This window comes from Schistocerca serialis, chromosome 12 (genome assembly GCF_023864345.2).
Source record: "Schistocerca serialis cubense isolate TAMUIC-IGC-003099 chromosome 12, iqSchSeri2.2, whole genome shotgun sequence".
Lineage (NCBI taxonomy): Eukaryota > Metazoa > Arthropoda > Insecta > Orthoptera > Acrididae > Schistocerca > Schistocerca serialis.
Window position 1 is genome coordinate 19,024,779 of NC_064649.1, and position 136,800 is coordinate 19,161,578.

General features: G+C 42.8%; 1 protein-coding gene across 1 annotated transcript; it reads right to left on the bottom strand.

The window, feature by feature from the left end:
• Positions 1–10,218: 10,218 nt before the first annotated feature.
• Positions 10,219–88,199, bottom strand: LOC126428356 (ubiquitin carboxyl-terminal hydrolase 1). The gene is made up of 9 exons (XM_050090287.1): positions 87,713–88,199; positions 84,991–85,202; positions 68,217–68,521; positions 56,587–56,689; positions 56,331–56,517; positions 49,114–49,401; positions 41,073–41,256; positions 34,138–34,412; positions 10,219–10,750 (listed from the first exon to the last, which is right to left on the bottom strand). Exons 1-9 carry the CDS (start codon positions 87,948–87,950, stop codon positions 10,395–10,397), a joined length of 2,148 nt encoding a protein of 715 aa, XP_049946244.1. The 5' UTR covers positions 87,951–88,199; the 3' UTR covers positions 10,219–10,394.
• Positions 88,200–136,800: the final 48,601 nt, after the last annotated feature.

Here is a 136,800-nt window from a genome sequence, read left to right on the forward strand (position 1 = left end):
AGCTAACTAAATTACATGTAATGCTTGTAAACAGTCTTTAGTTAAATAATTATTGCCATATGCCAATTTCAACATTTCTCGATTTTCTTTGGCACTTTTTTTGCAACTTTAAACAACTTATAGTTCATGTGATCTGAAATCCACAATGTGTGACATACAGTGAAAACAACCTCACTCTAGCAGCATCTGGATACCGACTGACAATATTCAAAGCATGTTCGAACTCAACATTGCCTGTCTCAGTAGATCAAGCTGTCGGACAAATTACATCAGCAGTTGCCGCTAAAAATAGTTCATCCACTGTATTTTTTGATCATATCTATTAGTCCATTCCAACACATCTATACCTTCAAAAAGATTTCAATTGCACGCTTAATTCACATGGATTACTCTTCTAGTCCTTTGTCTGAAAATTGACTAGCTGATTTTCACATTAATTTTTAACCCTCCATTTATAGCAAGCACTCTGGAGAATGAAGAGAATATGGAATTGCTAGTATTTACCATAACCTACAATTTCAATGAGACCGTATGCAAGCCAACTTCAGATTAGGCTATCCCATCATTAGTTTGCTACTTTGTTGTAGTGCAAAAGACAAAACTTGTCAATATCCAAAGAAGAGAAAATAGATGGTACTTTGATAACACATTTGTGCACTTGCAATTTCATTGCAAGATACTCCTCACCTGTCACACAAGAGCAGAAAGGGTGTCATGGATGGTAGGAGGAGGTGAAGATGGTAGGTGGCAGTAAATTCCTGTATCCAGCGAACTCTTTAATACATTTATTATTTCTTAAAATTTTAGAACATCTCTTACATGTAACAATCTGCCATATTCTGAGCCATAACATAAGCAACTAAAAATATTTTAATACAATAAATCTGAGAATACTGTAGATAGATTAGGAGCATTATGTACCCAACACACGCAGGTGTGTGTGTGTGTGTGTGTGTGTGTGTGTGTGTGTGTGTGTGTGTGTGTGTGTGAAGAAATTTTGTAACATTTCCATTTCATATACTGACATATTAAAAAGCAGAGCTCATATTATACAACAAATACATCTTTTGTCTTTTAGTTTAAATGACTAAGTCAAGAAAATAGTAACAAACATTACTGCACTTAAAACCTTTCTCAGGAACAAAATGAACACTAAAAATAGAACTGAATGTACCACTATTATAAAACAAGGTTAGCCTTTAAACCAATTATTACACAACACAACATACAAATACAGCAAAACTACATTCTCATGAAAAGGAGGCAACATTCAAAGCACTGCCATCCTTGAAACACAACCTATTCTCTCTCGAGTTGGATGTTTTATCATCACATTGTCTACACATGAAAAGACTAAATATTGCTGCATGTTGCTTGAAAGTAGTGACAAACATTACTAAAAGAGAAGAAAATGAAAACAGTAATTTTTGACTGGACCAGATACTCAGACAAGAGGTGAGACTTGACCCACAGATTTTAATGTACTGAACCCAGCCAGAACTGTAAATCTCATTTGGGTTACAAACTTCGGTGCCCAAACAGACCACTGAAAGTGGCATCAGTTATCTTGTGAATTTCAATTACTGCATTGAAAAGATCTGAACATTTGCATATAACGCAATGCATATTTATATGGGTTATTTTCATTTAAATTGGAACTATGGAAATTTGTTTCCACATGAAAAATGGAACAACCCAATCTAAGAATTTTTTTTTCTGTTTTAGATGAATCCATGTCCTTAAAAACATTTCAGTGTCATATTGCAGAGGAGTCTGAAGATTCCATTTCTGTAAAATACACTAACTGTTTGGCATCTATCACTTTTATCAATTAAAAATAGTGACCGTCATCACTGTTACTGGAAATATTTTCTGCTGCTTTGTTCATCAGCCTGTGCAGTAATTCACAAAGACACACAAGATTTAACATAAATTTCCTGGGCTTCCTACACTAAAACCAACAGTATTTCTACCAGTAATAGCCTGTTAGAAGAAGAAGACTATAACTGGTGAATAAGCTTCATTGCCTCTGCACTTAGCCCACTGAAATCCCTGTAATGAACCTCATTTTCAAGTCTGATCATTCAGCCCAGACAAACATTTCCTTCTTAAATGATAATTTCAAGTTATCCATGAAAAATGAGATGGAAACTCAATAAATAGCTTCATTGAACTTTCTGGTTGCTACCTCGCTCTAATAGATGACAGCTAAACATTTCACATGTACTTGACAAGGCTGTGTACAAACTGTCAGAGAAAAAAAAAATAGTATAAAATAAATATCTCTATATCTTAGGTGCAGGTAGCAGTTTTGAGTTTTTATAATTATAACTTAAAAAGGTATTCTTGCTAAAGAAAACAGTAACGGACTGTACAAAACACGTAGGAAGATAAAGAGACCACACTTATGCTTTGTTTCCTATCACATTTCTTTTTCAGCCATTTGAGTGCCGTCTGTCAATAAAATAGTATAAAAAATCACAGTATTACAATCGGAAAAGAGTGAAGTACTGCCTTTCACTATACACAGGTGACCAAATCCAACAATAGAAAACCAGCTATGTAACAACATTCAACATGGGACTTTTCAAAAATATATAGCCTTCAGATAATGCAACAGACAAACTAGGTTACTGTAAAAATAAAAAAATTTGTCTTGTACCACTATAACCACACATTAATAATTTCACAGCAAGTGTGTATTTTGTGGGAGTCGGAGGGGCAGGGTCAAAGGATGGAAGGAAAAATTATTTCTTGCACTGCCAAGGACTGGAATATTACACACTGCAAGACTGCTAAAGTTCCTAAATGCAACTTTATTGGTGTTCAAACACTTACACTTCTCCATAAAAGAAGGAATCTGACAATGAGCCTATCCAATGTATACGTACTTCCTAGTCTAGTATCCGAATCAAGAAAGGCAAAACCACGGAAATATGGTGCCAACTGCGAAAAATAGTACGAGTTATGTGCACATATATAAAACAGTTCAGCAACTTTACACGTTACCAAGTATTTGATAAATCAGTCTTTACAAGTCCTGGGATACACAATTGAGAATTTTTTTTTTTTTAATCTACATGAAGAGCTCAATAGCAACATTATTTACTTTCCTAGGCACACACATCAAAAGCTACCTCCCTTCACTGGATTTCTCCGACACTTAGCATACTGAACTTCCATTACTTATTATCCCTAAGCCACAAATCTCTAATGTCCTCTGCATTTGCACAATAATTTTTTAAGTGAGTATTTGGCAGTCACGATCATTCATTTGCATAGGGTACTCATACCCAAAGTGTGTCACGATAATATTTCTTGCAATTTGCAACACTGTTTCCCCAACATGGAGTTCAACACTTTTAAAAAGCCTTAAAAAAGATTAAACTGACTAGGTAGCACAAATACCAAAATTTAGATTTTCATCAAACACTTCAAAACTTACTGGACACATGTTTTTATTTTCCACTGCAAATACCGATGTCTTCAAGATCTGTGCAGATGTGACATCCTCAGAAAACATGGCAAATAGTACATTACAAGGGCAATTGTTTTATTTGACAAATTAAGAAACAAATAAATAATGTCACCAATGTATTCTTTTGGGAAACTGCAACAATTTGATCTGACCCACACATTAAGTGTGCTAAACAGACCTCTTTAACATGTACATTTACATTCTCTGAACAAGACCATTCCTCAATAAACATTTAGTTTAGAGCTTAAGCTCTGTATTTTAAAAATGATGAAATTTCTTTATCATGTTTCATCAAGCAATTAGTTGACAACTTCTGCAGTCATAATTTTGACAAACAGATCACTACAGATTGACAAACAACTTTGATGGCAGCATAGGAACAAAACATTTGCCAAAGGAAATGATATAGTTAACTTCATTTTCCAGCCACCTTTAACACCACATTTCAGATATTTGCTGAATGAAGCCGGCTATACTCAGTGTGCAAAGCTATCTAATTTGTTTTGCATAGCACAGTAGTTTGCATATTTCAGAATGGTAAACAGCTAAAACAAAACTAAAAAAAATCTGTATGTCATCTCAAAAATGTCTAGTTTGCTGTACAGCAACTAGTAACACGCTACCAGTAAATGCATAAGTTACATTTTGCTAATTAACATTTCTTAAAATGTATCATACAGAAAAGATAACTGCATCCTGATGGATCCCAAGTGGGGTTATTGTACATTAGGGAAACTGTATGCCTCTGCAGAAAAGTGAACTAGGTTTGAAGGAAACTAAAAACACCAGTAACAGTTTTTTCTAGACATGAACATTTTATGAACAAGATACCCTTACTTTTTAAAATATGCCTCAGATACATGAAGAGAGATGACAAAGCATGTTTTGTACAAACCCAAGATGGTGCTTCTTGTATGAAGATCTGAAAGTGATCAGCTATGTCCAAAATTGGTTAGCTGTGAGAAGATTAAAGTGAATGTATCTGGCATAAACTTGTCACAAAGAAAAGAAATTTTTAGCACTAGAATGAAGGCATATCTTTCTATGAGAAAACTATCCCAGAGTCTCTTAGCATGTGCTTCACAACAGCCTTAGACAAAAATAATAGGATGGAGACAAAAATGGGACCATCCTAATTACTAGAAAATGTTTCACAGAGAACCTGTTCCTGTAGTGAAAAACAAGGAAAAAGAATTATAATAATGCTTTACTCAAGTTTGTCACTTTCTGTCAAAAATAAGTAATGCAGCTGAGCTACAATTATTAAAATGGAGATTTCTCCATATGCCACGTGCTATGTTCTGATACAATTAGCAATAACTTTCTACTGATGTGTTTCTCTTACAGGAGTAAAATTATTTTAGTACAAATCGAATGCATTGGCAGTGTCTCGGGGATAGGCACATAAAAGAACAGCACAAAAATTAGAAACCTCTTGTGTTTACAGGTTACACCAGTAACTGTTGTCACATGGACAGAAATAAACTGTGTACAGACAAGTTTATCCCAGGCACATACTACTGGACATTTAAAGGTTAGACTTAAATACAGAAACTATAATGAATACATTACTACCTACCACAAAACTAAGAATAGTTAACAGGCATGTACAATAGGACAGTCATCCGTAACAATATTCATTTAAGATTTACATACTGACAGTATTGTATGGAGTTGAATGCAGGAAATTAATTATTAAAAAGAATAACAACCAGAAAAAAGTGTATGTACGATGATGTTGGTTGCTGCCCAAAAAATGCAACAGACTGAAGAAAGCCTACAGATTTAATTCAGTAGCTCCACAGCACTATTCCATTTTTAGTTTGTTGTGATGATGTGTTTATAACAAGGGTGTTATGATGTGCAGAAAATGTTCTTAGAATATTGGCGTAGGAGCTTCACCAAATCACAACTGAATGCCATGACTAAATCTGAAGTCTAAAGTTTCAGCTTTTGCTCTTTTTAAAAAAGTGCTGTTGGTGAACAATTTACTAATAAAATACTTAAATTTCACTGTCTCTGTTTGCCCACAGAAACCAATATGGATTTATTAAAAATGGAGACAACTAGAGATAAGAGTATGAACGAACTGACTAATTCACAAATGGAAAATACAAAGTCAACGACAAACCATGGAACTGGAGAGTAATTTGTATGCAAAGCAGAACAGTAGATAGGTCAACAAATCCACATCAAAAGGCACAACTTAACTGTTTATGAATTTGGCACAGAATTAAATTAAGTTACAGATATTGTACGTGTAAGCGATGACTTCAACTATCAGGAAAAATTAACAGATGACCTTGTCTGGTGATCACAAGGGTGCATGGCCCACAAAGTTCTGGACACACTTTCGCCATTACATTTACAAAGGACAGCGTTCTCTTTATTAAGAGATGACAGACAAGTAACGTATTCAGTATTACGGAGCCTAAAGTAAGAGTGAATTGAAGCATAGAAGCAATAACTGTGTCCAGTCAAGAACAAAATCTTACTGAACATTAAATGAGAAAGTCCTGCTGACCATTCAAATTTTGGTGGACCTTCATTAAGCTTACATAATAAGGAGATATTGCGAAACCCGAAATCTGGTTTGTAAAAACAACTGTCACATGCCCTGCACCAGGCATCATAGGTTTTCATTTCATCTAAGGACTATTTTACAGTGTCAAAGTTAGCAGATGACAGTGAGGTCATAGTGGTGATTTAAATATAGTTCCGGTCCACAGCAAACCGTTCTCCTCCCCCCACCCCCACCCACCACCTTCTCTCTCGACTGTCATCTCCAAGCTTTGTACCAGCAGACATAGTGTTTTGCTGAGCAGAATGCAAAGAGCGAAAATTAAGGCAAGAGTTCCTTCATGACTGTCTTCGTGGAGATAGATACAATATAATTTACTGACTTACACTAACATGTAACTACCTACCTCATGGTGTTATATGATTAACAATGTGGCTGACAGTTTGAAAACACTGTTCATCTGTTTTGTAAAGGTGATTAGAAACATTTGGAAACTATAATTAACCACCATGTATTAAAAATGAGAGAGATAATCATGTAGTTATTAAACAGGCCACTAAATTACAGAAGTTACACAGTACAAGTGTGCAAATGTCAAAAAATACTATTCCCAACACTGAGTTCAATGAATCGTTTGTCTCTACATGCCGTATTTAATGACCCTAAATGCAACGATGATGAAGGTGAAAAGACAAGAGCTGCTGTAGCATTTCATAACAGCAAGTCGTGGAAAAAGCTGTTTGTGCCATGTGATCTAGAAGGTTTTTGGTCATTGAGGTAGTGTAATATATTTTCTACATTTCTTCAGATTGCCATGCATTCTAACAAAAATCCACCCTTACAGGGAACACAGGTGTGCAACATGAAATAATAATGGTAGTGTGGGTGTGGTGGTGGTGCTACTGATAAATGTGAACATTTTGAGAAATTGTAAAACTGTCAAAAACTTTATAATGCTAGTGTCCCTAATCTTAGGATGAATGAAAGAATGTTAACATCCAGATTCTACGAAGAGTACTGTGATTCTTCCACTCAGAACATACATAAGGCATGGAGAAATCAATATAGTCTCAGTCATTCTACAGCCAAGTACAGTCTGTAACAATGGATTACAAGATTCCTCTACTATCGCTGCGTATTTTTTACACAACAGCTGTCAGTACCAGTACCACTAATCAATAAATATTCTAATTCCATATATTTCTGGACATACAGATATTGGCTTCATATCTTTTGCAAACTGAAACATGAAAAACTAAATATCAGTCAGATCTCTGAGCAAGTGTTTACAATCATCATCCCCAAACAGGAGTCATACAATAGATGCAACTTGACACAAGTTAGCTTGGTACAAGGCCAAATGTTGCCTTCAAACATTCAATTTGAAAATGATTACAACACTCTAGAGGTGGTAGACCTGCTAGAGCAGAAGTCTCCATTGGAGTTGTGACACTGTTGAACTGAAAATTATCTGCAGTTGCAGAAGAAAGAGCATCATTTAGCAACACTAAATCCCGAATTACTACCTGTCCTCTGTAAAATAAAAGAGGAAGATCTTGATAGTCCACCAGTAGAACCAAATGTATACCCAATTTAAGTGCCTTTGCTACAGCTGCTGTTACATGAGAATACTCACATCGCCTCCTAGTGAACTAGGGCACAAGCCAACAGCTCAAATACTCAGTACACACAATAGCCTGACTGAACTAACACAGGACTACGTTAACTTCACCATGAAGTTATCACTAATATGTAATGAACCCACCAAAAAATTATGACGGGGTGAAAAATATGCATCATGAAAAATATGTGGCACTATGATACAGAAAATACAAAATTAATGCCAACAGAGGAATGTTTATCCTTGAGATTATCGTTTTTCTTGTGGAATATTTTTGTACTACACGTAATTCTAAAGATTTTTCTTTAAAAAATGACAAACAAATGAGTAGGCACTCACACACTAACAGAATCGCATGACTGCCCATTAACACAATGACGTAAGTGTTAACTTACAGCAATATGACAAAAATGCTGTAACTGGTATCCAGCAGTTACATTACTTAAAACAATATTTCCAAATTACACCAAACTAACTAAAAATATGACCTTAAAAAAGCAAGTACAGAGAAAGCGAACCAAATTGAAAGCTTCAATAAATACAAATTGCAACTATTACCACAGCAAATGTGAAACTATTTGAAAGATGTTACGTAAACTAGGTGGCGTTGACTGTGTTTAGAAGTAAATTCATATATATACAGATAGATAGGAGCCTTAGTCCCTTGCAATCATTCTGCAAGGCTGTCATTCACACAGCTTAACAACATTATTTAAGTGTCAAACATCTTTCATAAAAATCTCTGTCATCTTTGAGAGAAGAGTTGTTAACTGAGCATTACTTTTGTAAATTGATACTTCTCCCAATAAAATTATCCACACCTGCAAGCAAAACAGTGTCATCTATGAGAGTTGCCTACAATTTTATATAACACAGTATCAATTTTATAAAATGATTAATAAATGTCAGTTTTAAAAAATAAATAGGCAGTATTGCAACCTGAAACTATCCAAAAACATTGTGGACATCCTTAAAAACACACACACACACACACACACACACACACACACACACACACACACACATTTCAACACGTAAATAATTTTAGCAGTTACCACTTATTTGAATGATCATAGTAACAATTTGCAATCGTGCAGTTAGCCATGATTTTCCAGCCCATACAACTAATCAGAACAGTACTATAGCACTGAGAAGTCTGAATATTTTCCTGAGCACTGGTCACTGTAATAACTCTAATGACTGAAGCAGAAACTGACAACTTTCCACACAAGTCTGCTAACGAGTTTTCAATTACACAACTAAGAAAACAGAGGGATTATGTGCTTAAGAGGCAAAGGACCTGTTCTACTTTCATTTTTCTTTTTCTTTTCAGATTGCAGGTGGTAGTTACAGAGTAATCACTCATAATGGAACTGTTAGCTCACTACAATCTACCATTGCTCACACCATCACTCAGTGGTATGTTGAAGGTTGGTTTGTCCTCTTCTGATACTGGATATGACAGCAAACTGACAGTTCTTTTAAGACTTATTTCTCTGTAAACTAAGAGATGATCTACAGATAGTCAACACTGTCCAAAAACCAGACAATTTGCAAAAGGAGGAAACAGACTGACAGGAAATAAGAGCCCATTTCGCAGATAATTTACAATCTTTAACTTTTCAATGAGTTTCAGGATGCATTCCTGTGGCAACTCAGATCTGCTTTTATAAGTTGCACAAGTTGCTGGGTATGATCTGATCTTTAGTGACAAGAATTCTTGCAGCCAAGATCACACAATGAAATATTTTTATTCCTCAATGAAATAAAAGTATTTCTACACGTGATATTGGCTGCAAAAGTCCTTATGTATCACTAAAGATCAGATCGCACCCCAGTCACATGTTCAGCTTAGAAAAGCACAACTGAGTTGCCACAGCAATGGATCCTGACACCCATGAAAAGCTAAAGATTGTATATTCTTTACAAAATGGTTTTATTACCCATCAATCTGTTGCCTTTCTTCACAAAATGTTCAGTTTCGGATAATTGTGACCACTTTCAGAGTATATCTCTTAGTCACAGAGTAACTAGTCTTAACAGAACTAAGAGTTCACACTCACATCCAGGATCAGAAGAGGACAAACCAACTCTCAACAAACCAATGATCAATAGTATATGATAGTGAAGTAACAGTTCTGTAAAGACTGGTTACTGTAAGTACGAGATAATATAAGGATAGGCACATCACCCAAAACCAATCACTTTGAAATAAAGAGCACTCCACAGACATAAAATAAGCTTATTTTGCATAAATAATGATTACAGATAATTCCTGCAACAAATATGGCCACTTTGATGAATTCTTTGTTAGTTATATTTTTACAATTATAATTGCTGGAACAAGTGGGTAAAAAATATGATTTTTGCTCCCAATTTCAATCTCTTTCAAGTGCATGTTGACCATTCAAAACTAACTACACGCGAGTTGTTACTTTTACTCATCCATTATTTCTATTCCACACAAGGATGCCTCAGTATTATATTACCATCATAATTTCAAAATGTTGAAGTGTATGCAAAGTATTAAGGATGTCACCCACACCCAACAAGCTAAACTGAGTAAAATAAACACAAACTTAACACATAGTGCCTCTCAGATCTCAAAAGCCACAAAATTTGAAGCAACCTCAGTAAATAACAGTGCTCAGTCACAGGGTACTTCACTCAAAAGAAGTTCCCTGGAACGTCGTCTTGCTGCTTTGGCTCCACCACTATTAACAACTCTTCCCTCGAGATGACACGAGACCTACTACTGTACGTGTGTGGTACAGCTACACCCGGACGTAGAAGAGTAGATACGGTGTGAGGGATGAAGTCTTCGACTGCTTGGGGCCGAGAACGTCCTCGAACTCCTTCCGGGTCAGCACCCTCACCGTCTCATCATCGCACTCGAGCCACGGCGCATCCGGCACGGCAGTGGTGTCACCCACGGGCGCCGGCAGCTGCAACCGCACGCCGCAGCATTCTGTGCCGCGGCACGGCCCACCGGCCGAGCCCGTGTCACCGACAGTCGGACCGTGGCCAGAGGCACTCGACGAGGAGACAGCCACGGACGCCGAGGAGCGCGGCCGGAAGAACTTTAAGATGCTGCCCATCTTTTCCCCACTGCTGCTGCTACTTGTCGACCCTGCAAAACCGTGACCACCTGCTGAAAGACATTACAGTACCTGCCAATTTTCAAAAACCAAAAATTAGAAAAATCTGTTTAAGGATCAGGAGATATGAATGATCAAAAAGCCATGGATCTTTTTTTTATAACCCAAGACAACTGATACAAGTTTTTTGTATGATGTCACAAAGCTACCAATATGCAATATCTATAAAAACAGAAATGGAAACACTCAAAGGACACACAACTATTGAAATACAGGTTGCACATGATTTTCTGATTTCAATGAACTTCAGTACCAAGACAGCTCCTTCTCAAAAAAAAAAAAAAAAAAAAAAAAAAGCCAGGTGTGAGAATGAAGGTTGTGTCAATAAGATCCTGATAAATTTGTGGTGGTGGTGGTGGTGGTGGTGGTGGATGATGTCATACCAGAAAAATGGCGTTTCTTTCTTCTCAGTTGAGCTATACTAACCCCAGCTTTTAAGCAGCAATAACTGTTATGGAATAATATTCATATAATTAACACACTTTGAAATATAATGTATTTTGAAATTTGTGATTTACGAAAGTCAATAAAAACTGAACTTCAGTGCTACATTAAAAACCGAATTTCCTGAGAATTTATTAAATTTCCTGGAATTCCGTGAGATTTCCCCAACTTTTCCAGGTGAAATTTAGTTCCCTGAGAATTCCAGGTTTTCCTGACGAACTGCCACCCTGGATACATATATCTATTAATATCAACTAATGAGCAACCAAATTCTGACCACTGGCAAAAAATCAAAATGCCAGGTTTTCAGAATACACATCTAAGGTCTGATGATAATTAGTACAAATCAGGACACATGTGGAGTAATCAGGAGTACAAGAAAAAGTGGAAAATTGTCCACCTTGGCAGATTGCTACGCAAAGTGTCCCCAGCCAGGTTGGAGATTGGGTGTTGTGTCATCCTTACTTTCCTATCATCGTAACTGACATTACTATTAAGACGGCTGAATGGGAGGGTGGGTGGAGGCGCGGCGAGGTGAGGTGGTGATTTGGGGAGGGGGGGGGGGGGGGAGAAGATAGAAAATTGTAAGTCTCCTGCCTGAATCGGGAGGCTTGGCAGATATAATTTACACAGACTAGGCATACAATGAGCACATTTCAATGAAATTTTCATATCTTCTGCCTCAGGTCACATAGACGCTAATTCAGACTAGAACACAATAGCAGCTTTCTCAAGTTGTTGCTACAACTGAATGCTGAAGATTATGTGGGGGTATCTGATAACTAGATACCTAAAACTGTAAGGTCTATTTTTGATGAAATGAGCAACTATTTTTCTTTTAACTTTCTACTTCTGCCAGATTCAGTAATTACCATCGGAACTTATTTCTAACCTGCAGCACATAAGCCCCGATTAGCAAGTTACACAACCCATTCGTGGACATTCGTAACTGTGAAACTCATATCTGAAAACGCTGCAGACAGAACTGATGAGGTATTTAGACTAGAAACTATTTGCACTTTGCAGCTTACATCAGCACTCCATGCATTGGGAAAAGCAGGACTGATATATACGGTATTAAGGCTTCACTGATCCCTTCTGGTGGTCGTGTCATCCTCAAACCCCCTGACTGAGCAGGATCAGCCTTTTTCACTCATTTCAAATCAAGAAATAAATCAACGAGCAACACACAAACAAAGTAGAGTGCACAAATCATTTGGCGATGGTTACAACACAAACATTTGCTGAAGTTGACAGAATCGTAAACGTAGTTCTACAGGTATCTTACACAAAATGTAGTTCAAAACACACATCTTTTAAAACTGCTATGTGAGAGAGTCCTGATAACACTAACTTTTGCAAGCAAACAGATGTGTTCCTTAAGCTACGTCCCACAGCTTCTCCTGACTTGTCATACACAGCATTTACCTAAGCAACCATCTGACTGCCTACAGTTGAAGCGGCTCCATAGCATAGCCTGCTTGTGCACTGATACATACTTGCATTTGTATACAGGTGCTCTCTATTTTGCCAATGCATTCTTACGCACAATCTCCTTCCAAATTAAGCTCTGACGGATATTGTGCACTGCCAGCAACTGAAAGTTTGTTACTTTTTGATATTTATTTGCAAAAAATAAAGTTATTTGAAACTCTCTCTGATAAAATAGTTCATGTCGATACAATTCACTATGAAATAGCATTTATCAGACAATTTCGCCCTTTGATGCAGAATTCACATTTACATTTATTGCAAACTCAAATTAAGGGCAATTAATAGAGAAGGTCATCATAGACTCCATTTCCATCCTCATCACAACCACTGCTTCCATTTCATCCCGATCATCCATTCACACTATGATCGTACCTTCCAATCATCCACATAACAATCGTACCTTCCATTTCATCGCCATTACCCCATCATCATACCTTCCACTTCATCCTCACAGTCATTCCCATGGTAATCATCTACACCTCCCAGCTGGGTCTGTTTACAACAGCAGAAGCCTCTTCATATTTTGCTGACCTCTCTACATACTGTCCAAGTCTTCTTTACTATTTCACACGTTCTTTCATTCCAATGATCTATTTGTTTGTCTTCCTCTACTTCCTTGCATCCTACTGCCATTTCATAAGACTGTCTCACCATCCTGCCAACTCCCATTCTTTTAACATGCCCAAACCGTCTTAACACCATGAGAGACATTTGAAATATATACTGCCTTTGTCTTCAATGCTGTTTATTCATTAAAAATGATTGTATTGATACTGATGTTAATATATTCAGTAAACTTTTCCTGATGAGAATGAACATTTTTATCTACCTAAGCCTTTGAGACACTTCTTAAGAGTTGGTTTTGTGTTCAAGTAGCATTTGCCATCTGTGGATTTACTCTCTGGACATGAACAACAGTAAGTTCAATTCATGCTGATATTTCTTGCAGTATAACGTATAAAATCAACATGAGAGTCTTTTGTAAGCATATTCACCACTAGCTTTCTTCCATATTGCAAGTAAACATTTTCCTGTGAATACAATTCCTAGTTACATCCAATTTTAGTGATTATGTGCTGCAAAATGCCGTTTCTAATTAACCATGAACATTGTAGATAATATTGTTTCACAAATGATCACAAAAATTTTACCCCCTGGGATAATTTATATTATCTCCTGAGTGCACATGTAGAATGACTACTAAGAATATGCAACACAATGAAAACAGTTTTCTCTCTCTCTCTCTCTCTCTCTCTCTCTCTCTCTCACACACACACACACACACACACACACACACACACACACACATTTTAATGTGACAGTCATATTGATTACTCCCTTTTTGTTCACTTTTATAGTTAGAGGGCTCATACATATATTGGTGAATATTAATTCTACAACTATAAGAAGAAATAAGACATGTTCATTGGATTTATAGACCCAGCAGAAGCATTTACAATCTCGAACGATGCAAGACATTTGAAATACTGAGAAAAATATAGGTGAGCTATAGAGAAAGACAGGTAATAATAATATGTACAAGAACCAAGAGGTAACAATAAGAGTTGAAGACTAAGAATGAAGTGCTTGAATTAAAAAGGGGGTAAGACAGGAATGTAGTCTTCCACCCTTACTGTTCCATCTGTCCATCAAAGAAAGGTTCAAGTGAAATTAAAATTCAAGGTGAAAGGATGTCAATGATAATACTCACTGATGACACAGCTATCCTCCATGAAAGTGAAGAAGAATTACAGGATCTGCTGAATGGAATGAAGTATAATGAGTACAGAATATGGACTGAGAGTAAATTGAAGTCAGACTAACGTAAGGAGAAGTAACAGAAATGAGAACAGCAAGAAACTTATCAGGATTGATGATCACAGGGTACATAAAGTTAAGGAATTCTACCTAGGCAGCAAACTAACACTTGACGGATGGAGCATGGGACATCAAAAGCAAACTAGTACTCACAGAAAAGGCACTCCTGAGCAAGAGAAGACAACTAGTATCAAGCATACGCCATAATTTGAGAAAGAAATTTCTGAGAATGTACGAGAGGCAAAAAGATTTTCCGGCCTGAATAATTTAGAGTCCAAGAGCAGAGCATTGCGCATGCCCTAGTTCAGAAGTGCTAGTGTTCACAACTATAGCGGTCTATGGAGCTTCAGCTTGTCATTTACATCGTCAAATACACTCCTGGAAATTGAAATAAGAACACCGTGAATTCATTGTCCCAGGAAGGGGAAACTTTATTGACACATTCCTGGGGTCAGATACATCACATGATCACACTGACAGAACCACAGGCACATAGACACAGGCAACAAAGCATGCACAATGTCGGCACTAGTACAGTGTATATCCACCTTTCGCAGCAATGCAGGCTGCTATTCTCCCATGGAGACAATCGTAGAGATGCTGGATGTAGTCCTGTGGAACGGCTTGCCATGCCATTTCCACCTGACGCCTCAGTTGGACCAGCGTTCGTGCTGGACGTGCAGACCGCGTGAGACGACGCTTCATCCAGTCCCAAGCATCCTCAATGGGGGACAGATCCGGAGATCTTGCTGGCCAGGGTAGTTGACTTACACCTTCTAGAGCACGTTGGGTGGCACGGGATACATGCAGACGTGCATTGTTATGTTGGAACAGCAAGTTCCCTTGCCGGTCTAGGAATGGTAGAACGATGGGTTCGATGACGGTTTGAATGTACCGTACACTATTCAGTGTCCCCTCGACGATCACCAGTGGTGTACGGCCAGTGTAGGAGATCGCTCCCCACACCATGATGCCGGGTGTTGGCCCTGTGTGCCTCGGTCATATGCAGTCCTGATTGTGGCGCTCACCTGCACGGCGCCAAACACGTATACGATCATCATTGGCACCAAGGCAGAAGCGACTCTCATCGCTGAAGACGACACGTCTCCATTCGTCCCTCCATTCACGCCTGTCGCGACACCACTGGAGGCGGGCTGCACGATGTTGGGGCATGAGCGGAAGACGGCCTAACGGTGTGCAGGACCGTAGCCCAGCTTCATGGAGACGGTTGCGAATGGTCCTCGCCGATACCCCAGGAGCAACAGTGTCCCTAATTTGCTGGGAAGTGGCGGTGCGGTCCCCTACGGCACTGCGTAGGATCCTACGGTCTTGGCGTGCATCTGTGCGTCGCTGCGGTCCGGTCTCAGGTCGACGGGCACGTGCACCTTCCGCCGACCACTGGTGACAACATCGATGTACTGTGGAGACCTCACTCCCCACGTGTTGAGCAATTCGGCGGTACGTTCACCCGGCCTCCCGCATGCCCACTATACGCCCTCGCTCAAAGTCCGTCAACTGCACATACGGTTCACGTCCACGCTGTCGCGGCATGCTACCAGTGTTAAAGACTGCGATGGAGCTCCGTATGCCACGGCAAACTGGCTGACACTGACGGCAGCGGTGCACAAATGCTGCGCAGCTAGCGCCATTAGACGGCCAACACCGCGGTTCCTGGTGTGTCCGCTGTGCCGTGCGTGTGATCATTGCTTGTACAGCCCTCTTGCAGTGTCCGGAGCAAGTATGGTGGGTCTGACACACCGGTGTCAATGTGTTCTTTTTTCCATTTCCGGGAGTGTAGAAGCAATACAATAGTTAGGGTGCAGTAAATGTCAAGATTCATTGCAATTTTACTCTCTGTATCATTTCTTTTGAAAAATCATTATTCGAGCCTGTAGAAACAGTCAAAATATAAGAACTTAACATCAGTAGAATTACTACAACAACGAGCATTTCGCATCTGTTTTAATGGCTGAGTGGATAGGCTGATGGTTCACAAATGTAAAAGACGAGTGTTCGAATCCAATTGGAGTCAATTGTCTTTTTTTATTTAGACCTGTGCAGGTAATATTTTAAACCTTAACTTGCTACAAACTGAGCAGCTCTTCTAGGTTTTTCAAAAGATTCCATTTTATAATAGTCTAATCTTTAGACAGACAGACACGGGTATAGTAAAAACATTGAAAACGAATGTATTTATTTGTAATTACCTCGACCACCCCCTGGTGTGTGTATTGGTTTCAACTAAGAGAAACATATCAGCTGATTGGCATATTTTTGCTAAGTCCTTACCTGCAGTTTACATGACCGGGTGGATGTGCCTTCCACTATCTGTTGTCGCCAATTTAATATTCGTTCTTAAACTGTGGTAGACCTATTCGACCATTGTGTTAAAAAGAGGAGATCGTAAGCTCCTTAGTAACTTGTTTCTGCAATGGCAGCTGCAATGTGTGTCTTATCGAATCTTTTCACAGCTTTTTTTTTATCATGTCGCAAATGTTTCTTCCTTCATTTACTTTTTGTTGTTAAATTATGTTTTCTTTTTTTTCTTTTCAATATTCTCCTCAGTAAATCAATAATTATTGTTTGGGGAATTTGATATCTAAACACAATCTTCCTTGGGGAGGCAATATTTATCTTACCAACCATAATAAAAATAATCATCCTTGAATTGTCATATTCATCTGACCTCACATAAAAATAAATGATCTGCCTTTGAGGGTGATATTCATCTGATCTCCCATAAAAATACAAATAATTAGTAGCAAGTATAAAAAAAATAGGTATATATTTTGAAATTAATATTGTTGACCTTATACGGAAATATGAAATAAAATAAAATGAAGAGTAAGCTACGTATAGCTTCAGTATTGTGTCCACATGCCATTGGCATCAATAGTATCTTGGATTGACAAGTCTGTGTAAAACGTTCTCATCCATGGCAAATCTCTTCCATGAAGAATGAACCAAGTCCCATAGGACATTCACAGTTCCAGAGGAGGGTCTAGCAAATTTTCCTGCAGAGTCTTCTTAAGTTGAGCCCATACATGCTCCATGGGGTTGAGACCAGGTGACTATATAGGCCACGGAAAGCACTGAATAATATTCTCCCTCCTTTGAAACCAGCTCTAAATCTTAATGCTAGTGTGTTATGGACAATTATGTTTGTGAGTGAGACATCCTTCAGGGTACCAAAGTCGAGCTCCAGGGAAGATTACATTTTCACAGAAATGTTCATAGCTTGCTGAACTGAATGTGCCTTGGATATGTCCTTCCCAGGAACTCGCAACTGATAGCTAACCACAGCTTATTTGTCAGACAATGGTTCTCTGGTAAGAGCAAAACAGTAACTCATATGGTCCTCCCATCTCGTGAGAGCAGTTCTCGATGAGCCCAGGAAATGTGAAGCTCTCTTTAGTTGCTGGACGAGTGACAAAGGAACATTCTGGGCCACCCTGACCAATATTTCCATCTTATTTCTGTGTAGAGGCTCTTAGTCTTCCAGTTATTGGACATCTCACAACCTCACCATTATCTCTAAATCATGTAATCTATCTCCTTGCTACGGAAAAATCAACACCATAACAACATCCTGCCTCAGATGCATAAGCAACATTTCCAACGAAAGCAATCGTTCGCTTGCAAATATTCACATCAGCTGCTTTGAAGCAGACCTATGACATATGCCACTCAGCTGATCCCTTTCTCTTAGCTCAAAAATAGAGACACACCAGGTAGCAGTTGAAGTAATTACAGATAAATAAATCCATTCTCAATATTTATACAATTACAATTTGTCTGTCTAAAGATTAGACTATTAGAAAATGGAATCTTTTGAAAGAATGTGGAACTACTGCAGCCTACAGCTGCACAATTTTTAGCGATTTAAGGTTTAAAATATTACCTGCATAGGTCTAAAAAATTAAAAGTTACAATTGACTCTAGTTAGATTTTAACAATCTTCCTTTATGTTTGTAAATTGTGTGCCTTTCCACTCAGCCATGGAAACAGATGTGAAATGCTCGTTGTAATTCTGCCAGTGTGCACTACTTGTACATCAATCATTTCTACAGGCTCAAATAATTATTTTCAAAATAATCAAACAATGGAAAATCCAGGATGGAATGTAACAATAGTTTCAGCTCTCTGAGACTGCAGACATGTGTGCAAGTTGCATTTCTCTCTCTCTCTCTCTCTCTCTCTCTCTCTCTCTCTCTCTGTGTGTCTGTGTGTGTGTGTGTGTGTGTGTGTGTGTGTGTGTGTGTGTGTGTGTGTGTGTACTGCTGACAAAGGCCTTAATGGCCGAAAGCTATGTTTGTGTGAATCTTTTTATTGTGCCTATCGCGACTCAACATCTCCGCTGTATTATTATTTTGAAAATAAATGACACAATGAGCAAAACTGCACAGAATCTCATCATTTACTGCATCTTAAGTATTATATTGCTTCTGTCTGATGACAGAAACACCAAGCTGAAGCTTCACAGAACACTAGAGTTATGAACACTGGCACTTCTGAACTTCGGCATGTGCCATGCTCTGTTCTTTGACTAAATTATTCAGGCTGGGCAATCTTTTTGCCTCTCATTGAACATTCGTCGGAGCACAACAATGTATAGCAGTAAAACACAGACTGTGGGAAAACCAAAACAGAAGAGAGTCTAAACACTTGAGATGTGGTGCTACAGAAGAATGTTGGAAATTAGGTGGATTGATAAGGCAAGGAGTGCTCAGGTTCTCCACAGAATCAGCGAAGAAGGCAATATATGAAGAACACTGACGAGAAGAAGGAACAAGTTGTAGACACCTGTTAAGACCTCAAGGAATAACTTCCATGACTCTAGATAGCTGTAGAGAGTAAAAACTGTAGTGAGATAGAGACTGGAATACCTCCACCAAATAATTGAGAATTTGGTTGCAAGTGCTACTCTGAGATGAAGAGGTTGGCACAGGAGACGAATTTGTGATGGGCTGCATCAAGACTGATGACCGATAAAATAAAAACCACACCTTCACAGATGTGGCAGAGTTCCAAAAAAGAGGAATTTCTGCCTAATCATGTAATTAAATGCTGGGGAGCAGTTACAAGGAGAATGCACTTAAGATTCAGGATTTACAGGAGACATTACAACTGTAGAAATAGTAGCAACATCTTTTGCATCAAACACTGCTACACTAACCAATGGTAGTCCAGGCAACACAGTGTTGAGTGGACCCATAGGCTACACAGGTGCATGGCAGAGGGTTCCCTGTACCACTATTAGTCACTGCTTTTCCTGTTCCACTCACAAACAGAGTGAGGGAAAACTGACTGCCTCCATACGAATCCTAATTTCTCTAATCTTATCTTCATGGTTATTGGTGGCAATAGAATCACTCTGCCTGTTCTCTAAATTTTGTCAACAGTGTTCCTAAAAAACAACAACCAGAAGCATCTCTGTAATAACTGCGTAATGTTCGAACCTACATCTACGTCCATACTCCACAAGCCACTTGACGGGGTGTGGTGGAGGATACCTTGAGTACCTATATCGGTTCTCCCTTCTATTCCAGTCTCGTATTGTTCATGGAAAGAAAGGTTGTCGGTATGCCTCTGTGTGGGCTCTAATCTCTTGTTTTTGCCTCATGGTCTCTTCGCAAGATATACGTAGGAGCGAGCAATATACTGCTTGACTCCTAAGTGAAGGTATGTTGTCGAAACTTCAACATAAGCCTGTACCAAGCTACTGAGCGTCTCTCCGGCAAAGTCTTCCACTGGAGTTTATCTATCATCTCCGTAATGCTTTCGTGATTAGTAAATGATCCTGTAACAAAGTGCGCTGCTCTCCGGTGGATCTTCTCTATCTCTTCTATCAACCCTATCTGGTACAGATTCCACACTGCTGAGCAGTATTCAAGCAGTGGGCAAACAAGCGTACTGTAACCTACTTCCTTTGTTTTCGGATTGCTTTTCCTTAGGATTCTTCCAATGAATCTCAGTCTGGCATCTGCTTTACCGACGATCAATTTTATATGATCATTCCATTTTGAATCACTCCTAATGCGTACTCCCACATAATTTATGGAATTAACTGCTTCCAGCTGCTGACCTGCTATATTGTAGCTGAATGATAAAGGATCTTTCTTTCTATGTATTCGCAGCACATTACACGTGTCTACATTGAGATTCAATTGCCATTCCCTGCACCATGCGTCAATTCGGTGCAGATCCTCCTGCATTTCAGTACAATTTTCCATTGTCACAACCTCTCGATATACCACAGAATCATCCACAAAAAGCCTCAATGAACTTCCGATGTTACCCACAAGGTCATTTATGTAATTGTGAACTGCAACAGTCCTACGACACTCCCCTGCCGCACACCTGAAGTCACTCTTACTTCGGAAGACTTCTCTCCATTGACAATGACATGCTGTGTTCTGTTATCTAGAAACTCTTCAATCAAACAATTGGTCTGATAGTCCATATGCTCTTACTTTGTTCATTAAACGACTGTGGGGAACTGTATCTAACACCTTGCGGAAGTCAAGAAACACGGCATCTACCTAGGAACCCGTGTCTACAGCCCTCTGAGTCTCGTGGACGAATAGCGCGGTCTGGGTTTCACGCCATCATCTTTTTCAAAACCCATGCTGATTCCTACAGAGTAGATTTCTAGTCTCCAGAAAAGTCATTATACTCTAACATAAGATGTGTTCCAAAGTTCTACAACTGATCGACGTTAGAGATATAGGTCTATAGTTCTGCACATATGTTCGACGTCCCTTCTTGAAAACGGGGATGACCTGTGCGCTTTTCCAATCCTTTGGAATGCTACACTCTTCTAGAGACCTATGGTACACCGCTGCAAGAAAGGGTAACATAGAAGACTGGTAACAAAGCAACTGGCCCACACCTGAATCGATTCAGTGTCTTCCTTTAATACACACTAACAGTACTCATTAGTGTCCTTTAGACATGAACCACACTTTCCTAAAATTCTTCCAATAAATTGAGGTCTATTTGTCTTCCCTAAGATCGTTACATGCTCATTCCATTTGATATTCCTTTGCAATGTTACACCTATATATTTAATCGACATGACTATCAAGCAGCACTATACTAATACTATACTCAAACTCTATGAATTTGTTTTGCTACTCATCTGCATCAACTCTCATTTTTCTGTATTTAGAGCTAGTTGCTGTTCATCACACCAACTAGAAAATTAGTCTAGATTATGTTGTAACCTCCTGAAGTCACTCAACGATGACACCTTCACGTACAACAAAGAACATTAGCAAACAGCCGCAGACCAGTGCTTACCATGTCAGCTAGATCATTTACATATACAGACAACAGCAGCAGCAGTCCTATCACAGTTCCCTGGGGAACTCCTGTCAATACCCTTGTCTGATTAAGACTTGCCGTCGAGGACAACATACTGGATTTGTTCCTTAAGAAGTCTTTGAGTCACTCGTGCACCTGGGAATGTATTCCGTATCTTTGGTAACAGTTGGCAGTGTGGCGCCATGTCAAAAGCTTTACGGAAATCTACGAATCTGGAATCCTATTGTCTTTCAACAACGGTTCTTATTTTTTTATATGAGAATATGTACAATGATTCTGCAGCAAACTGATTTTAAAGATATTTATAATATTCCTATCCTGTTCTTTTATCCTTCTTATACACAGGAATCACCTGCACTTTTTCCCAGTCACTTGGGACTTTGCAACGAGTGAGAGATTCGCGATAAATGCAAGGCAAGTATGAGGTGAATGCTGTGGAGTGCTCTTTTTAGAACCGAGCTGGGATTCCACCAAGATACCATGACTTATCTGCCTTAAACTCTCTCAGGTGGTTCTGTACACCAACAACGCTTATTACTTTGTCCTCCATACACAAGTCTGTGCAGTGGTCAAACGATGGTATGTTTGTAAAATTCTCCTGTGTGAACCATTTCCTAAATATAAAATTTAAAATCTTTGGCTTTCATTTTGCTACCTTCAACTGCCACATCAGACTGATCACTGAGTGAATGGATAGAAGCCTTAGACCCACTTAATGATTTTATGTAGCATCAGAATTTTCTCGGGTTTTCGGTAAGCTCTACTGCTAAGGTATAACGGCAGTATTTGTATCGATCTTTTCATAGATGTACAAATTTCTATTAGCTTTTGCCTGTGATTTGCCTGCTCTCTTTTGAATCAAAGAGAGTGCAACAAACAGCCTTTGCTTCCTCAGCATTTTTCGAATTTTGTTAAACAACTATTGCATGTGCTTGAAGAAGCATTTCACGGAAGTGGCCACAAATGTGGATGTTTATGCATGGTCTGAAGTTTGTTATGAACCCTAATCCCTTGGGAAACCTCTTCCTACAGCAGACATCCAAATGACTATCCCAGAACATGGAGGCACAGTAGCATGACCTGTTTGAAGGATGCCTAAGGAATGGCTTCCAGATGCAACAAAAATCTGATTTATTTCGTTTAGCTATTGACTAAGTTTAAAAATTGGTAACACTGTCATAATCTACTCTAACAGGTATAATCTCATGTGAGAAGTTCAACACAATAATAAAAGTACTACAGTCTCTCAAGACAATGTAATTGACGACATGCAAATGCCTGGATATTATTTATTCAGTATTTGTCAATGAGAGCACTTAGGGACTTACAACAAACTCTTCACAATTTCAAACCTTTGACACTCTGTCGCTGACACTCCCCACAAAATGATGCAAGGAAAAAAGTTTATCACTTAGTAATTACCACTGTTCGCACAGTAAACCAGCAGCATCATGCATGACATTTTACTTTATTACTTTTTTACTACTAATTACTGACTACACTGGTAACACATTTCGCAGACAGTGTCTGCACGTCTTCCTGAATGTAGCTGCAAAATTATATCACTGAAGGACATTATTTCCCGGACACAATGTCAAACATTGAGATTCATGATAAACTGGCTTTTGCTTAAAATGCAGTGCAAATTATCCAATTTATATTCAACCAATGTTTCACGAGAGCACTAAGTGATTTAACAGACCTAGGCACAATTTCGAGCCTTTCCTGAACTTTTTCTCACTTACATGCTTAAAGCAAATAATTAACACATTACCTCTTTTGTAATCACATGTTTAAAGGTGTTTTACATTAGGTTAATGCACAAGTTCGTAGTGTTTTTGTTTTGCATGTTGGTGTTCTGCTTTCTATGGGTTTATTTATTGATTATTTTTTATTTGTAGTTCACTGTTGACATTTTAGTTTACATATTGTCATTTGGAGACGGTGAGCGGAGCTGTGGATGCTAGAAGCTCAAGTGCCAAGTGGAGAAAACTGAACATTTCTGACATTCTTCTGTTTGGGTTCAATAGAGGGGTGACAACAGCAGATGTAACCAGAAACATTTGCACCCTGTACGGAAATAACACCATTACATGAAGCACGGCAAGAAAATAGTTTTCTTGTTTTAAGGAGGATTGTTTTGACATTAGTGACTCTCCATGTTCAGGAAGACGTTCGAGGTATGATGTAGATTGTTTAAATGTTTTAAACCAAACAATCCATATCAGAGACCTCGAGAACTAGCAAATATCATGAATCCAGAATGAAATTTTCACTCTGCAGCGGAGTGTGCACTGATAATGAAACTTCCTGGCAGATTATAACTGTGTGCCGGACCGACACTAACTTGGGACCTTTGCCTTTTGCGGGCAAGTGCTCTACCGTCTGAGCTACCCAAGCAGGACTCACGCCGCCACCGCTGCCCCCCACCTGCTCTTATTCCATGTTGTCACCATCACTCCAGACTTCTTTGCATTAAATTTAAACCATTCTCTCCCACCACTTCCTCCTATCCATTTACGATTGAATGTAACTAGGCAGAAAAATGTATGGTACAACTTGACTAAAAGAATGGCTCATTTGACAGCAAACATCCCGAGGCATTGAGAAATAATTTTGTAATTGAGAGAAGTGTTGGTAGTTCAAAAGTTTCAGTCTTGACTACAGCACAAAAGTTAAATGGATTTAGGGTGCCGTAATTATGCAGAGATTAAGAAGCTTCAACAGATGGACTAGTGCATCACACCTGTTTTTGGAGTGGAGACCACAATTACACCTACCTAAAATAAATGAAGAGGCCTTGCAGGATACCAGTATCTTCTCATCTACGCTGAGGCAACGTAAGTTATGGGATATCTCCTAATATTGTGTCTGTGCCTTTTGTAGTGCAGAAACTCAACACGGTATGGACTCAGCAAACTGTCAGAAGCCCTTTTAGAAATACTGAGCCATGATGCCTCTATAGCAACATGTAGTCGCGAAAGTGTTACCGGTGCAGAATGTTGTGCCAAAACAGACCGCTCGATTATGTCCCATAACTGATTGATGAGATTCACATAAGGTTATCTGCCTCACCAAAGCATTATATCGAACTGTCCAGAATGTTCTTCAAACCAATTACGAACAACTGTGGCCCAGTGACATGGCACATTATCATCCATAAAAATTCCATCATTGATTGGAAACTAAATCCAAGAGGGCTGCAAATGGTCTCCAACTAGCCGAACATGACCATTTCTAGTCAACGATTAGTTCAGTTCGACCAGAAGACGCAGCACACCATTATACAACCACCACCAGCTTGCACAGTGCCTTGTTGACAATGGGGTCCAGGGCTTTTTGGGTCCGTGCCACACTTTAACACTACCATCAGTTTTTACCAACTGAAATCTGGACTAGTCTGACCTGGCTATGGTTTTCCAGTCATCTGAGGTCCTAAAGGTAGGGTCACGAGGCCAGAAGAGACACTGCAGGCAATGCCGTGCTGTTAGCAAGAGCACTAGCGTCTGTCGTCTGCTGTCGTGGCCCAGTAACACCAAATTTTGCCACATTGCCTTACTGATACATTCCTCGTATGTCCAACAATGATTTCTGGGGTTATTTCACATAGTCTCGCTTGTCCGGTAGCTCGATACACGAACGTCGTTGCTATCTATCATTAAGCGGAAGCCATTAGCCCCTACACTGTCCATGATAAGAGGTAATTCATGAAATTTGTTGTTTTCGGCACACTCCCAACATTGTGGATCTCTGAATATTGAATTCCTTAATGATTTCTGAAATGGAATGTTCCATGCATCTAGCTGTAACTGTCATTCCATGTTCAGAGTTTTAATTCCTGCTATATGACCATAATCACGTCAACAACCTTTTCACATGAATCATGCGAGTATAAATGACAGTCCGTTAATGCAGTGCCATTTTACAGCTCTGTATACATGCATATCACCATGCCATTAATTTTGTCACTTCAGTATAACCAATGCATTAATATATTAATACATTCTCTCTCTCTCTCTCTCTCTCTCTCTCTCTCAGCACTGCACACACAGAAAGCAAACTATCAAGGGATCGTTTAGAGCTAAAAAAAATTAGCACTGTGTCCTCTGCCACCACCACATTATATGCCATGGACAACAGAAGGAAACCATTATCATGGATGAAGAAATAGGTAAGCAATCATTGGGGAGGGGGGGGGGGAGGTTATTCCAGAATTGGGTTCCTGTTACTGAAAGGGACTTTGAGAAAGTGGCTGAGAAATGGTGCGGTACAGAAAGGATTGCGCTCAGATGGTGTTTCTGCCATGTTGTTCAGACAAGAGCATTAACATCGAGGAGAGGTATAAGAGACAATGTTTGTTAGTACGACAGTAGAGGAGACAGAGGGTATGGAAATCTCTGTGCTTGTCTGCGGATAGCTATGCATATGGTGGTGACATACAAGCAAAGAGCTGAAAATCAGATATAACAAAGACAGGCATTCATAACCAGTTCCAGGCATTGTGAACATCCCTCAGAAAGGACTTTCAGCCTAACATCACTGTAATCAATAACTGGAGGTGTAAGTTTTTGCACACGATTTTTTTTCAGGTCAGGAGATAAAGGGCTTTTTATATTTTTATAGTGCATGAAGTGGTGCTGATGCCTCCTTGTACATGGCAGTTGGGTGCTGAGTCCAATGTAGATTTTCATCTATTATTACTCCTGGACTCTTTGCTGAGGGAGGGTATTGACAGACAAATGGTAGGGATTCCCAGTATTTCCAGTTAATGAGCCTGTAAGACAAACCAGTAAGACTTGTGTTTTTAGGGGCTCTTTACCCCTACATTCTGTGCTCATTTGATAGTGCACACAGGTCAGTCCTTAAATACTCGATAGCTGTCTTCGGGTTTATTAGCCCTGTTGTAAATTTGAACACTCATATGTTCCTTGCACCAAGCTGCCACCATCTACCTCCTTTGTTCTCAATACCACTTTGTCAGTGCATTGCAGATGTCCTTACTGCACATCAGTACACACCAGAGTGTATGCTTCACTTTCTATTGGCAGCATTTGTGTATCATCGACAGAATTTTCACACACAGATACAGTAGACGCTAGAGCAGACGAGATGCACATTTTTCCGATGAAGAGCTGAAACCTGGTTTTATTACAAAATCTTGCATTCAGTAACAGTACTTTCACTGCATTTCTGAAATCTATATACCTTAAATAGGTGCAGAAAATAATGTCTTTGAGATGAATTTCTTCTTGCCGAACACAAGTTTGGATCCTCTCCTGAAAGTTACGCACAGCTCTCTCTCCAAATTTCATTCAGCACCAGCTTCAATTTCCTGACAAACGGAAATTGTGAGGTCACAGGTCCACAGTGTGGGTGTGGTGCCAAGTAACATCACCACATTGTGAAATAACATGTCCTGGGAAGATTTGTCAAACCACTTTCAATGATACTCTGACCATGTGAGTTATGAAACTTCCTGGCAGATTACAACTGTGTGCCGGACCGAGACCCGAACTCGGGACCTTTGCCTTTCGCGGGCAAGTGCTCTACCAACTCGGTCCGGCACACAGTTTTAATCTGCCAGGAAGTTTCATATCAGCGCACACTCCACTGCAGAGTGAAAATCTCATTCATGTGAGTTATGGTACCACCCTGTTGGAGCCACATTTTCACACGTTCACCCGACACCTTTCAAGTTTTGGACAAGAAGTTATTTAACATTTCAGGGTAGCATGCTATCACAGTAACTTTGGTCTCCCCCCCCCCCCCCCCCCCCCCCCCCAAAAAAAGAAGTAAGATCCAACAATACGTATATTGGGGATACCGCACCACAATCTTACTTTTAAGCTGTGGTGAGATTTTTTGTGCACATTATGTGGGTTCCCTAACACCCAGCACCAACAGTTCTGTACATTAACATAACCACACAGAGGAAAGTGGGCTTTGCCATTCTTGAATATTGGCACATCTGCATATTCCATAAAACAGCACCCATTATGCCACAACATTCTCTGTACAGCACAAAATCCATTTCACTAAGTTGTCGGATGATCATTATTTTGTAAGGGTGAAATTCAAGATTATGTAAGATGTGATGAAACAAACAATGTGACATACTCGGTACACAGCCTGTCACCTAGCCGATCATTTTGGACTAGCAAGAAGTCCCGTTGTCACTGTTTTCTAGAGTTCAAACTGAACGGGGAAGACCAGGTGGTTTCTGTTTCGTAACAGATCCAGTACTTCTAAATGCTGCAGCCCACTAGAGTATAGTGCTTTGATCTGGGACTGCACCTCTGTGTCCGACAAATTTTTTGTGTGAAAGACGTTTAACTCTGATTACAGAATCATTGCTTCTGTAGAACTACTCAATCACACTACATTTTTTTGAGGAAGTATATCTGATAAAGAATTACAGGATATTTGTTGACACACTTGCTGACTTTTTTCATATAATCACCATTCTATTCAATGTAGGTAGTGAGCTGTGGCACAAGCTTCTTTATGCCCTCCTCTAGAAACTCTCCTGTCAGCTCCTTCACCCACTTCACAACCTCTTTCTCCACCAGATTACCAGTTGAAAATTTAATTCCACTCTTATGCACCTTCAGGGAGGCACAAAGATAATAATCTGAGGGTGCGAAGTCACGGCAGTAAGGAGGGTGGTTCGAAACATCCCAACAAAATGAGTTCAAGAGTACCTCAGTGGCTCCCTTTGTAAGGATAGGTGTTGGCATACAACATAGCAGAATCCTCTTGTCAGCATTCCCCTCTTTTGATCTGAATGCTACTTTTGAATTTTTTTATGGTCTCTACATCTTAATGCACTGATGGTCTCCCCAGGAGGCAGGAATTCTAGCACACTGATGCCTTTTCAGTCATGAAACACTTAGGCCATGATTTTTGTTGCCTCACATTGTGGGTTTGCATGTTTTTGGTTGAAGTGGAATTAGTGTAATGGCATTGTGATAACCATCTTTTTGTCTCTGGTGTGTAACCAGCATCCCACGTTTCATTTCAAAGTCACAGTGGAGCTCAGAAAAACCACACCTTGCAATTCAAGTCGCTCGAGACACTTGCAAGCACTACTGACCCAATTTTTGTTGTGGTGCTCTATCCACTGTTCTGGGGGCCATCTTGCACAGTTTCCAATATCCAAGCCATTCTGTGCATGTCTCCTGCAACAGTTCTACAGAGTTGTGGAAATATCACAGAAATTTCATCCACTGGCAGCTGCTGGTCTACACAAGCCGTTTTCCAACTTTTCTTTGCACCAACTCAAGTTACCTGGGAAGTGTTCCACACCTCTGTTCCTCTCATGAACATTTGTTCTGCCTCCATTAAACTCCCTACACCACTGAAACACTCGTGTGTCATTTCTTCTGCAAGTAGGAAGCAGATCACAGTTTGTGGCTTGCACTTGGTCAAACTTCTTACAGACATCTTTCAGCAACTGAGTATACCAATAGAACAGCCACATATTTAGCCATCAAAATTGCTCACTCATTTAAAGATCCATTCAGTGGAAAGTTGTCTAAGTCACACCAATACTGAAGAAAGGAAAGAGGAGCAATCCACCAAATTACAGACCCATATCACTAACATCAATTTGCAGTAGGATTTTGGAAGCTGTACAGCATTCCTTCAAACATTATGGATTATCTCAAAGAGAACAATTTGACTAACATCCAACATGGATTCTGAAAATATCATTCTTGTGAAACTCTACTAGCTCTTTATTCTCATTAATTTATGAGTGCTATAAACAGGGGATGTCAAATTGATTTCCTATTTTTTGATTTCCACACGGCTTTCGATGCCTTTCCTCACAAATGACTTCCAATCAAGCTGGAGTCTATGGAGTATTGTCCCAGTTGTGCGACTGGATTCAAGATTTGCAGTCAGAAAGGTCACAGATCATAATAACTGACGGAAAGAGTATAACAGAAGTGATATCCAATGAACTTAAGGATGTGTTAAGGCTCTCAGCCATTTCTGATCTACAGAAGTGACTTAGGAGACAATCTGAACAGCCCCCTTAGACTGTTTGTAAACAATGCTGTTATTTACCACCATATAAAGTCATCAGATGACCAAAACAAATTGCAAAACAACGCAGACATGAGATCTGTAAGGCACAAAAATTGGCAATTGACTAAGTAACGAAAAGTGTGAAGTCATCCACATGAACACTAAAAGGAATCCATAAACTTTTGGTTACACAATCAATCACAAAAATCTAAATGCTGGTAACTCAACTAATACTTCGGGATTACAATTACAAACAACTCAGATTGGAACAATCACAAAGATAATTTTGTTGGGGAAACAAACAAAAGACTTGTTTACTGGCAGAACACTTAGAAAAGGCAAACATCTAATAAAGAGACTGCTTACACTACACCCCCATGAACCATGGACCTTGCCGTTGGTGGGGAGGCTTGCGTGCCTCTGTTAAGAGGCCAGACAAACGTATGGTTACTGCAGGAGCAACAGTCTGGATGATTGACTGATCTGGCCTTTTAACACTAACCAAAATGGCCTTGCTGTGCTGGTACTGCAAACGGCTGAAAACAAGTGGAAACTACAGCTATAATTTTTCCCGAGGGCATGCATCTTTATTGTACGGTTAAATGACGATTTGTCCTCTTGGGTAAAATATTCCAGAGGTAAAATAGTCCCCCATTCGCATCTCCATTTGGGGACTACTCAGGACGACGTTGTTATCAGGAGAAAGAAAACTGGCGTTCTCCAGGTCGGAGCGTGGAATGTCAGATCCCTTAATCGGGCAGGTAGGTTAGAAAATTGAAAAAGGGAAATGGGTAGGTTAAAGTTAGATATAGTGGGAAATAGTGAACTTTGGTGGCAGGAGGAACAAAACTTCTGGTCAGGTGAATACAGGGTTATAAATACAAAATCAAATATGGGTAATGCAGGAGTACGTTTAATAATGAATAAAAAATAGGAATGCGCGTAAACTACTACAAACAGCATAGTGAATGCACTATTGTGGCCATGATAGATACAAAGCCCATGCCTAGCTGACTAGCTCTGCGGATGACAAAGAGACTGATGAAATGTATGATGAGATAAAAGAAATTATTCAGATAGTGAAAAGAGATGAAAATTTAATAATCATGGGTGACTGGAATTCGATAATAGGAAAAGGAAGAGAAGTCAATGTAGTAGGTGAATATGAAAGGGGGGTAAGGAATGAAAGAGGAAGCTGCCTGGTAGAATTTTGCACAGAGCATAACTTAATCATAGCTAACACTTGGTTCAAGAATCATAAAAGGAGGTTGTATACATGGAAGAATCCTGGAGATACTGACAGGTTTCAGATAGATTATATAATGGTAAGACAGAGATTTTGGAACCAGGTTTTAAATTGTAAGACATTTCCAGAGCCAGATGTGGACTCTGACCACAATCTATTGGTTATGAACTGTAGAGTAAAACTAAAGAAACTGCAAAAAGGTGGGAATTTAAGGAGATGGGACCTGGATAAACTGATAGAACCAGAGGTGGTAGAGAGTTTCAGGGAGAGCATTAGGGAATGATTGACAAGAATGGGGGAAATAAATACAGTAGAAGGGAAATGGGTAGCCTTGAGAGATGAAATAGTGAAGGCAGCATAGGATCAAGTAGGTAAAAAGATGAGGGCTAATAGAAATCCTTGGGTAACAGAAGGGATACTGCATTTAATTGATGAAATGAGAAAATATAAAAACGCATCAAATGAAGCAGGCAAAAGGGAATACAAACGTCTCAAAAATGAGATCAACAGGAAGTGCAAAATGGCTAAGCAGGGTTGGTTAGAGGATAAATTTAAGTATGTAGAGATGTATACCACTAGGGCTAAGATAGATACTGCCTGCAGAAAAATTAAAGATACCTATGGAGAAAAGAGAACCACTTGCATGAATATCAAGAGCTCTAATGGAAACCCAGTTCTAAGCAAAGAAGGGAAAGCAGAAAAGTGGAAGGGGTATATAGAGGGTCTATACAAGGGCGATGTTCTTGAAGACAATATTATGGAAATGAAAGAGAAAGTAGATGAAGATGAAATGGGAGATGTGATACTGCATGAAGAGTTTGACAGAGCACTGAAAGATCTAAGTCGAAACAAGGCGCATGGAGTAGACAACATTCCATTAGAACTACTGATAGCCTTGGGAGAGTCAGCCCTGACAAAACTCTACCATCTGGTGAGCAAGATGTATGAGGCAGGCGAAATACCCTCAGACTTCAAGAAGAACATAATAATTCCAATCCCAAAGAAAGCAGGGGTTGACAGATGTGAAAATTACCAAACTATCAGTTTAATAAGCCACGGCTGTCAAATACTGACACGAGTCCTTTACAGACGAATGGAAAAACTGGTAGAAGGCAACACCAGGGAAGATCAGTTTGGATTCTGTAGAAATGTTGGAACACGTGAGGCAATACTGACCCTACGACTTATCTTAGAAAATAGATTAAGGAAAGGCAAACCCATGTTTCTAGCATTTGTAGACATAGAGAAAGCTTTTGACAATGTTGACTGGAATACTCTCTTTCAAATTCTGAAGGTGGAAGGGGTAAAATACAGGGAGCGAAAGGCTATTTACTATTTGTACAGAAACCAGATTGCAGTTATAAGAGTCGAGGGGCATGAAACGGAAGCAGTGGTTGGGAAGGGAGTGAGACAGGGTTGTAGCCAATCCCTGATGTTATTCAATCTGTACATTGAGCAAGCAGTAAAGGAAACAAAATAAAAATTTGGAGTAGGAATTAAAATCCATGGAGAAGAAATAAAAACTTTGAGGTTCGCCGATGACATTGTAATTCTGTCAGAGACAGCAAAGGACCTGGGGGAGCAGCTGAACGGAATGGACAGTGTCTTGAAAGGAGAATGTAAGATGAACATCAACAAAAGCAAAACAACGATAATGGAATGTACTCTAATTAAATCAGGTGATACTGAGGGAATTAGATTAGGAAATGAGACGCTTACAGTAGTAAATGAGTTTTGCTATTTGGGGAGCAAAATAACTGATGATGGTCGAACTAGAGAGGATATAAAATGTAGCCCGGCAACAGTAAGGAAGGCATTTCTGAAGAAGAGAAATTTGTTAACATCAAGTATAGATTTAGGTGTCAGGATGTCTTTTTTGAAGGTATTTGTATGGAGTGTAGCCATGTATGGAAGTGAAATGTGGGCAATAAATAATTTAGACAAAAAGAGAATAGAAGCTTCCGAAATGTGGTGCTACAGAAGGATGCTGAAGATTAGATGGGTAGAGCACATAACTAATGAGGAGGTACTGAATAGAATTGGGAGAAGAGACATTTGTTGCACAACTTGACTAGAAGAAGGGATCGGTTGGTAGGACATATTCTGAGGCATCACGGGATCACCAATTTAGTACTGGAGGGCAGCGCAGAGGGTAAAAATCTTGGAGGGAGCCCAAGAGATGAATACAGTAAACAGGATGTAGTTTGCAGTAGGTACTGGGAGATGAAGAAGCTTGCACAGGATAGAGTAGCATGCAGAGCTCCATCTGCATCAAACCAGTCTCTGGACTGAATACAACAACAACAACAATAACTACAACACGACATCCAAATGCCTTCTCCTGGAGTACTGCTGAGCAGTACCTGCATCTAATAGCAGTGACAAACAATATCAAAAAAGTTCAAAGAAGGGCAGCTTGTTTCGTATTATTACAAAATAGAGGCGAGAGTGCCATTAGCATGGCAATCATTAAAGCAGAGGAAATTTTCTTTGCAGCAATATATTTTCATGAAATTTCAATCAGAAACTTTGTCCCCAGGGAGTGAAAATATTTTGTTGGCACCCATCTACACAGGGAAAAACGATGATCATAATAATATAACACTAATCAGGGCTTCTACGGAACGATTTAAGTGTTTGTTTTCCCAGTGCACTGTTCGATGAACCACCTGCCAAGCACACAATGCAGAGTAAACGTGTAGATGTAGCTGTAGAACTGGAAACTTGGGGCTACCAATGGGAGTTTATGTACTGCCATGTTCCTGCAATGCTCTCTCTGCTCAGGGGCACCCTCTACCACTCAGTGTTGCCAACCATTTAAAAAAAAACGAACACCAGCTCATTATGGTCACAGTAGATTTGCTTTTTGAACATGCTTCGTACTTAAAGTACTGTGTAGTATGCAGCAGCATGGACGGAGGTAGTGAGTTTAGGCAGGCTGGACAGCTCCACTGTGCCCTGAAAGGAACATGTGAATACGCACTAAATACAACTGCGTACCTGTAGAACCAGAGCCGGAACTACTGAGACACCCATCCAGGGACGCCGCTCTCCGCCTGTCGCAACGCCTGTAGTCTGGAGAAGGGTCTGCCGCCCGGACATACGCCACGTAGTGACCAGAGGCAATAGTCGCTCCGAGGTGCATTATTACACCGAACAGACGATAGCTGTGGGGGCGGTTTTCCTCCGCCAACGGACAACACGTCTCACAGAAGCAGCCGAGTGTGAGGGGAGTCGGCATGTAGTCATTCACCTTCGACACGCATACCATCGACCTGAAACACCGCACGACAATTTACTCTTGAGAAGTGCGAGTTTTCTATTTTACCAGTAGAACACTTAAAGACAGTACACTGTAATCTGATTAAAATTACTTCATAGTCGACATCTGTCACTCGCTACTGTAGTGCTATCACATCGGCTGCTGGCTACCACTCTGTTGTAGGTGACACAAACATGGCGAGTCACTTCAAACATTGCTCCGTGTTACACGTTACCAGCATTTGTGAAGCGGCCGCTACAAGGTGCGACGGAAATTCGATATGCTCTATTGACAGCTGATTTTAAGCTAGCAATGACTTAACTGCAGTAGATGACACGTATCGTAGCCCGGAATTTGAATTTGTATCCTAACCTAACCACAACCTTGCAATGCGCAAACGTATCTGAGAAAACGACACTAAACAATCTGCGACAGAACTAAAATCACGATCGCTCTGTTCATGGCTATTAATGCAAACCTCTGTTTGCAGCCATCAGAAATTTGGTTTCATGTAATGTCGTGCAAAACTTTTCTAATGTAAACCAATCGCTGTGATTATGGTAACTATATATGTGGTGTTGAATCATGTCTTGGGAGAAAGGATCTAGGAGGGAGGTGGAGGGGGAGTTCAGATCCAGTATTCAGGATCCAAACACAACAATAAAGGAAAGTAAACAAGATGAACTGACCAATTGTTGAGGCAGTTTGCCAATGTCACCTGACTATCACATAATTTTTACCAGATGTAGTACTACCATGGTTCTGGTCATTTGATGATGAACTTTTAATTACAGGGCATTTCAAGAAGAATACACGTAGCTCAAACATATATTTATTAAACTGAATGACATACGATTATGAAAGTTGGAACACATTTACAAATCTCTCAAGTTCCGATGACAAATATCCAATATATCTTCCACCAGCGGGACAAACAATATCACTTTGATACTGTAATTCCTCCCACACTTAGATGTCTATTACTGATGTTATGCCAGAACGAATCCAGTTCTTCAACTCTTCTAGGTTCTGTGGCAATTAGTATTGGTCATAAATGTTGCCTTTAATGAAAAGTCACAGGGCATCAAATCCGGTCACTGTGAAAACAGTAATATGCTTGGCATACAACGAGAAGAGTACGTCTGACACACAGTGGAGGCTGATCGGCCTCCGCACACAAACTAGCAACAGGATTCGTGCAATAAGGCCCAGCAGGAAGCCTAATACCCTCATGGTGAACTGCAGCCACAATTTTGAGCTATGCAGCCCTTGCTGATTCATAATCCTGGCATCCATATTGAAGCTGCATTCACACAAAGGCCTTATAAAGTTGAAGCAGACATGCCCCGTCTGTTCCCAAGACCTATGACTGATGCATTTAAGGATGTTTAAGGCCTTGAGAGATCTCAGTTTCAGTTCTTTAAAGTGAGGCAATCATGTCTGCTTCATCAAAAGTAAGGTCCAGATACTCTACTTTTTCATTAAAAGTGAGGACGGTATCCCCCAGTTTTGAATCAGATAAATTAAAAAGAATGCAGGAGAAAATAAAATCTACAGTCTTTTCTAAAGAGAATTAAAAACATTTGGTGTAAGATCATGCCTCCAACTACCTGGTTGTCAGTTGCAATTGTCGAGTAGCCGTTGCGAGGTTGGAGGATGCACAGAAGATGGAGAAGTCTTCCATACATACAGAACACAGTGCAGAATGTTGCACTGTGGACGTAATACTGTTGCCAGCAATAGCGAATGCTGTGACACTTTGAACACTCTTGAGGGACACCATTCTCCTTGTTAAAACATTCAGACAGGGTATTCCCAAGCTTGTACTTAAAATATCTGACCAAGGGAAAGGACCGTACCACCATTGAGGGCTGTGACAAAATATTGTGCCTCCATGTAGTATCACATACCTTTACCAAATCATAGAAAACAACGATAAGGTGTTGCTTTCGTAGGAAAGCTTGTCAGATTGCTGCTTTGAGCACAGCCAGGTTATCAAGTGTGGAGCGATACCTGCAGAACACACGCTGGGAACGACAGTAGGGACCTGGTTTTGAGAACTCAAACTAGGGGCTGACTGACCATACGCTCCGGTGTCTTTCCTACACAGCTTGTCGGCTAATGCTACGATAACTACAGGGATCTGCCCGATCCTTCACTGGTTTTAAAATTGATATTAACATAAATTCTTTCCACGAGTTGGGGAAAGTCTCCCATCATCCAAATTTCATCGACGAACCGGAGGAGGGGGACCTTAACCGTGGATTGAATTTTTTCAATGTGTTGTACGTTATCAGGTTGTTTCCTGGCATCACATCACAAGCTACTGACAATGCAGAATCCAGTTCCCCAGAGAGAGAAAGTCTGCTCGTATTCCTAGATGTTGGTGGACTGGAAATCAAATCATCTTTATCTTGTGTCTCCCAATAGCAACTGAAAGTAGGAACAGGCTAGGATCCGCCATAAGGGACCTACCAGAGTCAGCTATTGTCCGAGTTACGTCTCTCGGCACTGTTAGGAGAGATGATGGAGTCTTCTTACTCTCCCAAATTATTCTCCTCACCTCTGCATGTGCCATTCAAAAGGCTGTGAGATTCTCATCGGTAGCGCATTGATGAAATTTGCTCATAGCCACATTCCTGTCCTCAATTGCAGAACGACACTCATTTCACCGACGGACAGGTCACCTCCTAGGTGTTCCCGTTAACTTTGGGATGGATGCAACAGCAGCATGGGGGATCATGGCTGCAGTGTGATCTATCCAGCCCCGGACACCGGAAACAGGTAACTGCCTGTAAGGTAGCCAGTTAGCCTTTTTGAACAACCATCTCTGAGGTTCCTTTCAGGATCTGCTCTATCACAATAGGGTAGTGGTCACTATCGTGAAAGTCATCGTACAATCCCCATTGAGGGGTGTCTACAAGGGCAGGTGAGCAGAAAGAGATGTCTATGGCTGTATACGAACCTGTATCAGTGATAAAATGTGTAGCTTGACCAATTTTCATCAGTATGACATCTGTAGTGTAGATTGGATACTCAAGTATCTGACCTCTGGGGCAAGTGGTACTAGAGCCCCATAGCACACTGTGTGTGCTAAAGTCCCCAAAAAGGAGAAAAGAATGGAGTTCAATGAGATGAGTGGGGACACCCACTGCCAAGACATTTATGGGGCAGTAGGTGTGCAGAGCACACTGTGACAGCAACATGGGCCACTACCGAACAACAATCTCTTTCAGTGTTGAGGTTAAAGGCACAGGTGACGAATGAGAAGTGCCCTTGACAAACACAGCTACCACACCTTTTGTCCTGTCACTAGTAAGGTAGTCTTTTCTATAGAGGTGATATTCAGGTACAGGTGCGTCGCTCTATTTAAAATGAGTATATTGAAGATAAGGAGAAAAGGATCTGTCCTGTACAAGGAGTCTCAATTCCTCCACACGAGTCCTGTGTTCATTCATATTCCACTTATGAAAGCCACTTCATCAGTGTGGTCTTTATTTACCCCTGTCCTTGCACTCGGATGGTGGGCCACTTGTAGAACAATGTAGGGTGGAGAGCTGCCTGGGTCCGGTGATGTGACATCAAAATCCATGTCGTCATCAGTCAGACGTGCCAGAATGATATCCGATGGCCCACGGAACAGTTTTCAACACAATTGCTGAGACCCTTTCCCTGGTCCTTTTCCCAGCAAGGATGAGGTGGTAAAAGGGGGCAGGGAGAGGCATTTTTCTTCGAAGAAAGTGGGCACTGACAGGCACTCTGCTTTTGGGATGCCTTCATGATGCTCACTGCAAAAGCATTGCTGGTCTCTTAAGTCATAGATGCCCGAATTGCTATATCTTTATTAACTTTTCTTCGGCACATACTCATTCAAGTACAGGTGCTGACAGTGGACAGTGGTACACTAGATGTCGACTGCATCAAAGTGTAAACTTTAGGAACAGGTTTCTGCAGCACAGAAGTGTAAGGGGTTTAGTCATCTTATATTCCTTTTTTGCTTCTGTATAGGGGATCCGCCTGGTCACTTATTTCCTGAATTCTGCATTCCTCTGCAAAAATAGAGTTATCTCAGCTCCATACTGTGTGGCTCCCAGAACAGTCTACAATAGACTGCTGGAGATGTAGAGTCAGTCCCAGCTTCATGGACTGGCTTTCCACACTTCCCAATGGTCACTTCACCTCCTCAACTCAACATTGTATGGCCAAAAAGCTGGCATCTGAAACATCACATAGGCTTTGGTACACAGGTACACACTTGGCAGGTAGTGTCAGAGAATTGAAGGTCACAATGAAAGCAGCAGTCTCCTCAATTTCTCCATCATTCCTTGGTGTCCTTGGCTCCACATCCACCATCCCCTGTGACGCCCATCCTTGTTTGAGTTAGGCAATGTTGATGTCCATAATGTCACGACAGGTGACCACACTCTCACTGGAGTTAAAGGAGTTATGCAACACAACAACGTAATAACCACAATTTTTGTGAACTCCTAAATAGTTCCACTGCTTTGTCCAGTTTAACAGCAAGGAACCATTTCACAACTGCTTGCTAGATCTGAGGGAACCAGCAAGCCCTTCAAAACTTTTATTGATATAGAAGGGGACACTTTTCCAAATATCACCTCCTACCAGAGGTTTTTACCATCCCCACCATCTAGGGGGGTGGGGGGTCAAGGTGAAATCCTCATACCCTGTGACACAAATGTTCCACCACCACACTACATCTCACAGTGGTCACTGAAGCATGCCCACAGCTTACTGTGACAGAGGACCGACGCCACTTGCCAGTCCCCACATCAGGAATCCTAGGGTTGCCAAGCCCACACCCAACAAACAAATGCAGAGCCCCTGAGGCCCAAGAAAACAAAAAGACAAAATAATTTATTAGACACCCTGGCCGATTGAAACTGTGCTGGACTGTGACTTGAAACCAGAACCTTTGCTTTTTAAGGGCAAGTGCTCTACCAATTAAGCTAAGCAAGTTTCATATCAGTACACACTCAACTGCAGAGCGAAAACTTCATTCCATGGTCTATTTACACACCGACTGTGCAAAGGTGTCAATGTAATTTTTTGTTAGAAGAGGTACATCTTTTAAATGGCACTCTTCATACAAACATATAAAATATAAACCCTCATTGCACTACAGTAAAAGTAATGTGGATGATCGTTTAAACTAAACCAGGGATTATAAGTAAGAAAAAGTTCGAGCAAAATGAGAGAATGAATGCAATCACATGGGCGAAAATGTAAGATGATAAAATGGAAGAAATTATGTCAAAATTAATATATAACAATAGCCAAAAATCACATGAACGAGGATTCCAAGTGGAAAAAGACTGATAGGAAGAGAAATGGGAGCAAATGATGTATTCCATATAATGACTAGTACAATGTAACAAAGGACTAGAAAAGAATTACATTTAAACCAACGAATTGAATAAAAATAATGATCAAAAGTCATGTTGATAAAGATTTTAAAATAAATTTCAGAGCACCTTACAAAATTCAAACCTACAACTTTCTGCACCGGGTCAGTACCTTAACCATTGCACTATGCAACCAGTCTGCAAAGTGTTACCATTTTTAAAGCTATAGAGCACCAAGTGAAATTTCGACATTTTTGCAGTTACTCGCAAACGAGCACCTACTGGGGTGAATGGCTGTGGGGTGCGACTCCTTAGACCTTAACCTACAACACCATACAGTGAGGTAACACATCAGTATAGTGTAAGATGCCCCAGGTCCTTGAAATCCACTGGCCAACGGAACATGTTCATGTGTTAAGGTAGGTAGTAAGTAGGGAAGCACCCACTTTAGGGATGTTTTCTGATGGTTTGTGCAGATCAGAATTGTACCAATCCTGTGCTATCAGCAATGCAGGCCACAGACTGGCACTTCTGCCAGGTGGAGTCGTTTGCTCTGTGAGATCGCGAAGGAAAAGCATGGAGCAATGTTACCTCTGACAGCAAAGAAATCATCACTGCACTTGGGTTCAGATTCTGATGTACTATTGTTTTACATTATACAAAACATATCGAGATCAATTTCTCTGAGCGTGTTATTCTACTGGAACAAAAAAGTCTCTTTCAGCATCTTCGACACAATAGATCGAAGTTCACAGGGGAGATGCTGTGTCACAGTTCAAGGGTACTGAATAGCAGGACCCTTTCAGCACTGGTATTGCACAGCAACAATGAGGAAAACACTAAGAGACACACAAAACCTAGCAAGATACGGAAGTTACAAATTGACTAATTGATTGTTTCAACAGCCTATTCCTTACAACCCATTGGGGAAATAAAGACCAAGGAAACATTCCAACAGATTGAAACTTTCTGGCAGATTAAAACTATGTGCCGGACCAAGACTCGAACTCGCAACCTCTGCCTTTCGCGGGAAAGTGCTCTACCAGTTGAGTTACCCAAGCACGACTCACGCCCCGTCCTCACAGCTTTACTTCTGCCAGTACCCCGTCTCCTACCTTCCAAACTTTACAGAAGCACTCCTGAGAACATTGCAGGACTAGGGACAGGAAGTTTGACACCAGCGCACACTGCGCTGCAGAGTGAAAATCTCATTCCGATTCCAACAGATTGTTTCAAAGAGTCAATACCAACACTGGGGCCTCTCTTTGTCAGTGAAGGATATTACGTCTCCATAGAGGAGCACTCACCCAAAGGTGGAGGAGAACCTCTTGAGTTGCAGCACGAGCAGCCGGGGCAGCCGCTCGTAGCGCACCTGCCGTCTCGCCTCGTTGTAGCGCAAGCACTGCTCGCACCAGTACTTGTTCAAGTCGCGCAGATGCTCGCTCGTGACCACCGCCGACTGGTACACGCCTGCCGTTCCGGGACAGCTCTCTGGAAATGACAGCCGGGTAAATCAAAGTACACACCTCGCAATTTCTTATCAGATCACATGAAGTTAACTACATGTGGAGAGGTGGAAAGTTCTGAGAGTGGCAGTGACTTACACTGAGGTGAAAAAAGTCATAAGGTATCTCCTGATATCGTTTCAGACCTCCTTTTGCCTGATGTTGCACAGACTCAAGTCGTCGGAAGTCCCCTACACACACTGTCTCTACGGCCGTCCGTAACTGAGAAAATGTTGCCGGTGCAGGATTTTTGTACACAAACTGACCCCTCGATTATGTGCCACAAACGTTTTACAGGATTCATGTTCGGCAATCTGGGTGGCCAAATAATTCACTCCTCAGACCAATCACAAACAACTTGATGCACTGTCATACATAAAATTCTATTGTCATTTGGGAACATGAAGTCTATGATGGCTGCAAATGGTCTCCAAGAAGCCGAACATAATCATTTCTTCTTTATATATCCATATTTAAATTGGATGAAGGTGGCAAACAGCTGGTATAATTTTTATTAAAATGACAACTCCTCCAGCTGTACTTAAGATAAATATAAAATCTTAAGTACAGCTGGAGGAGTTGTCATTTTAATAAAAATAATGTTTTCTAGTCGATGATTGGTTCAGTTGGACCAGAGGGAGGACCTACTCAATTCCATATGAACACAGCCAACCACATAATGGAACACCACCAGCTTGCACAGTGCCTCGTTGACAACTTGGGTCCATTGCTTTGTGAGATCTGTGCCACATTCGAACCCTATCTTCAGCTCTTATCAACTGAAATCTAGACTCGTCTGGCCGGGCCACTGTTTTCCAGTCATCTACGGTTCAATCAGCTTGGTCATGAGCCCAGGAGATGCACTGTAGACACTGTTGTGTTGTTACCAAAGGCACTCATCAGCCCTGTGCTGCCATAGCCCAGAAAAGCTAAATTTCACTGCACAGTCTTAACGGGTCGTGTGACCCAAATTGATTTCTGCAGTTATTTCATGTAGTGTTGCTTGTCTGTTATGACAGAAACTCTACATAACCTTCTCTCAGTTGTTAAGTGGAAGCCACTGTGTTAGTCCATGGTGAGAGAGAATGCCTGAAATCTGGTATTCTTGGTGCACACTTGACACTGTGGATTTCTGTATACTGAATTCCCTAACCATTTCCAAAATGGAACGTCCGATTCGTACGGTTTCAACTACCATTCCATGTTCAGAATCTTAATTCCCATTGTGCAACCACAATCTTGTCTGAAACTTTTTCTCACGACTCACCTGAGTACAAATGACAGCTCCAGCAATGCACTGCCCTTTTATACCTTGTGTATGTGATTTGACAGCCCTGTGTAGATGGGCATATTGGCATCCCATGACAATCACCTCACTGCATGTACGCTGGAAATTTGTTTGCGAGTCAGTCCAAGTAAGATAGCTTCGAGGCTGTGTCTTATGTCAAAAAGACGAACACAGATCACACCGCCACACCATAATTACACTTCACCACTAAAGACTGCCTGCTTGCGGTTGTACAACAGAATTGAACAATAAGCAGGTTCAAATGGATGTATGCTGCAGTAGTTTCGCAGAGATGAAGATTGCGCACTCATTGTAATCCAACAAAATGGTAAGAGGAACCTTCACACATGATCAAACATGTGTAATCTTTTTCAGTCTTGGCTCTTCAAACCTTTGTTTCTAAGTCGTATCTGTCTACCCATGTTTATTCATTTGTTACAACCGTCTTTAGAAGTTCTGGATAACTGTAGACTTCATTCAGCAATTCCCAAATGTTGTCGTTTGTGGTCTAAATTCAACAATAAATGAACAAACTTTGTTGCTAAATGTTTCATGCCCAAAAGGTCTGAAAAATTGCTTGGCATGAGAAAAAGAATATGCAGACATCAACAGCAACCTATCTGATGGTGATTCACCAATTTTCCAGAACTATTTTCTTCAGTTCTCCTAAACTAACATCAGTAATTTATGTGCTATCGTGTCCAGGGTGGCCACTACCTTCAACATCTTGAATCCTCTTTGAAATATTTATAGCACTCGTAAACTCTTGTCCTGCTCCTATATATTTGCCAAAAGCCACTTTCAACATTTGGGAGCAACCAGTGCTGCACTTCATTCCATTTTCCAAGCTAAATTTAATGCAGATTCTTTGATCCATTTCTCTCAAAAGCAAAAATTCACTGAGCACTCTAAAACATGAATAACCTTCTGACTGTCAACAATGAATTAAATATTCAAAACAGCTGAAAATGCAACGTCAAGAATGTGTTTATCAACAAAATAAAAAATCTTGAAAATCTGATGTATAAACCCTGCGAAATTAAAAAATCCTTTTACTTTTTGATCACACCTCATAGTCTCTTTTGAAGGATACACACTTTGGCAGAACTTGATGAAATACCTGGAAAATTACTGGACAAACACTGCAAAATACTCGTTGGCTGCAACTACCACTTCCTCATTTGGTGAAAATTTCTTCCTAGTGAGTCAAAGTCAGGAAGGTGTCACTTGCGGTTAAGAATGGTCAGTAGGACGCATGAGGAACCAATTCATGAACTTTCATCACTGTAATCACTGATGTGTGGGGTGGTACTTTAGCCTCACAAAAGAGCACTTTTTTCTTGCTATCTTCGGTTTTCTTTCGGTCAATGCAACTTTCAAGCGATCCAACATTGAAGTATAATTGAGTCCCAGTACGGATCTCCCTTTTTCCAAAAAGTCTACAATAATTATTTGTTGGGAATCCCAAAACAGTGGCCATCACCTTGGCTGACAAAATGGTCTTTGGCTTCTTTGGTTCACTTTCGCCAGCCTTTCTCCATTGTTTTAACTATCGTTGTGACGATGGTGTGTACAATGGATCCAAGTTTCATCAGCAGTTAAAAATCAAAAAGCCTTGCAGACTATGACTAAATATCACCAGACATTGTGTTGGAATGTGCCAGATGTGCTTTTGGTCAACTGTCAGTAAGCATGGTACACACCTTGCACACAGCTGCTTCATAGCCAATTCTCCATACGTAACATTATGCACTTACTCTTTTCAGAAGTCAACAGTCTCTCAATAAACACACAGATCTTTATTCAGCACTCTTGCATTACAATGTCATGAATTTTGTCAATTGTTTCTTTTGTGGTGACTCAACTGGATGGATGGAGTGCACCTTGTCTTCAGTGACTGTCCAACCACATTTAAATTAATCCCAAAGTAAATTGTCTTTTACTGTGGTGCAGAATCCATGTGAACATCCAATTCTGTTTTGGTTTGTGTGGCAGTCCAACTGTTCAAATTAAAATGTTTAATACCAGCACAAAACTGTTGTCTCCATTTTCAATTGCAGTTGACAAAGTGACCAATTCAGATGGCTGTCAACAATTAACTGTATGCAGCACATTGTCTAAATTCTTTATGTGATCCTTCAAATAATGAAGCATGCCAACCATGAAGGCACAATAAGAATGTTCTGTACTTTCATGGCATGTTGGATTAGCATGCAGCAGGTTGAGGGTTTGCTCCTGGGTTGAGGTATATGTTTTTTATTAGGTAAATTTAGTCCAGGTAGTACGGCATCTGGCATCTTAATCGTTAACAGCGATTGGAGCAGGTCCTCTGGAAAATATTTGCACTTACACACTACAATCGTAGAAATGGAAGGAAGATTGGTCAGCTTTGAAAGAAGCTCTTTTCCCATCATGTGCGTGAATTTATTCGCACCACTTCATCTAGCAGATGTGAAGACCTGCTTTCATTGTACCCTCCCCCAATGGTACCATAGATTAGTACCAACTACTATTCTTGCCTTGTTCAGGCCCATTGCATTTCGTTAGTGCCTTATGTTACCAGTAGGACTGGGAACATGCTTTATGAATCATGTCCAAACTCTATTACTATTTGTATGTGTTATCACTATGGCCACACTAATTATGCCTTTCAACGCCGAGTCTGGTAACCGCATGCTGTTTAGTACGTATCTCAATTTATTATTATTATTATTATTATTATTATTATTATTATTATTATTATTATTATTATTTCTTTCCTTTCTCAGACATTATTATTCTATCAATGGGATTGTGGAAACATCACGTCTGTTACCATTAGGGAAAGAGTATAATTCTAAACCCAACATTCCACAATTAGCGGTGTCGGGATGAATCATGCAGAGCAATATTTGTCAAAGGTGTAATGCGTGTTAGGTGGAACAGCGTGCAGGACTGACGGTGTGTTTATACTATATGCGCTGTCCACCAGACAGGAACTAGTTGCGAGTAGAGTAACAAGCCCGTGACAGACTCCAATGTACATGTATAGACTTATAGAATTTTCTCATTGTAAACTTCTAAACCAGTGTGGCAGATGTATGGCATACACAAACAATGAATATGTGGATATGCTTCTGGTCCTTGGAGCAGCTGATAACTGAGCTAGTGTTGCTGCTCGTGAATATACTCTTAGATATCCTCAGCAATGCTAACCAGATAAAAATGTGTTTCATCAGCTGCAGCTGCCCCTTTGGGAGTCAGGTTCTCTCCTTTCACCATCGCATGAAAGAGGTCATCCACAGACTCGCCGTACTCCAGCTACTGAGGAAGCTATTCTGGAGGTCATACACCAAGAACCTCAGCGAAGTACATGTAGCATAGTAAGGCAGCAGCGAAGTACATGTAGCATAGTAAGGCAGCTGCGTGTCTCAACACACACGGTTGTTAACGTGGTGCATGTGCTTGGGCTTCACCCCTATCATTATGCTTTCACATAACACCTGCATCCTGCAGATGGCCATCAGCAGATAGAATTCTGTGAATGGTTCCAACAACAACAGGAAGCCAACGATGACTTTGTGAACACCATAATATGGTTGGATGAAGCAGCATTCACTCGTGAGGGTGTCGTCAATCTGAACAATGCCCACCATTGGTGTGAGGTTAACCCACAAGTCACCTGCGATCCTGGATATCAAGTTCGCTTTGGTATCAACGTCTGGGCCAGAATATTGGGCGACACGTGTTTGAGCCTTTACATGTTGCCTGACTGGTTGCCTGCACGAAGGTATCATGCATTCCTATCAAACTATTTGCCTAATGTGCTGGAAGATGTTCCACTACATGTTCGGCAGAGAATATGGTTCCAACATGATGGTGCACCTCCACACTCTGGAATTTGCGACAGTATTTGGACAGAACATTTCCAGGAAAATGGTTCGGACATGGAGGTCCAGTTGTATAGCCACCGCGTTCACCTGGCCTAATTCCCCTGGATTTCTTCCTCTGGGGACACCTACAGGAGCACATGCACTCTACTCAGCCAACGAATGTGGCAGAATTGGTGGCGCATGTTCATGCTGCTCTAGTTACTGAGCACACAGCTTTGCTGCGAAGGGCCCAGAGCTCTAAGATCCGGTGGGTTGCGCAATGTTTGGATGTGCAGGGAGGTCGCATTGAGCATCTGTTGTTCTGAGGACAATGTATTCTGTTGTGAAGGTCAAACGATCATTAATATGGACATTATTGTCACTGGCTGCTTATGTCTGACATCTGAGTGCTCAAATTACATGTAGTATAAATGACAAGAAGATGTTGTGTTATTGTACTGTGCTATCATCTTTAGCATCTTGAAACAGCTATTGTTTTTACAGTTATTCTGTCCTTCGACAGGTCATTTGTTTCAACTGTCTATTTATTATTTGTCTAATCACATATTAGTTATGTTAAGCATTGCAAAATGTTGTAAAATTAGGATACAGAATGAAATTAGCAAATAAAAAAATGCACTCCAACCAAGGATCGAACCCTCGATCTCCTGCATGCTAACCCAAAACTTTATCCACTGCACCAACTGTACAGCACAACTGACAACTCCTGACAAAGATACTTACTGCACATTTGGTTACAGCGTTGCCAGATTGCCACTCTTTAACGTCCTTTTCTGCAGATGTACTCATTGGACGAAATTTTGTCAGAGACATTTTTTCATCGTTGGCACGTAAGGAGTCATGCTGCGATGCTCTAGTGTGCCAATTTCGCTTCACCCTTTATAATTTTCTTCGGAAAATTGCAAATTTTATGAGATAAAAATCTGAAAATGTGAGAAAAAAAAACTTTTCCATTCTAATTCCCCTTAAAGGCACTGTTGATCAACATCAACTCGCCATGTCCAATCTCGAAGGCACTAAGCTCGCAACTGTTATGGCGCATACTTAAAACAAAGCTGCACTACTTGCACCACTCTTATGCGACTAGCTCAAAATCTGAATGGACGTCATCTTTCAGATGGAGAAAGATTTCTACCAACTTCCGTTTATTTCACACAACTCCCAGTGCTGCCATTTTTTCCATCTATGTGTAAGTACCTTCATACTATCCATTACCATTTTTAACTTCTCTAACTGATCTACTTAATTAAGGGATCTAACATTCCAGACTCCAGCCCCTAGTATGCCAGTTTTGTTTTCCCTGATGACATCTTCCTGAGTAGTCCTCACCTGCAGACCCGAAGGGGAACATGCTTACCCAGGAGGTTACCTTCATCATTAATTCATACAGATGAGCTGCATGCCACCAGGAAAATGGTGGCTGTAGTCTCCCCTTGCTTTCAGCCATTCACAGTTACCAGCACAACACGGCCACGTTAGCTAACTTTACAAGGCCGAATCAGTCAGATGTCCAAACTGTTGCTCCAGCAGCTACTGGAGAGGCTGCTGCTCCTCTCCAGCAACCATGCATTAATCTGCTCACTCCACATATGCCCCCCCTGTTGGAGATGGACCTACAGTACAGCTTAGCCAATCAACCTAACCAACCAACCTACCTACCTAAATAAGCAGCCAACCAACCTATGTACTAACCTAACGAGATCCACGACAAGACACTGAAGACCAAGCAATGCCGACTAGCTGGCACACAAAAAGTATTTTCTGTGGAATGCTTGTATGCTTTGTCCCTAAGTGTTACCAGATTAACCCTCGAGCAGGGACACAATTTTCGTAGAACGAGCGGACAAGCAGCGTACTTCATACACATATAAAGGATAGCTGTCTTTATGTTACCAAGGTAAATGTTTACGAGCAAAATCACAGTTTATTTTATCATTGTTTAATTGAAATAAGATTAGACATAATATACTGAGTTAAACCACTGTTTAATTGCACAATAATACAAAACTTTCATTGCATCACTGTTGCCACATAAAAGATTTACCCACAATTCTGACCCACTCATAGCATTAAACAGTGCAGATGCATCAGGTCCCCTCTAAACGTGCATCAACTGCCTCATTGTGGGATTCTGCTGCTAGCTCAGAATCTGAGGCATTTTCTTGCAGAGAGCAAATTTTTTCTCACCTGCTCACTGGGATGTATGACAAAAAATTTATCATTGTGTTAGCTGAAGCAATACTGGAGGAATGGGTACAGGCTCATAACTGAAAAATAATGGAGCGGTGCAAGCCAATGTTACTTGTGTTTTGCGCACTTCATGCATAGGTGCGCCCATTCTAGTGTTACGGTGGCGGAATGACTTCCAATAATTAAGTCTTTCAGCATTCAAGTCCATGTACAGCTTATTTTTATTGCCTTCGTGTGAGGACTCAAGGTTTTTTGGGAGGTCGCCCTCCGTTATCACACAAATGCTAGAACTGCATGGCCCCATCCCAAACCTGCTATATCACAATTCCCTCTGCCCCCACTCACACACTACTGGGAGATTTAGCTGGAAAGTATTGCAATCCAGTAAAGGGCCCGATCTCCAATAGGACCTTAAAGTAGACAATGAAAAGTACAAAAGTTCAGAACGCGGCACACACAGCTACTGCTTCGGCCAGTACTGTCAGGTACCCACCATCGTCCGAGTCTTGGTCCGTGGCTATGGGCACGCAGATATCGCAGAACGTCTCCTTGCGTTCAGTGACTGTCTCACATTCTAGGCACGTCGTCCTCAGCACGGTGATCCCCTCGAAGTCGTCTGCGACAAAGTTGTACCCCGGCGTAGACCTCTGGTGCTGTTGCTGCTGCTTCAGGTCCGAACACTGTGAACTGGCTGCCGTCGATGCTTCGTCACCAGACGCGTCACGTTGCGAGGCAGTGCTCGACGACTCGCAGCCTTCGCCATCTACGCACTCGCTGATGCCTGAAGACACGGGAACATAGTCGCATTAACAACAGGAAGTGACACTCACCGAGTAACTCATAGGTGTTAGTACAGGCCACCATTCTCAATTTTATTTCTCAAGTTACAAGTTACTAACCTATTTACAAAATTACTTCTCAGTCCCTGACATTAACTTGTTTCAGAAAGACACCCTCCCTCAGACTGCCAAACCATTAAGTCATTTGTACAGAATATTACTCACTGGCTCCAGAAGTATGAATGACGCCAATATACATACTCTCACTTACAGATAGAGCTATACATGTTGAAATTGAATTCTCCACCATGTTCTTCTATCTGTATATGAACACTAATCTCAGAAACCACCCTAGGGATTTTGATACAGTCTCCACTAACTGTCAGCGATTCGCAAGGAAAGTTTGTGTGTATGTAATTTATTATCATTTTGCCAGACAGTTTTCAAACTACAGAACAGGGCCATAAAAAAAATAGCACACTATCAATACCTGCACAAAATAATGAGAAGCTTTAAGTAAACCTTGCCAGTTTTACCAATCAGTAGGGGCCTGAAAAAATTGTACTCGAGACATTCAAATTCTATCTCAAAATGAGAAAATATATATAGTAATAAGCAGTCTGTAAAACTGTTGTATCTGTCTGTGGCTTTGAACACACTAATCTCCAAAACTACTGGATCGATTCCTATCAAACTTTGTATACATATCACTCGCTGTGTAGGAAGAACTGCTGTGGGGGTAAGAACCACCTACCCATCAAAAAAATGTAGGTGGGGTTGGAAAATATGTGTAGGCCTTGATGCACAAATATTCAGATTTTGTTCCTCCAGTACTTGAGAAAGAGCACTCAACAACTTCCAGCACTCTTTACACATAATTTCAAGCCTCCACCAAAATGTTTCTTGCTGACAACTCACACAAAATGGTAAAAGGAAAAGTTTATCGCTTACTACATTTTCACTACTCATGCAGTAAAACTGTTGCATCACTCACGAAATTTTTATTTATTACTTCTTTACTATTAACTACATAACTTTTATCATTGTGCAACACAGAGAGAGGGGAACAAGAGATGAACGGAGGGAGGGGGATGGACCAACAGAACTGAGATAAATATATAGCAGGGCAATGGAGGGTACTCAGCTAGCACCTAACAAATGCTATTTTGCTATTTCACAGTGAACAGTATTGGGATGAACTATCATATTGGATACTGTTTGAAATAACTATTTTCTGCACATAAGTATCAATAAAATAACGAGTTTTCAGTTACTAGTACTGTGCATCTAGTGAATTCAAGTTTAGAAACAATGGGCATAGATGTATATCTGGGGGGGGGAAAAAAAAAAAAAAAAAAAGAGACCACATCTATGGACGAACAACGATATATTAGTGCTCTCATAAATTATCCACTGGTGCCATACCTAGTATGGTCAGCAAATTAATCCCTCCAATACATACGCCACATATGGCAACATAGGAGTCAGCTGCAAGACCTTGCATATTAGAACAAAGAAATACATACGGTTGTCTCATAGCTGAAGTTTGTACTATTCAGACAAATGGTTCAAATGGCTCTGAGCACTATGGGACTTAGCATACGAGGTCATCAGTCCCCTAGACTTAGTACAACTTAAACCTAACTAACCTAAAGACATCACACACATCCATGCCCGAGGCAGGATTTGAACCTGCGACCATAGCAGCAGTGCGCTTCCAGACTGAAGCGCCTAGGACCACTCTGCCACAGTGGCCGGCTACTATTCAGACACTTCGATGTCACAGATTCGGGTGGGGGGAGAAAGGAGAGGGTTGTACTGGACTATTATTTCATAGGTAACAGCAGAGGTCAGACCATAACTACCGTATTTACTCGAATCTAAGCCGCACTCGAATCCAAGCCGCACGTGAAAAATGAGACTTGAAATCAAGGAAAAAAATTTTTCACGAATCTAAGCCGCTCCTGAAATTTGGGACTCGAAATTCAAGGTAAGAGAAAAGTTTTAGACCACCCCTCCAAATCAAAACAAAGTTGGTCCATTGTAACGTGAAACACAATTGAGGTCGAATGGATGAAGATACAGCTACAGTAGTTTGGTTCGAGTCGTAAGCTTGATAGTTAAGCTTTACCAAGTAGCCAATGCTATGTGTCAGGCGCTCCGTCCGTATTTATACGGGTACCCTTCCTTTTTCACGTGCTTCATGTGGTTTGAATCAATTGCTTATTTTGCTTTGATCTGATAAGTGCCGTTCTTTTTGTTACAGGTGTTTATGTCACTCTAAGCTGAAAATGCATTATTGTACTGTATCATGCATTGATTGTCGCATTCTGATAATGAGTGTTCACGACCTGTTGCCACTCGCGGCATGGGGCATGGCTTGCTTTTGTGCGCGCACGTGGCTTACAATAAAAAAAAGAGAGGAATTGTCTCATAAGCGAAACAAGTTTGAAAATCTTTGCAGACACCTCTTTAGTACATTACATTCTGCACAGAAATTAGAGTCATCTTTTATTTAAAAATCTAGTCAGTTGTCGTGCTTCATTTCTGACTGTATCACTATTCAGCATAAGAATAATACGAATATAAACATGACACGATATGTATATTCTTCCGCATTTGCTGTTGTCTCACTCCAGTTTCGTAGTTTATTAGACAGACAGGATTTAAATGAGATAGCAGCAAACACGAAAGAATACATGGCATAATGTTTACATTCTTCTACCTTTTCTTTTAATTTATTTACTGACGCAGAGGTTTTGGCGCCAGTATTTATCTTTGTGCCTGCAAAGCATACCTGTGTTGCGCTACATGTATTTGACGGCAGAAGTTAGTTGTGGCGACACCTACCAACACTTTTCAGAACTTCCGCATACTTTGCACTCGATTCTAAGCCGCAGGCGGTTTTTTGGATTACAAAAACCGGAAAAAAAAGTGCGGCTTGGATTCGAGTAAATACAGTACCTCGTTTATGACACTGCCATAACCAAATGCTTTGTGTACCCCACTTTGCTTTGGTTTGTGTGTTGCTCCTTCTCTTACTTTGAAATGAAATGGGGTCTGTGTAGGGGATTGGCAATGCTTATGACCCCATGTCAGTTCTGCTTTCACAGGTTTGCATAACAAAGGTGTAAGTCATTTGCATCCCCACCCCCACCCCCTCACCCCTCCTATACCACCAGTCTTATCAGTTTTGGTGGTGGTGGTGGTGGTGGTGGTGGTGGTGGTGGTGGTGGTGGTGAGACACGCGCTGCGAGTCCAACAAAACCAGTCAACATATTTCATCCCCTCACCCACACTGAGAGTCTTCATGTAAAGCAAAGAAATTTTTCAGTTCTACAGGGGCGTGCTGGAATGTAAACGCTCGAAATTTTTAATGTGAAAACTCGAAGCTTTATATAAAACTAACATTACTAACATATTACACCTTTATGTTTGATATCCACATATTTGCAGTCCTCTGCTACCAGAGAAATCCGAAGTATAGCGTGTAACATGGCAGTACTCAACATAACTTATGTTGGTGCATGAGACACAGCATGCTGTAATCTAGTTTTGAATTTGAAGAGTTCCTCCACACACAGAGCACCCTCTCCTTCAGCAAGACAATGACAGACCACATCTGCAACAATCTGATGCCCTGCATTCACTGTCAACCAGTCCTCCTCCATAGTGTCCCAACTTGGCCCCATTCAATTTTTATTTTCATCTGTTTCCAGAACTTAAGGAACACTTTCAAGGACTTCACTATGAATGATGAAGCAGTCCAAAAAGAGGTGAGGCTGTGGTTTTTTTTAGATACTGACTGTTAATAATGTTTGTTTTATTTACGAAGTTCACATACATTTTGAAGCATTACTTTTCAGCATGACCTCTTACTTGAACTGTAAGTGCCCTGTTGGTACCATCTGTAGTATTTTCTAGTGTGGGTCACCCAGCTATGAATGCCCACAAGACAGTCTCAAGTATGCTGTAGGTTTGAAATCAATGTTCTGCAAAGTTTTTGATTACTGAATTGTACAGGGAGGAAAAAGGTTATGTCAAGAAATGTCTTAAATGAGATACGCAAGCTGTTCTTCAGAGGAAGGGGTAGATTAAAGCTAAAAGTAGAAAATAAGCAAAAACCACATCACGGGAAAAATCAAACAATGGAAAATCCAGGATGGAATGTAACAATATCATGAGAAGGAAAGTTGCTACTCACCATATAGCAAAAATGTTGAGTCACAGATAGGCACAACAAATAGATTCTCACAATTAAAGCTTTCAGCGCACGCACACACACACACACACACACACACACACACACACACACACACACACACACACACACAACTGTTGTCTCGGGCAACTGAAACCACAGTGCGAACAGCAGCGCCAGTGCATGATGGGACTGTGTGGGGGCAAGGAGGAGACTGGAGCAGGGAGGGAGAGGAATAGTACAGTGTGGGTGGCAGACAGTGAAGTACTGCAGGATAGTCGGAGGGCAGGGGAGAGGTGGGGGGGGGGGGGGGGGAAGTAGCAGAAAAGGAGAGAAATAAAAAGACTGGATGTGGTGGTGGAATGATGGCTGTGTAGTGCTGAACTGGGAACAGGGGACGGGCTGGATGGGTGAGGATAGCGACTAAGGTTGAGGCCAGGAGGGTTACGGAAATGTAGGATGTATCCCAGGGAAAAGTTCCCACCTGCACAATTCAGAAAGGCTGGTGTTGGTGGGAAGGACCCATATTGCACAGGCTGTGAAGTAGTCATTGAAATGAAGGATATCATGTTTGGCAGCGAGTTCAGCAACAGGGAGGTCCGCTCGTTTCTTGGCCGCAGTTTGTCAGTGGCCATTCATGTGGACAGACGCCTACGTAGAATGCAGCACAGTAGTTGCAGCTTATCTTGTAGACTACATGCCTGGTTTCACAGGCAGCCCTGCCTTTGATGGGATAGGTGATGTTAGTAACCAGACTGGAGTAGGTGGTGGTGGGAGGGTGTATGGGACAGGTCTTGCATCTAGGTCTATTACAGGAGTATGAGCCATGAGGTAAGGGACTGTGTTCAGGGGTTGTGTAAGGATGGATGAGTATATTGTGTAGGTTCAGTGGACAGTGGAACTACCACTGTGGGAAGGATGGGAAGGATAGTGGGCAGGACATTTCTGATTTCAGGGCACGACGAGAGGTAATCGAAACCCTGGCGGAGAAAGTAATTCAGCTGCTCCAGTCCTGGGTGGTACTGAGTAATGATGGGAACGTTCCTCTGTGGCCGGACGGTGGGACTTTTCGAGGTGGTGGAAGACTGGAAAGGTAAGTCACGGGATATCTGCTTTTGTACAAGGTTAGGAGGATAACTGCAGTCAGTGAAGGCTTCAGTGAGACCCTCAGTATATTTTGAGAGGGACTGCTCATCACTGCAGATGCAGCAACCATGAATGGCTAAGCTGTACGGAAGAAACTTCTTGGTATGGAACGGGTGGCAGCTGTCGAAGTGGACATTTGGGGGTGGTTAATATGTTTGATATGGACGGAGGTAATGGTGTAGCCATCTTTGAGGCGGGGTCAACACATTAGAAGGTGGCTTGTTGCGTTACGTACGACCAGTTGAAACAAAAGGGGGCAGAAGTAGTTGAGTTTCTGGAGGAATGTGGATAAGGTGTTCTCACCCAGATAGCAATGATGTCATCAAAGAATCTGATCCCAGTGAGGGGTTTAGGATTCTGGGTTTTTAGGAAGGATTACCCTAGATGGTCCACGAATAGGTTGGCATAGGATGGTGCCATGCGGGTGCCCGTAACCGTACCCTGGATTTGTTTTTAGGTAATGCCTTCGAAGGAGAAGTAATTGTGGGTGAGGGTATAGTTGGTCATGGCGATTAGGAAGGAGATAGTTGGTTTGGAACCTATCAGGCGTTGGGAAAGGTAGTACTCAATAGCGGTAAGGCCATGAGCATTAGGAATGTTAGTGCACAGGAAGGTGTCATCAATAGTGAAGAGCAGGGCACCGTGTGGTAAAGGGACAGGAACTGTGGAGTCTGGAGCGAATGGTTGATATCTTTTATACAGGACGGTAGGTTCCGGTTAATAGGTTGAAGATGTTTATCTACAAGAGCAGACATTCTCTCAGTGGGGGCGCGGTAACTGGCCACAACGGGGCATCCTGGGTGGTTAGGTTTACGGACTTTAGAAAGCATGTAGAAGATAGGGCTGCAAGGAGTGGTGGGGGTTAGTAGAAAGATGGACTCCAGGGAGAGGTTCTGGAGGCGGACAGCTGACAGCTGGAGGAGTCCTTCTGCCAGGTAATCCTTGTGGTTCAAAACAACAGTGGCAGAGACTTTGTCCGCACGTAGGATAATAAGGTCGGGAACAGTTTTTAGATGGTGGACAGCGGTTCTTTCTGCGGATGTAAGGTTAGTTTTCATATCAACATATAGTACGGGAAACTTTTAAAGTCATTTTGCAGGTTAGGATCAACTGGAGTGAATGAAATGAGTATACAATGAGCCCAACTTTGATGAAAGTTAGGCCAGATCTCTAACACTGAACAATGAACTTTGATCAAAGATATATTTGATCAGACCTTCCATCGTACACTGTCAAAGATTTGACAAACGACTTTAATCAAAGATCTTTGTGAAAGAAATCAGACAAAAGCAATGTTGTTATGGTGCCTAAGAGGTTTTCATTTTTCAGCCTCCGGCTTGTTTCTTTTTGAGTGATCCTAACGATCAGGAACGAGGAGGTTCCCTGTAGAATTGCTGAGGAGAGGAATTTGTAGAAAGTGTTGACAAGAAGAAGGGAAAGGATGATAGCACACATTTTTAAGACATCAAGGCGTAAACTTCATGCCAGTATAGGAGAAGAGGGGGACGCGAGGCGAATCACATCATCAGCATAGATTTATCACTGCCAATGGGCACTTAGGACACAGTTCACGCATCATCTCACCTGCCAGCGAGGCTACTCCGTTGACCGCCTCCGCAGCCGAGTTCTCCGGCACGGGACTGGGCGAGCTGCCGCGCAGTGCGGACACGGACCCCGACGTCGCCTTCCCCTGTTGCTGCTGGGGTGGCTGCGGCCTCTTCTTCTTCCAGGACTTGCGCACTCCCCAGCTGGACTTGGAGGCGGGGGCAGGCTGAGGGGACGGCGCCGCGGCCGGGGGCGGGACCGCGGGGGGTGGCGGCGGCGGAGGGGGGCGCGGCACGAGTGCGAGCAGGCGGCACGTCTCGCGCACCGTGTCCAGCAGGCACACGAGCAGCTCGTGCGCGTCGTGCTGCTGGTTGCCCTCGAAGATCGGGTTCACTTCCCTGAGGAGGAGCACACATTACAGCAAACAGTCTCCGTCACAGAATCTGGGCAAACTGGCAACAGGAATCACCGCGAGAGCGGTGAAGAGAGCACCCTGAAGTGAATGCATGGTTACAAAAGACTGGGGCTACCTCCTGTGGATCATTTATGTTTGCAAAGAAAATAACTACCAGACTCAGTCACTTCCAACATGTTTGAAATCTTTATGTAAGTACATTTGGTACAAGATGTGATTAACGCTTTGAAAAATATCCGGCCTAGGAAACTGGCCACTTATGCCAGCATTTAAAGCATTACTGGCACACATGTATTTGATGTACCTTGAAGATTAATATATATATAAAAAAAGACCAAGCTTCTAGATTTATTTTTCACGTTTATTTCAGATTACAAATTTTAAAATAATGACAAGCATATTTATCTTTCCAAGGAAAAAGTGGGAGGTGAGTTGCTGAGCAATTACTTCCTCTTGAGCTTCCAAAATATCTTGCTCTCTTAAGAAACATGACTTATCTGTAGCAGAATTACAGCAAAGTGCAAAACCTAGTGAGTAAAAGCACGAAAATGTCAAAGCGAACATACTGCCTCAGCCATTCGCAGCAGCAGCTGTTACGTACATTAATGTTTCTTTCAAACTAATTCAAGAAATTGACAATGGAAGGCACCAGCGAAGGGACAGGTAGTGCAAGGTTTGTACACTGTTTTCATACGCGAAGAGTCCATTTATCAAGTGACAGGTGGCTCTCATGTCAAGAAAATTGTGGTCTTTCTTATACTCAAGCATTGCCTTTTTATGACAACAGCTTTGGTCCATGTTATGCTCGGGCTCTGTCTACAAAGCCTTAAGAACTCTGTTCTCTACATAGATGGGGCACCACCCTACTTTATCTTACTAAGAAACCACTTGGCAGTCCAATTCTTAGAATTTTTTATATTCACAGTACGTGAAGTTCAGAACTATTATCAGTCTCACTAAATGGTGCTCCTACTGAAAAATTCAAGAAAATCTGATTTTAAGTCTTCAGAGTGTCTTCAGTACCATATAGAAAGGTCAATATGCTAATTAAAGCATATCTAATTGTTTTTATGACTGCATGTTGTCTTAATGTTAACTATACATTGCACACAAATTCCAGTTTTCACTGCAAATATAAATTCTTAATTACTGACCTTTTACAAAAGATCAGCAACGAAAAAATTGTTTAAATTTTAAAAACCATTACACATTAACTTTTTTCTTATTTACGTATCAAACTCACTGCAGAACTGATAGAATGGGCACCTTCGTTTAAAAATGTACCACAGGCAGTAACCAAACACTAGGCACCCATGTGGCAGGCTAGCAGTCTACCACCGATCCAAACAGCTTGTCGAAAAACTAACCTTACTTTACTGTATTAAAGGCTATCGGAAAATTTTCAGTGTCATTTTCTCAAGAAAATCTGAGAGTTGCATCAAACTGCTTTGTGCAATCAATATTTGAGTTCTGACTTCACGTATCACAAGCAAACTGCCGGATGAAAGTTTAGAACATCCTGTCAGAGGCTTCCAATTCACTCAAGATTTATCACTGCAAAAGTGCATAAGGAGTACATGAAATTATTATATTTACAGATCAACAGCACATGCAGTTCTGAGACATTTGGTATCGATCCAAACTGAAACACCCATTTCAGTACATGGCATAGCTTCTATGGGCAGCAATGCAGCTCCTGATTCGGGTACCCAGCAGATTGCACAGATGGCGAATACTGTCCTGGGTTGTGTTATGCCACACCTGCTCTAGCTGTTCACACAGTTCTGAACAAGTTGTCAGTTGACGAGTCACTTCTCGTCCCCCCATCATGTTACACGCAAATTTAATTGTAACAGAGTCCAGAGATCGTGCTGAGCAGGAAACTTGCTGCATCTTTTGCAGAGCACGTGGAGTTTCACAGGCAGTGAGTGGGCAAGTATTTTCCCCACTGGAACATCCTGTTGCAAGAACATCAAAAGAACGGGCCTAACAACATTCTGACACGTACCAAGCATTTGTTACTGCCGCTCCAGAGAGACCACAGGTGAACGAGAGTTTGAGCTTCTCACACCCCCGACTATAAGGCTCGAGGTGAGGCCAGTGTGTGTGACAAATGCACTCTGCCAGACAGCGCTCACCAGATCTACATTGTACACGCAAACAACCATCAGTTGCGTGCAGGCAGAATCTGCTTTCATGGCTGAAGATCACAGTGCACCAGTCCACCTTCCATGTGATCATCTGACAGTACCAGTCAAGCTGGGCACTTTGATGCTGTGGCACAAGTGGAAGATGAGCTAGAAGTGTGCATTCCTGAACACCGTCCACAATGTGCCCTCAGACTTGTTCCACTCAAAAGTAATCACCACACATATTTAGACATTTACATTACTGGAAGCGGAGATGATCAATTCCTGTTTCAGCTGCTGACTGATTCGCAACCGCAACCCCTCTTGCACTTCCTTGTCTGACAAATCGATGTCCACACATCTTTCTTTGGGTCAGCAAATGTGTGAAAAATCACACGGTGAACAATCCAGGCTGTAGACAGGATGTTTCAGAGTTTTCCATACAAATTGATGAAGCATAGTCTTCACCTGATTGCCAGTGTGGAAATGGGCATTATCGTGCAACAGGATGTGTGATGTGTGTGGGGAGGAGGGCGGGAGAGGGCGGGAATTTTTTCAGAAGCTAGCAAGTTCGATCCTTTTTTGTGTGGCTGTCAGCAACTCAATACTACTGTTCTGCGAGGGGTCCCCTTTACTCCAACTTGAACTCGACACCATCAACAGCCAGGCAGCAGTCTTCACCCAAAGGAAGCTGCTGCCTGTAAAACCCAAGGAGTCCCCATCCTAGGGGTAAAGAACACAAAGTGTCTTGCGGTGATCCTCGACCAACGGCTCACCTGTGCCAGACATATACAGGGTGTTACAAAAAGGTACGGCCAAACTTTCAGGAAACTTTACTCACACACAAATAAAGGAAAGATGTTATGTGGATATGTGTCCGGAAACGCTTAATCCATGTTAAGAGCTCATTTTAGTTTCGTCAGTATGTACTGTACTTCCTCGATTCACTGCCAGTTGGCCCAGTCGAAGGAAGGTAATGTTGACTTCGGTGCTTGTGTTGACATGTGACTCATTGCTCTACAGTACTAGCATCAAGCACATCAGTACGTAGCACCAACAGGTTAGTGTTCATCACGAACGTGGTTTTGCAGTCAGTGCAATGTTTACAATTGCGGAGTTGGCATATGCCCATTTGATGTATGGATTAGCACAGGGCAATAGCCGTGGCGCGGTACGTTTGTATTGAGACAGATTTCCAGAACGAAGGTGTCCCGACAGGAAGACGTTCAAAACAATTGATCGACGTCTTAGGGAGCACGGAACATTCCAGCCTATGACTCGCGACTGGGGAAGACCTAGAACGACGAGGACACCTGCAATGGACGAGGCAATTCTTCGTGCAGTTGATGATAACCCTAATGTCAGCGTCAGAGAAGTTGCTGCTGTACAAGGTAATGTTGACCACGTCACTGTATGGAGAGTGCTACGGGAGAACTAGTTGTTTCCGTACCATGTACAGCGTGTGCAGCCACTATCAGCAGCTGACTGTCCTCCATGGGTACACTTCTGCGAATGGTTCATCCAACAATGTGTCAGTCCTCATTTCAGTGCAAATGTTCTCTTTACGGATGAGGTTTCATTCCAACGTGATCAAATTGTAAATTTTCACAATCAACATGTGTGGGCTGACGAGAATCCGCACGCAATTGTGCAATCACGTCATCAACACAGATTTTCTGTGAACGTTTGGGCAGGCTGGTGATGTCTTGATTGGGCCCCACGTTCTTCCACCTATGCTCAATGGAGCACGTTATCATGATTTCATACGGGATACACTACCTGTGCTGCTAGAACACGTGCCTTTACAAGTACGACACAACATGTGGTTCATGCACGACGGAGCTCTTGCACATTTCAGTCCAAGTGTTTGTACGCTTCTCAACAACAGATTCGGTGACCAATGGATTGGTAGAGGCGGACCAATTCCATGGCCTTCACGCTCTCCTGACTTCAACCCTCTTGACTTTCATTTATGGGGGCATTTGAAAGCTCTTGTCTACGCAACCCCGGTACCAAATTTAGAGACTCTTCGTGCTCGTATTGTGGACGACTGTGATACAATACGCCATTCTCCAGGGCTGCATCAGCGCATCAGGGATTTCATGTGACGGAGGGTGGACGCATGTATCCTCGCTAATGAAGGACATTTTGAACATTTCCTGTAACAAAGTGTTTGAAGTCACAATGGTACGTTCTGTTGCTGTATGTTTCCATTCCATGATTAATGTGATTTGAAGAGAAGTAATAAAATGAGCTCTAACATGGAAAGTAAGCGTTTCCGGACACATGTCCACATAACATATTTTCTTTCTTTGTGTGTGAGGAATGTTTCCTGAAAGTTTGGCCGTACCGTTTTGTAACACCCTGTATATACGTGGCATCAGAAGCAGAGCAGTGGGGCATCTCCGCACCTCACAGCTTCTGCTTAATCCACAGTTGTCACTGCAGCCGTATCACAGCATTACACTACCCAACACTTGTCGACCAGCATTAAGAGTACATCGCTGTAGTGTGGGAGAAGGCCACCGATGTACATAACAGATCTGCAGAACTGCCCTCAAACTCACTCTGCACCTCCTGAGGCCGTATTCAACTCGTCTGCGGTGCAAAGATGCTAATCCCACTTCGTGCGACAGAATCCGGAAGAGCACACGTCCCTTCTACAAAAAGTTTTGTCAATCTCACAATCATCTCATTGTAGAACTGCGCCATCAGTCACACCAGGGACGACAACGTAGGCCTGACCTACTGTGAGAATAATTTTCTCTGCAGCTGCCTGAGGTAAACTAACCTCCACATCACCAGAGACCACTCCTGCTACGAGAATAATTTTCTCTGCAGCAGGGTTAGGACAAGCAGCTCCACATTACCTGAGGCCAATACAGCAAATCCAGTATATCCAGATGGATACAAAAGGAAGTCATCTCAGCATGTTGATGAGGTGCGATGGCAAATGTGCATCTCCACCAGCTGTGGAGGCTCACTTATGCTTTGGCACTGCAGCTTGGCAGAACTTTTGAAGTCACAGAGAAAAGGGTGTGGGCAAGAATGAAAATACTCGAACAAACGAAAAACATATCAGAACTGTCACACGAGTCTCTAGTGTCAAAATCAGTACAGCAGTGCATGTTATAACGTATTGTGAGCTACAATATATTAGGACTCCATATCACTCAAAGCTGTAAAAGTAATTGTACAGATAAGAGTATGCAATTACACTACAGGAGAGTTGTCACAAAATGGTTTACATCTTTCATAGCTCAAATAGATCCGAGTTCTTTTTCAGTGCACTCACTCAACTACAGAAGGGGGAATCACGTAGCATGGGCTAGTAGCACTGCACAGAAGGTCCAATCTATCAATTAAGACGAGCATTTCATAAATAATGCACACCAATTTTTTACTTACACTTTTTTTCTTTCTTCAATACCTCTTTACAGTCCTTAGATATAGTCTCCCTGCTTCTCTACGACTGAATCCCAACGTCTCAGAAGACATGTTATTCCATCCAAGACACCACGTCGTCTGCAAATGGCTCAGGTAACAGTGGCAGAAAGCTCTTCCACAGAAAGACAATGATGTCCACATGAAGGCTTTTTCAACTTCGGGAACACGCCGAAGTCTGGAGGGCCCGTGTCCACACTGTAAGGAGAATGCAGCAACACTTCCCAGTTTTTAGGTTACAACACTGCCGATATGCGGACTAGCACTGTTGTGGAGGATGAGTGGCCCAGCCTTGAGCAACTGAGGTCAGTTTTTTTGTGCATTTTTCTGTGCACGTTTTGCATGATGTTAAGATAATACACTGCTATGACACTGTTCCACATGGGACTATCTGCCACGATGATTCCTTGGTGACCATAAGGAAAAAAGTCATCATTTGATTGAGCATACGTATAATATTTTTTTTTTTTTACATGGAGAATCTAAAGTTGTCCACTCATCTGGCTGTGATTTCAACTCTGGTTCAAAGTTTCTGACCCATGTTTCATCTATAGTGTCACTTTGACACAAGAAACTGACTTTCACTATCAAGTCTCTGAGCAAAGTTGCAATGTCCAGGTGTTTCTGCTTCTCTTCAGTCACACAGAGTGGGACCCATCTTGCAGAAATTTCTCTTTTCTTCAAAGTATTTGTCAGAATACGAAATACTGACACTGGAGGAATTCCCATGGCTTCAGAGAATTCCTCAAGTTGCACTGCAATCTCCTTCAGGAGTGTCTGTGCAAGGTTCACAATTCATTCTTCTGATGAGGTTTTTGGTTTTCATCCAATTATCATCTACACTTATATGACCACCACAAATACAATTAGTCCAACATGAAACTGTGCTACAGTCCATTGTGAATTCATCACGAACTTTCCCAAGTAAAAGAGACGTCAGTGCCTCGGGAGGCCACTGAGTCTGCCTGAGTGTGGTTTCCTAGAGGATAGGAAAGTAATGTCTGTTCAGGTCGAGAGCTGAGAAATAAGACACTTCCAAGCTCCATCGCACTCCTCAATCCACGTCCAATCCCTCTGGAGCACTGTGGCTTCATTCTGCATAATGGGACAGAAATAGTGATTTCTCACGAAGGCATTTTTTGTTCTCTGCGGCATACAGAAGGATTGCCATTCACGGTGATAATCATTCCCTGTAAAAAGTAGCAAACACTGCTCTCACCTCAAGACAGCGGCCAGATTGACCGCCAAAATACAGTGTCTAGACTGTATTAGCATGTTAAAGACATGACAAGATTATTATTACTGTTACAAAAGTGCACAATTCACACAGTATCTTTGACGGCACTGAAACTAGATCAGAAATGAACACTCTACTCGCTTTAAATCTGACAGCGAGTGCTAAAATGTCATCTCCAAACTTGCAGTCTCCATGTGCCCATAAACTTGACACTCTAGTCTCCACTACAGTCAACTCGACACCCATGTCTGCTGTCTGATTCAGCTTGCTCAAAAACGAGAGCAAGTACAAGAGTTCACAAATAGAACTGCAGACTCACAGCATTCCTTCCACGTTTTGAAAGAAATTTCTACCATTCAACTGCAAATTATTCTTCATTTATTTCACACAATCACGATTTTGCCTTTATAACCATTCTCAACAGCAAGTTGAAATGTCACAAACATCCAACCTGCCTGAATGACAGAAGCAATTTAATACCAGCATATGACCGATCCATTAGCAGTGAACATTGTAGAGTTATACATACATTTATACAGGCGCAACTTTTTTGAAGACTGCTACTAATTTATTTCAATATTTGAAATCTATTGAGAGAATGTCTAAAAATTACTTTGCAATTCACACACTTTTGAGGCATTACCCAGTGTGTAGTGACAGTATGAGAAAATGGGACATGGATGAAGTGCAATCTCTAAACAGTGACTATTAAAATAAATAATACAAATGAATACTAAGCTACACAACTTGCCATTAGTTCATACACGCAAGTTGCCACGGTGAAACGACTACAGAAATAGCACACTTTTTTTGCCACAGGGATTGAGCCGTGGTAAAAATTGCTGTTTTGAAGAGCACGCCACAACACATAGTGTGAGGCAGTCGCCCTCCATTTCTGGCAGTGGCGCTGCTGTGGCAATTGCAGCTTTCGTGTCTCCCTCTGGTGGGAAAGGGGGAAAGGTTGCTGTTCACGTGCATTTAAGGGATGCTATGAGCTCACCAAGGGGTCAGCCTGGGAGTCGGTGAGTGAGTCAGTCTGGGGTCGGTCATAGTGGGTCAGTGGGTCAGTCAGTCAGTCTGGGCCAGTCTCCCATCCCCTGCTTGCTAGTCTGTCGCTCGTCCGCATTTGCGAGGCAGTTAGTGTGTCTGTCGTGTGCAGTGCTAGTATGTTTGTTGTTCAGAACAACCTTTAAAGCCGGCAAAATGAGAGTCTTTCCACTCCGCCAGTGAGAGAACGCAGCGAGTGGTCGCCCCGTCAGGGCTTAGTTCCTGCATCTGAATCTGCGCATTAGGCCGCCAGTCTGCTCCAGTTTGCTCAGGCAATGTTCACTGGTGGTTGGATCAATTGGTTGGTCAGTTGCGCACTGAGACACAGGATGACTTGCTCGCCTTGAGCCTCAGCGCATGTGAGGTCGCCACGTGAGTCCAGTGAGCTGTGCTGTATAGCGAGGGGTAGCTACCTCGTGGTCAACAGGACAGCAACAGGAGTCAACCCACGACATCAGTCTGGCCGGTGCGAGCTGCGGCGTCGTGGTGTAACTGGTTCTCCGAGCGCTTCTGGGCCCCGTCAATTATGAGGCCTACGAGAAAGACAGGCCGCGGCGCGTACGTCACAAAGGTAGTCCTGCGCTCGCTCGCTCAGATCAACAGGCAAACTACGTTTTTACACCTCTGTTAACTCGCAACTAGGCGTGCCAGTACAAACGAAAACTGAATCTTCTACTGGAATCCTCTATTATGGAATCTTACTGTTATTAGTATGTACTTGGAAGAGCAGTTGAACGGAATGGACAGTGTCTTGAAAGGAGGATATAAGATGAATATCAACAAAAGCAAAACGAGGATAATGGAATGTAGTCAAATTAAATCGGGTGATGCTGAGGGAATTAGATTAGGAAATGAGACACTTAAAGTAGTAAAGGAGTTTTGCTATTTAGGGAGTAAAATAACTGATGATGGTCGAAGTAGAGAGGATATAAAATGTAGACTGGCAATGGCAAGGAAATAGTTTCTGAAGAAGAGAAATTTGTTAACATCGAGTATAGATTTAAGTGTCAGGAAGTCGTTTCTGAAAGTATTTGTATGGAGTGTAGCCACGTATGGAAGTGAAACATGGATGATAACTAGTTTGGACAAGAAGAGAATAGAAGCTTTCGAAATGTGGTGCTACAGAAGAATGCCGAAGATAAGGTGGGTAGATCACATAACTAATGAGGAGGTATTGAATAGGATTGGGGAGAAGAGAAGTTTGTGGCACAACTTGACTAGAAGAAGGGATCAGTTGGTAGGGCATGTTTTGAGGCATCAAGGGATCACAAATTTAGCATTGGAGGGCAGCATGGAGGGTAAAAATCATAGAGGGAGACCAAGAGATGAATACACTAAGCAGATTCAGAAGGATGTAGGTTGCAGTAGGTACTGGGAGATGAAGAAGCTTGCACAGGATAGAGTAGCATGGAGAGCTGCATCAAACCAGTCTCAGGACTGAAGACAACAACAACAACTGTTATTAGTCCCATAATGATGGGAACTCCATGGGCCTACTTAGAATTAATTATGGCAGTACTGGCGTACAATAAAATAAAATCATGCTAAAACGATTATCAGTTGCATAAGGCACCACTTCCAGCATGTAATGAGTACTGTCAGGCAGAAGAGACTGAATGCTGTAAACAAGCCGTTATACCATTTTTATCGAGTATTGATCTTAAATTTAATTTTTCTGTAGTACTGTTAATCAGTAAGACTTCATAACAGCAGATTCCAGTGGATGATGCAATTCACGTTAGTACTTATAGGCCCAGCTGCAAGTTAACAGGTTTAGAAACGCATTTTGTCTGAGCGAGCGAGCGAGTTCAGGACTACCTTCGTGATTTACACGCCGCGGCCTCGGTCAATTACCATCTTGTGGAGCTTGGCTTGGTCCTTTCCTGGTGCAGGGACGTCGTTTTGCCAGTGGGCGTGCTTCCTCTGCATGGCTGGGTCCGAGCCAGTATTTCCGCCGTCGTGTGTCTGGAAGTGAGTGGGAGATGCACCAGCAGAGCAGTCGCGACGGAGCAGCTGTCGTGGACGAAGCAGCAGAGCAGTCGGTCGGTTGGTGTGGACCAGGAAAGACGGGAGATCGGCGCGCCTTCCTGCATCCGTTGAAGCGGCTGGCAGTGGACGGTTCGGGAGAGCGATTTTGGGGTGCTACGCCAGGTCTTCTTGAGAAATCGTCCACATTTGTTAGGCAGTTAGTGTCTGTCTGTCGTTCGGAGCTGCCTCTGTCATGTTTCTCAGTTTTGGTGTGTTAACGAATTTATTGCTTGGAGTGTAATGGCCTAATTTATGAAATATGTTTTGATCTTGCCTATCACCTTGAAAGGCGGTATCTGTGTACTGTAGAGCATGTTAACTTGTTTGGGCACCTTGTATGATTTTATACAAGATTGCATTTCATGGGCTTTTATTTAAATGGTCATTTTAGTACATACAGTTGCCACCCCTCCCACCGTAAGACTTTTCTTAGAAGTTAAAATCAAGTTGCATCTTTGATGGGAAAGTAATTTTTTAATTTTAGTGTTTTGTACCATTTCCATCTCTCCTACGGGGTGCATAGTTTGTGTGCTTGTGTGAATTGTTAAAGCTTTTAGTTTAAAGTAATCTGTGTTGCAGATTGGCACCAGGGTACTCTTTCAGAGGTGGTTGTGAGCGGTCGCAACTACGGCCCTGTCAAAAGGGAGCGGCAAGGTTCTCAGCCCGAAAGCTCATGCAGTCAAAAATTTGTTTCTTTCTGCCTCTGAATAAATTGTAACTTGATATTTAGAGTGTGCTTTCTGATTATAATTTTAAATATGTTTCTTTTAAAAAATGTTTTTAGACGCTAGTAAAGTAAATAAAATTCCCATTTGTTAAAAGCAATTTCATTATGATTTCATCAATTACTGCCTGGCAACTACTTCCACGCTCACATAGTGTGATTAAATGTGTTCGTGTTCTTGATGAACTGCTAGTAAGTAGAATAAATTCTTAAGAATATTCCTTAAAAAGGAACCCACGGTTCAGGGGTATAACATTAACAATGCTCTGTGCCCAGTTTTCATTCAACATAGAACTCATGTTTTCTCACGCTGGAAGTGGAATAAACATGAATACATTCATTTTGTTTGCACTGTACAAAATTTGTATGTTTTCATCTGAAGTGTGGACAATCTAGTGAAACTTATACCAGATATTGTTCCTCCTTGAAAGGAACACATTTCCAATTGTGTGCTTTGCATCAATTTTCATCTTACCACCCCCTGCCCCCTCCCTCACCCCCCCCCCCCCCCTATCCACACATACAAAAAAATCACAAAACACTGTTTCTTTACAAGGCCACCTGATCCCAACAATCTGTCATTTTACTTTGTCAGTGCTATTTTACAGCAACAAGACTGAACTCATCATCCGTGCTGACAATAAGTCACAACAAGCTTTTCAACTCTTGCATGCTTCAGCAAGAGACAATGAATTGAGCAATATGACCTGACAACAGCACCACAGTTATCAGACTCTTCATACTCTCAGAACCACAGCGGGAAAGAAGGAAGGAAGCCTGTTAGCATTATTTAAAAATCAGAGCTTTCATAAATGATGTAGGCAACCCACAACATTAGTATTGTATTCACTCGATCTCTGATCTCTAGTGACAACCACAACACCGAGCACAAGCTGCTGACCTGAGGGCATGCAGGAAGACATCCGGCTGGAAGGGCTCGGGGCCGTCGCGCTGCTCCGCCTGCCGCATGCTGCAGTACAGGTCGTGCAGCCGCTCCGTCACCGCCCGCAGGCGGGACCGACCGTCCGCAGGCCCCACGCCAAAGGGTGCACAGTTGGCAGAGCCGGATGACAGTGCCGAGCTGCCCACTCCGCCACCTGAACCGCCCCCCAGCGACGGCAGATCTTTGCTGCTCCAGCTCTTCCCCGAACCGCCCACTCCCAGGCCCCCGAGGCCAACATTGCGGCCCAGGGATGACGATTTCACCTGCCGGCACAAGGGAGCAGATTGTTGCAACTGGAAGTCTGTGTGACAGAGAGGACTCTCTGCATCCAGACCACATTCATTAAGCTTTCTACACCCAAGCTAAAGAATGTGTTATAACAATATTTTATGAAGGTAATTCTGAAGTTAATCCTCACGCCAGTGCGTCGTTTTTCGTAACAAGCATACTTCGTACCCATGCAAAGAACAACTGTTTTTATGTTACCAAGGTAAACACTTATGAGCAAAACGTCAGTTTACTCCATGTGATTAAACAATGATAAAATAAACTTACATTACATGACCTAAATCACTGTTTGAAGTAAACAGTAAGAAAATAAACCTTTCATTATGTCACTATTGCCAAATAGAAATGACCTACTCTAAGCATTAAACAGTGCAGCTGCATCTGAACCTGCCAAAAATTATTTGTTTACTAATTACATAACAGGTAATTGCGTAATTGTGGAATTGTACTGCTAGCTTAGAATCTGCGTCATTTCCTTGCCTGGAACAAAACTTTTTTCTCACCTGCCTATGTTTACTTTATATTACAGTACGGTTCTCACTTGGATGTATGTCAACACAAATTATTACTGTTATCAATATAATAGAGGGATATCTTTACTTCCGGTAACGTATAAAATTCTATCTAAGGCCCTACAAAACAGATTGGAGAAACAACTTGATCAAGAAATTGGTGAATACCAAGCAGGCTTTAGGAAGGGAAGATCTTGTATGGAGCAAATTTTAAATTTGAAGTTAATTAATAAATATAGACGATTAAGAGGAAAAGACATCTTTATCACGTTTGTTGACTTCAAGAAGGCGTACGACTCCGTTGACAGAACAACCTTGGTTAACATCCTTAGTGAGTTTGGAGCAGACAAGAAAACAGTCGCAATCGTCAAAGAAACACTTACGGATACCTATGCAAAAGTAAAGTTCCGTGGTGAGGTATCCAGACCATTCAAAATCAGAACAGGATTAAGACAAGGAGATGGGTTGTCACCTACCCTATTCAACTGTGTGTTAGAAAAAGTTATTAGAGAGTGGAGGAAGAAAACGACTGAAGAAGGAATACAAAAAATCAGATTAGGAAGAATAAAGGATGGATTAGAAATAGATTGCCTCGCTTTTGCTGATGACTTAGCGATTCTGGCAGGAAGTTTGGAAGAAGCAGTCAAACAGATCAATATTCTGAATGAAACAGCAGAAAAAGCAGGACTGAAAATCTCCTTTGAAAAGACAGAGTACCTAACCAATGTAAAAGAGGCACCGAACAATATGATTACAAAGTATGGCCAGATAAAGAAGGTTTCTAATTTCAAATATTTAGGGGAAATCATCCAGCCCAATGCTTCAGATAAAGAAGGAAATAAAACAAGAACAAGAAAAATGGAAATGGCATTCCAGCTAACAAAGAATGTGTACAACAAGAAGTCAGTATCAATTAACGCAAAAATAAGGCACTACAACACTGTGATTAAGCCAGAGTGTCTGTATGCATCTGAATGTTTAACAATGAACACTAACAAGGAAATGGAAGCTATAGCAAAAAAGGAGCGAAAAATCATTAGAAGAGTACTTGGGCCGAGGTTTGAGAATGGGACTTGGAAGCTTAGAAGTAATAGAGAAATGTATGACAAAATTGAGAAAGTGGGAGATACTATGAGGAAGAGAAGAGTAAGCTTTTACGTCCATTTGAAAAGAATGAATGATGAAAGGCTGACAAAGAAAATATTCATGTTTTTTGACAAGAACCCAAATTACCTGGTTCAAAGAAGTCAAAGCAGACTTAGAGGAGATGGGTATAGGAGAAGATGATATAACCAACAGAGACTTAATGAGAGACAAAATTCAACATTTTGAAGGATTTGAAGTGAAGAAGAGAAGAACTGGAGGAACAGTGTGGACAGAAGACCGAAGGGAGCAGCACAGAGAGAGGATGAAGACATATTGGCAGAAGAGAAAAGAGGAGGAGCGCAATAGGAGAAATGTACATTGAAAAATAGTTGTTTAACGCGGTCCCTAGACGGCCAAAATCGGAATTAAAAAAAAAAAATAGAGGGAAACATTCCATGCGGGAAAAATATATTTAAAAACAAAGATGATGTGACTTACCATACGAAAGCGCTGGCAGGTTGATAGAAACACAAACAGACACATACATACACACAAAATTCAAGATTTTGCAACAAACTGTTGCCTCATCAGGAAAGAGGGAAGGAGAGGGAAAGACGAAAGGATGTGGGTTTTAAGGGAGAGGGTAAGGAGTCATTCCAGTCCCAGGAGCGGAAAGACTTACCTTAGGGGGAAAAAAGGACGGGTATACACTCGCACACACACCCATATCCATCCACACATATACAGACACAAGCAGACATATTTAAAGACCTAAATATGTCTGCTTGTGTCTGTATATGTGTGGATGGATATGTGTGTGTGTGCGCGCGCGCGAGTGTATACCCGTCCTTTTTTCCCCCTAAGGTAAGTCTTTCCGCTCCCGGGATTGGAATGACTCCTTACCCTCTCCCTTAAAATCCACATCCTTTCGTCTTTCCCTCTCCTTCCCTCTTTCCTGATGAGGCAACAGTTTGTTGCGAAAGCTTGAATTTTGTGTGTATGTATGTGTGTTTGTGTTTCTATCGACCTGCCAGCGCTTTCGTATAGTAAGTCACATCATCTTTGTTTTTAAATATATGTGTTATGTGAAACAGTAATGAAGGAGTAGGTATGTGCTCGCAATTGTAAACAATAGAATGGTACAAGACAAGGTTATTTGTGGTTGGCACACTTTACACAAAGGTGCTTCTGCTCAAGGGTTAAAGGACATTTGAAGTATCGAAACATCCAATATATGCCTTTGGCTTGGGCCCAAGATGGTATCACAATGCCAAACAGCCAGGCCACCTTACTCCAAAATTTTTACTACGCAGGGAGTATATGCGGGCAAAAAAATTCACAGATTTTTCTGGGATTTCCTGATTAAAAATACAATTTTTTCTGGGTGAAAATACACTATATCCTTATTGAAAGCACATTTTTCAGTGTCAAGTGACAATATACTTTCCACTGGAGCTGTAAAACTTACAAAATCTTGGAATGGTAAAGGTTTTATACACCAGTGTATAGCTTATCAGCACTAGGAAATTAAACTCAATAAAGAACAACCTGTTTTGGAAAGAAGTGCAGCAGCATGTGCATCGTGTATTTCCGAAAGTATAAACAAGAATTTCATGAAATACAGCATGATAGTTTTCAAAGCAATGAAATAAAGATGCACTGCATGATGTGCTTTCGTCAGCCAATCATAACTCATGTCATGTGATCTTAGCAACCAATGACAGCAGATACTCTGAGAATATGACACATAATGAAGTCAGCCCACTAGCAATATCACTTAAGTACAGCAAACACACAAATTTATTTATTTAAGTTAATATACATACAGCGTAGCAACAAGAGAACCTAAGATTTCACATATAATATTGGTCATCAAAAATTTGCCATTTTTCTCCAATGCGGTTGGTGGGATCCTTAAGGCGCAGTGTGAATTGTAGCTATAAATTTCACCACTGTAGGTCAAAGATTTCACAGGCTTAACAATAAAAATAAAAAAGGATGGTGAAATAGGGATTGAAAAGTTTTATGAAAATATTTCATGACAGAACCGCTTTTTGGTCAATAGCACATTTAGAGAAGACCACAATAAAGCCTTAATTAGCATGGAAAGTTTAGGCGCTGCAATTTGTGAACTAAATCAAAGAAAGCTGTAACAGTCACGACGACAACCTGGCTTGGTTACAACTGCCTATAAAAAAACTTATCTCCGAGACATTATTTTTCAGGAAGCCTAATACATGTTTATCAAATTACATTTGTTGTAATTACTACACAAACTAATCATTACTGACGACAAAATAGATATCACATTTAAATGTGATTCCTTGTACACTAATACATGTTTCAGACGAGAATTCAGTGCTGGGTGAGAGACCAATATTAATATCAATAGAACCACTTGCCTACCTTGCTTCTTTTTTTGACTTGCTATACAAAATTAAAATTAACCCATTGGAACACTAATTATGCGCAGACTGGCAGCCATGCAAAGCGTCACTAATGTTTTTTATAGTGTTCCGATTTACACATGAGCATACACATTCAACTGAACAAAAACAAAATCTGTGCAGACCATACAATCTATGTGATTGAAGCAGTGGGCACTAAGGTAGTTAACCTAACGATGTAAACTGTACCCTACAATAGCTGTGAACAAAACATCTTCTTCCTTTCTCTAGCATACAGGACTTTGAATCTAATTATTAACCTTTGTGACCAAATGCTGTTCCTGACACTACAGTTATCAACATACTGTAAGTGAGGGAAAATGTTTGCTCCACCTGCTTGTGAATTATGCACACCTTATTCTGTGTTTTAGTATATTTTAACTGCTTGTTTGTCTCGATATCTTAAGTGGAATTTTGTGATTAGATCAGCATTTGCCAAAACAAACATGGGAATCCACCCAAAACTACTCAGGCTGCTGGTCAGTTGGGACCAAACTGTGAGGTCGTCTATCCCTTCATCCTATATGTATCGAACCAGTAACAATCCTCGGAAGAAGGATAAGAAAGGCAAATCATGGGAAGCCCGACTGTAAGCAAGATACAATAAGATAGGGAGAAAATCAATGAGAAGTATAAGGGGAGTGTTAGGGAGGTAAGGTGGATGAACTTCTCTGCCCAGAATGTAGTTTTGAGGTCCCTGTAGTGCAGTATGCTGTGGGAGATGCACCCCCTGCAACCCACCAGCATTGCCTCACTATCCGTTACCCCACAAAAATGAGTAGCACAGGTAAGACAAAATTTTAGAAAAGATAAAACATTAAAAACAGCAAAAGTAAAAGAGCCAGGACAATAAAAAGGTGGAAAGCGTAAGAGCCAGGCCAGATTACCGAGCAAGGGCTGCCATTGGGCCCCTGGGCCAGAGCAGGCAAGGGCAGCCCCTACAGCCCCTCAGGCAGTCAATGAAACAACCTTCTTGGGTGAAACACAAAACCAAGTCAGCCAGTTTGGCATCGCCCACTAGCACCAGAGGTAGCATGTCAGGAAGGTTCAGATAGCGCTGAAAAGCAGTCAAATTTGGGCAGTCGATGGGCACCACATTGGCAGGAAGTTGGGTCCTCGTGCCTGAGAATGTGGTCATGTGTGAGCGGAGTTCAACTGATGCATAGCCGACAAAGTACAGTGCATCCCCTGCGTGAAGTGAAGAATGCCACGTGATCTTGGTCTCCTTTATTGCCCTCTGTCTGGCCATTTCCAATTTCCAGAACTCCAACAACTGATGGCTTAAAGTCGATCAAAGGTCCAATTCTGGGGACCCCCCCCCCCCCCCACTTCCAAAATTGGCATCCTGGTAGCCAACTCTGCCAACCGGTCAGCATGTTCACTTCCTGAGATACTGTCATGTCCAAATGAAGATGACTGGCCATATATTTGATGGAGGTTAGAGAGGAAGAAAGAAAATCATGGATAGGTTGATTGATTGGTTTAAAAGAGGGGGGAGGGGGACCAAACTGGTAGGTCATCAGTCCCTTGTTCCGATTAAAATAATTCCACAAAGGTGGGAGTAAAACAATCAAGGCATACAAAACATAGCTGGAAAAAAGGAGAAAACCACAAAAATGACAGAAGCGCAACAAACACTAAAAACGGACAAAATCGGACAAGAAAACAACAGATGTGCAAGAAACATGTAGAAGAGAGTAAAACAAGAAAGCACATTACAGTGGCTGGCCAGCCACGAGAACAAAAAGGAGAATCCAGCCACTCTGCAACACATTAAAACCTCCACCATAAAAGTGCTAGGGTGGAGGACACACAGGGACAAAGGACATGTGCTGAAACTTGAATCACATGATAAAACCCACACTCATGAATAAAATGTAAAAATAAAACTGCTGTTGAGGCATTGTCCCCCTACACCGAAAGCAGGGTGCTGAGAAAGTTAAAAATCTGCCGCAGAGCGGCTAAAAGTGGGCAGTCCAGCAAGAGGTGGAGACGACAGTCATTTGTGAGCCACAGCGACACCGAAGTGGGTCCTCACGACGGAGGAGATAACCGTGCGTTAGCCGCGTATGGCCAATGCGGAGCCGGCGGAAGACAACCGATTCCCTGCGAGAGGACCACACGGAAGACTTCCACACATTCGTAGTCTCCGTAATGACGCACAGTTTGTTGTGCATACTGTTATGCCATACCGTCTCCCAAAGCCAAAAAACCCTGCAACGTACGACAGAACGCAGGTCAGTTTCGGAGACGCCCCCTCTCCAGAAGCGGTTTCCGCGTAGCCTGTCTGGCCAGCCTGTCGGCAAGTTTGTTGCCTGGGATTCCGACGTGTCCAGTGGTCCACACAAACACCACTGAATGACGGGACCATTCCAGGGCATAGATGGACTCCTGAATGGATGCTACCAAAGGATGGCGAGGGTAGCACTAGTCGACAGCTTGTAGGCTGCTCAAGGAGTCAGTAGACAGGACAAATGAGTCGCCAGGGCACGAGCGGATGTGCTCAAGAGCGCGACATATGGCCGCCAGGAGGGCCGCAAGTAGGAGCGCCACGCACCGGTAGCCTTCTTGATGGCCCGAAGTTTGCCAGGTGAAGGCCGGGTGCACCATTCTTCACCCCAGGCGCGAAGAACCTTCTGCCGCAAAACTGACCTGAGGTCACTTTCTGAGAGTGTTGTTCATAATGATCCCCTAGGGTAAGAGCATAACCGACATGACCAGCAACCATCAAACTGTCAGTATAGACAAGATCAGAGCCTTGAAACGTGGAAAGGATTGAAAGAAAGTGGCAGCAGAGGGCGTCAGGAAGAACTGAATCCTTCGGGCCTTGTGACAAATCGAGCCGAAGGCACGGGCGGGGCACACACCACGGGGGTACACGCAGAGGGGCCCGGAAAAAAGGTGGAAGACGGAAAACCTCAAGTCCGGAGAGAAGAGCTCTGACGCGAACCACGATTGTACACCCTGACCGGGGCCACCGTTTCAGAAGATGGACAACTGACTGAGGGAACAGGAGACGATAATTGGGATGCGCGGGCAATCTACAAATGTGTGTAGCATAAGCAGCTAGTAATTGTTGGCACTGGAACCGCAATGGAGCAACACCTGCCTCCACAAGTATGCTGTTGACAGGGCTTGTCCGGAAAGCTCCGGTGGCGAGTCAGATCCCGCTGTGAAGGATGGGGTCCAGCAACCGCAATGCGGAAGGGGATGCCGAACTGTAAGCCAGGCTCCCATAATCTAGACGGCACTGAATTAATGCTTGGTACAGCCGTAGAAGGGTAGACCGATTGACACCCCAGCTGGTGTGACTCAAGCAATGAAGAGCATTACGATGCCGCCAGCACGTTTGTTTCAGCTGCCGAATATGAAGTAGTCAAGTCAACCGGGTATCGAAAACCAATCCCAAAAACCGTTGCGCCTCCACCACAACAAGAGGTTCGCCGTCAAGATAAAGCTGTGGCTCAGGGTGAACAGTGCGTCGCCATCAAAAATGCATAACGCAGGTCTTGGCAGCCAAAAACTGGAAGCCATGCGCTACAGCCCAAGACAGCGCCTTTCGGATAGCGCCCTACAGCTTCCGTGCAACAGCTTCCAGTGGAGCTATAGTCCGCCCCTGGTAGCTGAGTGGTCAGCGCGACAGACTGTCAATCCTAGGGGCCCGGGTTCAATTCCCGGCTGGGTCTGAGATTTTCTCCGATCAGGGACTGGGTGTTGTGTTGTCCTAATCATCATCATTTCATCCCCATTGATGCGCAAGTCGCTGAAGTGGCGTCAAATCGAAAGACTTGCACCAGGCGAGCGGTCTACCCGACGAGAAGCCCTCGTCGCACGCCATTATTATTATTATTATTATTATTATTATTATTATTATTATTATTGTTGGTGGAGCTATAGTATAGGCAGAAGTTGTGAGCATACAAGGAAAATGAGACAGACGTTCCTACCACCGCAGCGAGCCGATTAATTGCAATAAAAAAGAGGCACAAACTTAAGACAGATCCTTACGGTACCCCATTCTCCTGAACTCATGAGGAACTATGGGAGGCCGCAACTTGCAAATGGAAGGAACAAAGTGACAGAAAATTTTGTATGAAAATCGGGAGTGGACCCCGAAGACCCCAACCATGAAGCGTAGGGAGGATGTGATGTCGCCATGTCATATCATATGCTTTCCGCATGTCAAAAAAAGACAGCGATCACATGCTGAAGGCGGGCAAAGGCCGTACGGATGGCAGACTCCAGGCACAACAGGTTATCGGCGGCAGAGCGGCCCTTACGGAATCCAGCCTGAGACGGAGCCAGAAGGCCCCGAGACTCAAGTAGCCAACTCAACCTCCGGCTCACCATGCGTTCGAGCAACTTGCAAAGAACATTGGTGAGGTTAATGGGGCGGTAGCCGTCCACCTCCAGTGGGTTCTTGCAAGGTTTCAACAAAGGGATTACGACGCTTTCCCACCACTATGATGGGAACTCACCCTCAACCCAGATATGGTTGAAAAGGTCTAGGAAGCGTCGCTGGCAGTCCACCGAGAGGTGTTTGAGCATCTGACAGTGGATGCAACCTGGCCCGGGAACCATATCAGGGCCAGCTGCTAGGGCACTTTGGAATTCCCACTCACTGAACAGAGCAATGTACGATTCAGGGTGGCATGTGTGAAATGGAAGGCTCCGACGTTCCAACCGCTCTTTCAGGTAGTGGAAGGCCAGTGGGTAATTCGCAGAAGTGGAACTCTGAGCAAAATGCCCTGCTAAGCAGTTTGCAATTGTGTCGGAGTCAGTACAGACTGCTCCATTCAGTGAAAGCACAGGAATGCTGATGGGGGTCTGATAGCCATAGAGTCGCCTACTCTTGGCCCAAACCTGTGGTGGAGAGGTACGGAGGCCAATGGTGGAGACATACCTTTCCCATCACTCCTGCTTGCGTTGGCGAATATGGCAGCGGGCTCACGTGTGGAGCCGTTTAAAGGCGATGAGATGTTCCCATGAGGGATTCCACTTGTGATGCTGGAGTGCCCACCTGCGATCTTTAATCGCCTCAGCGATCTCGGGCGACCACCAAGGCACAGTCCTCTGCCGAGGGGGCCCAGAAGAACAGGGAATGGCAGGTTCTGCGGCAGTAACGATGTCGGTGGTGACCGAGAACCACCTCATCAATGGCGTCATTGGAAAGAGGCTCAATAGTGGCAATGGAGGTGAACAAGTCCTAGACAGCCTTATTCACAGCCCATCTGCAGGGACGGTAGTGACAGAAAGATCCGAAAGTGGTCACTACCGCACAAGTCGTCTTGCACACTCCATTGCACAGATGGTAATGGGCTAGGGCTGCAGATCAAAAGGTCAATGGCTCAGTACGTGCCATGCGCCACACTGAAATGTGCAAAGGTACCATTATTTAAAAGAGAAAGGTCAAGTTGTGCCAATACTTGCTCAACGATGCTGCCTCGGCCTGCTGCCACTGATCCACCCCACAGAGGGTTATGGGCGTTGAAGTCGCCCAGTAACAGAAAAGGTGGTGGCAATTGGGCTATCAGAGCAGCCAGGACATGCCGCGGGACATCACCATCCGGTGGAAGATAGAGACTGCAGACAGTAACAGCCCGAGGCGTCCACACCTGAACAGCGACAGCCTCTAAAGGTGTTCGTAGGGGGACAGGCTCGCTGTAAAGGGAGTGAAGGACGTAGATGCAGACGCTACCAGATACCCTCTCATAAGCTGCCTGGTTCCTATAATAACCGCGATAGCCATGGAGGGTGGGGGTTCTCATCGCTGGAAACCAAGTTTCCTGAAGAGCAATGCAGAGGAAAGAGTGAAGGCTGAGAGCTCAGCAAGATGGTGGAAAAAAAACGCTGCAGTTCCACTGGAGGATGACATTGTCCATGGCTGAGAAAGGCGTGAAGAGACTGAGGAGGCAGATTACGCTGCTGGGTCACCTGCTACCAGCGATTGAGTACCTGTGCGAGTGACATCCATTGTGTCAGAGTCCTGTGAGATCTAGGTCCTCAGCCGACACCAAAATCTCTACCTCGCCCTCAGACGCAGAGCCTGTAGGTTGCTGTGGGGTGGTTGCCACCGCAAGTTCCTTCGTCTTTCAGGTCTTCTTCTTGGACTTTTCTCGCTACTCCTTGGGTTTTACTGGTTGGGAGGGCTTCACTGATTCAGTCTCCAGGACGGAGGACAATCGTGAAGTCCTACCACCAGCTGCTGTGGGCACTTATACCACTGCCGGGCGTCATCGTTCCCACTCGTGGAAACCTGCAGAGGGAGGGACCCAAGGGACCCCTTGCGAGCGAGAGGAGCCTAAGAAGATGGACGCTTCTCCGGCTTGGAAGCGGTGACGGACGTCCACGATGGGTGCGGGGGGAGGTGTTGTTCCCGAGGTAGGTGGCGCAGGGGCAACAGGGTGGGTAGTGCCCCCCCATGGGCAAGGGGGCATGCAGAGTTGTATGGCTTGGTGAGCCGACGGGAATTCACAGAACTGATGGGGCTATCAGGGTTGTCGTAGCAGTGGCACATGAAGTCATTCACAGTTGTTCATATTTCCTCTTAGCCTCAGTATAGGTCAGTCGGTCGAGGGTCTTATATCCCATGATTTTCCGCTCTTTCTGTAAGATCCTGTAGTCTGGCAAGCAAGGTGAATGATGCTCTACGCAGCTGACACAGATGGGAGGTGGGGCATGTGGAGTATTGGGAAGCGATGGAATCCACAGTCTCGGCATGTGGGGCTGGAAGTACAGCGGAAAGACATATGGCCGAACTTCCAGCACTTAAAGCACCGCATCGGGGGAGGGATATACGGCTTGACATCGCAGCGGTAGACCATCAGCTTGACCTTCTCCAGTAATGTATCACCCTTGAAGGCTAAGATGAAGGAACCAGTAGCAATCTGATTATCCTTCGGATCCTGATGAATGCGCCGGGCGAAATGAACACCTCGACGCTCTAAATTGGCACGCAGCTCGTCATCAGACTGCAAAAGAAGGTCCCTATGGAAAATAATACCCTGGACCATATTTAAACTCTTATGGGGTGTAATGGTAACTGAAACATCCCCAACTTGTCACAAGCAAGTAACCTTTGTGACTGGGCAGAGGATGCCATTTTTATCAATACTGACCCAGAGCACATTTTGGACAAGCTCTCCACCTCCCCGAACTTGTCCTCTAAATGTTCTACGAAGAATTGAGGCTTTGTTGACACGAAAGACTCCCCATCAGCTCTCGTACAAACTAGGAACCAGGGCGAATAAGTGTCACTGCCATCCTGAGCCTTATGCTCCTTCCACGGTGTGGCCAGGGAGGGGAACGATTTGGGATCATATTTCTGAGTGTTGAATTGAGCCCAAGAATGCTTAGAGACTGCTGGCGGCTGGCCACCAGCAAGAGATGATGTACCACGCTTCATTGCGGGTCATCGGCTCCGATGCCACCCACTCCACCCAAGGGCCCTCCCCACAGTGCCACCCAGTCTCAGCAAGGGCCACCTGGCAGGATGGTCATTGCCGGGAGTCCTGATGCCCCAGGGAGACCGGCATCTACTCCTTGGCGTGTGTGGGGAGTTAACGGCGCAGGCATCTGCAGAGTGATCCCTGTGTTGTCAGCGGGTACAACCAACAGGGTACATGATGGCCCCACCACAAATGGACTGGCTACTGAACTGGATATTTGGTGCAAGGAAGTCCATGGCCATCGTCTCTGCAAAAAGCAACACTGCACAGTGGATGGTAGAAATTGCACCCAGGAATGTATCCTCACCCAAGAGATGGAGAACGAGCGGGATGGCAATGCGACGACAAGAAAGCTGGCTAAAGGTCTCAATCCATGATGGACACAATGCACCACATAAGGCGCCCTTCCCCAATTGGCTCGCTCTTCAGAAGAATTTGGAAATATGGAGGTCAAACCTGAGAGTGGACCATTTTTTGAGCTAGAAAGGGCATATGATACACGTTTGAGGACAGGCATCCTCTGCACACTATTCTCTAGGGTCTTTCGAGATCAGCTAACCCTTTTCATCCATGAATTTACAACAGAGCGCACATTTAAGGTGTGGGTGAACACTACTCTATACCATACTTCCCCCCAAGAAAACAGGGTGCCCCAAGGCCCCATGCTAAGTGTTGTACTGTTTGCCATCACCATAACTCCAATTATGGATTGTCTCCTTCCCAATGTCTTGGGCTCCCTCTCTGTTGAAGATTTTGCAATCTACTACAGCTCTCAATGGACCAGCCTTCTAGAACGACATCTTCAAGGACGTCTCAATCGCCTCCACTCATGGAGCCTTGAAACTGGCTTCTGATTTTCTCCCAGTAAGACTGCCTGCATAAATTTTTGGCATCGTACAGAGTTATATTCACCTTCCCTACATCTAGGCCCTGTTGACATTCCGTTCACGGATGTCGCCAATTTCTTGGGACTTACATTTGAAAGAAAACTGTGCTGGTCTTTCCACGTTTCACCTCTTTCAGCTCGCTGTCTGCGATCCCTTAACACCCTCCATGTTCTGAGAGGTACCTCCTGAGGAGCGGACCGAGTGGTTTTCCTCCACCTATATCACATCTTGGTTTGCTCGAAATTGGACTATGGAAGCATAGTTTACTCCTCTGTATGGCCATCTATTCTTCAGCGTCTAGATTCTACCCACTACTGTGGATTGAGTTTAGCATATGGAGCTTTTTACACTAGCCCTGTGGAAAGCCTTTACGCTGAGACTTCTGAATCTCCACTGTCCAATTGCCCTTCCGAGCCATTACGCTAATACCTGACATCCATGCCTGCTCATCTGACCCATGCCCTAAAACCCATGCCCTTTTTTTCCAATGCCTCCTTGGATTTAGGGTATGCAGGCAGCCGTTCCTCTCTACTACTACAGGAAGTCCACTTTCATCAACTGCTACATCTCCTTTTCTTCCAATTTCCTAAACCCTCTTGACAAATGGTGGTACGACGACACCTTGGCTTTGGCCTCAAACCTGCCTTCTCCATGACCTTTGTCAGCTTTCCAAGGATAGTACCCCCCCAAAAGTTTATCGTTGGATATTTGCTGCTCTATGTGCACAAACTGAAGATGCCACATTTATTTGCACTGATGGCTCCAAGACCACCTTTGGTGTTGGTAGGGCCTATATTATTGATGACACCCCTATTCGATTTCAGCTTCCCAACCAGTGTTCGGTTTTTACTGAGGAGCTTTACACTATTCTCCAAGCTATCCAATACATCCATTGCCATCAGTGGATCCAGTATATTATATGCTCGGATTCGTTCAGCTCTCTTCTCAGCTTCCAAGCTCTTTATCCCATCCACCAGATTCAGGACTGCCTCCACATGCTCCACTTAGGGGGCATATCTGTGGCATTCCTCAGGATTCCAGGGTATGTTGGTATACACGGAAACGAGGCAGCCGATATAGCGGCAAAGGCTGCTGTCTCTCTTCCTCGGCCCACTGTTCCCACGGTTCTTTTGCCGAGGTACAGAGCATTTTATGTTGTCGTGTTGCTCTTTTATGGCACACATATTGGTCTGCACTTCAGGACAATAAATTACGGGACGTAAAACCACTTCCCTGTGCTTGGATCTCCTCCTCCCACCATCATCGTTGGGAGGTAAGTTTAACTAGACTCCAGACTGGGCACTGTCTTTGTAGTCATCGACATTTTTCAAGTGGCGACCCTCTCCCCCCTTTGTCCCTGTTCTCAACTGTGACAGTGGGACACCTATTCCTTCAGTGCCCCTATTTTAATCCGCTACACGCCTGCTCACATCTGTCGCCTGATATCTTCCACTTTAGTAGATGAAGCGCACTCCGCCGATCGCATCCCAGAGTTTATAAGTGTTAGTGAGATGACATCAGTCATTTGAAGCTCCTTTTTGGGGAAAACAACCACCCTTCAATAGCACTTTTCTCAGCTTTCCTTCCATTTTTCATTTCCCTCCTCCCCGAGTTTCAGTCCCATAGATGCTGATTTAATTTCCTGTTTTTACCCTTCACTAAGCCACAGGATGAGCACTTATGACCATAGCAGTTTTGCGCCATAAAACCATAATTTAAAAAAAAAAAAATCTGTAATGGTGGCCAGTTTTTTCTTGTTTACAAATTTGCTGAGAACGTTCACTATTGATGGCCGTTAAGCAAATGTTTAATTTTGTACCTCCAAAATAAGCTTAATAGCAATGGTACTTTCTACCATAGCAATTTATTTGATATAAACGCCATCTACACGTTCAGTTAGACATGCTGGGACAACTCTTGTACCATCAGACTTTTAGGAAAGTATCATCCAAACAAATCCAAAGAAAGGAGGGGCAGGTAAGTGCAAAACCTATTGCAGAATCAAATCAATGGTTCATGTATCCCAGCTACCGACAAGAGTAATACACAGAAGAAAGGAAAAGAAAACTGAGGCTCTGATAGATGTCAATAAGTCGGCTTTAGGCAAGGTAAAGGCATCAAAGAGGCTGTCCTGAGATTGCACTTAAAACTGGAAGGAAGACCAAAAAGCCATGACACTTTCATAGGACTTGACTGAGAAGAAGTGCTCAATAAGATGTTCGGAATTATTAGGAGAATGTGTGTAACTTATACAATAATATACACTGACGTGACAGAAGTCATGGGATAGCAGTAAGCACATTCACAGATGATGCAGTATCATGTACATAAGGTATAGCACGATAGTACTTTAGCAGAGCTGTCACATGTACTCAGGTGAATCACATGAAAAGGTTTCCGACGTGATTATGGTCACAGAATGGTAGCTGGAGCTAGACGCACAGGACCTTCCATTTATGAAATTATTAGGGAATTCAATATTCCACGATCCACAGTGTTAAGAGTGCGCAAAGAATCTCTCACGTCAGACATTACCTCTCACCACGGACAACACAGTGGCCAACGACATTCACATAATGACAGAGCATAATCATTTCCGTAGGGTTGTCAGTGCTAACAGAAAAGCAAGACTGTGTGAAATAACAGCAGGAATCAGTGTGGGACATACGACGAACGTGTCCGTTACGACAGTACGCCGACATTTGGCGTTAATGGGCAATGGCAGCAGACGAATGACACGAGTGCCTTTGCTGTCAGCACAACATTGCTTGCAGCACCTCTCTGTACTTGTGACCATATCAGTTGGATCCTAGATAACTGGGAAACCATGGCCTGGTCAGATGAGTCCTGCAATCAGTTAGTAGGAGCTAATGGTAGGGGTCGAGTGTGGTGCAGACTCCACGCAGCCACGAACCCAAGTTGCATACGAGGCATGTGCAACCTCGTGGTGGCTCCATAATGGCGTGGGCTGTGTTCAGACAGAGTGGACTGGGTCCTGTGGTCCAACTGAATGATCATTGACTGGAAATGGATGTTCACGAACATGTCACCGGATCCCAACTGTTCGCAATAGGTTTGCATTACAATTTGAACAATTCTAGTGAGTGATTTGGCCATCCAGGTCGCCTGACAAATACCATCGAACATTTATCGGACATAATGGAGGTCAGCTTGTGCTCAAAATCTTGCACTGAAAACAGCTTCACAATTACGGGCAACTATAGAGGCAGCATGGCTTAATATTTCTGCAAGGGTCTTCCGACAACTTTTTGAATCCATTCCACATGAAGTTGCTGCACTATGCAAGGCAAAAGAGTGTACACCATCATATTTGGGCATATTCTATGCCTTGTTATCTTTGCATACAAAACTTTTTTCTGCGATATTTTATGAAATCCTTTGGTGTGGACCACTACCTGTTTTTACCAATAAATCACTGCCTTAATCAAAATCATTACCATCACTAATTTTCACTTAAGCATTCTTCTAAAAGCTCTACAACCTCCTCAGAAAGGACTGGGCGCAAAGGACAAGCGATTTTGTACCAACTAACTTGAACCTCATAACGTATTACAACACCTCTCTCAATACAACTGCTGTAGCTTGACAGCAAGTCTACACTGGCTTCCATAAATGGCAGTACTAAGCAGCATTGATGTCTAGTCAAATCTCCCAGTAGAGTCAGATTTGTAAACAGAGCACATAATAACTACGAAAAACAATGTCTAATGAGGCACAACATCACCACGGAAAACTAAATTCACGAAGTTTAGCATCTCTCACCATGGAGTGGTAAAGAGTACTGTGCTTTATGACAACCACAATGAGCTCTGTAGTGGCTATGTAAATACAACCCACTCACTCTGAACCGTTCACTACAGATGCGGCAGAATGCCACGATCAGCTGGAGTGGCACAGAGTACACTGCTCCTCAGAACGTCTTACGAGCGCACAATTACAACATGGATGCAACTGTAACCTACTATTTTAAGTCCCTAGATACAAATAGTTTGATAACGAAAGGCAAATGCAGCATTTATACTCGCATGCTCCCCACCACTCACCTTCAGGCTGGATGAATGCTGCTGCAGGTCCAGCGCCAGGTGGTGTAGGTTGTGGAGGAACGAGGGAGCAAAGCGGAGAGTGTAGAGCACGCTGTTGAGGAAGCACGTGTTGCCCAGGTTAGCCAGTGTCGCCACTGGAGAACTGCACGAGCCGTCACTGCCCTCAGGGGAGCTCTTCGAATCACCTGGCAGATAGCCGTTCAGCATCGTGCCTGCGAAATTTATAAACATAGTGTATTACTCTGTCAACTTTCCCCACTTCGCTGACTCGTGTTACAACCCTCTCGGGGGTCAAGAGAAACCTTATTTAAATTCCTAAGAATAACTTATTCGAAACAGTAACCATTATTACAAAAACAAGTGTATCATTTCTTCTCCTGCGAGTACTGCATCCACTGACAATCTTTCCACCGACAGATTTGTTTCGTCAAAATTAGGAAATAATTTAGGAGAGAGAAGACCTGCAAAATTAGTGAAGAGGTGTAAATTTCTGCATGCTTTCAGGAAGAAGTAAATTGTAGATAACAGTCATGATGATTATGCATCACATTCATTTTTTGTACAAGTGTAGCTTATTTAGCTGTGTTTCTCACATTTCAAGGAAAGTTAAGACACAATAGTAATAAAACAAAGTTCTTGTGACAGTAAAAGGCCTCCTTCAATAAATGTGATGTCCCTTTTTTATTTGTGTAAGGATAATTTTAACATTTTGTATGTTCATTAGACTTTCAAGATTAAATATAGCTGATTTTAATGAGGTTTTAGCAGGCTTTCTAGTTTTTCAACAATGCGGAATTCTTTTGAGCCATGTTAAATTATAAACATTCTGAGCCCTCTGCCACTAAAGAGCTCAGAATTCTTATGTGTAACATGACAGCATTTAATGTAACAATGGCGAAGTTAACAAACGTGGAAACAAAAAATCTGTAATAAAAAATTTATCAGTAGTGAAGCCTACCATTTACGCCCACGCCATAGTGAAAAATGGAAAGGCAGGAGGAGGGGGGTTTTTCAATACGTAACTTTTACCCAGAAGCATCCAGCAACAATGTATTGTTAACTAAATATCTTATGCATACATCTTCATCTTCAGAGATGTGTTTCCAACATTTGCCTGTCAGTAAATTTACTAGCTAATGGTATCTGTGGATAACAGTGACAGTTCAGAATGAGCTGAGATTCACAGAAAACACAAATTGGGCATCTCTGCCTTGGGCTATGAGAGGCACTTTACATTCTCATCCATAATAGGCTGGTGGCAGACATCAGGCAGGAATTTAGATGTTCCCAAATGTTCAAAAGTAAACTAAAAGCACAGCTTATAAGCCACTCCTGTAATTTATCATACTATTTGGACATTGGAACATAAATTCTTGTTAACACTAACGTCCACACCAAATTCACTTTATGAGTATATAGACAGCTAATATATTGCACAAATTTATGTAAATGCTTTGCTACATATTACCAGTACAAAGAAACAGCAACTAAGGAGCCTATGAGGAGGGGCAGTGGCCCTTACACCTACCTTTCATTTTAGTGTGTTTGAACCCACACAACTTTTTAGTTGCCCTAGTGGTAATTTGTTATCCAGCATATTATAGTTACAGTAATGTTTAAGTCCTCCAAAGTTCACCACCATTACAATGTGTTTTAAGAAACATATCTATTTTTCTTTGCAACTCAGCAGGTAGAACTTTTCTTCAAGAAGAAGTAAAAGCAACTCAAACTTGTGTATTAATAAAGAAAATTGAGCACTTCAAGATTTGACAGCAAGAAGTAGTAGTAACAGTGTTGGCAGAAAATAGCATAAAACTTGACAGCAACATAAACACCCCTCTGTCGTAGACAAGAGTTCCTAAAGGAAACAAATTTGAGAAATTTTAAGAAATCACAGGTCAGTTTTTTAATGTAAATATTATGCAGAAAGAAAACTTCACAAAACAGCTGAACAGCACGTATGACTCACCACATTACACAAATTGCTGTACTCAATTGAGAAATGTAATTATGCATAAAGGGCACACTATTTATAAACAATGACAGCAAGAGGAATGACGGGTAAATGAGCGTAGTAAACGACGACCTGTAGTAATTATGTCTGACCAAAGAGATCAATTGAATCTACTGAAACCACATTTCGGTTATCATCCCACCAGGTAACGGAGATATGATCCTCTAAGTCAGATACGTACAAATGGAAATGACAGAACACAGAATTTTTTTCATCTATTTCAGTATTTGGAATGTCCATTGTGGTGACAGACTGATTTGTAGTGTGGCACAAAGTGTAGGATAGGCTGAAAGGTAGTGAGCTGGTAAAGCAATATCTAATACTTCAGTTAATCCAGCCAAAAATCAAACGTAACATATAGCTACAGTTACAATTTATTCTCATGCTCTCTTTTGCGACTTTTATGGGTAGGTCCATACAGGAACAAAAATTATATCAACCTTTATGGTTTATATAGTAAACAGTATACAATCATTGGGACCTATGAAATTGGCAATAATCTTGATGCAGAGACACTACAACCAATTACACCATTAAAAATGAAATGTAACTATACTGTCACCAAAATATTGGATCAATTAACCATGACCTACATTATGTTTATTTTAATATTTTATGTGCTCTCCTTAAAGGCACTGACAGATGACCTTCAATTAAGAAGAAAAAGGACAAAAAAATCACATTTATGTTTGTACATTCGCTACTCACCAGAATCTAATCTCTCTCTCGAAGAGCTGGACTGACCAAATTTTGAGTCACTATTGGTGTTTCTTGGAGTTAACACACTACTCTGCTGGCTTTGGTGTGCTGCAAACGGATTTCTTCTCGCAACATGAGTCTGTCTATTCTCCTGATAGCCAGGAGTTTTCATAGAAAGACGAAATTTCTTTCGAGGTGGAGTGCTGTTACCCTCTCCCAATACATTCTCTCCAGAAAGAACCGTCATCTTTTCGGCACCTGCAACATGTGTTACTATGCGTTATTCTCCACATCCGGTGCTACACATCTGGCATTCGTGTTTTAACAGCAGTGATTAATGAGACACTGAGTTCGTCGCTCCTGTTCACGCTTGCGAATGTAAAACACGAGGTAAAACACGTGTGATAAGCAGCACTTACGTTACAAGCGTGTACGAAGTCATGGAAATCACAAGTTCTTTTTAATACATTAACTTCTTAAACACTACAACTATTTCCATTATCACACATATCACCGGTATCAAACTGTCAATATTCAGCAGGTGTCCGCCATTTTACATCTGTGTCCAAAGAGATTCATTTTTGGCGCTAGTGTAGCGTAAGTATTAAGTAATATCTGAATTATCCATATCGATCTACATTGCTCCTTGGTGGGTCAGCAACATCAAGATGTTATTTATTTTTCTACAAATCATTTTGACAAAATTTTATCAGCTTCATACAGAGAGAAATGTGTGTTGAAGAAGTTTCACCTGCTGCTCATAAATAAATAAGAAAGAGCCTTGAGATCTTTTAATATTGATTATGCTGTTTTAAGTATGTTTAACTGAAGAATTTTCACGGTGTTACAGGGTGTAAACATACGACAAGGATCAGCCTTGCCTTATTTGCAATTAATGAGGTATCTTCTTTGTTTGTAAAGAAAGTTATAGAAAATACTGTATATGTAAGTGTGTATGTACACGAAAGGAGATATCGATAGCATTTTTGTGCTTAAAGATAGACAATAAATAAATAAATAAACCTCTCATAGGAAAGTGACAAGATACTTGGTTGAACATTTGAAGCTGTAGTTCGACATAGATGGAAACCACTCAATAAAAAAAAAATTGATCCGATCACAGCTTCCATATGCAATTAAAATTAGTAGTTGTGGTAGAAGTAGTAGTAGTTTTTGTTGTTGTTGTAGTAGCAGTAGCAGTAATAATAGTATTCAGCATATGAACATCTCTCCAAAAAATGATTATTTTACAAGTTGTTGAACAATATGAGAGGCACTACATTGTGTTGTGGGTTCCATTAAAAATAACTTTTTCTTAGTAGTATACAAAGAAAGCTCCTGTAAATGCACACAAATATGTTTTTCTAATATCAGTTGCAATGGAAAAGATAACCAGAGGACTAAATACTCCAATATGTAGCTATATTATGACAGAGTTTACACTTCAGTGTCCATTACAGTCACATATCACTCGCTTCCTAGTGAAAACGTGCACTGTAGGTCCAGAACTCGTAACTCTTTGGGTTTTCTGATGATACTGGAGCTGGTTTTTTACAGGGAGCTGCCATAGGTGATCCGAAATCCATAGTCTTCAGTAGGAAGGCTACCTTGTGTCTGTCGACAACATGGTCTTCTGGCCACGAGCTTTCTCATTAATAAAGTGTTTTTAGAATGTGAATTTACCAGGTACGATCCATTATAGATAGACTGTAGCGATTTCTTCTGTGTGTCATGCGTTATGGATATATGTGAAGAGATCATGAGTTCAGGATGGATGAAAACAGACAGTGTAACATGATATCGAACATTTGTTGGTTTAAGTAACGCCATGTTCTCTTTCAAGTAGAAATTGAAACTTCAGTGAAACTGGTGTAGGATCAAAGAAATCAGTTGGAAGTGTAGTTGGCATTCTTCAACTCGTTTCTGTGGTAGAATCACATAAACATAGAGAATTAGAAAATTTTGGATAAGTTGTCAACCCAGTTATCTGAAAGTTGGGCTCTTAATGCTGTCTTGATTCAGTGATTGGTGTGGTGTATACCTAGCTCTCTGTGAGGTCAGTAAGCAATTGACACTCAAACTGACGTCCTCTGCCGGTGGTGACGATTTCTGGGAGAGCTAGCAACGTTTCCTGCAGAGATGTTCTCCAGTGGAACTGCCTCTGGCAAACATGTACATCTGTAGATCATTGTTAAGAGTTAGGTGAAGCCTTGACAGCAAGGTAATGGTGCAGCTAGATCAACATCACAAAAACCGTCTATCAGTTTCCCTGAAAGCTACACAAACACTGGTTGTATGTTTTTAAATGTTTGCTCAGTGGCAGCAAACATATTTTTTTGCCCACAAATTTACATCTTGTTTCAATGAAAACCAAACGAAGTGTTGTCCAATCAAGGCATCTGTGCCCTTGAGGCATCTGTGCCCTTGATGCCAGTGTGAACCAAGTCATGTAGTGCATAGAGGATTTGTTGGCGGTAGGATCGAGAAACATATGGCCTGAGCTTGCATGTAGAATTTTTACGAAGTAACTGTGCTCTGTCAGGTAATAATATTGTTAGAAATTCTAAGGAACAAGTGCCTGAATTCTTCACATATATTCACATGATACGCTGGTTGGCAACATAACGTTTGCAGCTATGGGACTTGTATCAGCAGGAATATTCCCTCCTCCAGGAAAGTATTGAATATCTCTGGCGAACTCACTAAGAAATTCCAGATGGCGTAGTTCCCTAAGTGTTGCTTTTCTTGGGCGCTGTTTAAAGGCGGATGTTAATTGCTTGTGACCTGTAACTATTGTGAATTATCTGCCTTCAAAAGACAATGAGAATGTTTGACTGTCAAATATGCACCAACAATCCACAGTCATAGGTACTATAGTAACAATGTGTGTTGGTGACAGACTGTACAGAGAGGGACCTATAGCATAGTCCAAAATATCAACTATCAAAATCAAGGGAAGATCTGTCGAGGTATGAGCAAAATGATCTGCAAAAGCTAACTCTTCTTTTAATTACCTGAATGATTTGTCTACTTCGTTGCTGCATGTAATAGGCTCTTTATCCTTCCTCCTGGTGTTCTTGCACAAGTTAAACAAAGGCTTAATTTTGAATTAACAACAGCCTCAGATGCAAGCTTTATCTAGATTTACCTAGGTTTCAGTTGGGATAACGCAACCTTCTTCAGAATAAAAGGAACTACGGTTTGTCCATAATGGACAACATCAAAAATTAAAAGTTACTATATAGTAATAAATCGTCAAATTGCAATGACTTATCTGGGAAACAGCCTCAGCCCCACTTCACGACCACAGTGCGGTAATTGTTTCCAGACTCCGAATACCCACTATATCCAGCACTTGCACCACTCGTCGTGCTTCAGCTAAGTTGTTATGGAGTGCTGTTGTTCAATTCCGTTTATCAACTGACCACGAATGGATCGAAGCATGTTAGTGTTGATTTAGCACCTGACATAGAGTTTAAAACTTATGGTGAAAATAGGGTATGTGTAGTGGGGTACAATCGTGCAGTTCAGTGATATGGAGTGGGATTAACAGTGCAGCAAGCTGAAATACACTGAAGACTGCGTGACAATCGGAACAATTCATTCCCTCGAGACATCAGCATCTTCGACAGAAAGTATATTCATGTTTGGAGATAGTACTACGAAATTAACAGCTCAAGACATAACAATGCGTATATTTAAAACAACCAAGTGTCACAAACCTGCAGGATCTGTACAATGCAATATGGATCCCAACAGAGAGACTCAGTCTATGGTGAAGGTATGTTGAGCCACTCTTTGATGATATTGTCGAGTATTTTATCGGAACATAAAGGTCACTATGAGGATGTGGAGTTCACTGTGTGTAAAGCTGTGTGTATTTTTTCTGTACCTAAGTATACTGGTATTATTCCTACAAACAAAAATTCCTTAAAAGTGGAATTTACGGAAGGTATTCTTAGGCTTATTAATGTTACAGGTGGACTGTGTAAAATATGTGCTGAATTTCAAGCATAAGAAACAGTTATTTGGAAAGTACTGCACAGTAATGAATAAGTTGATTGGTTGGTTGATTTGGGAGAGGGTACCAGTCTGTGAGGTCATCTATCCCAATGAATAAGAATGATGTACAAAATAGAAAATGACAGCATTTTCTAACGATGGTGATTTATTTCCTACAGTTCACAAAGTACCAAGTGTATATTAGCAATATACAGGGTGGTCCATTGATCGTGACCGGGCCAAATATCTCACGAAATAAGCGTCAAACGAAAAAACTACAAGGAACGAAACTTGTCTAGCTTGAAGGGAGAAACCAGATGGCGCTATTGTTGGCCTTCTAGATGGCGCTGCCGTAGGTCAAACGGATTTCAATTGCGTTTTTTTAAAATACGAACCCCCATTTTTTATTACATATTCGTGTGGTACGTAAAGAAATATGAATGTTTTAGTTGGACCACTTCTTTCACTTTGTGATAGATGACTCTCTAATAGTCACAAACATATGGCTCACAATTTTAGACGAACAGTTGGTAACAGGCAGATGTTTTAAATTAAAATACAGAACGTAGGTACCGGTACGTTTGAACATTTTATTTTGGTTGTTCCAATGCGATACCTATACCTTTGTGAACTTAGCATTTCTGAGAACGCATGCTGTTACAGCGTGATTACCTGTAAATACCACATTAATGCAATAAGTGCTCAAAATGATGTCTGTCAACCTCAATGCATTTGGCAATACGTGTAACGACATTCCTCTCAGCAGCGAGTAGCTCGCCTTCCGTAATGTTCGCACATGCATTGACAGTGCGCTGACGCATGTTGTCAGGCGTTGTCCTTGGATCACTATACCAAATATATTTCAACTTTCCCCACAGAAGTAAATCCGGAATCGTCAGATCCGGTGAACTTGCAGGCCATGGTATGGTGCTTAGGCGACCAATCCACCTTTCATGAAATATGCTACTCAATACCGCTTCAACCGCACGCAAGCTATGTGTCGGACATCCATCATGTTGGAAGTACATCGCCATTCTGTCATGCAGTGAAACATCTTGTAGTACCATCTGTAGACCATTATGTAGGAAATCAGCATACATTGCACCATTTAGACTGCCATCGATAAAATGGGGACCAATTATCCTTCCTCCCATAATTCCGCACCATACATTAACCCGCCAATAGTGCATATTATGCAGGCTTACATTACCACTGTTGGTGAAACACGCTTCGTAGCTAAATAGAACGCGTGCAAAAAAACTGTCATCATCCTGTAATTTCTCTTGTGACCACTGGCAGAACTGTACATGGCGTTCAAAGTCGTCGCCATGCAATTCCTGGTGCATAGAAATATGGTACGGGTGCAGTCGATGTTGTTGTAGCATTCTCAACAGCGACGTTTTTGAGATTCCCGATTCTCGAGCAATTTGTCTGCTACTGATGTGCGGATTAGCAGCGATAGCAGCTAAAACACCTACTTGGGCATCATCATATGTTGCGGGTAGTGGTTGACGTTTCACGTGTGGCTGAACACTTCCTGTTTCCTTAAATAACGTAACTATCCGGCGAACGGTCCGGACACTTGGATGATGTCGTCCAGGATAACGAGCAGCGTACATAGCACACGCCCGCTGGGCATTTTGATCACAATAGCCATACATCAACACGATATCGACCTTTTCCGCAATTGGTTCAAAAATGGTTCAAATGGCTCTGAGCACTATGGGACTTAACATCTATGGTCATCAGTCCCCTAGAACGTAGAACTACTTAAACCTAACTAACCTAAGGACAGCACACAACACCCAGCCATCACGAGGCAGAGAAAATCCCTGACCCCGCCGGGAATCGAACCAGGGAACTTCCGCAATTGGTAAACGGTCCATTTTAACACGGGTAATGTATCACGAAGCTGGCCGAATGTTACGTGATACCATGTACTTATACGTTTGTGACTATTACAGTGCCATCCATCACAAAGCGAAAAAAGTGGTCCAACTAAAGCATTATATTTCTTTACTTACTACACGAATATGTAATAAAAAATGGGGGTTCCTATTTAAAATAACGCAGTTGATATCCGTTCGACCTATGGCAGCGCCATCTAGTGGGCCAACCATAGCGCCATCTGGTTTCTCTCTTCAAGCTAAACAAGTTTTGTTCTTTGTAGTTTTTTCGTTTGACGTTATTTCGTGAGATATTTGGCCCGGTCGCTATCAATGGACCACCCTGTGTAGAAGTTGTATTATATATATAATATTATAATAGTTTTAATTTACAAGTTGTAATATGTTTTACTCTATCATACACATATAGCATGAGACTTAACAGTTCAGTTACTATATTAGAGAGACTTAGAAGATTCATACCCTTCACAGTCACATACTATTCCGATGACAATACACATGATGCGTTAGGAATAGCAACCACTACAGATTCCTGAAGTCTGATATTAGCTGCATCCCTTGCTGTCAGTAACATGTCTTTCTTCTAATGTACAGTATTTATGAAAAATCTCCTCTGTGAAATTTACTCCGTGACTTTCATGGCATTCGTCCAGTAGAAGCGATGAAATTTTAGACAGGTCTTCTGTATGCCTGTGGAAGCGACTATGATCACAGACTGCCTGTCCCCATAGTGCAATATATGTAGCACAATAGCAAAATCCCAAGGGAACAAATATGTGTCTCAGACAACTAACTTTAAGCATTCAAGTGTTGTGAAATTTGTACTCTGCAATTGGATTGCTGCAGAGAGACCATCTATTGTGTAAATATTCTAGCTGCTCTTCAATTGTGTTGTCAAGCATTTTTTGGAACACAAAGTTAAAATTCCTGACTTTTGTTTGGTGTTAAGTACAGGGAGTGTTGTGGTCTAGCACCTAGCACTGGCCACTGTTTTTTGTGTTGAAATGTTATGGATAAGAAGGCAACCGACTGTTACTCCAGTAAGACTTCGCTGTTTCGTCACATATGTTTACCATTACTGATGGTCATTTAATGGGGGATGATGTGAATATACTAAAATTTACAGACTAAGGGATGTGAATTTCGTAAAAAGCTGCTGTTGCATGCCTTTGAGAACCTGTAAATGTTTTCTGTCAGACAGACTTAGTTTTGTATTTGGTGTCCACAGTAGTAATTTCACCCTCTTAAAGTTTGTGACAATTGCGTGTGGAACTTGCTACCTAGATGTATGTTTACGAACTGTAGGATGGTGTTAAATCACCATCAGCGTTTTCATATGCCTGTGCTCTGCACTCCCATCTTTTGTGCATACATCTGATTCTCAAGGATACTAAAAAATTATCTATCAGTTCAAAAACTGGACTGCTCATTAGAAATGTATATGGACCATTCAGCTTCTAACTTGTGATTTCGTGTCTATGGTAGAAATGCATATACTTTAATGTGATAGTTCAATGGACAGTACTACCATGTGTCAGAACTACACCTGTTCTGTGAGTTTTAAGTTATAGCAGAAATGTAAAATATGCTTTGTTAAATATCACCAAGTTGATACCCACGACCAAAAGGTCTTTATCGGTAGTCGACTGCACAATTTTTGAAACGCCCTAGCGCTTTCCGGAGACAGAATAGCAACAACATGTATTCCATCCCTTTCAGCCTATGAAGCACTTGTCCAGTCCAGAATCATGATGCTGGAAACAGGTGGACCATGCTGTGTATATTGTAAAGTGAATAACAGAGAAGATGTCAGAATGATTAATGTTGTGTGTATATCTCACATTACTAACAAAAATGCCACTCCATGTCAGTCATTTACGATCATAATTTCATAACTGCTGCTGAAATAGCCAGCATCCGTTCCACATTAATTTGAGGTGAATTTTACAAGAATAGTACCTCAATATGTCTTTAGGTCTTTGAACCACAGAGCAAGTATCCACCACACAAGGGGTCGAATATGCATGTCCTGATTTTTTAGTTTCTAAGCAGAATACATGCATGGGATATAGGTTGCAAGTTTCCCGTCATTTTAATTTAAATCACATTGGGTTGTGGATACAGCACCATCACAAACGATATACAAAAGGTATAGGAAAGATGTGCCCTTAAGGAAAATTATAAATGGTTTGTGTCATATTCAATCAATGTCGTATTTGATGTACAAAGTAGTAGTTTAATCCTCTTAAAGTTTGCGAGCATTGTATTTGGAGCTCTGTAATCACACCATCAACCTCATCGTTGAGTAACAATACTTTAGGAAGGTGCTTATGTGAGACATTGAGATGTGGATCGTTCTGTTGTCTTTCTGTCATGGTGGCACATGTGACAGTAAGGGTGGGGAAGAAACGGCTGAGGGTGAGATGCTCAACAGGATTGTTGAAGAGAGGTTGGTGCTGAACAGAGAGGTGCTTGAGGTGACCAATAGCAACCCCACCACACGCCAGGGGGTATGGGTTATCGGTGCGGTGGGTGTAAGGAGATGGAGGTATGGGGTTGAAGGAAGGTTTCATTTAGAAAGAAGGCATGCACGTGGTGTTGATGGAGGGTGTGGGGGAAGAGGAGTTTGTGGGTGGGCAGGGAGCAGATATTATGATAAAGTTGCTGCAATGTTGTCACACCATGGTAGGGGAGATTTAGATGAGGGTGGTGAGGGGGGGAAGGTGAAGTGGGCCTTGTGGGAGTAGGTGGTATACTTGATAAGGTGGTTCAAAATTGGTTCAAATGGCTCTGAGCACTATGGGACTTAACTTCTAAGGTCATCAGTCCCCTATAACTTAGAACTACTTAAACCTAACTAACATATGGACGTCGCAAACATCCATGCCTGAGGCAGGATTCGAACTTGCGACCCTAGCGGTCGCGTGGTTCCAGACTGTAACACCTAGAACCGCTTGGCAACACTGGACGGCCATGATAAGGTGGAAGATGGAGCAGGCAGCAAGGCGATTTGGGAAAAGGTGTGGGTGCGTTAGAAGGGGTGGGCGTTTTGGAAGCCTATGGTGACAAAGGGGATGAAGTCCTCTGCAGAAGGGGGGCACACCGAGTTTTTGGGATGGATCGGGTCATCGATGGGGTAGACAGGGACGGTGAGCTCAGGGATGATGCGATGAGGTTTCGCTTTACATTTCGAAGAGTAGGTAGGATGGGCTTCATTACAGGTATTACAGGAAGGGGGAGAGGTGAGGTTGGGGCACTTCTTCAAGAGTGGGAAGCTTTGCAATGGGGACAGGTAGGGGGGCTCTTGCAGGAGCAGTGACATGGTCATTGTACTTTAGGCTGCATTGGCAGCGGTCGGATTGGAGGGGGGAATGGGAGGGGTCCACTTTATGACATTTATTGTAGATTAGGTCTCCCTCTGTAAGGAGGCGGTCGATGGAGGAGGAGGATTCGGTGAACAGATACATTAGGTAAGTCAGCCCAGCATCATTAAAGATGCAATGGACCGAGCGGATTTCAATGTCAGTATGGGAATTTAGTTCTACCAACACCTCTGCCTCTGTGACCAAGGGGATAAGCTTCGTGATGACGGCAGTGAAGGTCAGCGGACGTCAGGGAGGTTTAGGCTGTTGGAGAGAGCACGGGGTGTGGTAGGGGGTGAGGGTGGCTCATGGGCCAAATTGGACAGTGGGATTTTGGAGAGGAGATCGGTGTGGAAGGTAGCATTGGGGAGTTTAATGAAGACCGAGTCCTTCTGAGGAATGAGAAGGGAGATGGGGTCATTGGGGATGTATTTACGGATGGCCAAGGTGAGGGTGAGGGCATCAAGGAATTGGAGGTCAGGATCTGAGAGGACGAAGGTGTGGGTAGAAGGGGTTGTAGGGGTGCGGGGCTGGGTTCACGTCCATGGGGGTGAGTGGGTCATGGGGATCAGGGGTTTTCTTTGTGGCGACAGTGGGGGTGAGGTCAACATTAGGGCATTTAGCAAGTTTCTTGGACAGGGCAGGGAGGGGAGGGTGTTGGGAGATGGGTTGCAGGGGCAGGTGTCTGGGGCAGGTCCTCCCTGAGTGGCAGGTGATGCAGGGGTTGAGGGCACGGGTGTCGCAGAGACTGCGGTGTGGCAGGCCGAAATCCGTGCCAGCTGGGAGCCTGTCGTAGGATGTGCAGTAAGTTGTGGGAAGTCTGAAGATGGCAATGGGGAGACAGCTAAGGCTGAGGGAGAGTCAGGGGGAAGTGACAGCCGAAAACGGCGCAGGAGTGGGGTGGACAGGGAGGGAAGAGAGGATGGGGATGGGGCAGTGGATGAGCTCCATATGATGGTGGTTGGGGCAGCCGAGGGGGAGGTGAAAATGATGGAGGTGGTGGGTGGGACACGGTGATGGTGTGGAAGTGGGGGGTGAAGACAGTGACAGTGGTGACGGCGACGGCGGCAGGGACGAGAAACGGCGGCGGCAGCGAGGACAGTGGCGGCGGCGAAAGATGGTGGCCGGTGGCGGCAGCAGCGGCGGCGGTGACGACGAGGGAGCCTTCAGCGAGAGGGAGCGGCAGCCCCTCGAGGCAGGCGGTGAAGGCGGTCTGGCGAATCCCTCTGGGCAGTGGCTGGACGGCGACGGCACAATGGGGTGGCCCAGGATCGTCAGCCGGCGGCGGCGGCTGCAGCGAGCTCAGGCCGGCGACTAACTGGGAGGCAGATGGACGTACGACAATAGCGACAGCGGCGATCACCGGGCGGCAGCGGCTGGCAGGCAAGCAGGCAGGTAGGCAGGCATACGAAGTAGGCAGTCAGACAGACAGACGGCAAAGGCAACAGCAACAGCAACAAGCGCTTCGAAACCATAGATTACACCCTGAGGGTAGCCCAGGCAGTATAATCCATAGACTTCGAAGGATGTACGACCTATGTAGATCGAGTAACAATATATTAGGTAGGTTCTACATTTACCTATCAGCAAACATCTATCAGTCGAAAATTGAATAGCTGTCTCAGCTGTCTCTTAGATGTGTTTGTAGACTGGCATGCGATGGCGACGTTGACGATACACACGTCGACGAGGCATAGTGTTTCAATGCTGTTGCAGATATAGCTCACAGCAGAATGATTCCGCTAGTGTGCATTGGCCGCTTTTATACTGAGCGCATGACCTTGATTACATAGAGCGCTAATAACGGACTTGGCCGTTGCAAGGGCCGGCGCAGGAGTGCTACCACGTACGCGTGCTGTAGTCTCTCTAGCAGCACGCGTACCCGCTGGCGAGCCGGCCCCAGCGAGTTGCATCATGCAGCCTCGCAGGCGCTCAGCAGCCAACGCGGCACTATGCTTTCGATTTTTTTCAGACTGTTGCATCCTTGAGCCCCCGTTCAGCAGATGTACGTCTAGCGATTGGTGGCTGACGCTACAGGTCAGACTTTATTAATAATTATAGTACAGGGTTACATCACCAGTTACAGTTACATTCTCAGCAAGTCCTTTCATCCATACACATATTTTTTTCATCATTACTAACTTTACGACAGGAGCGGGTATACAATGTAAAAGGCATATTACTATACACATAACTAGGTCTAGATTGGGTCCTAGCATCTATTCCACAATTCCAGGTCTTGTAGGCGATGACATCTCGGTCGGCAAATGATTCCAATCCAGGTAGAGAGGCAAAATTCGATCGGCTTACTTACAGGGGCGATACTGGTGCCTACCCACAAGCCCTCTGAGCTACTTGCTGAAGCATGTTTGTGAATCATAAATCTGTGGTCTATTTGTGGAAACGCATAGCTTTCCCCTCATGCTCAGAGAGCATGGTGGAGGCTGTTGACTGGATGTTACACCCACTAGATGGTGCAGGGCTCTGTCAGTGATTGTACTTCAGTTTTTTTTCTTGAAATGTCATTTCCAGGTTCGGTATTGACCATTATTCTCGTAGAAAATGTCGTACTTTCCCGTCATATGTATTTGCCACGTTTTTTATGACTACCATTAAATACACTACTGGCCATTGAAATTGCTACACCACGAAGATGACGTGCTACAGACGCGAAATTTAACCGACAGGAAGAAGATGCTGTGATATGCAAATGATTAGCTTTTCAGAGCATTCACACAAGATTGGCGCCGGTGGCGACACCTACAACGTGCTGACTTGAGGGAAGTTTCCAACCCATTTCTCATACACAAACAGCAGTTGACCGGCGTTGCCTGGTGAAACGTTGTTTTGATGCCTCGTGCAAGGAGGAGAAATGCGTACCATCACGTTTCTGAATTTGATAAAGGTCGGATTGTAGCCTATCGCGATTGCGGTTTATCGTATCGCGACATTGCTGTTCGCGTTGGTCGAGATCCAATGACTGTTAGCTGTATATGGAATCGGTGGGTTCAGGAGGGTAATATGGAATGTGGTGCCGGATCCCAACGACCTCGTATCACAAGCAGTCGAGATGACAGGCATCCACATGGCTGTAACGGATCGTGCAGCCACGTCTCGATCCCTGAGTCAACAGATGGGTCGTTTGCAAGACAACAACCATCTGCATGAACAGTTCGACGACGTTTGCAGCAGCATAGGCTATCAGCTCGGAGACCGTGGCTGCGGTTACCCTTGGCTCTGCATCACAGACAGGAGCGCCTGCGGTGGTGTACTCGACGACGAACCTGGGTGCACTAATGGCAAAACGTCATTTTTTCGGATGAATCCAGGTTCTCTTTACAGCATGATGATGGTCGCATCCGTGTTTGGCTACATCGCGGTGAACGCACATTGGAAGCGTGTATTCGTCATCGCCATACTGGCGTATCACCCAGTGTGATGGTATGGGGTGCCATTGGTTACACGTCTCGGTCACCTCTTGTTCGCATTGACGGCACTTTGAACAGTGGACGCTACATTTCAGATGTGTTACGGCCCGTGGCTCTACCCTTCATTCGATCCCTGCGAAACCCTAAAATTTCAGCAGGATAATGCACGACCGCGTGTTGCAGGTCCTGTACAGGCCTTTCTGGATACAGAAAATGTTCGACTGCTGCCCTGGCCAGCACATTCTCCAGATCTCTCACCAATTGAAAACGTCTGGTCAATGGTGGCTGAACAACTGACTCGTCACAATACGCCAGTCACTACTCTTGATGAACTGTGGTATCGTGTTGAAGCTGCATGGCGTTGTTTGACTCAATGCCCAGGCGTATCAAGGTCGTTACTACGGCCAGAGGTGGTTGTTCTGGGTACTGATTTCTCAGGATCTATTCACCCAAATTGCATGAAAAAGTAATCAAATGGTTCAAATGGCTCTGAGCACTATGAGACTTAACTTCTAAGGCCATCATTCCCCTAGAACGTAGAACTACTTAAACCTAACTAACCTAAGGGCATCACACACATCCATGGTTGAGGCAGAATTCGAACCTGCGACCGCAGCGGTCGAGCGGTTCCAGACTGTAGCGCCTAGAACCGCTCGGCCACCCCAGCCGGCGACGTTCTCGGAATACATTTTTCAGTCCTTAGTACTACTGTGTACATTGCATGGGGACTTAATAAAAATGCAATAATTTTAGAAGCAGTGTGTCTGGTTACGACGTCTCGTAACTGGTTGGCCCTGACTAGTATTAGTACGCAATCTGACTGCATAGAATAACAATAAAGAATGAAGGGAAATTTCCGTTAACACAATTGATTAATTAAGACTCCTGCAACTATTAAAGCTACGCAACAACAAAGCACAAGTGTAACTGTTCTGTGTGTGGTAGTGTGATTCAACGTACATGTATCTGGCACGGTTCTTCCTCAATACGACAAGATATTTTAAACACCATTTACAATGAACTAATTGAAAAACCAGAAATACTATAATTGCACATAGAAACCAGAATTACAAGTCTAATACACGAACACGAGCCAGATGCTTTGTTGACTGAACCTGTGACCAAGAGGCATTGTTAATAATGAAATATGAAGTATGTTTTCTTTTTTTACCTGCATATATATTGACGAAAAATACACTGTGATCATTGCAACATCTTCCATCTATACATTACACCAACCGAACAGCATCTACTCTCTCGCCCGACAGAACAACTGCACACGGCCGGCCGGAGGGGCCGTGAGGTTCTAGGCGCTACAGCCTGGAGCCGAGCTACCGCTACGGTCGCAGTTTCGAATCCTGCCGCAGGCATGGATGTGTGTGATGTCCTTAGGTTAGTTAGGTTTAATTAGTTCTAAGTTCTAGGCGACTGATGACCTCAGAAGTTAAGTCGCATAGTGCTCAGAGCCATTTGAACTGCACACGACATCCTGTGAACTAGTACTGCTCTCGACATTCTCTCAACAAGTACTGCCCACGACAACCTCTGAACTACAACTGCACCAGTGGAGGCGGCGGAATAATAATCTTTGGCGCAATCTCTGGCGCTGTGACTCAGTGTAGCCACCTTTCAACATAAAGCTCGCGAATGATGAACTGTGCGCCGACGTTGTGCGGCGCCAAGCTAACCATCTTAAATTTCGATACTCTGACGGACATATAGACACCGTAGTGGTTGATCACGCCGGTTTTGGCCTCTGAACGTTGCGGGTTTTCGAATTCCCGTTTGAAGTACCGTCGGACCCCAGTGGTGGCCGCTTTTAAACCTCATGGCAACGTCGTCAGTCACGTGTCTTAAACCTGGAAGACGTTCGAAACGTATCGTGTCCTCAATGGTGTCCGTCAGATAGAAATTGAACTATGGAAACACGTGCCTTCCTACCTGGTTACTGCCGGCTGTAGGGCTGTGGTCATGTACGATGGCCAGCGGCGCACCTGTTCAGGTTGCGGCCAGGAAGGCCATGTCCGCTCTGAATGCCTCCGACATAGACTGGTTCAGAGGCCGATGGGAGACGTCGCTCCTCCTGCGGCGCCCACTGTGTTAAGCTGGGTTTACACTAGCAAGTTGCTTGCAGAAGTTATTGCTGCAGGTTATTGCTAGCCGCTTGCAGCTGTGTTTACACAGCAGCGCAAGAATTAAGCAAGATTCTTCCGCAAGTTCTTTGGCAAGAAACTTGCGTCAACAATTTGCTGATATTGTTACATATGCTTTCAGTAGTAAAGGAAGCAAAAGAAAAATTCGGAGTAGGTATTAAAATCCATGGAGAAGAAATAAAAAACTTTGAGGTTCGCCGATGACATTGTAATTCTGTCAGAGACAGCAAAGGACCTGGAAGAGCAGTTGAATGGAATGGACAGTGTCTTGAAGATGAACATCAACAAAAGCAAAACGAGGATAATGGAATGTAGTCGAATTAAGTCGGGTGACGCTGAGGGAATTAGATTAGGAAATGAGACACTTAAAGTAGTAAAGGAGTTTTGCTATTTGGGGAGCAAAATAACTGATGATGGTCGAAGTAGAGAGGATGTAAAATGTAGACTGGCAATGGCAAGGGAAGCGTTTCTGAAGAAGAGAAATTTGTTAACATTGAGTATAGATTTAAATGTCAGGAAGTCGTTTCTGAAAGTATTTGTATGGAGTGTAGCCATGTATGGAAGTGAAACATGGACGATAAATAGTTTGGACAAGAGAGAATAGAAGCTTTTGAAATATGGTGCTACAGAAGAATGCTGAAGGTTAGATTGGTAGATCACATAACTAATGAGGAGGTATTGAATAGGATTGGGGAGAAGAGAAGTTTGTGGCACAACCTGACCAGAAGAAGGGATCGGTTGGTAGGACATGTTCTGAGGCATCAAGGGATCAACAATTTAGTATTGGAGGTCAGCGTAGAGGGTAAAAATCGTAGAGGGAGACCAAGAGATGAATACACTAAGCAGATTCAGAAGGATGTAGGTTGCAGTAGGTACTGGGAGATGAAGAAGTTTGCACAGCACAGAGTGGCATGGAGAGCTGCATCAAACCAGTCTCAGGACTGAAAACCACAACAACAAACAACAACAACATGCTTTCAGTACCACTACGAGTGTCAGCCGAAGTGTAAAATGACAAGAAGGCGGGTGGGATATGCTGCAGCTCTTGTAATTGTAATGCAAAACGTGAAAAATAAAAAGAGAAGTATTTGGGTTAGAGAGTAGATAATGAGAAGATCGCAAAATGGTGCCTGTAATAACCTTTTGCAAAGAACTTAGTACCGAGAGCATGGATACTTTTGAAAACTTTTGCAGAATGTCCTCAAATGATCTGGAGTATTTGTTGATGTTAATAGCGCCCGTCATATCAAAACGAGACACAAACTTCGGTACTGCTATTTTAGCAAAGGAACGTTTGCTAGTCACTCTATGATTTATAGCTACCGGTCAGCTACGAATAAAATAGGCATTTCATTTATTTATATGAAACATATAACCAAAAAAAGTTTGAATTTTGAAATCTTTTCTTTGTAGGACACTCATACAAGTCCTCAATGTACTTGTTTCATATTCCCGTCAGCACGATTTCTCTGATCGTATCCGATGTATGTAGAGCCTTTTTAACGTCTTGAAAAGGGAAAATTATTTGAAGGTATGTGAAAAGACAACAATGAAATTAAATTTTTATTGAAATAAACTGCATTTTACAGAATGATATGCTTATAAAATGTTTTTTGTTTCTAATGCTCATAAAATGAAAAGTGAAAAGCTAAGAAAATGGAACATGTAATAATTACACATCGTCTTTTTCTAGACTCCTAAAACAACAAGCGAGTGGATGCAGGAGGCAAAGGGGTTGTGTCTTCAAGTTATGCTACTTTCTATGTACGTCTTTTATAGATGTGTCGAATATCGACGAGATTTCATTTAATGCGCTCATCTTCTTCACTCTATTCTTAAAGTCTCGGTTGTGCACGTTCCGTATTTTGGGGTAGCTCTCCACAGCTTCAATAAAATGTTCTGTATCCTGCTTCATCCATTCCCGTTTCTCCTCCATTTCTGAAATTTGTTTGCATATAATACGTAAGATGGTTGCATAAAATTAAGTCACCACATTAAGTAAAATGCTAAATATGAGTGTTATGCAGACGGCACACTTACTATAACTTGCGCTTCCTACTTGCAGGAAATAGAAACAAATCGTAAAAGCTGCAAGTTACTTGCAGATACTTCTTGCTTGGTGTTCACACTGGAAGTGGAAAACGTGCAGCAAGTCACTTCCACAATAAATTGCTACACTCACAAGTCGACTTGGCGATATGTTTACACTCGCAAATCGCTCGGCAAGTTCCTCCGCGCAAGTAAATTGCTGCAATAACTTGCTAGTGTAAACCAAGTATTACCTCTGTCTTATGCGTCTGCGGCGGTGCTGCCTGCTACATCCCCTCTGAATCAGTCGGTACCCGTGTCGGCTCCTCTCGATGATGCAATGGACATGTCGCCTGTCTCTACTACCCCCCTGCCGGAGGCAGTACAAATGAACTACGATCGTCAGCAGGCACCAGCTGTCTGTCCCGACCCCACGGTTGTTGATCATGGAGCTGTACCTACCCCTGCCTTTCTGCCATCTGACCATATGTCGGACGATAGCCGCCCGCCAAGGGCGGCCGTTGTGGTCGAGCGGTTCTAGGCGCTTCAGTCCCGAACCGCGCTGCTGCTTCGGTCGCAGGTTCGAATCCTGCCTCGGGCATGGATGTGTGTGCTGTCCTTAGGTTAGTTACGTTTAAGTAGTTCTAAGTCTAGGGGACTGATGGCCTCAGATGTTTAGTCCCATAGTGCTCAGAGCCATTTGAACCATTTTTGACCCACCCGCCATCCAACACGGAACAGCATTGAAAGGGTCCTGTAGCCACCTTTCATTAGTCCGGTAGCCCATTTTCACTAGCATTTCTCTTTCTTTTCCTTGGCGTAGTCTGCTGCAGAAAGTCTGCGATAGTCATATAGATTCAGCAGCAGTTGTACAGAATAGCCAGTTCTCGTAGTGGTCAAGTAGGCAAAGAGGTTTGCGCTACTGGTGAGAAATCCACCTGCGTTAGGTTGGTAGCGGAAATGGCATCTTTGGGTTTTCCGGGTCAGGCGGAGCATGGAAGAGGCTGGAGAACTAAAAGGGAGGAGGAGGAGATTAGTGTTTAACGTCCCGTCGACAGCGAAGTCATTAGAGGTGGAGCACAAGCTCGGGTGAGGGAAGGATGGGGAAGGAAATCGGCCGTGCCCTTGCAAAGGAACCATCCCGGCATTTGCCTGAAGCGATTTAGGGAAATCACGGAAAACCTAAATCAGGATGACCGGGGACGGGAAACTAAAAGGGAAGCAGTCTGCCGCCGGTGCGGGAAGTGTCCACAACTGTGCTCCAGTCGAAGAAGGGTAAGTTAGACTGACCGCGTGGCGCGTTGTTACTTGGCGAGAGGAGAGCTGTTAGCGTTTGGTCTCGCTTTTCAACTCTAAAAGATTGCTTTGCCTTGTCGCAGCAAGGAATGCAAAACTTTGGCAGACTTTTCTTTTAGTAAATTTCTGTAGCAGACTTGGATCCGCCGGAAGAGCGCCACACAAAGGTGTCGATAAGAACTGAGCACTCGCTTCTGTATGAATGTCTGTTTGCCTTCACCTGTGCCTGTATAAGCTTTCATTTTTCTAAATATCAATAGCTTTGCCTTCTCGTAAATTTTCCTTCCTTTATGTATCTTTCGTCCGTGGTGAGCCGACCCCGTGGTTGAACATTAGAGTTTGTTGGGCTACCGTCATGACTAACTGTCCGGTCTCATGTTTGTTTTAAAGAATGTTAACTGTTCATGATTGTGTGATGTGATATTGTTGCAACTTGGCCACCATACCTAGAAATTGCGTCTCCACAAACCACGTGGGCACGCGGGTGTACTGCGAAACGTGTACCGCTTCACGAGTTATTGCGATCAGTTATCAGGCAACAGCAGTTGAATGAATGATTCAAACCAATGATTTTAGGTGTAGATTATAACGGCGTATGTATCGATGCTTTTCTTTAATGTTTTAGGAATTAATGTTATCAGGGATGATGGTGTACATGCCTCACATCCGTATCTTAGGAATAAATGGTTTAATACACAATTTTCTCTTGCATTCCGAGGTCACGTTTTTGCACCTAAGCCGCTCACCTCGTAGCTTTCCTGTTAGCATATCCGACGCGTTTCCTTACGCACAGGTCCAGTGATTAGTTTCCCCTTTTATTTTAAAACAAATGCTTTAGATTAAGTCTTATTTTCAGGTGTGTTGCTGGGAGCTGATCTTCTGCACAGTGTTCATACATGTACTATTTTACTTTAAACGGTTGATTCTCGTGGACAGTGCACGGGAAATACTATTAATTACATCGCATCTCCTATGAATGATATCACGACGTACGAATTTTTATGAGTTTTTGGTCTGTGATCAAATTAATTTATTTTCCGACTCGGCCAAACCTTTGATTAGTTGTATGGTTTGAGTCGGTGGCGACCCTAATCTTCTCACGTTAACTTCACAATCAATAAGCACTTCCATTCCCACTCTTAACGTAATAACCCGTAGTAACAGGTTAGTTACAGCAGATTAGAAAGCAACGGTCGCCGGGGAAACGGAAGAGGCAACACCGTACCACTTCTGATGACTGTGTCCATCGAAAGTCTGCACAGGATGACGACCCTGCTACTGAAAGTGCGCTGTCCTCTGACTTCCTGACGACATGACGTCTTTCCCTGACTCCATATCAAGTTAGCGTCCACCTTCTAACAACCCTACCACAACAAAGGTCAAAAATTAGTTACGATTGTAGTGTTGCTCACACTGCTAAATATTGCATCTTCGGGCAACAACAAAGTTATACACTCCTGGAAATTGAAATAAGAACACCGTGAATTCATTGTCCCAGGAAGGGGAAACTTTATTGACACATTCCTGGGGTCAGATACATCACATGATCACACTGACAGAACCACAGGCACATAGACACAGGCAACAGAGCATGCACAATGTCGGCACTAGTACAGTGTATATCCACCTTTCGCAGCAATGCAGGCTGCTATTCTCCCATGGAGACGATCGTAGAGATGCTGGATGTAGTCCTGTGGAACGGCTTGCCATGCCATTTCCACCTGACGCCTCAGTTGGACCAGCGTTCGTGCTGGAAGTGCAGATCGCGTGAGACGACGCTTCATCCAGTCCCAAACATGCTCAATGGGGGACAGATCCGGAGATCTTGCTGGCCAGGGTAGTTGACTTACACCTTCTAGAGCACGTTGGGTGGCACGGGATACATGCGGACGTGCATTGTCCTGTTGGAACAGCAAGTTCCCTTGCCGGTCTAGGAATGGTAGAACGATGGGTTCGATGACGGTTTGGATGTACCGTGCACTATTCAGTGTCCCCTCGACGATCACCAGTGGTGTACGGCCAGTGTAGGAGATCGCTCCCCGCACCATGATCCGGGTGTTGGCCCTGTGTGCCTCGGTCGTATGCAGTCCTGATTGTGGCGCTCACCTGCACGGCGCCAAACACGCATACGACCATCATTGGCACCAAGGCAGAAGCGACTCTCATCGCTGAAGACGACACGTCTCCATTCGTCCCTCCATTCACGCCTGTCGCGACACCACTGGAGGCGGGCTGCACGATGTTGGGGTGTGAGCGGAAGACGGCCTAACGGTGTGCGGGACCGTAGCCCAGCTTCATGGAGACGGTTGCGAATGGTCCTCGCCGATACCCCAGGAGCAACAGTGTCCCTAATTTGCTGGGAAGTGGCGGTGCGGTCCCCTACGGCACTGCGTAGGATCCTACGGTCTTGGCGTGCATCCGTGCGTCGCTGCGGTCCGGTCCCAGGTCGACGGGCACGTGCACCTTCCGCCGACCACTGGCGACAACATCGATGTACTGTGGAGACCTCACGCCCCACGTGTTGAGCAATTCGGCGGTACGTCCACCCGGCCTCCCGCATGCCCACTATACGCCCTCGCTCAAAGTCCGTCAACTGCACATACGGTTCACGTCCACGCTGTCGCGGCATGCTACCAGTGTTAAAGACTGCGATGGAGCTCCGTATGCCACGGCAAACTGGCTTACACTGACGGCGGCGGTGCACAAATGCTGCGCAGCTAGCGCCATTCGACGGCCAACACCGCGGTTCCTGGTGTGTCCGCTGTGCCGTGCGTGTGATCATTGCTTGTACAGCCCTCTCGCAGTGTCCGGAGCAAGTATGGTGGGTCTGACACACCGGTGTCAATGTGTTCTTTTTTCCATTTCCAGGAGTGTATTATGTGGCAGGTGTTATTAGAGCACAGTTAATAAAGTCATTTCTTGAAATAATGGATAAACTAGGCACTCATCTTTTCGTATTTCCCACGCTGGTCTCGTTGTGAACTCATGGCTCAATCGTCGAAAATCTAGGTAGTGACGATTCAAAGCTCGGATGCAAAGAGGCCTAGGTGTTATTCTGCGATATTCAAAAGATTTATAGATGTGTTTCATAAACCATTCTTGAAGATTAAACTTTTGCAAGTTAGCACAATGGTGATGTAAAAAGTAATCAGCACTCCGAATTTAAGTTACACTTCTTTTGTATTACTTTTGTTGCAATATCGCGTAACTCGTTCCAAAACATCGCTTCACGATATAAAACATACCTGAAAATACCTTCCTCATTGTTGAAGTTCACATTTCATAAACTGACTACAATTTGCGTCTTTTTAGCGTGACGACCAAAGCTTGACTCTCTAACAACCAAAAAAAGGTTCAAATGGCTCTGAGCACTATGGGACTTAACATCTGAGGTCATCAATGCCCTAGAACTTAGAACTACTTAAACCTAACTAACCTAAAGACATCACACACATCCATGCCCGACACAGAATTCTAACCTGCGACTGTAGCGCCTAGAACCGCTCGGCTACCCCGGCCGGCTCTCTAATAACAGCTTACGCGCCCAAAAATCAGAGTTTCAAGTACGTCAAAGATCATAGTGACAAAACAAAGAACACACATAAGAATAATATCACTGCAATATACAGGGTATTACGAAAAGGTACGGCCAAACTTTCAGGAAACATTCCTCACACACAAATAAAGAAAAGATGTTATGTGGACATGTGTCCGGAAACGCCTAATTTCCATGTTAGAGCTCATTTTAGTTTCGTCAGTATGTACTGTACCTCCTCGATTCACCGCCAGTTGGCCCAATTGAAGGAAGGTAATGCTGACTTCGGTGCTTGTGTTGACATGCGACTCATTGCTCTACAGTACTAGCATCAAGCACATCAGTACGTAGCATCAACGGGTTAGTGTTCATCACAAACGTGGTTTTGCAGTCAGTGCAATGTTTACAAATGCGGAGTTGGCAGATGCCCATTTGATGTATGGATTAGCACAGGCCAATAGCTATGGTGCGGTACGTTTGTATCGAGACAGATTTCCGGAACGACAGGAAGACGTTCGAAGCAATTGATCGGCGTCTTAGGGAGCACGGGACATTCCATCCTATGACTCGCGACTGGGGAAGACCTAGAACGACGAGGACACCTGCAATGGACGAGGCAATTCTTCGTGCAGTTGACGATAACCCTAATGTGAGCGTCAGAGAAGTTGCTGCTGTACAAGGTAACGTTGACCACGTCACTGTATGGAGAGTGCTACGGGAGAACCAGTTGTTTCCGTACCATGTACAGCGTGTGCAGGCACTATCAGCAGCTGATTGGCCTCCACGGGTACACTTCCGCGAATGGTTCATCCAACAATGTGTCAATCCTCATTTCAGCGCAAATGTTCTATTGCTGTGTGTTTCCATTCCATGATTAATGTGATTTGAAGAGAAGTAATAAAATGAGCTCTAACATGGAAAGTAAGCGTTTCCGGACACATGTCCACATAACATATTTTCTTTCTTTGTGTGTGAGGAATGTTTCCTGAAAGTTTGGCCGTACCTTTTTGTAACACCCTGTATACATATCATCTGAATGTTGTCACAGAAATATGTTAACTATTTTACCGAAACACAGTAGAATATTGCTGGCATCGAGAGGTTGAGGTGAGGTGCCGTAATGGTTACGTAATTCAAGTACCATTACAACCTCCGGACACCGACCTTTCCCCGCCTGTGTCTGATGTGGTTGCCACCCTTTCTGTGTCTAACGCTACCTGTGGGTGCACCTTTGATAAAGTTCCTGTGAAACGTCTCAGTGACATGTCTGTCTCCTGGGCGGCCGACATCGACGCTGAGGATGGACATCCTGGAGGTGTGCAGTACGATGGAACCCCTTTGGTCTCTCCCCATCATAATGATGTGCCCTTCCATAGGGGCCTAACTGGGAGTTCCCTGTGCTCCTCTCGTGTTTGAATCGCCTGTCCTTCTGGCAATGGCCACATACTGGCTTTACTGCGTGACATGCTGTATGCCACAGACATTGACGTAGCTCTCCTTCAAGAGGTGCATGTTGCAACTTTCTATGCTCCCCCTGGTTTTACATCACAAGTCTCTCATGCTTCCCCTACTGGTAGTGGGGTGGCGTTCCTCTTATATGACGGCATCCTCGCTGATGAAGTTGCCTATCTCCCTGATGCCAAAGGTGGCACTTTTAGTGGCATCAGGATCGTCAATGTCTATGTGCCATCTGGTTCAGGTCACCACTGTGAACGTTCCACCTTCTTCTAAGAGACAGTCATGTCTCTCTTCCTGGGTCAACAGGATGCATTCATCATGGGAGGCGATTTCAACTGCACCAAGACCAAGACCAAAACCAAGTCAGTGTCCCTCTCTGTGCATGACGCTAGAAATTCTCCAGCACCTCAGCCTAGTGGATTCTTGGGAGCATGTTCATGGTGATCGGCCAGGGTTTACTCATTTCACCAGCCATTCTTCCTGTGTTTACATCTTCCATGATATTGTCAGTGGGATACAGGCTGCTGAAGTCTGGCCAACTACATTCTCTGACCATGACGCACATATCTACGCCATCAATCTCTGGCGCCAAAGGGTGTGGCGCGGACGTGGACCATGGAAACGGAACACAATCCACCTTACTTCACGTGACTGCCGGCAGGTGATCAAGACCATGTGGCCAGCTTGTCGTCGACGCAGTGATGCCTATGATTCCTCCCTGTCATGGTGGGTGCTCTGTGCAAAGCCTGCTTTCTGCAAGGCCGCGAATGGTTAGAGAAGGGAGGTTGCGGCGTGGTGGCGATGGACTCAGGAATTCTGTTTCAACATTTTCCAGAAATGTACCATGATGCCTCAGAGCACCAGGCGATGGCAAATCGTTCCAAGGCACAGCTCACGTCCCTCTCTCGCCACCACCTTGAAGGAGATATGGTCAGGGCATGCACACATAATGGGTCAGCGCAAGAGCGTCCATCTATGTATCATGTCATAGCGGAATGATGCCACCATCGGAGGAATTTGATTAATGTTCTTACAACTGATGATGGGCAGCATTTTGATACCCAACGGGATATGGGGTCTGCCCTCCATGCACATTATGTTACACTGTTCTCTGAACAACATCACCGCCCTGAAAACATTACGGCGGTCTTCAGACTCTGCTTTGGCTCAGGTCCCGTGCATGTGACGATGGATCTGATTGCCAACTTCACGGAGGACAAAGTCCATGACGCTATCCTGGTGGGCTGGCAGCTGTGGCCGGGCGGTTCAAGGTGCTTCACTCTGGAACTGCGCGTCCGCTATGGTCGCAGGTTCGAATCCTGCATCAGGCATGGATGTGTGTGATGTCCTTAGGTTAGTTAGGTTTAAGTAGTTCTAAGTTCTAGGGGACTGATGATCTCAGATGTTAAGTCCCATAGTGCTCAGAGCCATTTGAACCATTTATCCAGGTGGGTTCTACGAACAGGTTGCCTGGCCCCTTCGGTCTTCCACTGGAATTTCATGCCGATTCCAGACAGTTTCCTCGATGTTTTCCCCATTCCCCTCCACAAGCCTCGGGGTACCCCACGGATTTGTAATTATCGCCCCTTGACGTCACTCAACAGTGATACAAACACACAGCTCGGTATGTGGTTTCCCTCGATCAAACTTCTTTGGGAGGTACCAATAACATCCGCACTGCCCTCTGCCGCGATCGGGACATGATCGCACTAGAGCACACACGTTGTGTGCCTGGACCTTTGGCAGCTCTTGACTTCAGCCAGGCGTTCGATCGCGTCGATCACGACTTCCTGGAAGGGTTGCCCCGCAATACGGGGTTCCCTGGTACTACCGTCGACTTCGTGATGCGTCTCCTTCGTAGAGCTACGTCTCGTGTGCTCTAGAACGGCCATCTTACTCCTCCCATCTCGATCCATCGATCAGTGCGTCAAGACTGCCCGTTCTCTGCATTGTTGTACGCATTCGTCATGGAACCGTTCCTATGCGGCCTCCATCAACGCGTTTCTCGGACGTCTTTCGGTGACCATGTATTCAGCTGCACTGCATATGCAGACGATCTCGTCACCATTCTGTGTAGCAGTGCCGAGGTCAGAGAGTCACTGGCATGGGTTCCCACCTATGGCGAATCTTCTGGTCGCTAATGTCCGCAAATCGAGCGCCATGTCTATAGGAGTGGGACTTCGTGCAGACAGTGCTGCTCTTTCGCATGTAGCTGATACTCTCCGATGCTTAGGATTCGATTTCGCAAGCGATCTGCCCAACTGCCCTCAACTGCCCACATCTACTTTCCCAACTACGAGCTGGGCTCTTAGATCAACGTTTACAGGCAATCGATTTTCTGCAATGTACACAATATGTAAATGTACAGGGTTATTACAAATGATTGAAGCGATTTCACAGCTCTACAATAACTTTATTATTTGAGACATTTTCACAATGCTTTGCACACACATACAAAAACTCAAAAAGTTTTTTTAGGCATTCACAAATGTTCGATGTGTGCCCCTTTAGTGATTCGGCAGACATCAAGTCCATAATCAAGTTCCTCCCACACTCGGCGCAGCATGTCCCCATCAATGAGTTCGAAAGCATCGTTGATGCGAGCTCGCAGTTCTGGCACGTTTCTTGGTAGAGGAGGTTTAAACACTGAATCTTTCACATAACCCCACAGAAAGAAATCGCATGGGGTTAAGTAGGGAGAGCGTGGAGGCCATGACATGAATTGCTGATCATGATCTCCACCACGACCGATCCATCGGTTTTCCAATCTCCTGTTTAAGAAATGCCGAACATCATGATGGAAGTGCGGTGGAGCACCGTCCTGTGGTACGTTTAGCTCCCTGCTTGCTTTATTCGTCGACTTCCGCGGGCTACGCGTGGAACTTGCCCGCACGCGTTCAACCGTTTCTTCGCTCACTGCAGGCCGGCCCTTACAGAGGCATCCAGAAGCTTTAAACTGCGCATACCATCGCCGAATGGAGTTAGCAGTTGGTGGATCTTTGCTGAACTTCGTCCTGAAGTGTCGTTGCACTGTTATGACTGACTGATGTGAGTGCATTTCAAGCACGACATACGGTTTCTCGGCTCCTGTCGCCATTTTGTCTCACTGCGCTCTCGAGCGCTCTGGCGGCAGAAACCTGAAGTGCGGCTTAAGCCGAACAAAACTTTATGAGTTTTTCTACGTATCTGTAGTGTGTCGTGACCATATGTCAATGAATGGAGCTACAGTGAATTTATGAAATCGCTTCAATCATTTGTAATAGCCCTGTATATTTGGCTTCACGTATCCTCCAAGTGGCACAGCCACTTCCTATTCCACCATCCATGGCCCACTGCATGCTAGCGGCATTGGGTTTGTTTGTTTGCCATGGTTTGCTGTTCAAGATAAGGTACGAAACCCTCACGCTGACGCGGTGCAGGGGCGGTTTAGGTCTGTATCATGTGCCTGACAGAGCGGTAGCCCTTTTCATTGCCTCTCACATGACGTTGTGGAGCCGCAGTCGTACCTGCTGAGCTGTTGACTGCTCAAGTTACATGCTAGAAAAATCAAAATTGCAGTTTAACCACAGCTACTCAAAGGAGATAGGAAGCTAGAGATCTCTGCTTATGTACCAACTTGTGGTTGGCACATAATTTTAATTTCCACTAAAGAACAAATTTCATTATTACGGAGTTACAAAATTGGAATAACAACATAGATTTTAATTCGGACCTTTGTCCTTATACAACTGACTTTAACCGTCTGCCATGAATTAATATAACCAACAATATTTTACAGATAATAATTAGATCTGATTGCAACATTTGAGTTACTTATGAAAAGATCTCGTCCATCCCGGCAGACAGGCCGGATACTTAACTAAACGATGGGAGCACGGCTTATACACGGTAGTACTCGGAACAAACGAGTAGGAAGCACCGCCAAGCAATTTCTAAGATGATCAGGCTGCAAACCAGGCAGAAAACACGCCGCACACACACACGATCTCAGCCTGCCCGCCAATGCGGTGGACCCCATCCTCCTCACATACCAGACTATTTCTGCAACAGCAAATAATTCACGCTGCAGACAAACTCAACTCGTGACTCAGCTTTCAAGACCATGCAAGGCTTACTAACTACAGGAGTACCTGTAACATAACTGACAGCCAAACTGAGACATTTACCGAATAAAAGCACAATTAAAATTACACTGACTTACAAAGCTCTGCCCTTCATATTGAGAGAAAGTCTAAAACCAAAACTGGGCGGAAAGCACACCAATTAACATACTCCATCAAATTGGAATTACAACGAACTTTTAAAATAAGCAGTAAACAACACTCGGAAGCCTTAGACTTGGTAAGTTCAGTATAACAGTCTCTTATTCAGAACCATCTTTAGCTGATCTCCAGCAGATACAGGATGCCACCATAAGTTTCACAAATCTTCACAGGTCAACAGCAGCATATGAATCGTACGTAACTTAGTGCTTCCAGTTACGCGATGAGAAGATGTCCAGCCTGAGATGACAGACTCGCCACCGTTTCGGACGCAAACGCGTCGACTGATCAGCACTGTACACCTGGCGCGCCGCAAAACGGCGAGGGTGCCGGGGCACAGGCACAGCGGATGGAGACGAGGGCCGGCCTTCAAAACATGTTGGCTCGATGAACGCTGACCAGCGAGAGAGCTCGACCACACGCCAAGCCGGAAAACCAAAGGCGGAACAGTCAAAGATATAAGACCAGACGAGTGTCGATATCAGCGACGCAAGTGGAGCATAACCAGCGCCAATCGCCATGGCTCACCTGCCTCACCAGCCTATTAGATTACATTACATCAGATTAGATTAGATTAGTTTTTCGTTCCATAGATCCGTGCTGAGCAGATCCTCGTCGATGTGGAACACGTCAATTTTTTTTAAGCTGAAATAACAATACTAATAGTATGAATACGACTTATCTTAGAAGAAAGATTAAGGAAAGGCAAACCTACGTTTCTAGCATTTGTAGACTTAGAGAAAGCTTTTGACAATGTTGACTGCAATATTCTCTTTCAAATTCTAAAGGAGGCACGGGTAAAATACAGGGAGCGAAAGGCTATTTACAATTTGTACAGAAACCAGGTGGCAGTTATAAGAGTCGAGGGACATGAAAGGGAAGCAGGGGTTGGGAAGGGAGTGAGACAGGGTTGTAGCCTCTCCCCGATGTTGTTCAATCTGTATATTGAGCAAGCAGTAAAGCAAACAAAAGAAAAATTAGGAGTAGGTATTAAAATTCATGGAGAAGAAATAAAAACTTTGAGGTTCGCCGATGACATTGTAATTCTGTCAGAGACAGCAAAGGACTTGGAAGAGCAGTTGAATGGAATGGACAGTGTCTTGAAAGGAGGATATAAGATGAACATCAACAAAAGCAAAACAAGGATAATGGAATGTAGTCTAATTAAGTCGGGTGATGCTGAGGGAATTAGATTAGGAAATGAGGCACTTAAAGTAGTAAAGGAGTTTTGCTATTTGGGGAGCAAAATAACTGATGATGGTCGAAGTAGAGAGGATATAAAATGTAGACTGGCAATGGCAAGAAAAGCGTTTCTGAAGAAGAGAAATTTGTTAACATCGAGTATTGATTTAAGTGTCAGGAAGTCATTTCTGAATGTATTTGTATGGTGTGTAGCCATGTATGGAAGTGAAACATGGACGGTAAATAGTTTGGACAAGAAGAGAATATAAGCTTTCGAAATGTGGTGCTACAGAAGAATGCTGAAGATTCGATGGGTAGATCACATAACTAATGAGGAGGTACTGAATAGGATTGGGGAGAAGAGGAGTTTGTGGCACAACTTGACCAGAAGAAGGGATCGGTTGGTAGGACATGTTCTGAGGCATCAAGGGATCACCAATTTAGTATTGGAGGGCAGCGTGGAGGGTAAAAATCGTAGAGGGAGACCAAGAGATGAATACACTAAGCAGATTCAGAAGGATGTAGGTTGCAGCAGGTACTGGGAGATGAAAAAGCTTGCACAGGATAGAGTAGCATGGAGAGCTGCATCAAACCAGTCTCAGGACTGAAGACCACAACAACAACATAGTATGAATATATACAATACATAATTTGTTTCTCTTAAAAAATTCATCACTGGAGTAGAAGGAGTTGGGCACTAGTAAGTCTTTCAGGCTCCTTTTAAACTGATCTTTATTTGTAACTAATTTTTTTATGTTTGCTTGCAAATTATTGAAGATGAGTGTTCCTGAGTAATGGACCCCTTTTTGAACTAAAGTAACTGCTTTTAAGTCCTTGTGCAGATCATTTTTGTTCCTGGTATTGTATGTATGAACTGAGCTCTTTGTTGGAAAAAGAGATATAGTATTTAGGACAAATTTAATTAATGAGTAAATATACTGAGAGGCAGTAGTTAGTAAACCCAGTTCTTTGAACCGGTTTCTACAGGACGTCTGTGAATTTACTCCACAAATAATACGTATTACACGCTTTTGGACTCTGAAAACTTTTGTTTGACTTGAAGAGTTACCCCAAAATATTATACCATATGACATTATGGAATGAAAGTAGGCAAAGTATGCAAGCTTTTTCATTTTTATGTCGCCTATGTCTGCTAACACTCGAACTGCAAATACAGATTTGTTAAGGCGTTTCTGCAGTTCTGTGGTGTGCTCCTCCCAACTGAATTTATTATCAAGTTGTAATCCCAGGAATTTAAGACTGTCGACCTCTTCTATCTGCTCTTCTTCGTACTTTATGCATATGCTGGGTGGAAACCTCTTACAGGTTCTGAATTGCATATAGTGAGTCTTTTCGAAGTTTAATGTCAGTGAGTTGGCTTTAAACCATTTATTAATATCCATGAAAATGTCATTAGCAGATCTTTCTAGAACTACACTCGACATACTATTTATTGCAATACTTGTGTCATCTGCAAACAAAACGAACTCTGCTTCTGGCAGTGTAACTGATGAGAGATCATTAATGTACACAAAAAAAGCAATGGCCCTAAGCATCCATCCACCTTTCGGGAGCCCTGCCGCCCTTCTTTTACTTCTGCCACTGAGCTACGTCCGTACTGTGATACTGCCGACGTAGTTGACATTCACGAAGGGGATCAATGGCTTCCTTCAGCAGCACAGGTCACCGAATGTGCTTGAGGGAAGCTTCCCCACGTCGGCTGGCGTGGCGTTTGGTGATCGGTGTGCGCTCCTTATCTTGACACTGATATCCAGTCTGCATGGTACCTCACTGTCAATGGGACGCAAGTATGCTGGTCACACCTTCAGAGGATTCACCTCGCAGACACCCTGTTGTGTGTCGACTGTGTTGTTATGGACACAAACGAGCACCACCTGTTGTGCAGATCGGCGAGAGGTGTCTGGTTCTTGCTGCAACAGATGTTGTCCCTAATTGCCTGTACGACTCCTCATCAGATACCTCCTCAACTGCTCCTCTTTCCAGACGCAGGATACTTCCCTCAAGCAAAGACGAACTCTGTAAGGTGGATTTGTGGACACGCAGCACACTACTTGTTTGCTGATGGCGAGAAATGTATCCTTGACTTTTGGCAGTTCCTTAATGAACACCACTGTGCAGTTGCCCGCAACCCAAAATACAGACAATTTTTCTCCAGTTTCCTCTGCAGTGTCTTCCGTAACACACCCCAGAGCTGGGGTGCTCCTGTCATGAAGAGCTGATCCCCACCTCTGCCACACTTAGAACCGATATATTTACTGGTAATCGGAATGTTCTTCTTAGTCTGACGTCTTGCTCCTCCTCACGTGACGCCAGATTCGTGATATTCTCGGTGGTATTAATAACAAAAATAAGTAAATAAAAATAAAAAATGACGAAAAATAAATAAATAAATAAACGATGTTGATTGTGCCTCTACTCCATGTTCCCTAAGCTTCTCTTGGTTCCTGGAGGGTGGAGGGTGGGAACAGGACACCGCGGCCTGCCAATGTTGCCCCCACACCTTCCTTTGGGCGTCGGGAAGGTTCCTACTAAAAACAAATTGTAAATAGCCCCTCTCTAATCCACACACAATTTATTTTATTTTGTAGCGAATTTTACAAGCATAAATCCTTAATGTACGAGGATGAGTCAAATGAAAACCTTAAATTTCTAATAACAAATCGAAATTTCGCGCCGTTATCCTGTAAGTTGCTAAGCGTGCTTAAAACAGCATGCAGAATGGCCTGTAGTGGCAGCATAGTGCAGATGCACACATACCGTCGCAGTATCAGTATAAAGATGGTCGCCCCACTTGCGACTTGCACCAGGGATGAACAGCGTTCTGTTATTCGGTTTTTGTGTAGTGAAGGTGTGAAACCCATTGAAATTCATCGACGAATGAAGGTTCAGTACGGTGATGCATGTTTGTCAAAGCAACAAGTCTGCGAATGGAGTGGGAAGTTAGCAAATGTTGTGACTTTAGTGGAAGATACTCCTCGTCCAGGCCAGGCACAACGAGTTGTGACTCCACAGAACATTGCAGCAGTTGAAGCCATAGTGAAGGAAAACCGCCGAGTGACACTGAATGACATTGCAGCGTATTTACAGATTAGTCATGGGTCAGCACACCACATTGCGCATGATTTGCTCCAGTTTCACAAAGTGTCTGCAAGATGGGTGCCACGGCAGCTGACTCCTGAAATGAGAGAACGATGTGTTGATGCTAGTGAAGAACTTCTTCGGTGCTTTGAACGAGAAGGTGATGGCTTCCTTGCAAGAATCGTTACTGGGGATGAAACCTGGGTTCACTTCCATCAACTGGAAACAAAGAGAGCGAGCAAGGAATGGTGCCATTCCTCATCACCAAAACCAAAGAAGTTTTGGGCAGAACGATCAGCAGGGAAGGTTTTGCTGATTCTCTTTTGGAACGAAAATGGCGTCATTTGGGAGTATTAGATGCCTAGAGCGAGCACTGTCACCAGTGCATCATACACAGATCCCCTAAAAAAATCATCTATGGCCTGCAGTCAAATCAAAGCGACGTGGATTGCTTTCAGCAGGTGTCCTTTTGCAACATGACAAAGCAATGCCCCACACTGCCCGTACAACATTTGCAACAATCACAGTCCTGCATTTTGAGTGTCTTCCTCATCCGCCATACTCACTAGACTTTGCCCCAAGTGATTTCCATATGTTTGGACTACTCTAAGACGCAATGGGAGGAAAGAAGCTCCGTTCTGATGAAGAGGTACGCCATGTGGTGCATGAATGCTTGTTCGGACTACCAAAAGAAGTTTTTTCTAAGGAAATTTATGCACTTTTGAAAGCGTTGGAGGACTTCCATTGAGCATGGGGGACATTACGTTGAAAAGTAATACAGCTTTGTACCACTTCTGCACAATAAATAATATTTTAAAAAATATATAAGGTTTTCATTTGATCTACATCTACATCTACATCTATACTCCGCGAGCCACCTTACGGTGTGTGGCGGAGGGTACTTATTGTACCACTATCTGATCCCCCCTTCCCTGTTCCATTCACGAATTGTGCGTGGGAAGAACGACTGCTTGTAAGTCTCCGTATTTGCTCTAATTTCTCGGATCTTTTCGTTGTGATCATTACGCGAGATATATGTGGGCGGTAGTAATATGTTGCCCATCTCTTCCCGGAATGTGCTCTCTCGTAATTTCGATAATAAACCTCTCCGTATTGCGTAACGCCTTTCTTGAAGTGTCCGCCACTGGAGCTTGTTCAGCATCTCCGTAACGCTCTCGCGCTGACTAAATGTCCCCATGACGAATCGCGCTGCTTTTCGCTGGATCATGTCTATCTCTTCTATTAATCCAACCTGGTAAGGGTCCCATACTGATGAGCAATACTCAAGAATCGGACGAACAAGCGTTTTGTAAGCTACTTCTTTCGTCGATGAGTCACATTTTCTTAGAATTCTTCCTATGAATCTCAACCTGGCGCCTGCTTTTCCCACTATTTGTTTTATGTGATCATTCCACTTCAGATCGCTCCGGATAGTAACTCCTAAGTATTTTACGGTCGTTACCGCTTCCAATGATTTACCACCTATGGCATAATCGTACTGGAATGGATTTCTGCCCCTATGTATGCGCATTATATTACATTTATCTACGTTTAGGGAAAGCTGCCAGCTGTCGCACCATGCATTAATCCTCTGCAGGTCCTCCTGGAGTACGTACGAGTCTTCTGATGTTGCTACTTTCTTGTAGACAACCGTGTCATCTGCAAATAGCCTCACGGAGCTACCGATGTTGTCAACTAAGTCATTTATGTATATTGTAAACAATAAAGGTCCTATCACGCTTCCCTGCGGTACTCCCGAAATTACCTCTACATCTGCAGATTTTGAACCGTTAAGAATGACATGTTGTGTTCTTTCTTCTAGGAAATCCTGAATCCAATCACAAACCTGGTCCGATATTCCGTAAGCTCGTATTTTTTTCACTAAACGTAAGTGCGGAACCGTATCAAATGCCTTCCTGAAGTCCAGGAATACGGCATCAATCTGCTCGCCAGTGTCTACGGCACTGTGAATTTCTTGGACAAATAGGGCGAGCTGAGTTTCACATGATCTCTGTTTGCGGAATCCATGTTGGTTATGATGAAGGAGATTTGTATTATCTAAGAACGTCATAATACGAGAACACAAAACATGTTCCATTATTCTACAACAGATTGACGTAAGCGAAATAGGCCTATAATTATTCGCATCTGATTTATGACCCTTCTTGAAAATGGGAACGACCTGCGCTTTCTTCCAGTCGCTAGGTACTTTACGTTCTTCCAGCGATCTACGATAAATTGCTGATAGAAAGGGGGCAAGTTCTTTAGCATAATCACTGTAGAATCTTAAGGGTATCTCGTCTGGTCCGGATGCTTTTCCGCTACTAAGTGATAGCAGTTGTTTTTCAATTCCGATATCGTTTATTTCAATATTTTCCATTTTGGCGTCCGTGCGACGGCTGAAGTCAGGGACCGTGTTACGATTTTCCGCAGTGAAACAGTTTCGGAACACTGAATTCAGTATTTCTGCCTTTCTTCGGTCGTCCTCTGTTTCGGTGCCATCGTGGTCAACGAGTGACTGAATAGGGGATTTAGACCCGCTTACCGATTTTACATATGACCAAAACTTTTTAGGGTTCTTGTTTAGATTGTTTGCCAATGTTTTATGTTCGAATTCGTTGAATGCTTCTCTCATTGCTCTCTTTACGCTCTTTTTCGCTTCGTTCAGCTTTTCCTTATCAGCTATGATTCGACTACTCTTAAACCTATGATGAAGCTTTCTTTGTTTCCGTAGTACCTTTCGTACATGATTGTTATACCACGGTGGATCTTTCCCCTCGCTTTGGACCTTAGTCGGTACGAACTTATCTAAGGCGTACTGGACGATGTTTCTGAATTTTTTCCATTTTTGTTCCACATCCTCTTCCTCAGAAATGAACGTTTGATGGTGGTCACTCAGATATTCTGCGATTTGTGCCCTATCACTCTTATTAAGCAAATATATTTTCCTTCCTTTCTTGGCATTTCTTATTACACTTGTAGTCATTGATGCAACCACTGACTTATGATCACTGATACCCTCTTCTACATTCACGGAGTCGAAAAGTTCCGGTCTATTTGTTGCTATGAGGTCTAAAACGTTAGCTTCACGAGTTGGTTCTCTAACTATCTGCTCGAAGTAATTCTCGGACAAGGCAGTCAGGATAATGTCACAAGAGTCTCTGTCCCTGGCTCCAGTTCTGATTGTGTGACTATCCCATTCTATACCTGGTAGATTGAAGTCTCCCCCTATTACAATAGTATGATCACGAAACTTCTTCACGACGTTCTGCAGGTTCTCTCTGAGGCGCTCAACTACTACGGTTGCTGATGCAGGTGGTCTATAGAAGCATCCGACTATCATATCTGACCCACCTTTGATACTTAACTTAACCCAGATTATTTCACATTCGCATTCGCTAATAACTTCACTGGATATTATTGAATTCTTTACTGCTATAAATACTCCTCCACCATTGGCGTTTATCCTATCCTTGCGGTATATATTCCATTCTGTGTCTAGGATTTCGTTACTGTTCACTTCCGGTTTTAACCAACTTTCCGTTCCTAATACTATATGCGCACTATTTCCTTCAATAAGAGATACTAATTCAGGAACCTTGCCCTGGATACTCCTGCAGTTTACCAATATTACGTTAACTTTTCCTGTTTTTGGTCTCTGAGGACGGACGTTCTTTATCAACGATGATAATGTCCTCTCTGGTAAGCCGTCAGGTATTTTATCGTTTCGCCCAAGGGGGGTCCCTCTAACCTAAAAAAGACCCCGTGTGCACGCCACACGTACTCTGCTACCCTAGTAGCTGCTTCCGGTGTGTAGTGCACGCCTGACCTGTCTAGGGGGGCCCTACAGTTCTCCACCCAATAACGGAGGTCGATGAATTTGCAACCATTATAGTCGCAGAGTCGTCTGAGCCTCTGGTTTAGACCCTCCACACGGCTCCAAACCAGAGGACCGCGATCGACTCTGGGCACTATGCTGCAGATATTAAGCTCAGCTTGCACTCCGCGTGCGATGCTGGTTGTCTTCACCAAATCAGCCAGCCGCCGGAAGGAACCAAGGATGGCCTCAGAACCCAAGCGGCAGGCGTCATTCGTTCCGACATGTGCTACTATCTGCAGCCGGTCACACCCAGTGCGTTCAATAGCTGCCGGAAGGGCCTCCTCCACATTACGGACGAGACCCCCCGGCAAGCACACCGAGTGCACACTGGCATTCTTTCCCGACCTACCCGCTATTTTCCTAAGGGGCTCCATAACCCGCCTAACGTTGGAGCTCCCTATAACTAATAGGCCCGCCCTCTGTGACTGTCGGGACCTTGCCGGAGAATCGGCCACTGGCCCAACAGGCGAGGCATCCTGTGGTGGCTCGGAAACGATGTCATCACCACTAGGAAGCACCCCGTACCTGTTGGAAAGGGGTAAGGCAGCTGCCACGCGGCCAGATCCCACCTTTGCCTTTCGGCCAGGCACGCGCGAGCCCACCACTGTCCGCCATTCACCCTGGAGTGATGGCTGACCGGTAAGATGCTCACTGCCAGAAGACGCAGCGACATCAGGGGTTCCATGTGATTCCAAGGCCACCGAAGTAGGCATAGGTCTCACCACAGTTGCCCCAACGCCACTACGAGCCGACGCCTGCGCCTCGAGCTCGATGAGCCTAACAGACAAAGCCTCCACCTGCCCCCGAAGAGTGGCCAATTCTCCTTGCGTCCGCTCACAACAACCACAGTCCCTACACATGACTATGTTTACCCTACTCTATACGGTGACAAATTCCCAAGATAATCTTCTGATGAGCTACTCTGATAATCAAGAAACACTCACTGAAATACGAGACGCGAAAACTACGCTAGGTTTTCCCAGAAAAACTATTTAAAAGCTAAGCGCAGCAAATAAGTACAAAAACGCTTTATACAAACAGTACTCGCTGCTGCTGGTGCTCTCGCTCTGGCTGTCACAAGACAACTGCTGATTCAAGTGACTAGTGGCTAACGGCCGCGAAACAAACAAAAGACGGTTTTAGGGCGCTTTCTGTTCTAAACGATCAAGGAAACACTAAGAAATCTAACACGAAAACTACGTAAAGTTTTATCAAGAACTGTTAGTTACTATGCAGAGCAGATAAACACAAATAGAATCCCTTCCTTAGTGGAAGGTCGTAAACAAAATGCAAAATAAACGCTTTATACAAACAGTACTCGCTGCTGCTGGTGCTCTCGCTCTGGCTGTCACATTTTTTGGCTTCAAAGCCACTGCAGAAGTGTCCACTGTAGTGTTAGGTTATTGAATCGCTAGTATGCATGTGGGACCAGTGACTGGCTGCCAGACTCTCCTCAGGTGACCTTAGCAATTGACAGGTCTGCCCAGTCTTCTGGGGGGCGTCGGCGCGGACTTTTTGACTGTGGAAAGGGAGCTTTCCATGAAAAGGTTTCTGTTTAAACAAGGATGCAAGCGTTCCAACTACACAGCATACAGTTTGGATTTAAACGTAGGGGAGTCAAACTTACAGGAAACAAAAGCAGTGACCACACACCTCTGAGTGAACAGTAGCTGAGAAACACATGGCAAGTAGGTCAGCACGCAGGTCTTTGACTCTGGTATGGTAGTGCCAATATTCCAGAACTCAGAATCTGACTACACAGAGTCTGTCCCTGTGTTCCCCAGTACCCATGTTCGATCGCCTTTTTGTACTCCACGTCACCCGTCACAGGTCCTGACACCATAGTAGAGCTAATCCAGTATCTCAAGTCTGAGCCAGTATCCCAGAATTTCACACTGTCATAAATAGTCTGGCAGCTCTGAGCTGGATTGTGACATCATAGAGCTGCACCAATACGCCGCTTGGTCGCCATGGTCGATCGCTATCTTGTATTCCACGCATTTTGAATTCTGACGTTATAGTTTGGCTGGAGCTAGTGCTCCAAGCCTCGAATTGCGAAGTTACTGAACCAGGGCCAGTATCCCACATCAGCCAGAATGACAATGTCCATTTTGAATTTCCCACCTATTGATACTAAGGGCAACAGACTTACTTCCATAGGAAACACACTAGCGCAAATGGGCTAGTTTTTTAATTTCTCACCAAAATTTGAATACCCACCATTTTATACACAAAGTAATTGGCCTTGACTGCACGTGGAAGATGGGAGTGTCGTCACTGACATCATCAACGAAGTAATCAGTGACCTACTTCGCGCCACAATGCCCACAGGCCGTGCGGTGTGGTCGAGCAGTTCTAGGCGATTCAGTCTGGAACTCCGCTATGGTCGCAGGTTCGAATCCCGCCTCGAGCATGGATGTGTGTGATGTCCTTAGGTTAGTTAGGTTTAAGTAGTTCTAAGTTCTAGGGGACTAATGACCTCAGAAGTTAAGTCCCATAGTACTCAGAGCCATTTTAACTATTTGAATGCCCACAGAATAACTTCTGACATACATCATAATTGGTCATCTCTTAAAATTCAAGCTTCACTTACACTACAATTTCTTGTAAAAGGTATCTGGCTCATGCATGCATTGTTGTGATTGTGTGTTGCACATTAATTGCAGGTGAATCCTAATTAGACTGCCCCATGAGAATATTAGGACATCTCTTAGCAAGTCTCGATATTTATGCTGTGAGTCAATCAGAGGGACTAAACTGTCAGTAGGCACAAATGCAGAGTTATTGGATATCCAGCTGTGTCAAATGATTAAAACTGTGTGACCTTTCGGCTAAGCAGTCCTTGGTCATTGTCATGCAGTACGATTGCCAGTGAGCTGCTGGTACGCTTTTATACAGGGTGTTTGGTTAGGAAAGGTCAATATTTTAAACAGTGACAGTACAAGTAATTCTCAACAAAAAATGTTATATGAACATACCTCCTCAAATGCTTCGTTATGGAGGTATGGGTATTGAAAGAAACTTACATGCAATACAACTGGACCATAACGTGATTTTCTTTCAAACAATGCATGGGTACATGCCATGTTTACGCCATGCAACCTACCACGTATTACGGTCTTGTAACGTAAGTAGTAGTTAGAACAACCATCCGTTGTTTGCGCAGTTGCGCCGTGTAAGCCGCATTGTGTAGTGTATCGGCGACGGATCGGTTAGCTGTGTAGTGTATGGTCTTAACTGTGTTCGTACAAGCGCGACTAACAATGCCGCACGTCTACAGTAATGAGGAATACGCAGATATGGTGTATGTTTATGGCTTCTGCGACGGTAGTGCTACTGCTGCAAGAGAAAAATACCACAGGCGCTTTCCGACTCGGTGATTAGCTGAGCGCAGTCTGTTTACCAAAGTGTTTATCACTTTGCGTGCAACAGGCTCTCTTCCAAGTACACATTTGTCGTCCGAGTGTGGACGTCAACCAACTTTGCATGAACAGGAAGAAATTATCGCCCAAGTGTTGAGCGAAGTCCCAGTATGAGCATACAAAGAATGTCCCTGCGTTTGAATGTCCCACAGACATGTGTATGGGAAACATTACATGTGGAAAACCTGTATCTATTTCAGATACAGCGTGTCCAAAATCTCCACATTGGTGACAATGCCCAACGACTTAAATTCTGTCACTGGGTAACTGAGAATAGTCATGTGCTTCCACACGTACTATTCACTGATGAAGCCCAGTTTTCATGACATGGAATGAACAACACACGCAGTGATCATCGGTGGTCTAGGGAAAACACACACGCTTCAGTCGATATCAGTTTACAAGTTCGTTTTGCTGTAAATGTTTGGTGCGGCATGATAGGTAACCTTTTGATAGTTCCATTTATTATCAGTCAACGATTGATGGGAGAGAGGTGTCTGCATTTTTTTGCAAAATTTATTTGTGGTACTTTTGGAAGACGTTCATTTAGCCAAGCGAACTGGAATGTACTTTCAACATGACAGTACCCCTCCATATGTTACTTTACATGTGAGAGACCATCTCAACCGCACCTACCCTAATCGCTGGATTGGTGGTGGCGGTGCTATTTACTGGCCTCCAAGACCATCTGACCTTACACCTTTAGATTTCTGTTTATAGGGATGGGTGAAATCAGAGGTGCACAAAGTGAAGATAAATACACGAGATGAACTGCTTCGTTGCATCACGGACGCTGCTGAATTGATTAGGAACCAGCCATAGGCAATTGAAGAAGCAACACATGTTATCGCTAAAGCGCGAAAGTGCGTTGACGTTCATGGTGGGATATGCGAACCTTTTCTGTGGACTGTACAACATCTGTACGATAAGTGTTAAAGCCGTTTGCAAAAGACATGGTACGTCTTTTTCAACCGAATACAAGCAACATGAATGTTGTAATGGATTATGTACTACATTCAAGGTAAATAAACATCATGTAAGAAGTTGTAACATAACTGTACTTCTCTGTAACATTGTTTTCAAGAAAATCACGTAACGGTCCAGTTGTATTGCGCATACGTTCACGCTGTGCACATCAATTTTGTAGAATTAAAGTTCCTTTCAATACTGATACCTCCCTAACGAAGCATTTGCAGACCTATGTTCATATAACATTTTTTGTTCAGATTTACTTACATTATCACTGTTTAAAATATTGACCTTTCCTCCCCAAACACCCTGTATACACTACCTACTGACTATGACGTCACTGGTGGTAGTGGTGTTGTTTCGATGTGCCTCCTTCAACTGTGCATTTGCTGGATACCGCACCACACTGAACCGCAGGCCACTGTTTCTATTTAAGGTGTTACTGGTGATTTTTATTTCAGTGGCTTCTTTAATTACATAGTCCCAGATGCAGTTAGTGTGAACCACTATGGAGGTTTCGTCAGATTTTACCCGGTGACCATTCCCTAAGGCATGCTCAGTAAAGCAGATTTCTTGCAGTAGCATTCTTCCACAGTGTGTACTGTTCGTCTGACGTAAGACTGGCCACACTTGTAAGCCATCTTGTAGACGCCAGGTGTGCTGAGACAAGCTGTGTCTTAATTGGTCTCAGTAATTTACTAATTTTTGTCGAAGGCCTAAAGACCAAATTGATCTTGTGTCTTTTCACTGGGGAGCTTATCTTGCCAAGCAAGAAACAGTAGAACAACAAGAAAGCAAGTTTTTGTTCCTGCTCCTCATCGGTGGTCTTATTGTAATTCTTGATTTAAATCTCTTCATTTGTTTGATGAACTTTATAGCTGTTGTTCCTCAAAATCTTGCATAGGTGGCTTAACTCATTGGGCATGTTATCACCATCTGATATCATTCCTGTATGATACGCCAATGTTTGTAACGCAGTGCAGTTCTGCGCCAGGTAATGACAACTGATGGTGTACAGGTACAGACGAGTGTGGGTAGGTTTTTTATAGATTTTGAGGGCAAGGCACACATTTTGTTTTCGACAGATGAGGATATCAAAGAAGGACAATGCATTGTCTTTTTCTACCTCTGTGGTAAATTGAATGTTACTGATAACGCTGTGGAGGCGTTCCAAAAACCTGACAAGTTTCTCACGTCCATGGGACCAAATAACGAACGTGTCACCATTCCATAGAAAGAAACTATTAAGTTTTAATGGCGCCATGTCTAAGGCAATGTCCTCAAAATTCCCTGAAGAGGTTCACAACAGCTGGAACTAAAGGGCTGTACTAGTAATTAAAGTTTCTCAGTTGAGTAACTTTTTTGATTTACCATCAAGCAACAGGCTATGATCGGCACCAATAATTTCATCGCGAAAATCTGCAAGAAGAAATGTTCATTAAAATCTTCATTGAAGACCAGTTTAGAAGTTCAGTTGTTTTTACCACACATGTTTATTACAGAACCATTTGAAGTGTAAGGTTACCTTTTCTCAGAATCAGGAAATCTTTGAAAGGACTCTTGTAAGTAGGTGCAGGTCATGTTGATACAACATGAGCAATTGTCTGTCGTTCCACACCACAGTCACTTGATGGTGACGAAGATTTTCACTACTTCTGGAGGATGTCTGCATATATTGGATGGCCTTAAGGCAGTTTCAGGCATTTCGATTCATCAGTGGTACTGAAATCAATTTTTTTATTTTTGTGAGAGTTCTGGCTGTGATAAGAGTTGGATGTCTTGATCTTAGTCTTTTTCGCTCCACAGGGAATACATCGTTCATCGTTATCAGCAGCCTTCTTGTATCCATGCTCTTCCATCTAATATCAGGAGGTGGAATGTGGCTCAAGATAGGTAATCAGTATATGGGAGTAGATCGTATTGACCTATTAACTGGGCATGGGTTCATTAAGTTGCATGGCTGTCTTTTTTTACATGTGGTTATTAAGCTAGACAGGTGCACGGTACTCTGCTGTTTAATGTATCAATCAGATACTCCAAAAGTGTCTGATAACGACTCCTAACAAGTGCCACAGAGTTTATGGAGAATGTTACTTCTGCTTTTGAGTTTAGTAAATGTTTGTAACAACTGCTCCTTAAAAGAAAGTGTACTATCTAACATGATCCTAAGGTGTTTTGGATGCATGTTGTGATGAAGTTTGTCTCCCTCAAAATAGACATGAAGGCATCTGCATGTCAGTATACTGGACAGATGATAACATGCAACTTCTGTTTTAATTGAGTTGGGTTGTGAACTCCATTTACAGAAATATTGGCTTAGGATATCTAGATTAGAAGTTAGAATTTCTTCAATCATTTTAAAAGTTTTTTGTTGGGTGATGTGTTGGAGAAATATCAGCTATATATAAACTAAACAAGAGAGGAGCAAGGATAGGTCCCTGTGGTAAGCCGTTATTCAATACTTTTCAACAGCTAGTGTCTTTTCTGTAGTTACTGTAAATGTTCTTCCAGCTAACATGTTGTCAATTAGTTTAGTTGTCTGTCTGCATGGGACAAGTAGTTATCATTCATGAAACAGTCCATCCCTCTGAACTATGCCATATACTACACCGAGATCAATGAAAACAACTGATGTTTTCTGCTTGAGTTGGTATCCTGCTTCAACAAATGTTGCTAAATATTAGACATGACCAGCATAGTTCCATCCTGGACGGAATCCAGCTTGCTCAATAGGAAGATTCTGAAAGATTTTATATAATTCTTTCAATGAACTTATAAATAGTGGTCACTGTGTGTTTGGGCAATAGTGAGGCTGGTCTTGAGTATCGATATGATTTTTGATTGGTTCATTTTCTGTGGGTCTGAATCAGATATCATAATGTCAGAGAACAGATTCGCCAGCTATCTTTTTGCATAGTTCCCACTATGAAGAAGAAATTGTGGATGAATTTCGTCATTTATTGGCGTCTTTCCAGGTTTTGCAGTTTTAAAAGCTGCATAAATTTCATATACAGAGAAAATTCTTAGAACGCATATTTTTCATTAGTGTTCTTCTTGGGCAAAGTAAGTTTGCATGTACCCTGTATAAGTGTTATTCCTTGGTGTTCTTGATGTGGACAGTAAATGTGGCACAATCGTATTAGCTGATGTCTGAGTGTTTTTCTTAATTTAATTTTGTTTCCACGAAACTTCCTTAGTAATGGCCATGCTTCTGTACTTGATGTTTTAAAACAGTGACTCAGCAGTATCTCTCCACCTACTACACGTGGCTGTATTGAGGTTATAAAGTGAGTTATCTGCTATTTCCGAGTCACGTCATTTTAGAAATTCATCATATTGTTTCTCATAAGTTTGATTCTGACCTGGAATATATTGTTTTCGGTAGCACCTGGGGAAATACCTTCCTTGCTGCACTCCAACAAGGCTCTCATAGTTTTTTGCTCTTGCAGTCAAGATATTTGTCCAGATTTTTAGCAAATACATCACACTTTGCTTTTCTAAAGCCCCATCTAGGTCATGGGAACGAAGCTGTCAGTGAGATACTTGTCCCGGTTTCAAACAAGGCTGTTTGATGTTGGCTGTGTTGGAAGTTTTGTAAGATGAATTGCGAACTTTGGAGAGGTAATTTATTCTCGTTAGTTGTGAAAGTTCTTTATGTTTACTGAAACTTCTTAATGTTTACTTAAACTGCTGAGTGCAACTGAACCTACTGTCTTGTTACTTATTTTTATCATTTCAACACTGACCTATGGAATTTTCCCAGACAAAGACAACACAAACTTAACCTATTAATTTATTACCCACACTATACAAGCTCAACGCAATCTGACTGTCCTACAATGACAGCATGACTTCAGACAATTAACTCAAAAGAATGGCTCTGAATTGGAAAAAATCCTAACAATAACGCATACTTTTCATAAGTCACTTAACTCAAAGAAGATCTTCATAACACAAACTACAGCAAGCAGCAACTACAACCAGCTAAATAAAAGGTTTCTGACTGTTATAGGCTCTAACTACTAGGAGGCATATGGTTCATAAGAGAAAGATTTTACTTAAGAGCAATTTAGCAGATTTTACCTTATTCATGTAATGTCCAGTTCCAAAAATTACGTAGTCATCAATAATTCCACTACCCAAACATTACCAAGTACATCCAACACCGTTTTACAATGCATGTCCTACCAACACTGAATTTCCACAAAGGACAAATGTCCAAACCGTTCGCTCACTAACTGCTAGTCCACCCAACCACAGAGTCTCTTACCAAGGGCGCAGAGTGCTGTCAGCGATATTAATTGCAGTCTATACTGCTGTAAACATACAAACATATAAACAGGCTACTTACAGTTGTTACAAAGCACATTTCGTGATCATACACCTAGTTGGTTGGTGATTTTGTGGAAGGAGACCAAACTGTGAGGTCATTGGTCCCATTGAATTAGGAAAGGATGGGGAAGGAAGTTGGCTGTGCCCGTTCATCACAGAAAACCTCAAGACACTCATACATGGGGTTTGAATCATTGTCCTCCTGAATTCAAATCCAGAGTGCTAACCACTGCGCCATCTCACTCGGTCATTATACTCCTGTCTCAAAGCTGTTGATACAGATTTTCCCTTGTCCTTTGCATCAGATACTAAATATAAGCTACCAGCTTAACACCTGCTGCTTCATTCACGCAGACTGTATGGCCTGCAGAGATTTTTTTTTTATTTTATTTAATCGAATTTTTGTGTTGTTCATAACTGCAGCAGCTTCGAAGCTTTTCACGCTAATTAAGGCCATATAAGCATGGTCTTTTCGGAATTTACTTATGGCCAAAAAGCGAGTCTGGTAACTAGAGCCCAAAGTTTTTGTTAATTGTGGCTTCTGCGTTCTTGTGGAGATATTTCCATAGGAACTTTATTTCCCTAACAAATATTTCTTTATACTTAACTGAGAAGTGAAATATCAGTTTTCGTACATTTTACTTTAAAAATTTTTTAATGTAATGAAATATTTTATTAAAAATGTTCATTACAATTTTCAATTACTTAGTTTCAAAAAGCTTTCACGCACTATTTTACCCCTTAGAGGCTGAATTTCCAAAAGTCCCGAAAGACTTTTTTTCTCATTTTCTGACTGAGAAAGCAAATACCAGTATTCGTCTTTAAAGCTTCAAAATTCCTTTAATGGCGACATATTTTCAGAAAGCCCCTATTTCATCCCATTAGGAGTGGAATTTCGGACAATATCGTCTTAAATGGTGTCTGCAGTACAAGATCCACACCGTCAGCAAACTTCAAGTTTCAATTCTCAGCGGTTTGGGCTGGGCGATGACAGTGAATCAGTCTAACCTATTTCACCCCCTTAGGGGTCAAATTTCCAAAACAGAGAAACATATTTTTTTTATTTCTGACTGAGAATTTAAATCTAAATTTTCATAGGTTTTTAAAAGTGATTCCATAATAAAATATTATCACAAAAATTCTCGTCCCCTTTAGGGTTTCAGTTTCTATAATCACTGAAAAACGAATTTTTTACTTGTAACCAAGAAATCAAATAGCAATGCTCATTGATGTAACCTTAAAATATTTTAGTAGTTCTTTAATAGTCCAAAAAAAAAGATTTCATCTACTATTTCACCTCCATAGGGTCATATTTCCAAAAATGCTGAAACACATATTTCTTTATTTCTGATTGGGAAACGAAATACCATTTTTTTAGGTCTTGCTTCAAAATTGCCTTCATAGTGAAACACTTATTTCATCCCCTTAGGGTGAGGATTTCGAAAAATCTCTCCTTAAACTACTCCTGCAGTATAAGATCCACACCTTCGCCGAATTTCAAGTTTCTATCCTTGGCCTTTTTGGGCTGGGCCATTATCTTCTGAAAGGTTTATAATGGATTCACCATTTTCATCATTTTCCTTCCATTTCCATTGAGCATGCTGACTTTTAAAATCTCTGAGATATATGGCAGGGCGTTGTGATATTGGGACATGTGGAGGTCAAGAGATAGTTGGAGGTTTGTGTACAGGGTGAATCACCTAAAGCTTGCACCGCAAATATTGCGGAAATGGAAAGTGCAATTGATGTGCAGTATTCACAGAATGATTGGTAGTTAGGGACTCATACTGTTAACTAATACACGGATTGTAATAATACTTAGAAATTGTATTTTTTTCACACAAACATATACTTTTTTTAATGGAATAATACCTACTGACATTAACAAATTAAAGTAGGATTAATTAGAGAGTCAGTGATGTTTGTTGCAGGATTCTAGGTCGAGTCGTTTACAAGACATCATATTTTGAAAATTTCCCACAGTGACGCTTGTTTGTGTCATTCAGCATGTGTAGTTGCTAGGTATGATGTTGTATTCGCTTACAGTGTGCTTATGTGATCCTTGAGTGCACTGTTACTTGTTGGTCAGTTAGTGCATGAGAGGCCAAGCAGTAGGCCGTGCGTGGACAATGGGATTTACTAGTGCAGAAAAAGTTAACAGGCTTATGGTGCATAGAGAATGTAGGAAAATTGCAATTCTTTCTTGTATGGTGTATGTGGCAAGATACCCCAAGAGACGTTAACCACCTCAGCAATTATTTATCAACCTTGTCAAGCAGTTACATGAAAGTGGTAGAGCAGCACCTATGCAATGTAACAGAAGAAAACAAGTGACTATAGCAGAGGGGGAAATTAATGTTCTTGCTGCTGTTGTAGTTGATCCGCATATTAACTCCCGCTCTTTCACACAAGGAAGTGGCATGAGTCAAGCAAGCGTCCTAGGCAGTTTCCGTCAACATAGGCTCCATCCCTATCACATATGTCCCCATCAGGAGCTGCATGGAAACGATTATGAGAACTTTGTTAACTTACGTACATCGGCATTAACACAAATGCATCATGTATCTTGTTTAGTGATGAAGCAACGTTTACCGATCATGGCGAGGTAAACACCAAAATATGCACTATTGGTCTGTTGACAATCCCAGTTTGCTTTGTCAGGTTGAACATGAGCGTCCATGGGGTGTAAACATGTGGTTTGGGACAGTGAACTATCAGCTCGTAGAGCCGTTTTTCACAGACAGAACACTAAGCGCCCACAAGTATCACAGTCTCCTAACAGATCATCTTCCACAGATGCTGCAAACTAGGAGGAACATGTGGTACCAACATGATGGCTGCCCAGCCCATAGTAGATGAAGTACGACACTATGTCTTCACAAATTGTTTTCAAATCGCTGGATTGGTTGCAGAGGACCTGTAACTTGACTGGCCTGTTCCCCTGATTTGACGCCTGTAGACTTTTTTCTGTGGGAAACACTGAAAGACACTGTCTACAAGGACATACCATCTACACCTAATGATACGCAATGATGTATAACTGCAGCTTGCTCAGACATCTCCACTGATATGCTAGCACATATGCAGAAGTCGTTCCATACCATACTGGAAGCGTGTATTCCCGCCGCTGGTGGTTATTTTGAGCACAATATGTGAGGATCAAATGTTTGTTACTGATCAGAAACCACATGGTTAGTGTGTGTACTTGTGTTGTCTTTTAGTGTGTGTTACCACATGTATTGTACAAGTGTCAGTGTGAGAACTTTTCAAAATACCATGTTTCGTAAAATACTCGTACTAGAATCCTGCAACAAACGCCACTGATATTATAATTTACCTTGCTTTTAGTTTGTTAATGTCAACAGGCACTGTTTTTTGCACAAAAAATACACTATGTAATTATTATTACAACCTGTTGACTGGCTACAATACGAGCCCCTGAGTGCCAGTCCATTCTTTGAAAACTGCATGTCAATAGCACTTTTCATTTCTGCAATATTTTCAGTGCAAGTTTTAGGTGATCCGCCTTGTATGTTAACTACGTTAGTTCCTCAATTTCTATTGTAACTTTGTTGATGTCATTGAGATCAGATACAGAACATAGATGTGCATTCTTGACTGATGATTGTATGTATGTTGCAACTCAATAAGCACGATGGTACACTGGTCTTAGTAAGTCAAAGGTACGAAATTTCTTTTCTGATTCATTTTATCTTTAATTTCAGTGTGTTTTTCCTGAAAAGTGGACACCAAACTGCCCGAAAAGACAGCACTGTATTGCATGTACATCACGCCCCAAAGATCTCTCAGGTTTTTGAAGAGCATTGCTACTTGCCATGAGGAATCATCTGAGCTGGTTACCCAGGTCACCTGACCAAACACAACTTGATTTTTCTTCTGGGGGCATATGAAGCAGCTGATACATGAAACTATTGTGAAAATAGAAGAAGACTTCGTCGCTAGAACTGCAATCGGTGCTGGTACCATTGCAGACCTGTCAAGAAACTTCTAAGGTACATGAGAATCAACGCTCCAGAAATGAACTATGTACATATTAGCCAGTGGTCATACGGTCGAGTAGTTGCTGTGTATGTCACTGCTGTATTTAGCTCTTCTGTGTGAATTGTTCTTCTTTTCCTTTTTTTACATCATCAATCTTCTGACTGGTTTGATGTGGGCCACCAGCTATTACTTTTCTGTGTCAACCTTTTCTTTGCATTGTAGCAATTGAAACCTATGTCCACAATTATTTGCTGGATGTATTCCAGTCTCTGTCTTCCTCTACAGGTTTTACGCTATACAGCTCCCTCTAATACCATGGACGTTGTTCCCTGATATCTTAAGAAATGACCTATCATTCAGTCCCTTCTTCTGAGACAGTCTCCTCACCAGACAGCCCTTTTACCAGTCCACCTAATTTTCAACATTCTTTGTAGCATTGTCCCTAGCATCAGAAATGTTAGGCAGAACCAAATGTATTGCTTCTGTATTAATTTGAATGAATAGTTTCGGAGCATCCTGTGTATTATATATCACTGTAATGCTTACAGGATGACAGTTTATCCTTTTGCTGGGATCGGTATGCTGTTGAGTCTTTCATGTTCACTCTTCAGCAGTTATTAAGCAACAGAAAACGATTCGGGAATTGTTCTAAGTTTAGGAGCCATAAGAAGAAGTGACGTAATGATGACACTTGCTGACATCTGCACATGCACATTAACATAATCTCCAAGCATGTCATGCTTTTCTGAGCTGAGGTAAATGCAGGGAAGGGGTAATGAC

Coding starts and splice junctions, on each gene's coding strand:
- LOC126428356 (XM_050090287.1), bottom strand. CDS start 87,950: ATGACGGTTCTTTCTGGAGAGAATGTATTGGGAGAGGGTAACAGCACT. Junction 68,522..84,990: donor AGCATTCATCCAGCCTGAAG/GTGAGTGGTGGG, acceptor TTGTGCCGGCAG/GTGAAATCGTCATCCCTGGG. Junction 41,257..49,113: donor GGACCAAGACTCGGACGATG/GTGGGTACCTGA, acceptor TGTCATTTCCAG/AGAGCTGTCCCGGAACGGCA.